The 140,080-nt window shown below is 49.4% G+C and overlaps 4 protein-coding genes, 1 long non-coding RNA gene and 2 other non-coding genes across 28 annotated transcripts; 4 read left to right on the top strand and 3 right to left on the bottom strand.

The window, feature by feature from the left end:
* The first annotated feature begins 43,760 nt into the window (after window positions 1-43,760).
* B4GALNT2 (beta-1,4-N-acetyl-galactosaminyltransferase 2) lies at window positions 43,761-80,974 on the top strand. 2 transcript variants are annotated; one of them, XM_045984846.1, is made up of 12 exons: window positions 43,761-44,098; window positions 44,213-45,546; window positions 60,243-60,431; window positions 60,985-61,122; window positions 67,765-67,871; window positions 69,256-69,293; window positions 70,709-70,889; window positions 72,053-72,139; window positions 76,293-76,480; window positions 77,435-77,575; window positions 79,548-79,767; window positions 80,275-80,974. In XM_045984846.1, exons 2-12 carry the CDS (start codon window positions 45,533-45,535, stop codon window positions 80,478-80,480), a joined length of 1,509 nt encoding a protein of 502 aa, XP_045840802.1. In that variant the 5' UTR covers window positions 43,761-44,098; window positions 44,213-45,532; the 3' UTR covers window positions 80,481-80,974. The 2 variants fall into 2 exon arrangements, with proteins under 2 accessions (XP_045840802.1, XP_045840801.1); XM_045984845.1 differs by lacking the exons at window positions 43,761-44,098; window positions 44,213-45,546 and adding an exon at window positions 60,074-60,105.
* Window positions 71,494-71,597, bottom strand: LOC123930342. Its single transcript, XR_006816058.1, has one exon. It is a non-coding gene; the product is annotated as a U6 spliceosomal RNA (small nuclear RNA).
* An 8,739-nt stretch (window positions 80,975-89,713) lies between the features above and the next one.
* Window positions 89,714-91,333, top strand: LOC123929320. Its single transcript, XR_006815918.1, has 3 exons — window positions 89,714-90,219; window positions 90,423-90,536; window positions 91,158-91,333. It is a non-coding gene; the product is annotated as an uncharacterized LOC123929320 (long non-coding RNA).
* On the top strand, window positions 90,223-90,294 carry TRNAQ-UUG. Its single transcript has one exon. It is a non-coding gene; the product is annotated as a tRNA-Gln (tRNA).
* Window positions 91,334-101,298: 9,965 nt separating the features above from the next.
* GNGT2 (G protein subunit gamma transducin 2) lies at window positions 101,299-105,758 on the bottom strand. Of its 16 annotated transcripts, none has more exons than XM_045986142.1 (6): window positions 105,624-105,758; window positions 105,210-105,333; window positions 104,942-105,040; window positions 104,094-104,185; window positions 103,270-103,573; window positions 101,299-102,898 (listed from the first exon to the last, which is right to left on the bottom strand). In XM_045986142.1, exons 5-6 carry the CDS (start codon window positions 103,351-103,353, stop codon window positions 102,773-102,775), a joined length of 210 nt encoding a protein of 69 aa, XP_045842098.1. In that variant the 5' UTR covers window positions 103,354-103,573; window positions 104,094-104,185; window positions 104,942-105,040; window positions 105,210-105,333; window positions 105,624-105,758; the 3' UTR covers window positions 101,299-102,772. The 16 variants fall into 16 exon arrangements, with proteins under 16 accessions (XP_045842098.1, XP_045842099.1, XP_045842086.1 ...); XM_045986143.1 differs by having other exon boundaries at window positions 105,210-105,330; window positions 105,624-105,736; XM_045986130.1 differs by lacking the exon at window positions 104,942-105,040.
* A 124-nt stretch (window positions 105,759-105,882) lies between these two features.
* On the top strand, window positions 105,883-115,494 carry ABI3 (ABI family member 3). Its single transcript, XM_045986126.1, has 8 exons — window positions 105,883-106,029; window positions 110,733-110,900; window positions 111,971-112,147; window positions 113,314-113,399; window positions 113,535-113,630; window positions 113,853-114,007; window positions 114,515-114,652; window positions 114,959-115,494. Exons 1-8 carry the CDS (start codon window positions 105,913-105,915, stop codon window positions 115,120-115,122), a joined length of 1,101 nt encoding a protein of 366 aa, XP_045842082.1. The 5' UTR covers window positions 105,883-105,912; the 3' UTR covers window positions 115,123-115,494.
* Window positions 115,495-115,702: 208 nt separating this feature from the next.
* PHOSPHO1 (phosphoethanolamine/phosphocholine phosphatase 1) lies at window positions 115,703-123,149 on the bottom strand. Of its 6 annotated transcripts, none has more exons than XM_045983833.1 (4): window positions 122,309-123,149; window positions 121,090-121,316; window positions 119,143-119,255; window positions 115,703-117,533 (listed from the first exon to the last, which is right to left on the bottom strand). In XM_045983833.1, the coding sequence occupies exon 4, from the start codon at window positions 117,398-117,400 to the stop codon at window positions 116,651-116,653; it is 750 nt and encodes a 249-aa protein (XP_045839789.1). In that variant the 5' UTR covers window positions 117,401-117,533; window positions 119,143-119,255; window positions 121,090-121,316; window positions 122,309-123,149; the 3' UTR covers window positions 115,703-116,650. The 6 variants fall into 6 exon arrangements, with proteins under 6 accessions (XP_045839789.1, XP_045839786.1, XP_045839788.1 ...); XM_045983830.1 differs by having other exon boundaries at window positions 115,703-117,409; XM_045983832.1 differs by having other exon boundaries at window positions 115,703-117,409; window positions 122,417-123,149.
* Window positions 123,150-140,080: the final 16,931 nt, after the last annotated feature.

Below are 140,080 nucleotides of genomic sequence, written 5' to 3'. Positions count from 1 at the left end.
CTCGACTCACCTTTTCCCCCCTGTGGGGGTTGGGGGGCGCTTGTAACACTTGTAACGCTTCTGTGTAAATTTTATGTAACCCACTGCCGTGTAAAGCTGTTCAAAATGAATTTCAGCAGATGACGAGTTAGCGCAATGAACGAACATCCTCTCCCACCACTTGGAGTCTCCCCTTTCTCCAGCATCTTCGTCCGGGTCCCGGAAACCAGACTAAGAGGAGCTCCCTCCCCCGAGGCAAAGTGCGTGGGTATCCCATCCTGAGACGTCACTCACTCGGGAGAGTGGAAGATGTGTTTTTATGGCTGCGAATCCCGGTCGGGGCCAGAGGGGGCTCCCGCATGTGACTGCTCTCCTGGTCTGTAATTGCGGCCACTTCGAATATTGTACTTGGCTGGGCACTTGCCAGCCATCACCGCCGGATTCTGGTTGTACCCTTCCCCCGCCCCACCCCCTCCGCGTTCTTTGCTCTGCCCCGGGGTGGTGGGCCGCTGGCTCAGACTTGGCGAATTTGTGCTTTTGCTGGGTGAGCGCTCTAGCTTTCCCCGCAAAGTGTGTTTCAGCTACATACCACTTCATTCTGCTGTTTCAATTCCAAAATAAAAGGAAACTTTTATTGAGAGCTGCGCGCGCATGCGCGCGTGTGTCTGTGTGTCTTGGGGCGGCGGGGGGCGGGGGTGCCTTTTGGGGGTCGGGTGGCTGTGGTGTTCAGACTTAAGTGTGAGGCCTGGTTCCCAGGCACCAGAGTCGCTCAAATACAAACGAGGCGTTTTTCTTCAATTAGCCAACAGCCAACAGGAGTGGCTTTGAGATGGTTCCTCGCTGTTCAGTTCCTTTGCAGGCTGGAATAAGGCCTCCACTGTGAAAACATGCTGCGAAATCCCAGTGCAGAGCAGCCACGGTTGGGGACGTGGGGGAGAGGTGTTGCCCTTCCTGACACCTGCCCTGAAAAAAAAAAAAACAACAAAAAACGATGCAAGTGGCTTCTTCCTACCACTGTGATCCTTCCCTTGCCTGTTCTATTTTGAATGTCAGGACGGTGAGCCCATAACCTCGTGGGGACACAGCCTACTCTCCCAGCTTGGCTCTCCTGATTTCTTAGTCCAGCCCTTTCCCCTCTGATTTGTCTTTCAAAGACCACATGGCGGTCCTGGGCAACACCATGCTTGAAGAAACGTTCTAGGTTATCTGTCGTGTAAACAGGACACAGGAGGAATGGCCCGTCCTTCCTGCTTAGGTAGTCTGTCTGCCCTGGGTCTTGGGCAGATCAGTGAAGCCTTCCTTCCCTTCCACCCCGGACAGTGGGGAGTATGTGCTAAGAATAGTTATGCCAGTCTCTGTCTTTCCTCCTTCCACTCTTAACCTCCTCTCCTGCCACATCTTTTGTCTTTTTCCCCACTTAACCCATTTTTTTTTTTTTTTTTTAAGATTTTATTTCTTTACCTGATGGGGAGAGAGAGCACAAGTAGGCAGAGGGAGAGGGAGAAGCAGGCTCTCTGCTGAGCAGGCAGCCCGACACGGGCTCCATCCCAGGACTCCGGGATCATGACTGGAGCGGGAGGCAGCTGCTTAACCAACTGAGCCACGCAGGCCCCCGTACTTAGTGCAATCTCGTTTGAGATAGCGTTAACGTGGGTCTGGGTGGGGTAAAGCCATTAGGCTACCTTCAGTGCCGCTGTTACCGCGTCTTCCCAAATAACAGGGTACATGCTGCGACAGGATTTCCCAGTCTTGGTGGAAGCTTTATACAGGAGATGAATATTCATTTGTTCCCTGCCTTGTTTCAAAAGTCGTGAAGGTGGTTTACATGTGGGAATGAAGCCCTGTGAATACTTTGCTTATATGGTCAGTGTCGAGATAAATTTTGTGCTTCTTACCCACCGAAGGCATAAAAGGCCTTACGTGATGGAATGTTTAACCCTCACAACAACTGTAAAATGAATGTGACTCCCATTTTATAGATGAAGATGATCTCCGAAGATCAGAGAGGTTATGTTACTAAAGCCACAAAGTGTGTGATCCTAGAACCCGTGCCTTTAGCAATACAGCTAACCAGTTAGCATCTCTGCAAGAGAAGCCTTCACTGCCGCCTACGAAACAAGACGCAAGCTGTTTCCATGGACGGTTGACCAGAACACCCTTGTTCTGCTTTTCACCATCTGTGTAAGTAATCGATGGTAAATTCACAAGCGGCTCTTGGTATCTTTACTGGTCTGATCAGAACTGGCTTTAGCCTTGTCTTGTCATGTGTGGGTGAGCTTAACAAATTTGGTGCCCTGTGTGGTACCGTAAAGGTATAGTCCCCTTAATCATATACGTGCCCCAGGGTCTGGTAGTGCAGCCCTCACCTGAATAGTGGGCCAGAGGCAGGCATCCTACCTATTTGGGAACTGTGAGGGTCATGGATCAGGTCAGCATATAGAATTTTCTGGAACCTCATAGTTGATGCCACCTGTTGGTAAATGTTTGGAGGTCAGGTGGCTAGAGGGAAGTAAGATTGGTGACTTCAGGTGTAAAAAGTGAGTTTGAGGGGCACCTGGGTGGCCCAGTCGGTTGAGCATCTGACTTGATTTCGCCTCAGGTTGTGATCTCAGGGTCGTGGAATGGGACCCTGAGTTGGGATCCGTGCTCAGTGTGGAGTTTACTTGAGATTCTCTCTCTCCCTCTACCCCTCCCCCTGCTCTCTTTCTCTCCCTCTCTTTAAATAAATAAATAAAATCTTAAAAAAAAAAAAGTGAGTTTGAGGCTGCATTGATAGCCATTTAAACTAAAACGCAGTTTAAAGCTGTGCTTCCTGGTATAAGTTGCCCCCCTTCGGTCCAGCTACTACACAGATCCGTAGTGCCTTTGCTAAAACTCCTTGGTTTGTGTTTCTGTATTTAAAAAAAAAAAAGCACCTAATAGAGTTTGGGCAAAAACCTTGCAAGGAAGCCGTGGGCAGGATGGGGGGTAGGGAGACTGCTGGTGCAGGAGATAAAGATGAAGTAACTTGGCAAATGAAGGGTCCAGCCCATTTCTTGTATGAACTGTTGTAATTGGCATTGAAATATTTTACGTGCTTGAATTGTGAGTGTGTACAACGTGCTAGAAAATTCCTCTAGGGTCCACAGCTTTCGGTCTGTGATGATATCTTTTTTTTTAATCTCTGTGTTGGAAGGTTTTTATTTTTTTCATTTTACATTATATATGTTTATCTATAAAAAGCACACGTAATTATGTAATCTTTATTTTTCATCGAGCATTATGTTAATTTCAGGTGTCCCATACATACAGCGGATTGATACTTGTGCACACACAGCAAAGCGATCTCCACAATACGTCTAGTTACCCTTCCTCATCATACAATTGACTTGAGACCCCTTTCCGCCTGCCCCCAACCTCCTTCCTCTCTGATAAACACCAGTCTGTTCTGTGTCTGTGCGTTTTGTTTGTTTGCTTTGCTTTTTGGATTCCACATACAAGTGAAATCATACAGTATGTGTCTTTCTCTGTCTGATTTATTTCATTTAGCATAATATCCTCACGGTCTGTCCATGTTGTCACAAAAGGCAAGATCTCATTCTCTTTTTTTTTTATGGTGGCATAATATTCCACTATATCTAGAGACCACATCTTTATCCATTCCTCCATCAGTGAACATGTCAGTTGCTTCCATATCTTGCCTAGTGCAAATAAGGTTGCAATGAACATATTGAGTTAGCATCTTCATTTTCTTTGGGTAAACACCCAGAAGTGGAATTGGAATTGCCGGGTCATATGATAGATGTATTTTTAATTTTTGGAGGAAACTTCGCATTGTTTTCCACAGTGACAGCCCCAGTTTACCTTTCCACCAGCAGCGTGTAAGGGTCCCTCTTTCTCTACATCCTCCCCAGCACTTGTTATTTCTTGTCTTTATAATGATGTCTTGTTGTTTGGCAAGTTAAAGATCTCATTCTTAGTGGCCTTGGCTGCCTGCCAGCGGGAGAAACCACAACCAATAAGCCCCGACAAGACCCAGGGCAGGCTTGCCAAGTAGAGTGTCTTGAAACAATGAATTTCTCTGACAGCCAAGGAAAGCTGCCGTGTTTTAGCAAAGTGAAAAGTTCTGTGTTCCTAATTCAGAATTTGTAACTCTTTTTTTTTATTTATTTATTTGCTTATTTATTTATTTAACGGCGAGGTCGGGGGAAGAGAGCATGAGCAGGGGGAGTGGCAGAGGGAGAGGGAGAGGGAGAAGCAGGTTCCCCACTGAGTAGAGAGCCTGACATAGGACTCGATCCCACAACCCCGGGATCACAACCTGAGCCGAAGGCAGACGCTTAACCGACTGAGCCATCCAGGTGCCCCAAAACGTGTAACTCTTGACAAGAGTTCATCAGAGCTGGCCCTATTCATCTTGCCGTAAAAGAGGCTACATTAGTTTCCTCTGGCTCCTAAAACAATTGTCCCAAAGCTGGTGGCTTAAAGCAACAGTTCCGAGGGCCAGAAGTCTGAAATCAAGGTGTCAGCATCTCAGTTCCTTCTGGAGGCCCTTAGACCTACGCCTCTCTTCTAGCTTCTGGTGGCCAACAGCAGTCCTTGGCCTTCCTTAGCTTGTAGGCAAGTCATGGCAATCTCTGCCTCTGTGTTCATGTGCTCTTCTCTGTGTCTCTTTCTCCATTCCGCCATCTGCAGTGAAGATCGTTGTTATTGGACCTTCCTCATCCAGGATGATCTCATCTTGAGATCCTCTCAGACAACTGCGAAGACTGCTGATTCCAAATAAGGTCACATTCTAAGGTCCAGGGTGGGCGTATCTTTTGGGGGATGCCATTCAGCCCATACAGAGGCCATACTACGTGGGGCTTCGCCCACCTGCCCCTGACAAGTTGGTCATAATGGATTTTAACACCGCTTCTTCTGGAGGTTGATGAGAACATGGTGCCCTTTTGGAAGAAGATCGGTGTGACCCTGTGGCTGCGGATTAGGGTGCTAGGATGGTAGTGACCCCGGTTGCTAAAGCTTCTGGTGACAAGGGGGACAAGGGGTACTCGGCTGTTGCCCCAAGACCCCAGTGTTTTGGGTTGGTGGCTAGAGTTATGGAGGAAGGGAAGGATTCTGTAAAGCTAAGAAAAACAGCATGGTAGTTGTTCATCCTTTTGTATCACTGGGAAAGCAAAACTTCCCTCCCACTTGTGGCTGTGACCACAGGAGAAACTCCCCAGGGGTCAAGGACAGTCATTTGCGCAGAGATGTACTAAGGTCTGCTCTTATGGTGAGTGGGGAAGGAGGAACACTGGGGAGGGTTTTGGGCAAAAACTGAATGTCTTTGTCCACCTGGACTGCTGTAACAGAATATTACAGGCTGTGAGGCTCATAAACCACATCGATTTATTATTCACAGTCCTGGAAGCTGGGAAGTCCCAGATCAAGTCACCTGCAGATTTGGTGTCTGGTGAAAGCCAGCTTCCTGGTGTGGGGACACCCATCTTCCAGATGTCCTCACGTGCGTTGGTGGTATAGTGGTGAGCATAGCTGCCTTCCAGATGTCCTCACGTGGTAGGAGGGTGAGGGAGCTCTCTTGGATCTCTTAGAAGGGCACTGATCTCCAGTGAGTCTTTACCTCAACAGTGAAATAATGGCCTGCCCAAGAGGAGCTCTCTGATAAGTACCCATAGGTAATGATAAGGGGAAGCTATAACTTCCCTTAGAGTCACTGTAACTTCAGTCTGGATTTATAATGGAAACCATAAGTGCCCAGATGATAAGATAGTCGTTGAGGGTCAGGGTGACTGGTTTGTTCAATCGGCACCAATTGTCAGGGACCATTAAATCCAGAAATCTTCAGCTACTAGACAACCAACTCCCCAAAATAGAAGCCCAGATACAGGTCGAAGTAAATACCCTTAAGGCTAAAGAGGAGAAAAAGAAACAAATTGAAGGTCTCGGCTGGAGGGCAACGTGGACCTGGCATTTATGCCAAGAAGTTCCCAAAGAGGAGGTTGATGGTTTTTCCATGAGAGAAATTCACTATCAGGCCATGAGAAGGCCACAGAATTTAAAGATCTGGGCTGTAGGGGTGCACGGCTGGCTTGGTTGGTAGGCACGCAACTCTTATACTCAGGATTGTGAGTTTGAGCCCCTGTTGGGTAGAGAAATTACCTAAAAAGAAAATCTTAAAGAAATATATGAATTAGAAGAAGATCTGGGCTGTCGCAGGCAAAGACACCTGGCCAGCTTTGGCATTAACTGTGGATGAACAGGAGGACCAAGTGGGCTAAGAACAACTATAAAGGTCTGTGCTATTCAGGTTGGAGTTGGTCCAATGCTTTCACACCACCCCTCAACCCAGACGTTACCCCCTTTAATAACAAAGAGGACTGGACTAGGGTGGGGCCCCAGGGTAGCTCAGTCGAGCGTCCAACTCTTGGTCTCAACTCAGGTCTGGATCTTAGGGTTGTGAGTTCAGGCCCCACATTGGGCTCCCCACTGGGCATGGAGCCTACTTAAAAACAAAGGAAACACAGGAGTAGGGCACAAGCCAAGGTCCCTTCTTCCCTAAGGAGGACTGGAGGCCATCTGCACTAGTCAAGGTGTTCTGGGGACTTGATGGCAACAAAGATTGCCAAACCTTTTCCAAGTTTTTGGACGATGATCTGGGATAATTTCTTTATCTCAAATTCAGCTGGTTAGGAACTTTAATTCCATCTGGCTCTTTAATTCCCCTTATCAGGTAACATAACTATTCACAGGTCCCAGGGATTCAGACTTCAATATCTTTGGGCATCCATTATTTGCCTCCCAGAGATGTGTTTTCAGAGAAGCACTCCATGTCCATCTGCACAGGACGTGGGTGCCGTACCAGTCAAGGATGCTTAGGTGGACAGCGTCGCATTTTTGGATTTCCTGAGCAAAAAATGCCCAGCAGTGGGCAGCATCTGGGGCTCTTTCAAGCTGGCATCCTCCCCATGCAGCAGGTGCCTCTGCAGGATGGCCTGGGCTCCTAAACAAGGAAGAACTGACAGGGATAACCAGCTAGACAGCTGAGACTCAGCTTCCCCAGAATGCACTACAGACAGTTCAGTCTCTGAATGTGGCAATTCCTGAGCAAGGACCTCCCATTAAAATAAGCTGTTTAGGGGTGCCTGGGTGGCTCAGTGGGTTAAAGCCTCTGCCTTCGGCTCAGGTCATGGTCTCAAGGTCCTGGGATCGGCCTCCACTTTGGGCTCTCTGCTCAGCAGGGAGCCTGTTTCCTTTCTCTCTCTGCCTGCCTCTCTGCCTACTTGTGATCTCTCTCTGTCAAATAAATAAATAAAATTTAAAAAGAGAAAGAAAGAAAGAAAGAAAGAAAGACACTGCTGAGCTGCCTAAGGATGAGGCTGGCTGTGTGGTGTGGGCCACACATGGGATGGCAGACAGGGTGACCAGCTGACCACAGAGGCACATGGCTGTGGAAGGAGGGGAAGGACCCTGCCTGCCGAGAGAAAATCTTAGACTTCAGGAGGTTAGCTAAGGAGGCTATGCCAGGCGATGTGATGAAGCAGTGTGCAAGATTTGTGGGACCGAGTGGGCCACCCTATTATTTCTAACCCCACCAAGTAACGTCGGTGGAGAGCCCCATGTCTGCCTGAATGAGGACAGCCCGTGGTGGGGTCCTGACAGGTCAACGGGCAAGGGCAGATGGACAGGGAGCATTGAGTGGATGGTCCTGCAGGAGGCTGGGAAGAACAAGGAAGCGGCAGGGCTGCGAGCAATGGCGGTTTCCAGATGGATCTACCCTTGGTGAGCCTCAGGAAGGGAAAACAAGATGATACAGCAAATCTGGGGGAAGTTGAGAGTGGAGACAAGACGGGAAAACTGGTCAAGGCTGGAAACACAATCCAGAGAAGGCAGGGCAGAGAGGGGACTTGGGAAGGGTTTCCATATAGTCTCCAGGAATAAGGGTCTTGCCCAGAGGGTCTTCATCTTCTGGACATCATCTGGGGGAGGAAACCATACATTCACAGGTGAATACGGAACTCATCTACTTTCTCTTTTCTCCTCTTTGCCCTGATGGATTTTGTGGCTGGTTTGCTACTTGAGTCTAAAGACAATTTTTTTCAGATTTTTAAAAAAAGATTTTATTTATTTATTTATTTGACAGACAGAGATCACAAGTAGGCAGAGAGGCAGACAGAGAGAGAGGAGGAAGCAGGCTCCCTGCCGAGCCGAGAGCCTGATGTGGGGCTTGATCCCAAGACCCTGAGACCATGACCTGAGCCGAAGGCAGAGGCTTAACCCACTGAGCCACCCAGGCGCCCCTTTTTTCAGATTTTATTTATTTATTTGGAGGGGGAGGTGCAGAGGGGGAGAGAGAATCTCAAGCCGACTCCATGCTGGGCACGGGGCCTAATGCAGTTGGCTTGAGCCCACGACCACGAGATCACAACCTGAGCTGAAACCAAGTCAGACGCTTAACTGACTGAGCCACCCAGGCGCTCCTAAAGCCAAAATTCTAACCCAGTGTCAAGCCGACTCTTGAAACGAGGGTCCAGAAACTATCTATGCAGCAGTTTGCCAGGCACCTCTGGCCTGTGAGGGCATCCCCTAGGTTTCTTCCTAAGATAGAACCCAGGTCCAGCCTAAGAGAAAGAGCCCCCGCACCAAGAAGAGGGAAGAAACTTTCTGGCTGCAGTGTTCCAACAGGAGAGTGAAACCTTCCTAGGGACAGTCAGAGCTGGGGGTTTTGCCCCCAGGGTAAACGGGGGGTGGGGGCAGATTCCACACTGTTGATTTGCTAGAGGAGTTAGTACAGGGCAGGTTCCTGAGCAAACCCCTGAGTTTAGGATAATTATGCTCTGTTGCCAGCCCCATTTTCCCCACGTCCCATAACCAGGAGCTATGCTTGTGCCCGGCTTAGGAAAAATCAGCACTTGCCTAATTTTCCACCACCCGAATTCCTGAGGTCAAGATCAGCTCTGCTTTCCCTGTCAGCTCAGCCTTGACCTCAGTTCCCTCTGACCTCGATCCTCTTCCTGCCGGGCACTGACTCTGGGTTTGTAATCACAGGCAGAGTGTGGGAGCCCGACATACAGACCTGATCTCAGAATCCAGGAAAATGACTGTTCACTCGTCTACAGGATAGGGATATTAATACTTAAGTCCCACGTGGGGCTTGATCCCAGGACCCTGAGCTCATGACTGAGCTGAAATCAAGACCCACACATTTAACTGACTGAGCCCCCAGGTGCCCTGTAGACATCATACGTTCACCATGAAGGCTTGTGGCAACCCTGGATTGAGCAAGTCAACGGTACCATTTTCCCAACATTTGCTCACTTTGTGTTTCGGTGTCACTTTTTTCTAATTCTTGCCAGGTTTCAAACTTTTGGGTTAGTACATTTGTTATGGCGATGTGTGATCAGTGATCCTGGATGTTCCTCTTGTACGTGTTTTGGGGCATCATGAACCGCAACCCACATAAGACGGCAAACTTAACCATAAACGCTGTGCGTCTTCTGGCTGCTCCGCCAACCAGCTGGTCCCCATCTCTCTCCCTCTCCTCAGGCCCCCCTAGTCCCTCAGACACAACAATATTGAAATCAGGCCAATTTAAAAAATCCTACGTGGCCTCTCAGTGTTTAAGTGAAAGGCAGAGTCGCCTCTCTCTCACTTGAAATCAAAACGCTAGAAATGACAAAGCTTAGCGAGGAAGGCATGTCAAAAGCTGAGACCGGCTGAAAGCCAGGTGCCTCGTGCCGGTCAGCCAAGCTGTGAACGCAAAAGGAAAAGCTCTTGAAGGAAATTAAAAGTGCTACTCCAGTGCACACAGGCATAAAGACTGAAACAAGCTTATTGCTGATAGGGAAAGAGTGTTAGCAGTCTGGAGAGATCAAACCAGCCATGACAGTCCCTTAAGCCTAAGCCAAATCCAGAGTGAGGCCCTAAATGCCTTCAGTTCCGTGACGGCTGAGAGAGGCGAGGAAGGTGCAGAAGACGAACAGGAGGCTGGCCGAGGCTGGCTCATGGCAAAGCAGACGTCTCCATCATATTAAAGTGCAAGGTGACAGCGAGTGCTGATAAAGAAGCTGCAGTGACTTCTCCAGAAGGTCCAGCTAGGATAATTCCGGGAGGGGGGCTACAGTCAACCATAGATTTTCAATGCAGGCAAAAAAGTCTTATTGTTGTTATTTTTTTGAACAGCCTTATTTGGGGAGAAGATGCCATCTAGGACTTTCAGAGCTAGAGAGAAATCCATGCCTGCCTTCAAAGCTTCAAAAGACAGGCTCACTCTCTTGTTAGGGGCTCATGCAGCTGGTGACTTTGAGTTGAAGCCCATGCTCATTGATTGTCCTGAAAATCCTAGCGCCCTTAAGAAATGTGTTATGTCAATCAGCCTGTGCTGTGTAAATGGAATGAAGCTTGAATGACAGCATACCTGTCATTAACAACATGGTTTACTGAGTATTTTAAGTCTGCTGTTGAGATCTATTGCTCAGAAAAAAAGATTCCTTTCAAGATGTTACTATTCGTTGATGAGGCTTCTGGTCACCCAAGAGCTCTGGTAGAGATGTCCAGTGAGATTCATGTGGTTTTCTTGCCTGTTAACACAACATCCATCCATGAAGGAGTCATTTTGACTCTCAAGTCTTATTATCTAAGAAATACATTGTGTAAAACTTTGGTTGTTGTGGACAGCGATTCCACTGATGGATCTGGGCAAAGCAAATTGTAAACCTTTTGGAAAGGATTCACCATTTTTTTTAAAGATTTTATTTATTTAGTTGACAGACAGAGATTACAAGTAGTCAGAGAGTCAGATGGAGAGAGAAGGGGGGAATCAGGCTCCCTATTGAGCAGAGAGCCTGATGCAGGGCTTGATCCCAGGACCCTGAGATCACGACCTGGGTTGAAGGCAGAGGCTTTAACCCACTGAGCCACCCAGGCGCCCCAGGATTCACCATTTAAATGCCATTAAGAACATTTGTGATTCATGGGAAGAGGTCCGAATATCAACATGATATTGGAGGAAGTTGATTCAAACCCTCATGGATGACTCTGAGAGGCTTAAGACTTTGGTGGAGGAAGTCACTGCAGATGAGGTGGGAATAGCAAGAGAACGAGAGTTAGAAGTGGAGCCCAACAATAGGACTGAGTTGCTGTGATCTCATGATAACTTGAACAGATGAGGAGCTGTTTCCCAAGGATGCACAAAGATGGTTCTTGAAACGGGATCTACCCCTGGTGAAGATGCTGGGAAGGTTATATAAATGACCACAAAGAATTTGGAATATTTCATAAGCTTAGTTGATAAAGCAGGGTTTGAAAAGATCGACACCAGTTTTGAAAGAAGTTCTGTTTTCGGTTGTGCTGTCAAACAGCATCGCATGCTACGGAGGAGTCACTGGTGACAGGAATAGTCCACTGATGCAGCAGGAACTTCATTGTTGACTTATTTTAAGAAACTGCCATGGCCAGGCCAACCTTCATCAATCAGCAGCTGTCAACATCAAAGCAAGATCCTCCACCCAGAAAAGATGACAGCTTGTGGAAAGCTCAGATAATGGTTAGCATTTTTTAGCATTGAAGTATTTCAAAATTAAGGTGTGTACCTCCTTTTATTTTTTATTTTTTAAAGATTTTATTTATTTATTTATTTGACAGAGAGAGAAAGATCACAAGTAGGCAGGGGCAGGGGGGAAGCTGGCTCCCTGTTGAGCAGAGAGCCTGACATGGACCCTGAGATCATGACCTGAGCCGAAGGCAGAGGCTTAACCCACTGAGCCACCCAGGTGCCCCTGTACCTCTTTTTAGACATAATGTTCTTGCACACTTACTAGACCACAGCAAGCTATAAACATAACTTTATATGGACTGGGAGAACCCAAAATTCATTTGACTCATTTTATCACAATATCTACTTCATCACGATGGTCTGGAGCCAAATCCATAATATCTCCGAGGTTTACCTGTACTACTACTACAATGATTTCTCCTCCTCCTCCTCCTTCTCCTTTTTCTCCTCCTCCTCCTTTTAAAAGATTTTATTTATTTGACAGAGAGAGATCACAAGTGGGCAGAGGCAGGCAGTGAGAGAGGGGGAAGCAGGCTCCCCGCTGAGCAGAGAGCCCAATGTGGGGCTCGATCCCAGGACCCTGAGATCATGATCTGAGCCAAAGGCAGAGGCTTTAACCCACTGAGCCACCCAGGCACCCTCTTCTTCTTCTTGAGATGTAATTGACTTATAACATTATGTTAGTTTCAAGTGTACAACATAATGATTTGATATTTGTATATCTTTTGAGTACTTCATTTCTTTTTTTTTTTTAAGATTTTTTTTTTATTAGACAGACAGAGATCACAAGTAGGCAGAGCGGCAGGCAGAGAGAGAGGAGGAAGCAGGCTCCCTGCTGAGCAGAAAGCCCAACGCGGGGCTCGATCCCAGGACCCTGGGATCATGACCTGAGCTGAAGGCAGAGGCTTTAACCCACTGAGCCACCCAGGCACCCCTTCATTTTTCTTTTTATTACCAAAGAATATTCTGCTATATGGATGTACCATTTTGTCTCTGCACTCATAAGTCGAATGATGTTTGGGTTGATTCCACTTTTTGGCTCTTTGGCCTTTTGGCTATTATAAATAATGCTGCTAGAAACATTCCCATACAGGTTTTCGTATGGACATAAATTTTTGTTTCTCTGGGTATTCACCTATGAATGGAATTGTTTTCCAAAGCAGCAGCACATTTTGCTTTCTTACTGTCAATGTATGAGAGTTCCCTCCCTTTTTTTTCCCCCAAATCCTCACCAATACTTGTAATTATTGGTTGTCTTTTCGCTAATAGCCATCCTAGTGGGTGTGATGCAGTATCTCACTGTGATTTTGATTTGTGTTTCCTAGATGGCTAATGATGCTGAACATCTTTTTTTTTTTTTTTTAAAGATTTTATTTATTTATTTGACAGAGAGAAATCACAAGAGAGGCAGGCAGAGAGAGAGGAAGGGAAGCAGGCTCTCCACTGAGCGGAGAGCCTGATGTGGGACTCGATCCCAGGACCCTGAGATCATGACCTGAGCCGAAGGCAGCGGCCTAACCCACTGAGCCACCCAGGCGCCCCGATGCTGAGCATCTTGACATTACTTCCTATCACCTAGAATTTTTTTTTTTTAAAGATTTTTTTATTTATTTGACAGAGAGAGACACAGCAAGAGAGGGAACACAAGCAGGGGGAGCTGCAGAGAGAAAGGGAGAAGCAGGCTTCCCACTGAGCAGGGAGCTGGATATGGGGCTCGATCCCAGGACCCTGGGACCATGACCTGAGCTGAAGGCAAATGCTTAACGACTGAGCCACCCAGGTGCCCCAGAAATTTCTTTTTTTCTTATAATGAGACCTTTAAGATATACTCTCTTAGTAACTTGCAAATATGCAAAACAGTATTATAAACTATAGTCACATGTTGTATGTGATATCCCCATGACTTATTAATTTTTTAACTGCAAGTTTGTACCTTTTCATCCCCTTCACCCATTTCACTCATGACCTGCTTCTGGCAACTACAAACCTGTCTCTTTTTTTTTTTGAGTTTTTAAAAATTTTATTCTGTTTGGGATTTTTTAGATTCCACATATAAGTGAGATCATATGGTGTTTGTCTGTCTGATTTATTTCACTTAGCATAATACCCTCAAGGTCCATTCATGTTGTTGCAAATGGAAAGGTTTCCTTCTTTTTCATGGCTGAATAATGTGTGTGTGTGTGTGTGTGTGTGTGTGTGTGTGTGTGTGTGTGTGTGTGATTGCAGCATTATTTACAATAGCCAAATGTGGAAACAACCTAAGTGTCCATCAATAGATGAACAGATAAAAAAAAATTTCATAGCTATGTATGATGACAGATGTTAACAAGACTTACTATGGTGATCATTTCACAATATATAAAAAATCTGATCACTATATTGTACACCTGAAACTAATGTAATGTTATATATCAAATATACTTCAATAATAATACAAAACCTGGGGCACCTGGGTGGCTCAGTGGGTTAAAGCCTCTGCCTTCGGCTCAGGTCATGATCCCAGGGTCCTGGGATCGAGCCCCGAGTGCGGCTCTCTGCCCAGCAGGGAGCCTGCTTCCATTCCTCTCTCTCTGCCTGCCTCTCTGCCTACTCATGATCTCTGTCTGTCAAATAAATAAATAAATAAAATCTTAAAAAAAATAATAATACAAAACCCTATTAGCCAGGTATAAAGTTGTTAAGGAGGTAACTTAAAGTATAAAAAGAGGCTGAAGGGTATCATGGATTTAGAAATTATCTGAAGTAGCTACAAATTAAAAAAAGAAGTTTCGTTATTGATTGTTTTATTCAGATTATTGGCTACATTTTTCCTTCTTCTCATATCCAGTAATTTTTGTTATATGTTGGACATTGTGATAATATGTTGTAGAGGTTCTGGATTATTTTATCTTTCCATAAAAATATTATGTTTTATTCTGGCAGGCAGTTAAATTACTAATAGATAACCATGTCTTGTTGAGGCTTGCTTTTAGGCTTTGTTACAATGAGTCTACTTCAGTTTTGCTCTTATCCCTAGAGTGTGGGTAGCTTTACTCCTAGAGGATTTCAGGTTGTTTGCCAAGCTCTCTCCATTCTGTGTAGGGAAATCTGGGCTGACCACAGAAAGCTCTAATTAGATTTTATGGGAAACTTGCTTTCCTCTGCCAGCTCTTATAGAGAGAATTTTTATTGTTTAATAACATATCTCACTTTTCACTTCTCAGGATTAGATTTTTTTCCCTCAGACTTCTTTTTTTAAGTAGGTTCCACACTCAACATGGAGACCAATGTGGGGTTTGAACTCAGGACCCTGAGCTCAAGACCTGAGCTGAGATGAAGAGTTGGAGGCTTAACTGACTGAGTCACCCTGGCACCTCTCTTCCTCAGACTTTGAACAGCAGTCTAGAAGCAGAAGACAGAACAAAACAGGCATAGTTTGGGGGTTAAAGGTGTCAAAGATTCCAGAAGAGGGGTCAAGAGTTAGTCTTTAATGGAAGTCATGAACAACTTATATTTAAAATGGGGGAAGTTAGGAGAGTGGAAGAAGAAATTAAATAGAATTTGATAGAAAAATAAATGCTGGGCGCCTGGGTGGCTCAGTGGGTTAAGCCTTTTGCTTTGGCTCAGGTTGTGATCTTGGGGTCCTAGGATCGAGCCCCACATTGGGTTCTCTGCTCAGCGGAGAGCCTGCTTCCCCATCTCTCTTTGCCTACTTGTGATCTCTCTCTCTCTGTCAAATAAATAAATAAAATTAAAAAAAAAAGAATGCTATTTTCCCCTTTACTTCTTCCTTTTTAATACGAAATTGGATTGGCCAGTAAGTTGCTGTAAGCTTGGCAACAGGAGTTTTCAGATCTATTCCCACTGTTGGCATTACCTTCCGGGCTGTTTATTTCAGCGAAACCTCAGTTAGGCATGTTGTTAGGGGAGGCCCGGGGAATAATCAGAAATTGAAATCCTTACCGTAAACAATAGCTCTACCTACTTTCTCTTTCTTTTAAATTCTTCACCAGAACCACTCACACATAGGAATACCATAATTTGCAAAGTTTGCAAAATCATGATTTGGAAATCCTTTCTCACATTTTCTTCCTGTTTCACGGTGGGGCTGCCGTGAGAAGGAAGTGGACTGCTTAAGCCATAAGCAGAGAGCATCACGCCCTCGAATCCCTGAGAACCAGCTGGAACCTTCTCTCTCAGGGGCTCAGTTTTCCATCTGGCCTCTCTGGAGGCTCAGAACAGGCCATCAAAGGATGAGGCCTCGTTGGAGGTGGGGGTCCGAGAACCCACAGTCTCCTCCCCAGGGGAGGTGGTCAGTTGAGCCGGTACCTTCTGGGGCCCATGGGCCATTTTCTGCCTGAGCGCTCCGGGCTGTGGACGACAGAGTGACGTGTGGGCACTGTGGAGGCAGCTCAGGCTTCTGGGATGTGAGCTCAGTCTGGACACGGATGTGGAGGTGGAAGGGTGTTCTGGCCTCCAGAGGCCTCCAGCTGCTAGAGCCATTCCTGGCCTCTTCCTTCCCGTGGCCAGGCGGTCGGGGGGCCTCATGGCAGCGCTGCTGGAGCAATTACACAGCCTCATCTCGTGCGCGTGCGCTCCTTAGATGCATCGGCACTTCGGGAAGGAGTTCACAGAAGCGGTGGAAGCCAAAAGATGGCTCAGCTGGAAGGGGCTGCAGCAGTTACACAGGGTTCGATACACTTACATGAGTTGTTGTAAGAATGACCAAGGAGACGATGCAGCAGAGGAAAGAAAACCCAAGTAAATATCAAAGAAGTCCAAGACACCCAGGTCCTTCCTCAGTTACCTAGAACAGGCTTTTTTGGGGGGGGAATCACAAACCACCAAGATATCTGTGGCATACACAGGTTTTACAGAAAAACAAGATGACAAAGAAACGTGAAGCTATGGACTGAATCTTGAGAGAATCTCAAGCAGACTCTGAACTGAACGGAGAACTGGACACAGGGTGAGGCAACTGGGTGGCTCAGTGGGTTAAGCGTCTGCCTTCAGCTCAGGTCATGGCCCCGGGGTCCTGGGACCAAGCCTTGCATCGGACTTTCTTGCTCAGTGGGGAGCCGGCTTCTCCGCCTGCTTGTGCTCTCTCTCTGTCAAATAAACAAATAAAAAAATATATGTATATATAAAAGATGAGACTCTGGAGAGCAAGCTCTCTCTCCACTATGTGAGCATGTGCAAAACAAAGGAGCTCTTCTGAGGTGGGTTAACTGGGTGGGTTAAGCCTCTGCCTTTGGCTCGGGTCATGGTCTCGGGGTCCTGAGATCGAGCCCCACATCGGGCTCTTCGTTCAGCAGGGAGTCTGCTTCCTCCTCTCTCTCTGCCTGCCTTTCTGAGTACTTGTGATCTCTCTGTCGGATAAACAAATAAAATCTTAAAAAAAAAAATAGGAGCTTTTTGCTGCCCCCCTGATTTCGGACTCCCAGGCTCCAGAACTGTGGGAAAAGAACTTTCTTTCTTTCTCTCTTTTTAAAAGATTTTATTTATTGGGGCGCCTGGGTGGCTCAGTGAGTTAAAGCCTCTGCCTTCGGCTCAGGTCATGATCCCAGGGTCCTGGGATCGAGCCCCACATCGGGCTCTCTGCTCTGCGGGGAGCCTGCTTCCTCCTCTCTCTCTGTCTGCCCCTCTGCCTACTTGTGATCTCTGTCTGTCAAATAAATAAATAAGATCTTTAAAAAAAAATAAAAATAAAAGATTTTATTTATTTATTTTAGAGACAGGGAGAGAGAGTGTGAGCATGGTGATGGGGAGGGGCAGAGGGAGAAGAGAATCTTAAGCAGACTCCACGCTGAGTGCAGAGCCCAATGTGGGGCTGGATCTCACGACCCTGAGATCATGACCTGAGATGAAACCAAGAGTCAAATGCTTAACCTACTGAGTCACCCCAGAAAAGAGCTTCCTCTAAGACACCCAGTTTCGGGGCACCTGGGTGGCTCAGCCATGTAAGCATCTGCTTTCGGCTTAGGTCATGATCCTAAGGTCCTGGGATTGAGTTCTGCATCAGGGTCCTTGCTCAGTGGGGAGTCTGCTTCTCCCTCTGCTTGTGCTCTCTCTCTCTGAATTAAAACAAAAAAAATTTAAAATAAAGACACTCAGTTTATGGTAGGTTTTAATTATAATGGCCTTGGCTGATTAATATATGTAACCATAATAAATGTTCCATAATGTATGTTCTAGAACAAAAAGACTCTTTTACAGGGCAAACTAGTCCAGGCTTAAGCTGGATGAGAATAACTCATCTACGTTCATTCACTCACCGAATGCCTACTACGTTCCAGGCTTTATGTTGGTACTGACGTAAAAAATGTTGAGGTTCAGAGTCAAAGGCCAAGAAAGAATTCTTGGGATGTTTTGACAAAGGTGCCAAAAGGTGGTTTTATTAAAGCATGGAGGCAGGACCCGTGGACAGAAGGAGCTGTGCTGGGGTCATGAGGAGTGGCCGATTTTATACTTTCAAGTTGGGAGGGGGTTAAGGATAGCGTCTCTAAGGAATTTTGGAAGCGAGGTTTACAGGACCTTGAGGAGGCAGGCTAGCTATTGTTGGGAAAGGGTTATTTATTTATTTGTTTAAAAAAACTTTTTAAAAGATTTTATTTATTTATTTGTGAGAGATAGTGGAGAGAGCACAAGAGCGGCAGAGGGAGAGGGAGAAACAGACTCCCTGCTGAGCGGGGAGCCTGACGCAGGGCTGGATCCCAGGACTCCAGGATCATGACCTGAACCAAAGGCAGCCGCTTAACCAATTGAACTATACAGGTACCCTGTGAAAGGGTCATTTATTACTATTTAGTAAATCCTGAGTCATGAGACCTTTCAGATTTATATCTGTGGGTCATATGATTGGGGAATGCTTGTTAACATGTTTCTTGGAGGGTAGAGGTAAAGGAAATTTCCAAAGGAATTTTTATTTGTTTAGTCGACTCACAAGGATCCTAGGGGCTTGGGCTAATATTGCCTTTGCTTTTAGCAAAGTGTCAACATCAAGGCCACTGAGCTCCTGGAGGAAAGCCACCCTATCTGTTTCAAGGACTTGTCAATGGGCTGTAAGTAGTAAGGAAATTCAATTTATTTACTTTATATTTTATTTTATTTTATTTTTTTTTTAAAGATTTTTTTTTTATTTATTTGACAGAGAGAGATCACAAGTAGGCAGAGAGGCAGGCAGAGAGAGTGAGAGGGAAGCAGGCTCCCTGCTGAGCAGAGAGCCCGATGCGGGACTCGATCCCAGGACCCTGAGATCATGACCTGAGCCGAAGGCAGCGGCTTAAACCATTGAGCCACCCAGGCGCCCTATATTTTATTTTAAAGAGAGAGGGGAAGGGGAGGGGCAGCAGGAGAGGGAGAGAAATCCTCAAGCAGACTCCCTGCTGAACATGAAACTTGACTCGGGGCTCAATCCCAGACCCTGGGTTCATGACCTGAGCGGAAACCAAGAGTCAACATTTAATGGACTGAGCTACCCAGGCACCCTGGGACATTTAATTTTTCTTTTAAAGATTTTATTTATTTATTTGACAGAGAAAGAGAGAGAGAGAGAGAGAGGGTACAAGCTGGGGGAGCAGCAGGCAGAGGGAGAGGGAGAAACAGACTCCCCACTGAGCTGGGAGCCCCACACGGGGGACTTGATCCCAGGGTCCTGGGCCCATGATGCAAACAGAAGGCAGACGCTTAGCCAATTGAGCCACCCTTGTGCCCCTAATTTTTCCTCTGCCTCTGTTTCCCACATCAGTACTGAGGATATAGCATTGAATAAAATAAATGCAATCTCCACTTTCCTGATGCTTACGTTCTGCAGAAGGTGAGGAAGCAATAAATCAAGAAAGTGATTCACAGGTATAAATCAGGTAGTTGTAAGTGCTGTCCAAAAATAAATGGGGTATGATTAAGGGAGCACATTAGTCTGGAAAACTACCCCCACATTCTGGGAAGTGGCATAAATTGAAGCCTGAATGACAAGAAAAGGACAACTAAGTGACCTGGAAGAAGAATATTCCAGGGCACCTGGGTGGCTCAGTGGGTCAAGCCTCTGCCTTCAGCTCAGTTCATGATCTCAGGGTCCTGGGATTGAATGCTGCATCGGGCTCTCAGCTCGGCAGGGAGTCTCTCTGCCTACTTGTAATCTCTGTCTGTCAAGTAAATAAATAAAATCTTTAAAAAAAAAAGAAGAAGAAGAAGAAGAAGAAGAAGGAGAAGGAGGAGAAGGAGAAGGAGAAGGAGAAGAAGAAGAAGAAGAAGAAGAAGAAGAAGAAGAAGAAGAAGAAGAAGAAGAAGAAGAAGAATATTCCAGACCAGGAAAGAGCTGGTATAAAGGCTTCTTAGGGAAAGGAACTCAATGTGCTTGAAAAGAATTAGATAAGGCCTATGGGGCTGGAGTGGAGTGAGGATGGAGGGAAATTAGAAGTTGAAGTCTGGGGGGCTCCTGGTAGCTCAGTCACTTAGGCGTCTGATTCTTGATTTTGACTCAGGTCATGGTGTCAGGGTCCTGGGATGGAGCACTCCCCCCGCCCAATCAGGGTCCATCTCAGCGGGGAGTGTGCTTCTCTCCCTCTTCCTCTGCTCCTCCCCCTGCTTGAAAAGACATACTCTCTCTCTCTCTCTCCAAAATAAATAAATAAAATTTTTTTTTTTTTAAAAAAAGGTTTAAAATAAAAAAAATTGAAGTCTGAGAAACAGCCAGAGACTGGATATCACAGGCCATGGTAAGACATCTTAACCTCATTCCGAGTCAGTGAGAGATACTGGATGGTTTTTAAGCAGGCAAGTCTGATCATCTGATTCACCACGGGATTTGAAGAATGGCTTGTAAGGAGCAGAAGCAAAGGGACCAGCTAGGGAACTTTTTTTTTTTTTTTTAAATATTCTTTTTTTTTTTTAAGATTTTATTTATTTATTTGGCAGAGAGAGATCACAAGTTGGCAGAGAGGCAGGCAGAGAGAGAGAGGGAAGCAGGCTCCCTGCTGAGCAGAGAGCCCGATGCGGGACTCGATCCCAGGACCCTGAGATCATGACCTGAGCCGAAGGCAGCGGCTTAACCCACTGAGCCACCCAGGCGCCCCAGCTAGGGAACTTTTGAAAACAAGACAGTAAGCAGATGCTGGTGATTGTGGCAAGAGTGGCACCTGGGACGTTGAGGAGGTGGGAACCGATGTGTCCTCCAGATTGGGACTCAAGGCTGGGTTGGACACTGGGGAATAGGGAGAGGAAGGAAAAAGCATGATCCCTAGATTTTTGCCTTAAGAAATGTTGTCTTCAGAACCTCATGGGGGAGCTCGCGTCCTTTAATGAATCCAGGAAGACTGGGGGATGGTCCTGTTTGGGGAAAATTCGGGAGATTTTCATACACGAAAGCTCATGATGCCTTTAGACTCTCAGATGTCAGGTAGATAATTAGCTGTGTCAAGAAGACGACTGGATAGACAAGTGTTAGATAATAAAGCATGTGGTTGGTCTTTGGCCCTGGTTCCTGGGAGGTCGTCCCTAAATCCTTGAAATTTCTGAAGTGATAGGAACCAGTCCTTAGTTAAGTGAGAGCTGACTTAGATGGGGACTGGCTGGAAAGACCAACCACGTGATCAGAGGGGTTGGCCCTTTGGGCCTGCCTGACCTCCAGGCAGGGGAGGCTGACTCAGGACTTCAGCTATGGGATCAGTGAGTCAGTCAGTCATGCCTGGGTAATAAGACCCCAGTGAAAATTCTGCATACCCAAGGCTCATGGAGTTGGCTTCCGGGTTGGTGACCAGATTAATGTGCTGGGAGGGTCATGTCCTGATCCTGTGGGGGAGAGGCCGCAGAAGCTCTGCATTGAAAACCTGTCCACCTGTCCAGGCCTGGCCCTAGGGGTGTTTCCATTTGGCTGATCCTGATTTGTATATTCTAACAAAACTGTAATAAGTGTAGAGTTTCCTGAATTTTCTGAGTCATTCTAGCAAATTATCAATTCAGGGGAGGAGGGGCATCGTGAGCCCTGAATCTATAACTCATTGGTGAGAAGTGTGGGTCGTCTGGATACCCTTGAACTTGGTGTGTGCAGTGGAGGTAGTTTTGAGCACCGTGCCCTTAAATCTCTGGAGTCTGAGCTAACACGGGGTGGTGAGTGTTAGAACTGGATCGCAGTCTTGCAGTGAGTTAGGAGTTTAGAGACAAGGCAGAGATACAGAGCTGATAGCCCTTGGCATGGAGATGGTCTTTAACGCCTTGGTCTGCGGGAGATTTCCTGGGAGGAGTGTACAGTTGGAGAGAGGGGTCTCAGGAATGACCTTGGGGCGCGCCAGCATTTTAAGTTTGAGCAGACAAACAGCCAGTAAAGGAGACTGGAAAGCGCCTGGCAGGGAGAGGAGGGAAACTTGAAGGATGTGATGGGGTAGAAGCCAAAAGAGAAATGGATTCCTATGAAGATGGAACGGTCAACTGTCTTAAAAGTAAGAAGGTAAAGAGAGGGAGTGCAGGAAATGGACCAAATGTATTTGGCAATATGACCTTCTCAGTGGAGTATTTACCTCCTAAGCATCTTTCCTCTTAGATCTCCTTCAATATTCACAAGGTCCTTCCTTTCTCACCTTCCTCCTCCATCACAGCAGAAGAGGACATTGAAATTATGCCCTCTGTGCTGGCAGGGCAGCTTTCTTAGCCTCCTTCCTAGCTACGGAAAGTTGGGGGCAGAAAGGACATTTTGTATGTCCACACCCTTTCAGTCCGGGTGGGGGGCAGTGTGCCAACATAGCTTTCTCAAAACAGAATATTTCCTATGTATTTTATTTTACGATTTTATTTATTTATTTGACAGAGAGAGAGAGATCACAAGTGGCCAGAGAGGCAGGCAGAGGGAGAGGAGGAAGCAAGCTCCCTGCTGAGCAAGGAGCCCGATGTGCCGGAAGGCAGAGGCCCAACCCACTGAGCCACCCAGGCACCCCTGTATTTTATTTTTTAAAAGAGAAAGAGAGACAGAGAGACAGAGAGCGAAGCATGCTTAAGCCCAAGGAGCTGGAGAAGGAGAAGCAGGCTTCACTGAGCCAGGAGTCCTACGTAGGACTCCATCCCAAAACCCTGGGATCATGACATGAGTTGAAGGCAGATGCTTAACTGACTGAGCTACCCAGGTGCCCCTGTGTTTTATTTTAAGTAACTTCATGGGTCAAAAGCCCCACCCACAATTCTTCCAAGCACTTCTCTCTAGACTTTGTATCGGATACTTGAGAACAGGCATTATCCATAGGGCACCAGGGTGACTCAGTTGGTTAAGCGTCTTCCTTCCGCAGGTCCTAAGTCCTGCCTTGGGCTTCCTGCTCAGCGGTTAGCCTGCTTCTCCCTCTCCCACTCCCACTGCTTGCTGTTCCCTCTTTCCCCAAGTCTCTCACTGTCAGATAAGTAAATAAAAATCTTAAAAAAAAAAAAAGAACAGGCATTATCTGGCTTCTGAGCGTTTATAGTTAATCATTCCAGGAAACCTTTTGTCTAGCTGAATGGATCTCCAGCTCCACCTTAATCCTTTCAGAAGTCTAAAAACCCGTGGGACAGCCGCACCCTTGATTTAGTCTTGTCCTAAAGCTTCCTGGTAGATTACAATAGTGACAAGTTCCTTCCGTAGAAGCTGTCCCCGTGGCTCTTTGCATTGTCCTTGGCTTTCCTCCCACCAGAAGATGAATCTATTTTTCACCCTGTCCCTTTGGGCGTAGACAGGTGCCTTTCTCCGTGCCGTACCAAAAGCGGCAGAAGCAGAGACTGGAGGTGGGTTAGCCCTCTCTTGAACTTAGGAACCCGCTGAACCCGCTGCCGTATGTGAAGAAGGCTGCTGGACACAGAGAGACCACATGGAGCAGAGAGCAGCAATTCTGGCTGAGGTTTTCTTAGACCACCCGGCTTGTCCTGCCCGTGAGTCTCTCTTGGATCATCCAGCCCCAGCTCCAGCTGAACCAGTCCAGGCTGGAGGAGCTGCCCTGTGAGCCCACAGAATTATGAGAAATACTAAGTGCTTGTTGTTTGATGCTGTTACGTTTGGGAGGGTTTCGTTAAGCGGCAACAGCTACCTATATACAGGTACCTGATATACCTGATATAGCTACCTGATATAGGCTGGGATCTTAACGGCAGCATCCTGGTTTTTTCTGAGTTTTCACATTGTCGCTAAATTCGTGCAGATGGAAAAGCAGTCAGAGGTTAAGATATGCATGAATTTCTGGACAGTGATGACTATCTCTGTTCTGGACGGTCTTGGGCCCAGAAGGACTGAAAGACCGGAGGAAGGAGGATGGGAGGAGTGGCTTGTGGATGGATCTATGGGAGCAGGGGTTAGTGTGCATGCATTTGTGTTTTCCATCAATAACCATCAGGGGGCGCCAACCTCGGGGGCACTCCACCAGGGGGGACACTAACTCATTCAGTGGTCTGTCCTTCCCTTCCCGCCACCCCCCAACCTGTGCATTGCTTGCCAGTGGACCCATGGGCAGAATAGCCTTAGTGGCAAAGATGTAGCAGGTGCATGGGCTCTCATCACCGGGTCCGATAGACCTTCTGCTACTGCCTCCGAAATGCCTGACCTGTCCAAAGCAGAAACCATGGCTAAGCTCTCAATAAGGTCCCGTCTCTTGCAGAGACCCATCTACTGCTCAGAGGCAGGTTGATTATATCAGACCCTTTCTACCCTGGAGGGGGACTTGATTTGTCTTAACTGGGATTGATGTGTATTCTAAGCATGGGTTTGCTGTTCCTGCCCAGACACCCCACTGCTTGCTCAATGGCCCCAGGTACAATGTGGCCATAGTGGAGACATGTTCTTCCCTTTCCAAGGTTGATTTCACTACTGCCTCTGCTGATTACCCAACCTGTCAACAGTTGGACATTAATACTAAGCTCCTGAAATAAATTCCCTGGGAACCAGCTGGCTCCCTGGAGGCACGTGGACCGCCATGGAGGGGCAGTGCTTTGTCCGCGGGGGGATAGACATCTATCCTGGGTTGGGATTTGCCTGCCTTCAGCACTTCCGCCGGCACCGTCTGTCGTGGGCTTATAGGATGTTTCATCTATCACCACACTGTCCTCCATAAAATGTGGGATGTCAACAAGGGGACATATTTTATGGTGAAGTGAATATGACAGTAGGCTCATACATAATTCCTGGTCTTAACAAGTGGCTTCACAGACACAGTCACTTGACAGAGTAGCAGAGAATCTGTTGAAGACTCAGTTGCTCACTGGCTGGGGGACAACACCAGGGCCACTGGGGTCTATCCTGTATACAGCACAGAGTAGGCAGACCTGCCCCTAACAGTTGCAAGTCTAAGCCAGGAAGATAAGTAGAGGCAGACATACCATATGTCTAAATATTTTTAAAAGGTTATAAACCAGGTTAGGAATGCTCGGGTGGCTCAGTGGGTTAAGCATCCAACTCTTGGTTTTGGCTCAGGTCATGATCTCAGAGTTGTGGGATCGAGTCCCACGGCGGGCTTTGCACTCAGCATGGAGTCTGCTGGAGGTTATCTCCCTCTCCGTCTGCTCCTTCCCCTGTTCACGCGTGCTCTCTCTCTCTCTCTCTCTCAAATAAATAAATAAAATCTTAAAAGAAAAAAGTTATAAATCAGGCTAACAGTCAAATACATTATGTTCTGCCTTCCCACCTCCATAATGAATTGGAAATAAATCTGAATTTAGAGCTTTTGGATCTCTGTTGTGCTAGGTGAGCTGACCCCAGCTATGGCCTATGGACCAGCCCCTTCTCCTTCCAGCCACTGTCTCTTCATAAGTTTGTACAGAAACTCAAACCTCCATGTCCTGATCTCTGTCCACATGCCCTACAAGTCCCCAGCCCACAGCCATTCCATGAGCCTGCGGTATATGCGCTCATGGCAGTGGCAGGGGCCTAGCTAAGAGCACTGTGTAGACTTTGGAAGTGGGCAGGGAATTCCAGGGTCCTGGGCACCCAGAGAGTGGCCTGGGGGTGTGTGGGCTCCGGGTTGTTATACCCCCTTAGCCCAGACTCCTCCACCCATGAGGGTGTTCCCATGGGAGGGAACCAAGCAGGGCCTCGGAAGGGCTCAACTCAGGGGCCATTTCACCTGGGTCTTAAAAGTATATGCCTTATCTCATACCTGTCAACGGCTTTTTTGACAATGGCTATTGTCAAAAAGATGAGAAATAAGTGTTGGCGAGGATGTAGAGGAAAGGGGACCCTCATGCGCCGTGGGTGGGAATGTAAATTGGTGCCACCACTATGGAAAACAGTATGGAGGTTCCTTAAAAAATTGAAAATAGGGGGCACCTGGGTGGCTCAGTTGGTTGAGCCTCTGCCTTTGGCTCAGGTCATGATCTCAGGGTCCTGGGATCGAGCCCCGCATTGGGCTCTCTGCTCAACAGGAAGCCTGCTTCCCCCCACTCTCTCTACCTGACTCTATGCCTACTTGTGATTTCTCTCTCTGTCAAATAAGTAAATAAGATCTTTAAAAAAATTGAAAACAGAACTACCCTATGATCCAGCAATTCCATGTCCGAATCTTTATCCAAAGAAAATGAAAACACTAATTCAAAGAAAGAGTGGCATCCCTATGTTCACGGCAGCATTATTTACAATAGCCCATGGACCTTGGTGATTGATAGGTGAGTGGATAAGGAAGATACAGTATGGATCACCAAATATTACTCAGCCATAGAAAAGAAGGAAATCTTTCCATTTGTGACAGCATGGATGGACCTCGAGGGCATTCTGCTAAGTGAAACAAATCAGACAGAGAAGGACAAATGCCATTTGATTTCACTGACCCGAGGAATTTAAAACCCAAAACGTGGAAACAAACAAAACAAACCAGAAACAGACTCACAGATACAGAGAACAATCTAGTGGGTGCCAGAGGGGAGGAGGGTGGGGACAGGAAAAACAGGTGAAGGGGATTAAAAGGTACAAACTTCCAGTTATAAAGTAAGTCACAGGGATATAATGTTAGAGAATATAGGCAACAATATCGTAATACCTGTACCTGTATGGTGACAGACGCTAACTAGACCTATCTTGGTGATCATTCACATTGTATGAAAATATCAAATCACTGTCTTGCATACCTGAAACATATAATATTGTATGCCAATTGTAATTCAATTTAAAAAATGGAAAAAGCATTAAAAAAAAAAGAGAACACACAGCTCAAACCAGTGGCCAATACACAGTGTCTTCTCCTTAGCATGGATGCATGGAACCACAAGGTGAAGAAGGAAGTAACCCCCTTACTATTACAAATAATAACCTGCTTGAATACTTTTTTGCTTGACCTTGAGTTTGGGGATGAGAAGGTCCTAGCGCACCCAGAGGAATGTTCTCATCAAAATGCATGGTCATGGCTTCACTGAATTAGGAGCTAAAACTTCCTCCTGGAGGCTTAGAAAAAGAGAAGGGGGAGTGGTAGACGAGCACATATCCAAGCTGGTTGGTCGCCTGGTTTTTCTTAGCCACGCACTTGTAACAGTGCTGCCCTGACTGTACTCCTGAGGGCACCTGGACCAGCTCTGAGTCACCCTAGGTGTGGGGCAGCCACTGTTTGTCCCAAAGCAATGGCGTAACTCTACGAGCTTCTCTCCATGTTTATGCACCCACAGTTTGCCTGCCTCGAGCCAAACCCACTACCCTATACCTTGCACGGACCCCTTCACCCCTGGGGTGTTTCATAATTTCCCCCTTTCATGATGTTTTTCCTTTAGAGATAGTTCAGCATATTGGTGAAGACCTGGACCTCACAATAATTCATTTCTTTCTTTCAAGATTTTACTTATTTTTGGGAGACAGAGAGAGAGAGAGAGAGAGTACAGGAGCACAAGGAGAGGGAGGGGTAGAGGGAGAGGCAGACTCCCTGCTGAACAGTGAGCCCGACATGGGGTTCGATCCCAGGACCCCAGGATCGTGACCTGAGCAGAAGGCAGACCCTTAACCAACTGAGCCACCCAGGTGCCCCCCTCCCCCCCTTTTTTTTTCAAAGAAGACCATAATTCATTTATTTTTTTTAAGATTGTATTTATTTATTTGACAGACAGAGATCACAAGAGAGAGGGGGGAAGCAGGCTCCCCACTGAGCAGAGAGCCCGATGCGGGGCTTGATCCCAGGACCCTGGGATCATGACGTGAGCCAAAAGCAGAGGCTTAACCCGCTGAGCCACCCAGGCGCCCCCATAATTCATTTCTAAGTATTTAGCAATTTTCACTGAGATTTCCTCTTTAAGTTGTACATTATTTGGAAGTGTATGTCTCAATTTTCAAATCAATAAAGGTTTCTGGCATGTGTGCACACATGGGATTCTAACTGCCCTCGTTGTGTGACTGTAGAATGTGGTCTGCAAGCTACAGTTCTGTTTTGGGTTTTTTGGAGATTTCTTTTTGGTCAGAAAATGGTCCATTTGGTAATTGTCCGTTTGCGTGCCTAAAAATGATTCCGATTCTCAATCTTTGGGATACAGAGATGTATATGTTTATATATGTCTCTGTATGTATACAGACATTTGACTGAAGTTGTTAACTGGATTGTTCAATTCTACTCAATCCTAGAATCTTGTTCCCTAGAAATTATGATTATGTTAAAATCTCCAAGTATACTTGGACACTTGCCAATTTCTTCTTATGAATCTGTTCTTTGAGATTCTCTTTTAAGGGGAAAGATGACTTCTTTCCCCTTAGATGGCTGTCTATTCTTGTAAGAGTGTTCCTTTTATTATTATAAAGCTTACTCTTTGTCCATTAAAATTCATTGTCTAAAATTTTATTTTGTCTGGTGTGGTATTGCTCTACCAGCTTTCTTGTAGTTCGCTGTTTGCCTAGGATGTTTCCATCTCTTTATGTTTAACCTTACTGTGTCCTTCCTGTTTCATTGTATTTGCTTTGTGGTGTACCTGAAAAAGATCATATAGCTCATTTTAAAAATCCAAATACATAGGCTGTCTTTTATAGATGAATGTATGTAGTCCTCATATTTATTATGATTTCTAAAGTAGCTGGGCATATTTCTAACATCTTTTTTGGAGTTTTCCGATACCCATATTTGTTTATTTTTTAAAGATTTTATTTATTTGAGAGAGAGAGAGAGAGAGCATGAGCGGGGCAGAGGGGCGGGAAGGGGGGACTGGGAGAGGGAGAAGCAGGTTCCCCGCTGAGCCAGGATTCTGACCCTGGGCTGGATCCCAGGACCCTGAGATCATGACCTGAGCCAAAGGCAGATGCTTAACTGACTGAGCCACCCAGGCGCCCTACCCATGCTTTTTTTTTTTTTTTTTTTTAACCTCCCCCACTCCCTACTGCTTTTCTGCTTTTGTTGGATTAAGGAAAAACTGTTTTTCCTTCTCCCCGCTTCTCTATTTGGAAGATATGCAACTTTGTCTATGTTTTTAATTTTTTAAAAAGATTTTATTTATGTATCTGACAGACAGAGATCACAAGAAGGCAGAGAAGCGGGCAAAGAGAGAGGAGGAAGCTTCCTGCTGAGCAGAGAGCCCAAAGCGGAACTCGATCCCAGGACCCTGGGATCATGACCTGAGCCGAAGGCAGAGGCTTTAACCCACTGAGCCACCCAGGCGCCCCTATATTTTAATTATTACCCTTACAAATTTTTTATTAGTTTCAGAGGTAGAATTTAGTGATTCATTGCACACAATATCCAGTGCTCATTAATCACTTGCCCTCCAAACTGCCCATCACCCAGTGACACCGTCCCCCTACCTCCTCCCCTCCAGCAACCCTCAGTTTGTTCCCTATAGTTAAGAGTCTATTATGGTTTGTCTCCATCTCTGTTTTGTCTTATTTGATTTTTCCTTTCCTTCCCCTATGGTCATCTGTTTTGTTTCTTAAATTCCACATATGAAATCTGAAATCTAATGGTGACTGGTCAAAACACCTCTTCTTTTCTGAGTAAGACAAGATTCTTAGCTTTTTTTTTTTTTTTTTTACTATATCCTAAACTTTCCCTCTCCATATCTTACGCTCTTGCTTTCTGATATTTAAATTTACAAATATTGGGGCACCTGGGTGGCTCAGTCATTAAGCATCTGCCTTCGGCTCTGGTCATGATCCCAGGGTCCTGGGATCGAGTCCCACATCGGGCTCCCTGCCCTGCCGGAAGTCTGCTTCTCCCTCTCCCACTCCCCCTGCTTGTGTTCCCTCTCTCACTGTGTGTGTCTCTGTCAAATAAATAAATAAATAAATAAAATCTTTTAAAAAACAAAAAAAATAAATTTACAAATATTTACATATCATTCAGTAGTGCTTATAACAACAATTTAGACACACCTGTTTATTTAATTGATTTAAAAAAAAAGACTTTATTTGTTTGTCAGAGAGAGAGACTGAAAGAGAAAGAAACCACAAGCAGGGGAAGTGGCAGGCGGAGAGAGAAGCAGGAGCCTGACATGGGACTCCATGAAAGGACCCTGGGGTCATGACCTGAGCGGAAGGCAGATGCTTAACCCACTGAGCTACCCAGGCGTCCCAATTTTATTGATTTTGTGTTGTTGTTTAAGTAGGCTCCTTACCCAACATGGGGTTTGAACTCACAACCCTGAGTTCTAGAGTCCCATGCTCTACTGACTGAGCCAGTCACGCTCCCCTGTTTTATTGATTTCTAATCTTATTGTACCTCACTGTATTCCACTAACTTCCTTCTGGGCATGTTTTCCTTCACTCCAGTCCATCTTTTGGTGAATGTTTCGGAGTGGATCTGGGAGCTGAAAAGCCCCTTTTATACTTTGTAAGTTTGAAAATGCCTACTTCACCTTACTTTTTTTTTAAGTTTTTTTTTTTTTAATTTTATTTTTTATTTATTTGACAGACAGAGATCACAGTAGGCAGAGAGGCAGGCAGAGAGAGAGGAAGAAGCAGGCTCCCCGCTGAGCAGAGAGAGAGCCTGATGCAGGGCTCAATCCCAGGACCCCGAGATCATGACCTGAGCCGAAGGCAGAGGCTTTAACCCCCTGAGCCACCCAGGCGCCCCTCACCTCACCTTTAAAGTTACATGTAGGATTCTAAATTGACAGTCATTTCCCCGTGGTGCTCCTTGGGTCTCCAGGGGTTTCCAAGGTACACTTGCAGAGACTTCTGACCTCTCTTGTTGCTAATACACAGGCTGCTTCCAGTCTAGACAATATTCCCTTATTAGAAATCTTGTAGTATTTGTCTCCTTTTCTGGTATTTTTACATTTTCCATTTGAACCCTTGATCTTTCCCAGCCTCACCACAATAGGTCGATTTGTTTTTATTTTTCCTGCTCAGAACGTGGTGTGTCCTTAAAAAAACCAGACAAACAAACCAACAACATTTTATTTATTTATTTATTTATTTATTTATTTTTTAAAGATTTTATTTTATTTATTTGACAGAGAGAGAGATCACAAGTAGGCAGATAGGCAGGCAGAGAGAGAGGAGGAAGCAGGCTCCCTGCAGAGCAGAGAGCCTGATGTGGGGCTCGATCCCAGGACCCTGAGATCATGACCTGAGCCGAAGGCAGCGGCTTAATCCACTGAGCCACCCAGGCGCCCCATCATTTTATTTATTTAGAGAGAGAGAGAGAGTGGGTGGGGAGGGGTAGGGAGAGGGAGAGAGAGGCTCAAGCAGATCCCTCACTGAGCATGGAGTCCAAACTCAGGGCTCCATCTCATGACTCCGAGATCACGACCTGAGCCAAAATCAAGAGGACGCTTGACTGACTGAGCCACCCAGGTCCCCACTGGTGTGTGCTTTTCATATGGAGGATGCATCCTCTTTTCTTCAATCCTGGGAAATTCTTAGCCATTAACTCTTTGAATATTCCAATTCCCCACTTCTGCTCTTCTTTTCTGGTAGAATTTCCATTTGATACCTTCTGGACTTTCTCACTTAACCTTCATGCCCCTTAACCTACTTGTCATTTATTCCCCTAGTTCTTGAACTCTCTATGCAGCATTTTGGGGAATTTCTTCAGATCTGTCTTCTGTGTTCATGGAATCTCTTTTCAGCGAAATCCAAATTGTTTTCATTTCTCCACTGCCTTTTATTTTAATGCTTTTTTCCCACTTTATAGGATTTCCATTGGAATCTCTGTCACCTCTGCCTGTTGTTTTTTCCTATAATGTTCTGGCTTTGTTTTAAGGATTGAAAGTGTATTATCTTTGGAATATGCAAACATACTCATTTAATTATTTATTTTATTTTATTGTTTATTTTTTATTTTTAAAGATCTTATTTATTTATTTGAGAAGGAGAGAGAGGCAGAGATAGGGAGAGAGAGCGCAAACTGGGAGGAGAGGGAGAAGCAGGTCCTCCACCGAGCTGGGAGCCTGACACCAGACTGAATCCCAGGACCCTGGGATCATGACCTGAGCCAAAGGCAGATGCTTAATTCCCTGAGCCACCCAGGCACCCCTAGTCTGGTTTTTAAAAAAATCAGTAATCTCTATACCCAACATGGGTCTTGAACTCACAGAGTTCCAAGACAGCCAGACAACCGGAAAGTCATGTTTTAATTGGGTATTACAGTGTTACTGAAATGATACTGATTTTTGTGCGTGGATCTTATCCATACTCATTTTAAAGTCTGTTCCAAATTGTCTTACCATTTCTTTTTTTTTTTTTTTTTAAAGATTTTATTTATGGGGCACCTGGGTGGCTCAGTGGGTTAAGGCCTCTGCCTTCCGCTCAGGTCATGATCCTGGAGTCCTGGGATGGAGTCCCAAATCAGGCTCTCTGCTCCGCGGGGAGCCTGCTTCCCTTCCTCTCTCTGCCTGTCTCTTTGCCTACTTGTGATCTCAGTCTGTCAAATAAATAAATAATCTTAAAAAAATAGATTTTATTTATTTATTTGACAGACAGAGATCGCAAGTGGGCAGAGAGGTAGGCGGGGCGGGGCGGGGGGGGGGGGGGGGAAGCAGGCTCTCTGCGCAGGGAGCCTGATTTGGGACTCAATCCCAGGACCCCAGGATCATGACCTGAGCCGAAGGCAGAGGCTTTAACCCACTGAGCCACCCAGGCGTCCCTGTCTTACCATTTCTAGTTCACAATCATTTGTTGCATCTGCTATCTCTCACGGTGCTGGGTTTCCTTACACACTTTGTAGTATTTATCCAGGAGTATGTTTCTGGAAGAGTATCTCTTCGGGCATTCCTTCTTGGGGGAGCCTAATTATTATCCTGGCTTGTGAATATGTCATATTATAGTGGTGACTTTTAATTTTTTAAAAATTTTAAACTCTTAAGTTTATTTATTTATTTTTAGTAATCTCTATACCCAACTTGGGACTCAAACTCACAACCCCCAAATCAAGAGTCACATGCTCTACTGATTGAGCCACCCAGGCGCCCCTCCCTTTCTTTTTTCATAATAGACTCTCAATATATTCAGGGTGTCAATAAGTTCAGCCACAAGGCCACATTTCCCAGACGATCTTAAAGATTGGGGTAGTCACATGACACAATTCTGGCCAAGGAGATGTCAATGGACGTCACTTGGTAAGGAGGGGCAGATGCAACCAGCCCTCTCTGCTTTTGATACTTGGTCCTTTCTCATCACCCCCAACCCTAGGAATGTGGAGTTGATGGCTCCAACTTTAGCAGTCATTCTGTAAGCAGGAGGATGAAGCCTCATCCTAGGGACACGAGAGAGCGGGGAGCTAGAGGAGCCTGGGTCCCTCGTGTTGTAAAGCTGCCAGGCCAGCTCTGAATTATCCTCCTCTAGATTTCAAAATTTCTAAGATTTCTAAATTATTCATGCCGCATTTTTGAGAGTCTCTGTTTCTTGGAGATTTCAATTCCTAACAGCTACTCACTGTATCTCCTTCCTGTTATCCAGTATATGAACAGCTTGGCTGGGGCTCCAGCTGCTTTCTTGTTAAGTGCTCAAAGGCTGGAAGTAGCTTGGGCTCCTGAGGTCAGGTACCTAAGCCAAGACCAGGTACACACAATGCTGAGTAATGGGGCAGCTGAGCCCTCATTCCCGTAATCTACCATAGATCAGAGTGTGGTCAGAAGCTCCCAGGGCTTTACCTGTGCTTAAATCTGAAGACCAAGGCAGAGCCCCACTTGGGCTCAGCTCCTCTGTTTGGTCCTTGTGCTGCTCCACAGGCCTGGGACCTTACAACACTGCCACCCAATAGCCAACTAAACCCTATGGTATCAGGTTACCCAAGGTTTGCATGATGCCAGCTGGCTGAAGGAAGCACCTTTATAAAATGCAAAGGTTGAAAGTACACTGACCGTGAAATGCAAACAAACTCTACCGACTGATCGCCCAGCTACCTCGGTCTTTATGGAGCCTCTGAATTAGCTACTGGGTCAACACAATTGGTGGTACTTTCCGGGGAGTCAGGTTACAGGCCAACAGTGCCATGAGGGTGTCCTTTGGAGCGGGAAGCCATTCTGTTCCTTGGCACAGCAGCTCTAGAGAAGTTGGGAGCCGGTGGGGGTGCCCGGGGTAATGGACGGATGGCTCTGAGCACAGATGGGAGTGTCCTATGCAGCTTTGCTGATAACTGTACTGGTTCACTTCATCCCACGTTATCTGTATTTGTTCTGGAAGGTGTTACCTGTATTGTTCTGGAAGGTCCGGGGGATAAAAATTAAAAAAAAAACAAAACCAAAAAACACTACATCTAAACCATCCCTGCCCTTGGTTTCTGCCTGGGCCTGTGGCACAGGGCAGAAAAGAGCTACTTAAGTGAGTCTGGGCTCTGAGAAACCAGGAGATTTTCTTAACTTGTCTGAGGGATAGGAGTAGAACCTGAAAGTGGTGGTATATAGACAGCTCAGGATTTATGAATTGACTGGGTGCTTCGTAAGTAATCTCAGTCCAGGCAAGGACCTGAAATTCATGGGCACAATGGAGTCAAGACTGTGAGGCCCCACAGCCCGGAATGAGAGGTGGGTGAGAGCTGCAGTGGGAGTGAGATCCGGTTCCGTAGGTAACGTAGGGCTACGTGGTAGAGGGCACAAGGATAATCCCATTTAAAAATGGGTGTGGTGCTAGGTGCCTTGAGAGTCTATTTCTTGATTTATCTCTCTCCCCCTTTTGTGTTCCCTTTGCTCATTTGTTTTGTTTGTTAAGTTCCACTTAGGAGTGAAATCATATGGTATTTGTCCTCCTCTGATCGATTTATTTTGCTTGACCTAATCCCCTCTGGGTCCACCCATGTTATTGAAAACGGCAAGATTTCGTTCTTTTTTTTTTTTTTTTAAAGATTTTATTTATTTATTTGTCAGAATGAGAGCCAGTGCACAAGCAGGCAGAGGCGGAGAGAGAAGGCTCCCTGCCGAGCAAGGAGTCCCATGCGGTACTTGATCCCAGGACTCTGGGATCATGACCTGAGCCGAAGGCAGCAGCTTAGGCAGCAGCTTAACCGACTAAGCCACCCAGGTGTCCCAAGATTTTGTTCTTTTTTATGGCTGAGTAATATTCCATTGTAGATCTATACCACGTCATCTTTATCCATTCATCAGTTGATGGACTTCGGCTGCTTCCATATCTCGGCTATTGTAGATAATGCTGCTATGGACATGGAGGTGCATGTGTCCCTCTGAATTAATGTTTTTGTCTTCTTTGGGTAAATACCTAGTAGTGCGATTACTCAATCACAGGGTAGTTCTATTTTTAACTTTTTGAAGACCCTCCCAACTGTTTCCCCCAGTTTGCATTCCCACCAACAGTGCAAGGGAATTCCTTTTTCTCCAAATCCTCACCGATACCTGTTGTTTTCTTTTTTTTTTTTTTAAGATTTTATTTATTTATTTGACAGAGAGAGATCACAAGTAGGCAGGGAGGCAGGCAGAGAGAGTGGGAAGCCGACTTCCTGCTGACCAGAGAGCCCTATGCAGGGCTCGATTCCAGGACCCTGAGATCCTGACCTGAGCAGAAGACAGAGGCTTTACCCACTGAGCCACACAGGCGCCCCCTGTTGTTTCTTGTGTTGTTGCAAGGCAGTCCCCTTTATAAAAGCCAGACAGGGGCGTCTGGGTGGCTCAGTGGGTTAAAGCCTCTGCCTTCGGCTCATGTCATGATCCCGGGGTCCTGGGATCGAGCCCCACTTCGGGCTCTCTGCTTGGCTGGGAGCCTGCTTCCCTTCCTCTTTCTCTGCCTGCCTCTCTGCCTGCTTGTGATCTCAGCTGTCAAATAAATAAATAAATAAATAAATTATAAAAGCCAGACAGTTCAAGTTCATATATACAAAGTGTACTTATTTATGGAGACAGTTCAGTTCTCCCTCACACTTTTTCATGGATGGGCCACACTGATTAGAGAAAGAGTGCTAAGAAACTGCATTAGCATGGCTATGTAGACATGGGATAATTTACAAATGAAATTTTTAGAGGTCACTTCGCTATGAAATATGGCAAAAACTACTCCTGTTGATGAAGCTCTAGGGCCAGTGGCACGTACATGATTCAGAAAACAATAGAAACTGTGGAAGGGGTTTCAGACTTTAACAAGGAGCATTTTATTGTTTTCAGAAGTGAGGAAACTCTGTTCATATTTATGGTAAAAAATTTATGATCATGACTACTAACCAAGAAAAAATGTTTTTCTACCCATTGGTACAAAACTGAAATGAAATTTGGTTAATTTCCAGGTAGTGGTCCCTGGACCAGAATTCTGTGATATTATTTGGTCACATCCCCTGAGGTCCAAACCCATAGATTCTCAGATTCCAAATTCTGATGTGGAAATGTCAGATCCTCACAAAATTTCCAGAGCTGACATGGCTTATTCCTAGAACCTTCCATTTTTCTTCCATTGCTAAGATATCAGAAGAGGAGACATGCAAGAAGAGTCCGAAGACAGTGATTGGTGAATAGCTTTGATCTCTACACTGACCAATTTTGAGGCTTATGACTGTTTTGTGGGGAGGACACAGTGGATCAGATCAGGGTACCATTGCCACAAAAAGTGCTGTGTAACAAACAGCCCCACACTCAGTGGCATAAAACAGTAAGCACTGGGGCACCTGGGAGGCTTGGTTGGCTAAGCACCTACCTTCAGCTCAGGTCATGATCTCAGGGTCCTGGGATGGAGCCCTGCATCAGGCGCACAGGAAGTCTGCTTCTCCCTCTTCTTCTACCCCCCACCCCATGCTCTCTATCTCTCTCTCAAATAAATAAATACATCTTTGGTTTTTTTTTAAAAGATTTTATTTATTTATTTGACAGACAGAGATCACAAGTAGGCAGAGAGGCAGGCAGAGAGAGTGCGGGAAGCAGACTCCCCACTGAGCAGAGAGCCTGGTGTGGGGCTCAATCCCAGGACCCTGGGATCATGACCTGAGCTGAAGGCAGAGGCTTAACCCACTGAGCCACCCAGGCGCCCCTAAATAAATACATCTTTTAAATTAAAAAAAACAGTAAGCATTGTAAGGGCCTGGTTGGCCAGAAGGAGTCATTTTGGATTGTGTAGTGAACTTAGATCGACCCCCCCACCCAGAGGAACTTACTTGCAAATCCTAGATACAAGGGCGGGTCAGGCCAGGTGAAGACATCCAATCAGTGGGGCGTGCATATATCTACCAGGGTAAATTGAAATTCAGTTGGCCACCTGTGTATTACCTAGCAGTTTTTTCTGTGTGTGGCAGACCTAGCATGACTGTGTAGTTTTCTCTGTGTATTGCAATCTCATTGGCCACCTGTGTATAGCCCAGCTAAACTACCTCTATAAAAGTTAGTCTGTGAGGCTGGGAGGGGTCACCTCTTTGCAAGAGACCTCCCTGACCGGTCAGTTTGATTCTCGATGCTTGGTGCGAAATAAAGCTTTGCTTGACCTTCACTTTTTATCAGCCTCGCTCCTTTGATTATGGACCCTAACATGCATTAATGATCACCCTCATATTCACAGGTCAGTGGGGCACCTGGAGCAGCTCTGCTCAGGTGTCTCTCGTATTTCTGGAACCAGAGCACCTTTTTCTCTTTACAATGGTAGCAACCCAGGAATATGAGTAGACCCACGCAATGCGTCAGAAGTCCTGGGCTCATTCTGGCATGCCCTCCCTTCTGCCCCTACTTCCCTGGGCCAATCCCAACACCAGCAGAGTGGGGAAGGATACTCCACGTCCAGTGGGAGGGCACCCATCCACGGACAGGTGAATCACTGAGAACTCTCATGCCGTTGACTCTATGTGGTCTGTCTCTCCACAACTGGACCTAAGGAGGTCCATATGACCCTACTCTCTAGACTTAGGACACTGCCGAGAGCACACAAAAATTGAAGACTGAAAGTGTACATTTGATTTAGTAATGAGAAGGTCACGGGGATTTTAGCAGAAGCCGTTCTTGTGACACTGTGGAGGGGAGTCCTTGACAGAGACATTGAGGCAGGTGTGGCTAGGGGAGGGATGAGGCCAATGAGGGCAGACAACTCTTCAGAGAAATCTGGCTGCAGAGGGAGGAAGGAGAATAGTGGCGGAAGAAAAAACTGGGGAGAAATTTTCTTTTCTTCATGAGGAGTGAACGTGTTTAAATATTGCCTGGAAGGGTCTGGGAGAGAGGGAGAAACTACCAGAAGCCAGGGGAGGGGAGTCTGGCTCATAGGTGTCGCAGACGATCCAGGCTCGTGCCGTTTTCCTCCTCCTCTGTCCTCTCTACTGTGGAAAGACGTGGGCAGCAGCTCCTCTTATGGGGAGGGCGGGGTAGGCCCTCTTCCTCTTACCTGTCTCACACCTCCAGGAGCACACGTCCTCCAAGTCCTTCCCAGCCCCAGCTCCAGGGCAAGCTGCAGAAGTGTGTGGTGCAGAGAGAGAAGGACCTGATGTTTCAAATCCCCTTCCTAAGAGTGGATGCTCCAAGCTGGGACTCTGTGTTAGTCAGGGCTCCTGGAAAAACAGAACCAGAAAACCATAGGACATCTAGACATCGTTATCTCTCCGTAGAGAGAAGACTCACAACCAGGAGTTGTCTCCCGTCATGATGGATGCTGCGAAGCCTCAGGATGGGCAGTCGGCAAGCTGGAGACCCAGGAGAGCTGACAGGGGAGCTCCAGTCCAAGTCTGAAGGCCTGAGACCCAGGAGAACTGGTGATGGGAGCTCAGGTCTGAGTCTGAGGGCGGGAGAGGACTGAGGTCCCAGTCTGAAGCCAGTCAGAGAGGGGACATTTCCCTCTCGCTCAACCTTTTTGTTTTCTTCGGGCCTTCAACAGACTGAGACCCGCCCACCTCTGCTTCCCTCAGTCCACCGATTTCAACTGGGAATCTCATACGGAAACAGCCAACCAGACACAAGTATGTGAACACTCTGGGGCGCCCCAGTCAAGCCGACACAGAAAAGTAAGTCAGCGCAGGTTCCAAACAATCCCGGGCATTCGGAGCCAAGGTTAGAACTGGCGGTGCTTGCTTTCGAGGGGAAATGGTGTTGTGGGAATTCTGGAGTCGGTCTCCCCACACACGTCTTTCTTTGTTTCTGAGGAAGACCTCATTCCTTGTTTACTCGAGAAATGTGTATCAGTGGGAAGTCTAGAATGATGTTCTCGAGATCAGGGCCACTGAGCTCCTGTGCTTTGCGGCTCAGCGCAAGGGCGTGCTTTTTCTCTGTGTCGTATAAGGGCACACACAGCCCGGGGAGGCATATTCAGGAACAATTATGCCTGGAGAGAGAGCGAGAAAGTGCAGAGAAGATGGCACGGAAAGATGTTTTGATGGAATTTCAGAAGGGTGCGAAGGAGTGGATGAAATAGCATTAAAGAGACTTTAGAAGCTTACGAATAAGTATGGATAAGTGGATAGTATTTACTCATGTGTCAAGCACTATTCTAAGTGCTTTACTTGTATGAACTTTTCATAGTCTTTCTTTTTTTTTTTAAGATTTTATTTATTTATTTGACAGACAGAGATCACAAGTAGGCAGAGAGGCAGGCAGAGAGAGAGGAAGGGAAGCAGGCTCCCTGCTGAGCAGAGAGCCCGATATGGAGCTTGATCCCAGGACCCTGGGATCATGACCAAAGCTGAAGGCAGAGGCTTTAACACACTGAGCCACCCAGGCGCCCCAACTTTTCATATTCTTAACAGCTTTGTGAATGAGGTCCCATTACCATGATCACTGGATCGCATGATCACGGATCAAGTGATCACAGATCACGGATGAAACCCCTGAAGCACAGAGAAGTTAAAGGACTTGCCCAAGGTCACACAGCTACAAGGTAGACCCGGAATTTGGCTCCAGAATCTATGCTCTTATCCCCCTGACTACCTTAATTGACTACTCCTTAATAAAATGAAAGAAATGCAAATTCCTCCCAAGCAGGGAGGAAATTAGATGAAATCTTTGAGGATGAAAGGCACAGCACAGGGAATACCATTGCCTTGCATGGTGACAGGTTACACTGTGCCCTCGTGGTGAGCAGGGCGTGAGGTAGAGACTAGTGGAGTCACTGTGTCATACACCTGAGACTGACGCAACATTGTGTGTCAATTACACTTTAAGAAAAAGAAAAAAAAATTAAGATGCAATCTTGGTGAGAGTGAAGACTTCAGTATACACAAGTTTTTTTCTAGCTTTTATCTTTTTTTAAAATTTTTTCAATTTTTAATTTTTCTTTGGCATACTCAAATTGAATGAAAGGATTAGATAATGGCGTAGTGTGGACTTAAAGGGATAGGTTCTATGAGAGTTCTCTAATGATAGGATATGGGTTTGCAATCTCAGCTGGCTGAGTGTTTATTTAAATCAGGGAGCAGTGAAGTCTCAGATCCCAGTGAAAAATTTCCAGCTGGTAAACAACTCAGCCTGCTGAGATGGTAACCCTAGTTATTTCTGGGTAGAGTGAACTAGTTTTCTTAGTAATGAAGTTTAATTCCTGCATAGTTCAGAGGTAAATATAGAGATGAAATAATAAAATAAATCAAACCCATTATATTTATATTATATTGTTGGGGCCATACTCAGGAGTAATTTGTGTGTTAGTAAGTAATGGGGTTATTGATTACTGATGACTTGTTTAGTTTAGTTATATATTTATTTACTTATTTATACAGCATGAGCAGGAGGAGGCGCAGAGGGAGAGGGAAAAGCAGGCTCTCCACCGAGCAGGGAGCCCGACCCAGGGCTTGATCCCAGGAACTGGAGATCATGATCTGAGCTCATGGCAGAGGCTTAACTGACCAAGCTACCCAGGTGCTCCTAAGAATTGTGAGATTTAAGAGAAATGTATGACCCTGGATTGAGTTTATAAAGTGATGGGATGTTTTAAAAAAGAACTTGAGGGGCGCCTGGGTGGCTCAGTGGGTTAAAGCCTCTGCCTTCGGCTCAGGTCATGATCCCGGAGTCCTGGGATCGAGCCCCACATCGGGCTCTCTGCTCCGCGAGGAGCCTGCTTCCTCCTCTCTCTCTGCCTGCCTCTCTGCCTGCTTGTGATCTCTCTCTCTCCGTCAAATAAATAAATAAAATCTTTAAAAAAAAAACTTGAGATTTACTACACTTTATCCTGTTTAATTGATTAGGGTTTCCTGGGTAGATAAGCACTTAGGGACATTTTGTTTGTCTGATCAGAAGCGCTTGAGAGAGAGGAAAAAATGAATAGAAATATGTTCCCCTTAAGAATGCAAGTACAAAGGATGCCTGGGTGGCTCAGTGGGTTGAGCTGCTGCCTTTGGCTCCGGTCATGATCTCGGGGTCCTGGGATCAAGTCCCGCTTCGGGCTCCTTCTCCAGCAGGGAGCCTGCTTCTCTCTCTGCCTCTGCCTGCCACTCTGCCTGCTTGTGCGCTCTCTCTGCTAAATAAATAAATAAAATCTTAAAAAAAAAAAAAAAAGAATGCAAGTACAGGGGCGCCTGGGTGGTTCAGTGGGTTAAAGCCTCTGTCTTCAGCTCAGGTCATGGTCCCAGGGTCCTAGGATCAAGCCCCATATCAGGCTCTCTGCTCAGCAGGAAGCCTGCTTCCTCCTCTCTCTCTCTGCCTGCCTCTCTGCCTACTTGTGATCTCTGTCTGTCAGATAAATAAATAAAATCTTAAAAAAAAAAAGAATGCAAGTACAGGGGTGCCTGGGTGGCTCAATGGTTGAGCCTCTGCTTTCGGCTTCGGTCATGGTCCCAGGGTCCTGGGATCAAGTCCTGTATCGGGCTCCCTGCTCGGAGGGGAGCCTGCTTCTCCCTCTCTTTCTGCTGTTCCCCCTGCTTGTGCTCTCTCTCTCTGTCAAATAAATAAATAGAATCTTTGAAAAAAAAAAAAAAGAACGCAAGTACAGGCGGTCCGATGGTTTGACTTACAATTTTTTTGACTTTATGGTGGTACGAAGGCAATATGCATTCAGTAGAGACTGTGCTCCAAATTTTGAATTTGGGTCTTTTCCCTGGCCAGCAATACATAGCACAATGCTCTCTCATGATGCTGGGCGGCGGGAGCTCCCTGTCCGCTACCTGATTGTCAGGGTAAACAACTGAGAACCTGTAATCATTCTGTACCTATACAGCTGTTGTGGGTTGCATTTTCAGTACAGTATTTCATAAATTAGAGGAGACCTCCCATACTTTGTTATAAAAGAGGGTTTGTGTTAGACGACTTTGCCCAGCCTCAGGCTGACGGAAGTGCTCTGAGCACATAAGGTCACCTAGGCTGAGCTATGATGTTCAGTAGATGAGATATATTACGTGCATTTTTTATTTAGGATATTGTCCGTTTATGATGGGCTTACTGGATGGAACCCCACTGTATGCTGAGGAAAATCTGTAGAAATGTTTTAGGGAATAATTAAATAAGATTGTTGTGGAAAAGAAGACTATCCAACCATCCAAAGAGCTGGGCTTCCCTCCTACCGTGGGAAGTTCCTGATAGCCTGTTGCTAGGGTTGTTGCCAGGAACTGACTGCCCAGCCTGGGTCCACATTCCCCAGGCCCCATCTGATTAGGTGGGTCCAGGAGCCAGCTGTGATTAGTGGAAGGGAGTAGAAGTTACCTTTCCCTTTCGGAACAAAAAGGACATTTATCTGGCTTATCTTTTTTTTTTAATAATATATTTTTAGATTTTCTTTATTTATTTGTCAGAGAGAGAGCGAGCGAGCGCACACAAGCAGGCAAAGTGGCAGGCAGAGGCAGAGAGAGAAGCAGGCTCCCTGCCGAGCAAGGAGCCTGATGCCGGACGAAGGCAGCAGCTTAACCAACTGAGCCACCCAGGCGTCCCTATCTGGCTTATCTTTTCCATGAGTTTCTTTCTGTGGAGTGGTGACTTTAGAACCCACCTGTTGGGGATGAATGCTTTTGAAGTTGGAAAGAACCCAAGTCCCTGAATCACTCCGTCACTCAACAGAACGACCTAACCAGGAACATCCGCAATGGTCTTTACATGAGCAAGGAATAAACTTCTACTGCATTAAGCCATTAAGATCTGGGGGTTCTTTCTTTCCCTCTTTCTTTCTTCCTTCCTTCCATTTTTAAAAAGATTTTATTTATTTTATTTATTTATTTGCGAGAACGACAGAGAGAACACGAGTAGAGGGAGAGGAACCTCAGATTCCTGCTGAGCGTGGGGCCAGATGCAGGTCTCCATCCCAGTGACCCTGAAATCAGGGTCTGAGCTGAAATCAGACACTTAACCGACTGAGCCAGCCAGGAGCCCCATGATTTGGGAGTGGTTTCTAACAGCTATGACGGTACACTGATCCAGTTGTAAATGGGACTGTTGTTATTCTTTTCTCTAGTTCTAGTTATTCTCGAATAACTAGTTTTCTAGTTTTCTAGTTATTCTCTTCTTCCAGATCGATCTGCCACCCTTCACCGTCTGGTCCAGTGTTCCAAGAAGACATAGTCTATACAACTCATGCTCCCTTGTCTTCCTGTTTCCAGTTGGGTTCAGTCAATGAAAGAAACTAGCAAGAGGGTAGAGTGTGGGAGTATTTATTCCTCCAGCTCCCTCCCTGTGGTTGGCAAGGGCTGTGGTTCCCTAAGGCCACCAGTCTGACCGCTTCAGATTTCTCTCTCCTCACCCTTTGCCCCTCAGCCCAAGGTGGTCCAGCTCCCTGCTGGTGCTAATGGCTGAGGGCTTCACCCCACCCACAGCACTGGCAGTCATCCCTTACTCAAACTCCCTTTGGCCATTTGAGTGAGTCATATTTTTGCCCGTGAAATTGACATTGACGAACATATAGCATTGTTGAAGGAAGTTTAAATATTAATCAAAGTTTCCCTTGAAACTCAGGATTAAAATTTACTGGATTAGCAATATGTCTTAGTTGACTTTTATCCCAGTAGTGCCATATAACAAGCCACTCCAATAAAATTTATAACAAGCCTTTAGTCTCACGCTCTTTGGTTGAAAGACCAACTGTGGTTCAGCAGATCTAGGCTGGGTTCAGCAGATCTAGGCTGGGCTCAGCTGGGGGACTCTGCTTTCAGCTGCTGGTCATGGGTTCCAGGTGGCTCTGCTTTCTGGGTTTTCTTCTGGAGAGACAGCTGAAGGGACAATAACTGTCTGGGGCAGTCTCTTCTAACGGCAGATTGCCGGAACTCAGGGGGCAGGAGCAGAGCCAGGCTCTAGAGTTCATCTTTTTAAATTTTTTAAAAATTATTTTTTCTAGAGTTTGTCTTCTAACCAGTATGCCATACTGCCTCTTGAAGGCATCCAGACCATTCAGAAGACATCTGAGAAGCAATCTGCAGCCTCTCAAGTCTGTGTTCCCTTTTGCCCTGGTCCACGTAAGTCAAGGTAAGGTCAAGGTCAGGCTGAAGCCAATAGGGCAGCACCCTCAACTTCTGTCCTGGCTTCACTGTTCCAGATGTGGCTCTGCTCCTTCTTGACTTTCTTTCTGTCTCTCACCAGGTCTCTCCTGGACACCAGGCAGCAGGGCAGGTGGGGGGCTTCCTGGCCAACAGAGAAGGCACCAGTCCCTTTGGGTTCCCCAGCAGGGCTCTGAGATTCACCTTCCTCATGTGAGAGTAAGACAGACCAAAACCCAAAGCCTACTGCTGTCCTGAGCATCGCAGGGTCTGGTAAGATCCCTTCCTTCCTTTCTCCAGCAGACAGTCTTTGAGTATTAACTACGAACCAGCCCTGGTGCAAGGGGATACAATGGTGAGCAAAACAGAAGGGGTGCTGCTTTTCAGGGAACGTAGGAACCAGGCAGCAGACATACATACACGTGTGCACGCACATGTGACTGCACAGGCACGAGAAAGTCCTGGGTGCTATAGAAACACCAAAAGAGGAACCTGACCTGGTCTGGAACAGGCCTCTCTGAGGAAGTGACATTTAACCAGAGGCTGAAAGTAAAAGCCAGGCAACAGAAGCATGGGGGTGTGGCGGAGGGGTAGACGGAAGTCCCTTTACCAGCCCAGGAGGAGAAGAGGTCCTAGATACCCGCTGGGAGATGGCGAGAGAAGAGCGGGGGTGGGGGACGGCGCTGCAGCCTGGAGCCGGAGCTCTCGGGCTCCGGATGCTCAACGAGGACCCGCCCCGGCAGCCACGGGAGGAGGAAGACCGAGCGTCGCGGTGACCGCGCTCCTGTCCTGCCTCCTCCAGCCCCTGGCTATTCGGGAACTCGGGGTACGCGCTCCATCCACGCGGTCCCCGGCAGAGAGGGCCCCTCTGTCCACTTGGGCCCCCGACGCGGCGGAGACTGGCCGGCCCGGGACAGAAAATGCTCCAGTCGCCCGGGGGGGGGGGGGGGCGCTGCCCAGTCCCCCTGATGCGGTTGCCACCCCAGCCCCTCCACCTCCTGGCTGATCACCCCACTTTGCGTCAGTTTCCCCGTCCTAAAAGTGGGGCTAATAACTGTAGTCACTCTCAGGCCCGTTGTGACAAATAAGTGGCACAACGCGAATAAAGCGTGTAGCGCCGAGAAAGTCCCAACAAGTACCCCAAGCGGGGGCTGGGGACCTTCTCCCCACCTTCTCCAGATCCCTAGGGCGAGAGCCCGTGTGGGGTTCGGGGGTCCCCCAAACGACGACACCGACGCCCTGGCGGACCCGCACCGGGCTGGGCGCAGGGCGGGAGCCACGGGGTGGGGTTGGCTGGGGTTGGCGACGACGTAGGCGGGGACCGACCGGACTCTCCTGGCTTCCTCCACCTGGCCCAGCTCCCAGGAATTTGCCTGGGAAGTTCGGCTGGGTGGCCGGGCCAGCGCCGGACCGCGGTTTCGGGATGACTTGGTGCAGGTGAGTGTCCGGGCAGCAGAGAAAAGTGGGCGGCCGGCTCTGGGCGATGCGCGCACCGCGGGGACGCCGCGGTCTCCGGACTGAGCCGGACCTGTCCCCCCACGTAGGTGAGCGCGGCGGGAAGGGGACGGGACGGGGTTTCGAGCCCCTGCTCTTTCTCGATCGCCGCATCCCAGGGAACCCTGATTTCACAGTCGGAAAATTGGACGTGGAGGTTGCCTCTGGTCTCGGGGAAGGTGTCGCTGGGGTGTCCCGAGCGTGGGAATCGGTCCGCGGGGTGCGGCTTGGGACCCGGGCGCTCCAACCAGGGGACCGCGGGCTCCCGGCGGACGGGAAGCCGAGGTCGCTCAGAAAACAGCCGGAGCAGTCGGGTTTCAGACGCCCGGGGCGTGCAGCCTCGAGGCAGAGTGGACGTCTGTCTGTTCCGTAACCCGGGAGCGAAGGAGCCCGAGGACTAGAGGAATAGTCCCCGCGGGTGGGGTGTGTGTGTGTGTACGGCGGGCAGGGAGACGTGGAAGTCTGCTTCAATTTTTATAGCCTACAAAAAAGGATCAAAATACATTTTGTGCCTTTTTACCCCCAAAGTTTATTTTCTTTGTATTTTTCAATATTAGAGCCATTATTAAACACGGACAAGGAAGTCATTTTGCGAATCTTGCAAAAGAGTGTTCGTGCGATGATGAATGTTTTCTAAGCATTAACACGAAGCCGCGGTTCTACGGAGGATGTGGCGAGGGGAGGGGAGGCAGCCCTGCGTGCAGGAGTGTTCCGGCTTTCATTCCATGTTCCCTCTCCTTCCCCAGCATCCCCCCACCTCTCGTTTCTTAATGTGTGACCGAGCAGTCCCGGCATCAGGCCGGGTGCCAACGAATGTAAAACTGGCAAGGTCTTGGCAGGTTTGACTTTTCCTTTACACATGGACAGCTGGAAGGCCCAAGAGGTCTTGGTTTTGATTGATGTTGTTTGCTATGGTTATAGCCCTGATCTTTTTTTTTTTTTAAGATTTTATTTATTTATTTGACGGAGAGAGAGAGATCACAAGCAGGCAGAGAGGCAGGCAGAGAGAGAGGAGGAAGCAGGCTCCCTGTGGAGCAGAGAGCCTGATGCGGGGCTCGATTCCAGGACCCTGAGATCATGACCTGAGCCGAAGGCAGCGGCTTAATCCACTGAGCCACCCAGGCGCCCCTATAGCCCTGATCTTAAGGCTGCTGGCCTGCGTGACCATGGAGGGAGCTAATGTTTCTTTCAACGAATTCTTTTAAACTTTTGTTTGCCTTTTTAATTTTCTTTTTAAGATTCTTCTTCTTCTTCTTCTTTTTTTTTTTTTTTTTTTTTTTTTTTTTTTTTTTAAAGATTTTATTTATTTATTTGACAGAGAGAGAGATCACAAGTAGGCAGAGAGGCAGGCAGAGAGAGAGAGAGGAGGAAGCAGGCTCCCGGCGGAGCAGAGAGCCCGATGCGGGGCTCGATCCCAGGACCCTGAGATCATGACCCGAGCCGAAGGCAGCGGCCCAATCCACTGAGCCACCCAGGCGCCCCCTTCTTTTTTTTTTTTTTTTTTTGAAGATTTTATTTTGACAGAGAGAGATCACAAGTAGGCAGAGAGGCAGGCAGAGAAAGAGGGGGAAGCAAGCTCCCTGCTGCTCCCTGCTGAGCAGAGAGCCCGATGAGGGGCTCAATCCCCCCCACCCCGGCTCAATCCCAGGACCCTGAGATCATGACCTGAGCCGAAGGCAGCGGCTTAATCCACTGAGCCACCCAGGCGCCCCCGTTTTGAAAGTTTTTAACCATTTCTTTTCTTCAGTTACTCTACCCCACCCTTACTCACTGTATCCTTTATATCCTTATTTCTTTAATGTAATTTATTTACATTAATTTATTTTTCTTCAAGATTTTATTTTTTTAAGTAATCTCTACATCCAATGTAGGGCTTGAACCTACAACCCTGAGATCAAGAGTCTTACCCTCGCCACTGAGCCAGACACATCCCCTTCCCAATATTTCAAATCCTTTGTTCTTCTGCCTCTGGCGTTGGTGGTTGTCTTCTGCTGTCTTTAGTCCTGCCTAATTGTTTAGTGTAACCACCGAGCTGTCAATACTTGTTATTTTTTTGCGTCTAAAAGTTCCATCTGGTTCTTTTTTATATTCTTCAGTTCTGTGTTGAAATTCCCAAATCCCTAACCCGTAATTCTTTAGTGTCATAAGTTTATTTATTTTACAGTGTGAGGGCGCCTGGGTGGTTCAGTAGGTTAAAGCTTCCGCCTTTAGCTCGGGTCATGATCGCAGGTTCCTGGGATCGAGTCCCACGTTGGGCTCTCTGCTCAGCGGGGAGCCTGCTTCCTCCTCTCTCTCTGTCTGCCTCTCTGCCTGCTTGTGATCTCTGTCTGTCAAATAAATAAGTAAAATCTTAAAAAAAAAAAAATTCTACAGTGTGTCTGAGAACTCCAGTCTCTGAAGAGCTCTTGTGATTATTTTGATTTTGCCTTACTTGCTTCATTAGAAAATGTTATCTCCCTATGTGCTAAATATCGTCTTTACAAAATACGTTGCAGAAATCATCGGAGATGTAGGCTGCCGCCAGAAACGAGGATTCGTGTTTGGTTCTGCTAGGCACTGGGAGCACGGGCAATGTGTGGTTGCCTCAGTTCAGCTTCCGAGAGGCGGTGGGCAGCGCAGCCAGCCACGCCTGATTCCGCTTTTCCTGGAGGAGTCCCTTGAAGTTCCCGCACACAGCGACAGGCTTCACTTGGAACCCCCGTCCCGACCTCTACCCATAGTGGATCTTGGACTCTAATATCTAGTCTTCTAATTTTGAGGCTGAGAACAGCGTGCCCAGCCTCTCGGCTGCCCCCTTAGGAATCGGTAAACACAACCAGAGGGAAAAGGAACCTCATTCTTTAGCCTCCGTTCCCCATCCAGTCCTGCCCCTGTAATTCGCTACCTTGGTAGCCATCCGAGTGCTTCAGGCAGATGCGTTTTTGGTTTGGGTTTTGGTTCAACTTTTCCAGTTATCAACAGTAGGAAAGTTGATCCAAATTGCTCTGACCTTTCTTGGTGGAAGCAGAAGTCCTTCTTGCCCCTAAGGCTCTAGGATGAGGGGCGCCTGGGTGGCGCAGTGGGTTGAGCCTCTGTCTTCGGCTTTGGTCATGATTCCAGAGTCCCGGGATCGAACCCCGCATCGGGCTCTCTGCTCAGTGGGGAGCCTGCTTCCCTTCCCTTCCTCTCTCTTTCTGCTTGCCTCTCTGCCTACTTGTGATCTCTCTGTCAAATAAATAAATTAAATCTTAAAAAAAAAAAAAAAAAAGGTCTAGGATGAGCCGGCAGGGGAGGTAAAACTCCATGAGACAGATTTTGGAGTCCTAGAGCAAAGGTGGGGTATAGCTAATTTTAATTGAGTCCAAGAAAATAAAGATGATATTATTTGTACTTCTAATATGCCAAAACAATTAATAGTTATTATTATATAATTACAGTTGATCCTTGAACAAAATGGGAGTTAGGGGCACCCCCCAACTCCTGCACAGTGAAAAATCCACATAGCACTTTGGACTCCCCCAAAACTTAACTACTAGTAGTCTACTGTTGACTGGATGCCTTCCCAGTGGCATACACACTTATATGTATATGTGTTGTATAATGTATTCTTAGAGTAATACCTAACTTTTCCTTTTTTCTTTTTTGATATTTCTAGGCTACATGGTTTGTCTGTGAGTTTTTCATACTGTGGCAAATCTCCCGAATATTTCCAATATATTTCCTGAGAGAAATCTGCATATAAGTGGACCCACGCAGTTCAAACCCATGTTGTTCTAGGGTCAGTTGCGTGTAATAATTCATGATTATTATGTATATCCTTTGAATGGGTTCCCGATACCGGCAACCCCAAATTCCTAACTACGGCCCACAGAAGCAATGTGTGTACCACTTTCACCTAAAATCTCACCAGGACTTTTTGGTTGTTAATTTAATACGTATAAAAAGGCTATTTCAAAGTTACTTTTTTTTTTTTTTTTTTTTTTTTTTAAGATTTTATTTATTTGACAGAGAGAGATCACAAGTAGGCAGAGAAGCAGGCAGAGAGAGAGGAGGAAGCAGGTTCCCTGCTGAGCAGAGAGCCCGATGCGGGGCTCGATCCCAGGACCCTGAGATCATGACCTGAGCCGAAGGCAGCGGCTTAACCCACTGAGCCACCCAGGCGCCCCTCAAAGTTACTTTTAATTTCAGTACTTATAACGTTCAAGTGAGAACAAATATTTTCCTATATGTTTGACAGTAAATATATCTATCCTTGGCTTAGTCATGTTTTCATTGGTATCTTGATGTCTTTTATGTAAGTGAATTAAGAGTAAACCTTTGCTCCCATATTTGTTACGAACCATTTCAATAGTCCAATATTCCTATTTTTATTTCAGGGGTGTTTTTCACTGTGTAAGTATTTTAAATATATATTTTTTAAGATTTTGTTTGTCAGAGAGAGAGCCCAAGCAGGGGGAGCGGCAGGCAGAGGGAGAAGCAGACTCCCCGCTGAGCAGGGAGCCCAACACGGGACTCATCCCAGGACCCCTGGGATCATGATCTGAACTGAAGGCAGGCGCTTAACTGGCTGAGCCACCCAGGCACCCCAACACTGTGTACGTATTTTAAAAAGTTGGATGCATACTTAAGCATTTTGGTCTTTCCCCTTGTAGGTGTTTCTAGGCTGTAAAGTGTCGTGGTTCACAACAAACAAACAGAAATTATGAGATTGCTTTCATAGGCAACAGGAAAATCCTGCCTAACCGGCTTCCATCATCTGCTCAAACTCGGGCATCTGGACCATCCCAGCTAGGGTACAAGAGCCCCTCAGGGAAATGAGTATCCCCATCTTCTGACCTGGGACTCAGGCTGCTCCTGCGGTTTCTCCCTGGCCCGAAAGTTCTGTACCTGGAATATGAGAACTGTTTGTCAGGGTTAAGTGGCTTCACCTTGACCTTGAAGGGACAGGCTGACACCAGCTGATACCGATGACTGGCTCCTGTCCTTGTTTCTCACTGACTTTATAAATTGCGTGTTGGCCTTTTCTTGGATGTTTCTCAAACAGGGTCCAACCAAGATAGCAGACTCATGTGATAATAATTTTAACCAGTCCCATGGCAGGACACAAACAGTGCAGTCTGAACATTGTAGAACACTTGTACTTCTAAAATAAAAATTGATAATTTTTTTATCAATTATCAAAAAATAAAATATCAGAATTTTTATCAATTATCAAAAAAATTGATAAAAATACAACTGTTTCATATCTTATTGGTAATCTCCTACCAAACAATTCCCTTTCATGACTGCATCCCAAACGCTATCGCTAGCTGGAACCAGGTTTTGTAAATGCGAACCCCAAAGCTGAGAAATGTCCGATCACATGGTCCAACGTAAGAGGAAGCGAACTCCTATTTTCTGCGTGGGTTTCTATAACTTGACTATTTGAAGTGTGTCCATCCTTATCCGAGACCATTTTAGAAAATGCAGAAGTTACAAAGTGAGAATTCCATATAAAATTTTTATACATACACCTATTTCTGGGCTTTGGTTTATTCCCTTTACCTATTTGCTTATTCTGGAATCAGTATCATGCTTTTAACAACTGTAGCTTTCTAATCATTTTATTCTTCAGTAAGAGTACAGCAGCCATCCCTCTTATTTGTAACATATTCCTTGCTATTCTTGTGTTCCCATTAGAGTCATTTTAACAACAACAATGACAAATCTTTTTTTTTAAGATTTTATTTATTTATTTGACAGATCACAAGTAGGCAGAGAGGCAGGCAGAGAAAGGGGGAAGCAGGCTCCCCACTGAGCAGAGAGCCTGATGTGGGGCTCGATCCCAGGACCCTGGGATCATGACCTGAGCGGAAGGCAGAGGCTTCAACCCACTGAGCCACCCAGGCGCCCCAGGGTCCTAGTTTTTTAAAGGCTTTATACTATGTCTATTCAGAAATTTGCTTTAAAAAAAAAAAAGACACATTTTCAATATTTATTTAGATATTTGAATTCTCACACTGGGGTTTGGCAAGCCGGTGAACATCTGGCAAATTCTTTCCCCCAGAGAACTGTTAACATACATTCCCAGACAACAGAAATATATAACTGAACTAGTATCAACGTATATGATTTTTATAAGCGGATTATCAAGTAATAAAACAAAAACTCTCATAATAAAACAAATTCTCAGGTATCCAAAACTGACGTGACACAGCTCAAAACACGTCTGCAAGTGTCTCCTACTTTTTGCACGTTCACGTAACACCGCTTCACTTATACGAAAGACCGACATTGTACTTACTTTTGTTAGCCAAAAGAAATCCAAAGAGGATTTTTGCCTTTGTGAAAAAAGATGAAAAGCGAAAAAAGGTGAAAAGCAAAAATAGCGCTCCTGGTCTGTTTTGCAAGCCCTCTGTAGAGAGGCGGCGTGCGCCCTGAGCCGTCTCAGTGGCGCCACCAAGTACCTTTCCCAGGAACTACACTCAGCATCTCAACATCAAAGGCACCAGATCCTTGCACGCTGTTACGACCAACTGCCTTATCTCCATTTTATTTTGTGCATCCTTTAGAAGAGGTTCCTAAGGTATCAGAAAAGCCTAGGTGTGGTCAGTTTGGAGGTCTGGCAACACTAAAAAATTTTCTATATAAATTCATGGTGATTACTTCTTTGCACCGTTTTTCCTTATGAAAAGTCTCATATGGTCGCTCATTCTAGTTTCAAAGAATGGGGCAAACCTGTCATATATTAGACTTCTGCTCAATTCCTTGCTAGAAAGTCACTTCCTTTTTTTTTTTTTTTAAAGGAGAGGTTGGGAAGAGAAGGAAAAAAATCACATTTCAAACAAAAATTAAAGTGGTAAACAACTTATAAAATTATGAGATCAGAAATTTTATGACTAAAATTCATTTTAGTTTCAGTAACAAAGCATCACCGCCTTTTAAAAAATAGTTACTAAAATTTTTATTTATTTATTTATTTGACAGACAGAGATCACAAGTAGGCAGAGAGGCAGACAGAGAGAGGAAAGCAGACTCCCTGCCAAGCAGAGAGCCCGATGCGGGACTCGTTCCCAGGACCCCGAGATCATGACCTGAGCTGAAGGCAGCGGCCTAACCACTGAGCCACCCAGACACCCTAAAAAATAGTCACTAAATTAAAAGATATATTCTACATGTTCTGCGTAAGACAAAGGCAATCTTTTTTTTTTTTTTAAGATTTTATTTATTTATTTGACAGAGAGAGGTCACAAGTAGGCAGAGAGGCAGGCAGAGAGAGAGAGAGGAGGAAGCAGGCTCCCCGCTGAGCAGAGAGCCCGATGTGGGGCTTGATCCCAGGATCTGGGATCATGACCTGAGCTGAAGGCAGAGGCTTTAACCCTCTGAGCTACCCAGGCACCCTGACAAAGGCAATCTTTCATTAAAAATATGAATAGCCTTCTCATTGTTTTTCAGGCTTTCCCTGCTAAATTGCATACCACATGCAAACATGAGTGAACTGTATGGCTTTTGTCTGAAGACTGTATGGTTGTGCTTCCTTCCAAGTGGAGGTTTTCTTTTTTTTTTTTTTTTTCAAGATTTTAAAAATTTATTTGAGAGAAAGAGAGAGTGAGCACAAGCAGGTGGAGCTACAGAGGGAGAAGGAGAAGCAGGCTCCCCGATGAGCAGGGAGCCGGATGTGGGACTTGGGGGACCATGACCTGAGCTGAAGGCAGATGCTTAACCCTCTGAGCCACCCAGGCACCCCCAAAAGATTTTATTTATTTAAAAAGATTTTTTAAAGATTTTATTTACTACTTTGACAGAGAGAGAAAGATCACAAGTAGGCACAGAGTCAGGCAGGAGAGGGGGTGAAGCAGGCTCCCTGCTGAGCAGAGGAGTGGGGGTTGGGGCTCCATCCCAGGACCCTGAGATCATGACCTGAGCCGAAGGCAGAAGCTTAACCCACTGAGCCACACACGCGCCCCCAGATTTTATTTTTAAGTAATGTCTACACTCAGCGTGGGGCTTGAACTCATGACCCAAAGATCGGGAATCATATGCTCTACCGACTGAGCCAGCCAGGCACTGCTAAATATATCTTTTTGATGAAATATACCCATAAAACACTCCTGGTGTATACTGAAGTACAGTGGTAGTTGTCTCAAGAGAAAATGTCTGTGGGGCACCTGGGTGGCTCAGTGGGTTAAAACCTCTGCCTCTGGGTCAGATCATGATCCCAGGGTCCTGGGATTGGGCCCCTGCATCAGGCTCTCTGCTCAGCGAGGAGCCTGCTTCCTCCTCTCTCTCTGCCTACTTGTGATCTCTGTCTGTCAGATAAATAAATAACATCTTTTAAAAAAAAGAGAGAACATTTGTGCAATTTGAGCTGCGAGATGGACTGTTTTTTGTTTTTAATAGATTTTAAACTTAAAAGTACAACTAATCAACCATGGTGTTTGGTAGGTGTCATCTCAAAAAATGGAAGTGATACTGTTACCCCCCTCAGAAGAACTGGTAGTATTTGTTGCCAATATATAAAATTCAAACTTTAAAAAATTAGAGCTTTGGGGGCGCCTGGGTGGCTCAGTGGGTTAAAGCCTCTGCCTTTGGCTCCGGTCATGATCCCAGGGTCCTGGTGATCGAGCCCTGTGTTGGGCTCTCTGCTCAGCAGGGAGCCTGCTTCCTCCTCTCTCTCTGCCTGCTTCTCTGCCTACTTGTGATCTCTGTCTGTCAAATAAATAAATAAAATCTTTAAAAAAAAATTAGAGCTTTGTATAACTTCAGTCCCCTGCAACGAGCTTGACAGCTTCTCGGTTTGTAGAGACGTCTCTGATGAGGGTGGTGTTAATTATAAATGAATGTGGACTATCGATATTGCATAATGAGATGCATTAACATTTGGAAGACCAGCATAACTCAGGGCAACAATATTTTCCATATGACTAATGAGTGATGCTGCAAAGTCATACACGGGTAAGAGATCAAAGTACAGGGTAGATTAGTGGATTTTAATGTAACAGCACAAAAAAAAATTATTGATACGGTTTTGCGTTCCTTTTAATGACTATGAACCTTTTAAGAAACGTCTGGATTTTTGGTCTTGATTTTTTTGTGTGGTATCTGGATGAATAGCCACAATTATCTGAAAAAGTAAAATATTTCTCCCTTTTCCAACAACATATCTGCACGAGGCCGTATTTCTTTCATATATGTCAACCGACAATGTGTAACATTGAATGCAGGAACAAATATGAGAATTCCTTCATCTTCTATTAAGTTAGATGTTAAAGAGACATGCAAACATTAGTTAAAGTGATGCTGTTCTTATCACTACCTTTTGTTCTGAAACAGGTAGTTATTTTTCCAAAAATATGTTACTTGTGTTAACGTGTGTGGGGTTTAGTATTCTATTGTTAAATGAATAAATACTTTAAAAATTCCTCCAATTTAATGTCCAAGGTGGTAAGATGCTTTGGGGTCCCCAGTAATTTTTAAAATTGTGAAGTCAGGGCATCTGAGTGGCTCAGTTGGCTGAGTGTCTGACTTGTTTTCGGCTCAGGTTGTGATCTCAGGCTGGTGAGATGGAGCCCCGCTTCAGACTCTGCCCTTAGTGTGGCATCTGCTTGGGATTCTCTTTCTCCCTCCCCTCCCCCATGCTCTCTCTCTCTCTCAATAAAATAAAACCTTTTATTTTTATTTATTTTTTTAATATTTTAAAAAATTTATTTACTTGACAGAGAGAGAGAGATCACAAGTAGGCAGAGAGGCAGGCAGAGAGAGAGAGAGGGAAGCAGGTTCCTGGCTGAGCGGAGAGCCGGATGCAGGACTCGATCCCAGGACCCCAAGACCACGACCTGAGCTGAAGGCAGAGGCTTTAACCCACTGAGCCACCCAGGTGCCCAAATAAAACCTTTTAAATTAAATAAAAATAAAATTGTAACGTGGTGGAGTACCTGGGTGGCTCAGTAGGTTAGGTCTCCGACTTCAATTTGGGTCGTGATCTCAAGGTCCTGGGATCAAGCCCCACATCGGGCTCTCTGCTCAGCAGGGAGCGAGAGCCTGCTTCCCCCTCTCTCTCTGCCTGCCTCTCTGCCTACTTGTGATCTCTCTCTCTGTCTGTCAAATAAATAAATAAATAAAATCTTAAGGAAAAAAAAAAGGAACTTAGGAGACCTATCAGTTGATGTATGGACCTTCTTTGGATCCTGACTCGATCCTTAAAAAAAAGAGAGAGAGACGATGGGGAGATTTAAATCCTGTGGACACTTGATAGTAATAAAGAATGGTTATTAATTGTTTAGCTGTGATACAGTATTGTGTGGGTATGTGGCAGGGCAGTGTGTGTAAGAAACTTTGTATCAGTCAAGTCTCAGTCAAGAAAACAACTACTATGCATATTACAGAATAAGAAATTAATTAGAGTCAAGATCCCAGTGTCCTGGGATCGAGTCCCCACATCTGGCTCCTTGCTTAGCAGGGAGACTGCTTCTCCCTTTGTGTGGCTCGCTCTCTCTTTCAAATAAATAAAATCTTTTTTAAAATTTCATTTAAAAAATTCGTTACAGGAATTGGTATGCTTGTGGGACAAGTTGGGGAAGTAGAGGCTCGAAAAAGGACCAGAGAAGTCATGAATCAGCTTTGGCAAAGTATGTTGGAGGACAACCACAGAAAGAGTTGGTGGAGATGGTTATGGAAAATCATTTGTTCTTTGTGGCTGCTGCTACCGTGACCTCACAGAGGAAGTTCTGGTAGTGAACTGGGGGTCGTTGGTCAGCAGGTCCAGTCACTGGGAAGAAGGGCTGGCTGAGGAGTGGGGGAAAGCAGACCAAGTGGATGGAACTTGCCAGTGCCTCAGCTATCCCTCAAAGCCTCTAAGGAAGGACAGGACAGGACGCCCTTCAGAGCACAATGGCTACAGTTTCACTTCTGCCTCCCAAATTGTATGCAAATTTCTCTCGTGGCTGTCCCTCACCTGGAATCACATAGGGAAAGGAGTTCTGGAAATGTGTTCTGGCTCAGTCATGCACGAAGTGCATAGCTACCCCATTACCCTTCAGAGAGATCTACAAGAATACTCACCGGTGCAATCATGTGGTATCAAGATTTGCTTCAAAATGGTTTGGGAAGAAAGGGGAATAGGAAGAAATAGACAGCTCCATTTTGTCCATGAGCAGAAGATGGGTGATGGGTACCTGGAACTTCGCTTGACTATTCTCTTGATGTTCTGTGTCTGCTTGGGCTTTTCCTCTAATTAAAAAGTTAATTAAAAGTGCACTCTTGGGGCGCCTGGGTGGCTCAGTCGGTTAAGCGTCGGACTCTTGATTTCTGCTCAGATTATGATCTCAGGGTCATGAGGTGGAGCCCTGCATCAGGCTCTGTGCTCAGTGGGGAGTCTGCTTGAGATTCTCTCCCTCTGCCTCTCTCCCATGTGCTCTCGCTCCCAAATAAATAAAAATCTTTTATAAAGTACACCTCGGGGTGCCCAGGTGGCTCAGTGGGTTGGAACCTCTGCCTTCAGCTTGGGTCATGATCTCAGGGTCCTGGGATCGAGGCCCACATCGGGCTCTCTGCTCAGCAGGGAGCCCGCTTCCCCTGCCCCCCAAACTGCCTCTCTGCCTACTTGTGATCTCTGTCAAATAAATAAATAAAATCTTTAAAAAGAAAAAAGTACACCTCTTGCATTTTTTCCCTTAAAGTATCAATAGACCTATAGATTTCATTTTGCTTTTTTAAGATTGATTGATTGATTTCGGAGAAAGAGAAAGAGAACAAGCGGGAGGGGCAGAGGGAGAGGGAGAGTGAATCCCAAACAGACTCCATGCTGATGGTAGAGCCCAACCCAGGCTCAGTCTCACCACCCTGACAGCATGACCTGAACCTAAACTAAGAGTTGGTTGCTTAACTGACTGAGCCACCCAGGCACCCCGGATTTTATTTTATTTTATTAAGATTTTATTTATTTATTTGACAGAGATCACAAGTAGCAGGAAAGCAGGCAGGCAGAGAGAGAGAGAGGAGGAAGCAGGCTCCCCATCGAGCAGAGAGCCCGAAGCAGGACCCGATCCCAGGACCCTGAGATCATGACCTGAGCCGAAGGCAGAGGCTTAACCCACTGAGCCACCCAGGTGCCCCATAAACGGGCTTGTATTTCTTTGAAGATGACTGTGGTCTTCTTAAATAGCTCCTGTCCTTTCTGGCACTATGGGAGGTCCTCGACTCACTTTACATTTCCCTTACCCCAAACCCAGAATTGGGCCAGTTCTCCCAGGTGCTCTGGTTTCCTTTAGAGGGGAAGAATGTTTAGAGATACAGGTGGTAGGTGTTAGATGTGCTGGTGATTTTTAGTGAGGTGTCATTTCTTCTGGGTCCTTTCTTAAATGTTTAACAAATGAAGAATGGATGTTGGATTTTATTAAATGCTTTTTTTTTTTAGATTTTATTTATTTATTTGACAGAGAGAGAGAGATCACAAGTAGGCACAGAGGGAGGGGGGAAGCAGGCTTCCTGCTGAGCGGAGAGCCCGATGCAACGCTCGATTCCAGGGCCCTGAGATCATGACCTGAGCTGAAGACAGAGTCTTAACCCACTGAGCCACCCAGGTGCCCCGTATTAAATGCTTTTAAGATCATCTGTCAATATAACCATATTCTGAATTTTCACCTGGTAAAATTTATTAATAAGTTGCATAATATTGAATCATCCTTGAACTCCTAGAAAGAACTCCCATTTGTTGATGATGAATCATTCATGTAACCTACCATTGTATTCTAGTGGCTAATATGTATTTAGCATTCATTTATTGCTATTCATGAGTGCTCATGTCTGTACTACTGTAAAGCTTTTATTTATAAACCAGGCTGGAATTGTTTGCTGGTGAAACATGGATCTGAGACTTTGTTGAAAGGGAGAGTAGATAGGCCTTTGGTAAATTTCTCAAAGACTTTATCACAGGTCTGTTGAGGTCATTTGTGTTTTTCTGGAAAGTCATCCCTTTCATTGGGGTGTTCAAGATCCAGGTTTCACTTTGTGTCTCTTGCTTTCTATTCCCCCTTCTCTTCTTGGTTCAGGGGACCAGAATAATCTGATCTCATTTCTAATTCCTGGGGAAGAAATTGTGGTTGACTGGCCCAGCTCAGAACAGGTATTCACCCTTGGTCCAATCCACCATGGCCGGGGAGTACCGTGTAATGAGCTAGGATCTTAAGTGTCCCCGGTGTGGGTCAGGAGAAAAGCCTTACAGAAGAGACGTTATAAACTGGGCAGATACCACAAAAGCTGTCTGCTCAGGGCTTAGAATTAGCAATTATTCCATTTTAGTTTTCTCTAATTCACGACTTTCTCCTTGCATTGTTCTTAAGTTCCTCTTTCTGCTTTTCTTAGCTTTGTTTCTTTGTCCTTTTTTCAAGCTTCTTTTTTTTTTTTTTTTAAAGATTTTTATTTATTTATTTGACAGACAGAGATGGTAAATAGGCAGAGAGAGGGGAGGGGAAAGCAGGCTCCCCGCCAAGCAGAGAGCCCAAGACGGGGCTCGATCCCAGGATCCCAGGATCATGACCTGAGCCGAAGGCAGAGGCTTAACCCACTGAGCCACCCAGCGGCTCCTTTCTTTCAGGCTTCTTATTTGATTGCTTAATTTATTAATTTTGTGTCTCATAGTTAGAAATTGGCATTTAAAACTTCAATTTTTCCTCTCAGGACAGTTTGAGTGTGTTCCATAGTTCTGGAAGGTAATGTATTTATTATCTTTATATTCTCATTCCGAGGTCCGTGATTCAAGGGTTGCTTTGGAAAGCCTTTCTAAAATCTCCATGCTGTTGGGGAAGCAGGCTTTTCATGAGGTTACATTTTTTATTGTGCTGTCAGAGTACATGATCTGAACTATTTCTGCTTGATTACAGTTTTCTTTGCGTGGCCAGTTTTGATAAGTGTTGTAAGAGCTCTTTCACAGAATATGAATTATACCATTTAGTTGCTGTACTGTTTTATATATTTTGGAGACTTGATTTGTGAAGCAGTGAGCTGCGAGAGTGTTAGGTGTTAGATGTGAGAATGTTGGAGTCTAAGACTATCTTTGTATTTGTAATCCTGCCTTTTTTCTTTCTTTTTTTCTTTTCTTTCTTTTTTTTTTGCTTTCTGTGCTTTTTTTTTTTTTTTTTTTTTTTTAATGTAGGCTCCGCATCCAGCGTGGAGCCCAACATGGGGCTTGAACTCACTGAGATCAGGACCTGAGCTGTGATCAAGAGTCAGATGCTTAACTGACTTAGTCCCCCTGGTGCCCTGCTATCTGTACTTTAATGCTATTGTTTAGTGGATGAAGTTCATGACCACTGCATCTGTTTTGTGGGTCATGTATTTGATCATTGTAAGTGATCTTTTTTGTCCTATTTAATACTTTTTTTTTTGGCCTTGAATTCAACTATGCTGACATAAATATTGCAAACCTTACTTTCTTTTTTGTCCCCCTTGGGATGTTTTTGCCCATTCTTTGCTTTGTGGTTTTTCCGAGTCTCTTTGTTGTGGCTTGATTCTTTACTCTTTTTTTAAAATGAGAAATCACTTTTGGTAAGCAGTATAAGGTATTTCACTTACGTTTTTCCTCAAGTTATTATTCCCACGAACATTACACGGTCGAGTCATTTATTAGGTGATCAAGAAGAAAAAAAGATGTTAACGGAATTTGTTCTTTTGTCTTCTAACAGGTCTGAATTTCTGTGGTTTCTCAAGATCTCAGTGTCGCTCTTAGGACTTGGCACTGTTGTATTTCTACTCAGAAGTGTGGAGTTCAGTAGCCCCACGCCAGAGCTCCCTCATTCTGTTCTGCCCGACCAGATACCGAAGCTTCTACCTGAGGAACGTCTCAAGAACCTCTTTACTTACGAAGGAATCTGGTGAGAGTCAATATATTCCATGTTGGTCTGATGTCTCCCTTGCTCCTCTGACGGTTTACTGTGCCCAATTTATTGCCAGTTCCCCACCTTCCCGAACCTGTGCTTGCTGTTCAAGTGATCCAAACTGGGGGACCTGGAGAAGGACTGGTTTGCAGGGTGCTGTGTGCTCTCTACAGCACCGAGCAAAGTCCCTTAAAACTACAAAGGGTCTGTTTGGCTAAAATTGTAAGAAAGATGCTGCCTTTCTGTCCCGCTGGCCTCCTCTTCTGGTGGGGCCCAGATGCCATGGGCAGTCACATGACTCAAGTTCAAAGCCATTTGGTGCTGGGGATAATTCTAGAGAGCGGGCTTTCTTCCCCTTCCCCTTCCTCCACCTGACCCCTGTATCTCTGGGAGGGGCGGCTGCTGGGATTCCAGAATCTCCTCCCAAGTAGGGCAGATGAGTATATGGAAAGGAGATTCTCAGGGTGAAACTCACACTGATTAGACCCCGGGGTCTCTCACCCACCAGCCCACTGCCCACTCCATGGTCACAGTCCTTTTCTGGTTTTAGGCTCTTCCCGAAAAACCAGTGCAAATGCGATGCTACCACACAGCAGGGAAGCTACAACTTTGAGGACGCCTATGGCCAGACTGAGCTCCCGGCGGTGAAAGCGAGGAGACAGGCTGAATTTGAACACTTTCAGAGGAGGTAATAGAGACCATGAAGGCGCTTGGGTCCTGGGGCAGAGCAAAAGCTCTCTCTACTGTGTCCTGAGGGTGTGGGTCCCAAGAAAACAGGGAGGAACTCCTCGCTTGCAGGAGTCCCTGGGGGGAACTGTTAGGAATAAAGCAAGCAGAGAGAACGGAGGAGAATGGCCCATAAGTGAAGATTTGCCAAACTTTGGATGTCTAGAACATTTCAAAGTAAGAACAGAGCAGAGGAATGAAAATAGTCTGGGATGTCCATGTGGTGTTGGTGGTACAACTCTGGCATCCGGGCCTTCGCGGCAGGTGACTTTGCCGCAGGGTGCACCTCTGATTCATTTATGTTGGGAATATATGTCCCTCTGCTACACACAGGGCCTGAAATGACACACCTGGGGCGTATAGGCCAGGGTTGTTGGTTGAAAAGAGCGATGATTGATTCTGATGGGCTTATATCAAAAGGGTGTTTGTCGGAAGGATGTTGGAACCTCCTCAAAACCATAGGTGATAGGATGACCAGGCTAAGAAATCAAGAACCAAGGAGCAGGTTCTTGAGAACCAAGAACCAAGGGACAGGCCCACCCTTCCCTCCCTCTCCTTCTTTCCTTCCTTCCTTCCAGCAATCATTTAAGAGTTAAGCAGAAGATATGCCATAACAAAAAATAAAAACAAGAGCACCATGATTAGGGACTTGAACTCTAGAATAGGCTGGATGGCAAGTGACTTCACCTCCTAGTATTTGACTGTCCTCATATGGAAAATTATAATAAAGATACTTCTTCCATAGCCTTTGAAGGCTTTGTAGTGTGCACTGTATTAACATACAAAGAGCTAGTAACTCATGAAGGGCCTGAAATACACAAGCACTACAAAAATAGCACCTGCTGCTATTGTTGTGGTTTGCTATTAAAATTATTGCTCTTCTGGTTCTCCCAGGAGATACATCATTCACTGAGAGATACATAAATCACCTAAATATTAGATCATTGTAAGTGCTTCATGGAGACGTAAATTAAAAACAGTGTGGTAGAATGTTACTTGATGGCATAAAATTTAATGGGATGATGAAGGAAGGTGACCTTGAACTCTGATTTGTATATCAAGCAGGAGTCCCCACCATCTTCTGTAAAGGAGAAGCTGGGAAGGAAGAGTTAATCCAGGGCCCAGAGCCTTGGGCATGGGATGCTTTCATGATGGCTGAATGACAAGCAGGTGATGGCTGTTGGAGCCCTGGTCACTCGGGGGGGCTGGTGGGATGAGCCCAGAGAGAGGCCAGTAAGCCGGGAGGTGGAGCATGCATTTTGCTTTCTGAGTAATGCAAAGAGTGGAACAATTTTTTGGTAAAGATCTTATTTGTTTCTTTAGCATGAGTCGGGGGGGGGGCGGAGAGGAAGAGGAAGAGAGAGAATGTCAAGCAGACTCCACGCTGAATGCAGAGCCCAACCCAGGGCTGATCTCACAACCCTGAGATCATGACCTGAGCTGAAAGCAAGAGTCCAATGCCCCACCGACTGAACCAGCCAGGCGCCCCAAGAGCTGAATGGTTTTTAAAAGTGGCAAGTTCTTAGAGATACTTTTGTAAAATATCGCTCTGACTTTTTGTGGAGAAGACATCAAAGGGAGGGTATAGGGGAGGCAGGGAGACCCGTTGTGTAGTCAGTGGGAAGGAAAATGTTCGTCTACTGCCGGAACAGTGATGTTCGTGCTTCTCGGATGCACGGTCCCCAGGTGCCCGGGTGGCTGAGCCTGAGTCATGAATCAAGGAAGAGAAAGGGTGAGTCGGGCCCTCCAAGGTTGATTTGGGGACTCAACTACCACCTCCCCACCCCCGACTACATACAGATGGGAGACCCCACAGAACAGAGCACCAACAGGAGGCACCAACAGGAGGGCACCAACAGGAGGCAGCATTGGAAGTCAAAGAACCAGTGGGTTAGACAGAGGATTCTGGCACAGATTTGAACCCTGCCCCCATGTAGCTGTGTGAGGAGCAACAGGGCTCCGTAGTTAACAGTGCGGCCAAGGGAGGCTGACGCTGACGGGCTGCGTTGGGGTCCTGCAGCCTCCCCATCCCAGCCAGAGGACCTTGGGCAGGCTGCCTACCCTCTTCTGTAAAAGGGGGATAGTAATTGTACCGAGAGTTGTTGCGACATGTCATGAATGGTGTGGGGGAAATGGGCACATGCTTGCAGGACGAGGGCTTCTGTTTCTGGTCTGGGCAGTGTGGGGCTGCTGGGAGAAGGAGGTCAGGACTGTTCCCAGCAAGGAACATCTCAGGTGTACCCATTGCAGGAGGTGCGTGGTGGGGGAAGGGAGAAGAGGCAGGGATTTTGGAAGACACTGGAGACAGTGGGACGGGGGAGCGGAGGGGTAGGTGAACATGAAGCAGGGGACTCATAGGAGGGAGTGCTGTCTGGAGGGAGCTGGGCAGAGGAATTAATTACAAGAAGGAGCTGACTCCAGGCAGGGAAGGCTATGATCTGGCTGTGTCCTCACTTGGCCTCCTTTGCTTGGGGAAATGCCCAGCTCTCCTGGGATTATACCTGGCAACGCAAGTACCAGAACAAACAGCCCAGTAATAATCAGTGACGTGAACCAGGCCTCCTGTCATCATGGCTGTAGCCAGGGAAGAAGATGCTCAGTTCCCTCCCCAACCCCAGCCTCAGATCTTTCTCCATTAGCCAAAGAAACAGCCAGAATGCTCTGAGCAAGGCGCTGAGTTAGATGCAAAGACAGAGCTTATCCAGAGCCTGCTCCCAGGGAGCTCACAACAGAACCAAGAAGGTACAGTCAGTGGGTCTTCCCTGCGTCCCTTCCACCCTCCGCGTCGCCTCTCTGCCGCCACCGTAACATACCGAGAGCCTCGGGGTGACCGTGGGTGCTCCGTGGCCCCCAAGGTGTGTTCAGCAAATGGTGTGGAATCCAGGAGCTCCGTCCAAAGCTTGGTGTTGCGATGCTAGTCAGGGGAAGTGCTATGGTGGGTCTTAGGAGGGAGAGCAGTTTCCAGTTCGGAGAATTTTACAAAAGGAATGTTCCAGAAGGTAGCATTCAGAGCTGCCTCATTCCTGTTCCTGAACGGGTGACGTGGTATTCTAGTTCTTGGTGTCTTGGACTGGGTTGTCCCCCTCCAGGAATGGGATTTTCTTAGTCTCTTTGTGCCCACTTTAGCACGGGGGCAAAGGGATCACATAGAATAAATAACACAGAATCTTTGGCCCCTGGCGAATGTCACGTAAGCCGGACAACTCTCTGTGAGTGTAAAATGGAGGTGATTCATGACTTACATGCTCTCTGCTGCGTGCGGGAACCTGGCAAAACCCTATTTAGAGATCACGCCTGTTCTCCTCGGCTGGGGAGCGCAGGTCTGATGTGGGAAGGCGGATGGGGGAACCACCCTGGTGCACGCACCACCCCTGCGTGCTTGGTCTCCATCACGTGTTTGTATCCTTGAAATCATGAGTTAGCTTGATACTGAGTCAGATCTCTGGTTCATTTGAGTCTGATTAGCTCCGTATGATACTTCACTTAAAAAGTAGTCCAGGGGTGCAACTGGGTGGCTCAGTTGGTTAAGAGACTGCCTGGGGCTCAGGTCATAATCCCGGAGTCCCAGAATCGAGTCCCGCATGGGGCTCCCTGCTCAGTGGTGAGTCTGCTTCTCCCTCTGACCATCCCCTCCTCATGCTCACTCTCTCAAATAAATTAATAAAATATTTTTTTTAAAAGAGTAGTACACGGATAATGATCTTTTATTTATATATTTGGGAGAAAGAGAGCAAGCTAGCATACACAGGTCAAGGGTGGGGTAAAGGGGGAGGGAGAAGCAGGCTCCCCGCTGAGCAGAGAGCCCGATGCGGGGCTCGATCCCAGGACCCTGAGACCATGACCCAAGCCAAAGGCAGACACTTAACCTACTGAGCCCCCCAGGCACCCCAGATAATGCTCCTTTAAAAAAAGTCCACTTGAATCGACCCCCTCAACTCTCCTTGCTCCCCTACCTTATATGATAGGGTCCCTTGCCAACCCAATCTGCCCTTGGGAGTTTGGTATAGATTACCCCACACTGTTTTATACAGCTACACACACGGACAAACACACATAATCACATACATATGTGAGTGTAGCTATAGCCACATAAACATAAACTCTTGGGGTTTTGTGTGTATTGTTAAATTTCATGTAAATTCCAGTGTAGTTGACACACAGTGTTCTATTAGTTTCAGGCGTACAATACAGCGGTTCGGCAACTCCCTGCTTCATCCCCTTCTCCTGTTTCACCCATCTGTGCTTATGGTTTTAATGTAATTGACACCATAAGAACAAATCACTCTAGAATTTGCTTTTTTCTTTCAATTTGGGGTTTTTGTTTGTTTGTTTTAGAGAGTTCTTGAGCAAGGGAAGGAGGCAGAAGGAGAAGGGGCAGAAGGGAGGGAGAGAGGGAATCTTAAGCAGGCTCCTCTAAGAGCTTGGAGCCAGACACGGGGCTCGAACTCATGACACTGAGATCATGACCTGAGACAATACCAGGTGTTGAATGCTTTATTGACTGAGCCACCTAGGAGTCCCTCGTTAAGTACATTTTTAAGAGCTGTCTATATGTCTAGTACTTACCTTTTATTTATTTATTTTTTAAGATTTTATTTATTTAGGGGCACCTGGGTGGCTCAGTGTGTTGGGCCTCTGCCTTTGACTTGGGTCATGATCTCAGGGTCCTGGGGTGGCGATGGGTTCTGTGCTCAGCGGGGGGCCTGCTTCCACCTCTCTCTCTGCCTGCCTCTCTGCCTGCTTGTGGTCTTTGTCAAATAAATAAATTTTTAAAAAAGATTTTATTTATTTATTTGATATATATGGAGAGATCACAAGTAGGCAGAGAGGCAGGCCGGGGTGAGGGGTGGGTGGGGAAGCCGACTCCCTGCCAAGCAGAGCACCGGACGCGGGGCTCGATCCCAGGACCCCGAGATCATGACCTGAGCCAGAGGCAGAGGCTTTAACCCACTGAGCCACCCAGGCACCCTAGTTCTTTCCTTTTAATTGCTATACAGCTATGAATATGAATACACTGAATTTTATTAAGCCGTTCTATTGAATGATACTCAAATTTGGGGGAAATTTTCATTATTACATTTACATAATTTATAATAATTATCTTACATTATATTTACATTCTTTCCTTATTTCCTTCAGATGTGTATAAGGATGTTCATTTCAAACAGTGCTGAAATGAACCTCCTTATACATGTTGTTTACAAAGGCAGGTGTTTTTCCCCCTTAACTAGCATCTGAATCCCTCATTCACGAGAGGCGCTTATTTCTACTTTTAATAAATACAGGCAAATAGCATTCAAAAGTGTCTACATTAATTCACATTCTCATGACGAGTGGGTATCTTAGATACCCACTACCTAACCAATACTCCTTATCATTACATTCTGAAACATTAATGAAAAAAGTATTTCCTTGGTTTTTTTTTTTTTTAAGATTTTATTTTATTTTAAGCAGTCTCTACACCCATCATGGGGCTTGAACCTACAATCAGGAGTCGCCAGCCAGGCACCTCCACTTCACTGTTTTTATTTTTTAATTTATTTGTATTTGTATTTTTTAATTATTTTAAAATTTTGTTTATTTATTTATTTATTGTCAAAGAGCTAGAGAGAGAGAGCATACAAGCAGGAGGAGCCGCAGGCAGTGGGAGAAGCAGGCTCCCCACTGAGCCAGGAGCCTGATGCAGAACTCGATCCCAGGACTCTGGGATCATGACCTGAGCCGAAGGCAGACGCTTAACCGACTGAGCCACCCAGCTGTCCCCAGTTCATTGTCTTTAAACTTGCATTTCCCAGGTTAATTCTGAAGCTGAGCTTGTTTCATTTATGCATTCGCCATTTGTATTCCTTCTGTTAATTGCCTATTTACATCATTTCCCATTTTTAAATTTCATCTCTTTTGTATTCCCATAAATATTCACTACGGTAGTCTAATCATTCTTCCAGGGGATCTAAATGATACCTTTGGCTACACTGGATCCCTGAGGGCTGCATTTCAACCTCATTACCTTAATCGCCAAAGAATCAATCTCACTGGCTCATGATGTGCTTGCCCTTGACTGAGGTGGTTATAACCACAAAACCATATGAAAATCATCACCGTGTTTGCTCTGAAAATACTGAGGCAACAAATCACATTTCTTGTGATGTATTTTCTTTTTGAGTTCAGCACCAGGAAAAGTTTTATTTGCCTCTGAAGTTGTTTGCTTTGTCCTGTTGATAAGACTGGAATATTGACCGCCCATGGCTTTGCACCCTGACTACCAGGAAGTTCACCTGTGACCCTGGCATTCGTCTGCTGCAGCTGGGTTCGCCCAGATGGTCTTGTTACTTTGTCCTCCTCCCCCCCCCCCCCCCCCCCGCTGGTTGTGTTTTTAATTTTGTGTGTGCTTTGTTGTAAAGGGCCTGGACTCTTGTGGAATTCAAGGTTGGAGGGAATTCAAGGGTGAATAAAGGAAGGAAGGAATGGAGGGGTGAACGGGGCAGTCTACTTTCAATTTCTCCCCATTGGCAGCACAGAGCTCCGGGTACAGGTACCACTTTCAGAACTAACCAGGGAGGCGCTTGAGAGCAGCTGCTGACAGTTCTGGTTCTGTTTCCTGCAGAGAAGGGTTGCCCCATCCGCCGCCGCTGCTGGCTCAGCCCAACCTCCCCTTTGGGTACCCGGTCCATGGGGTAGAGGTGATGCCCCTGCATACAGTTCCCATCCCAGGTAGGTAGCTCTCCACGTGGAGAGGAGCCGGACAACTTTCTTAACTCTTCTTAAGCAAAATGGGGGAGTGGAAAGGAACAGTCATTCATTGAGTACCTGCTGTGTACTCAGCACAATGCGGGAAGCTTGACATGACTTCACTTAGTGGTTAGTCTCAAAAGTTTCCACCATTGGGGATCTCCCTTAGCTGCTATGACGTTCCTGGGGATCCGGAATAACACAGAAGAGGACAGAAATCTGTGTGTGTACCTCAAGGAATCTTAGGACATGATTGGCTTTTTGGTGTCCTCCAGCATCATGAGATCAGGCAAAGATGAGCCCATCTCCTGGGAGAGCATATTGAAAAGAATATTTAATGTTGGTTAAAACTCCCCTCCACAAGGGATTTCTACACACTTCTCTAGTTCAGCACCACATTCCTGGGAGGTAGATGTTATTTTGCCAATTTCACAGATGACGTAAGTTATCTAAGGCCCCATAGGGAGGCTCTCTTTGAAGTAGAACTTGAATTAAATCATATTATGAGCACAGAGATAGATTCTAAAGTACATAGATTTGGATGAATTGCCAGTAGTTTTGAATAGTCATTTAAAAAGTAATTCGCCATTTTTTTAAAGATTTTATTTATTTATTTGACAGAGAGAGATCACAAGTAGGCAGAGAGGCAGGCAGAGAGAGAGGAGGAAGCAGGCACCCTGCGGAGCAGAGAGCGCGATGTGGGGCTCGATCCCAGGACCCTGAGATCATGACCTGAGCCGAAGGCAGCGGCTTAATCCACTGAGCCACCCAGGCGCCCCAATTCACCATTTTAGATGAGTCCTTTATTTTATTGCAAAATATGCATAACATAAAATTTACTAATCATTTTTAAGCACACAGTTTTGTGGCATTATCTTCTCAGTGTTCTGCAACTGTGACCATCTCCATCTCCAGAAATTTTTTATCTTCCCCAACTGAAACTCTGTACCCATTTAGCTCCTCCTTCCTTCCCCCCTCCTGCCTGTGGCAACCACCGTTCTGTAGAATGTCTTGTCTCTGACTATTCTAGGAACCTCATATAAAGATGTTTCATTACTTATCCTTTGCTGCCTTCCCTTCCGTAACAGAGATATCTGGAAGGGGCGGGATTAATTCACAGTACCCGTCCCGTGCTAAGAATGGGCATCGGAGGCTTTAGATCCACTGGAATTTGAGAAGGACCATGGGACTCCACCCCACAGGACCCCAGGGAGCAGGGAGTGGTCAGCAAACACTGTGCACAGGAGATGAGCTTGGAAGGGATTCTGGAAGGATGTAAGGGAGTCATCAGGAAAGTAGTGAGTATCAGGGAGCCCTTGGCATTCTCTCAAATAGTGTTTTTATCCTTTTCTCCTATGTCCTCCAGGTCTCCAGTTTGAAGGACCAGAGGCCCCCATCTATGAGGCAAGTCCCCTTCCCAGCCTCCTTTTGCATTTGGCATCCCTGCCCACGCCCCATCCCCAGTGGTGGCCGGTCTCAGAGTTTGACAGAGTGCTCATCCAGATTCAATATCTGCCATGAGTCCACAGTGGGGAGAAGGGGTAGGGATGCCTCCAGAAGGCATGATTTTTCTGGCCGTGTGAGTGGCCGGAGCTCCAAGGAGGACTTCCAGAAACCCAGGTCAGTGCAGAGGCTGCTGCTTTTGCTGCAAGAAGAAGCTGCCGCCACAGCCCTGGCTCGGGTGCCTGTTGCTTCCCTCGGGTTTAGCACCAGCCAGCAACATAGAGGCTCTCTGTCCTGCCTTTCATTCCCACTTAATGTAGCTCCAAATCCAGCAAATCCAGCAAACCGCAACCAGAACCCTAATCTAAAAAGGAGTTTGGGAAATGTAGTTTTAGTTTTCCTACTCTGCACACCAGAGGTTGGAGTGGGTGATGAGTCTGTACCTGAATTATTTTATATGCATCATGATATACGTAACCGCCGTTCTCCCTAACTAGAATATAAACCTCTTGAAGGTGGGGAGTTGGTTTTATTCACTACTCTTTTCCCAGGGACTATAATTTGCATCTCAGAAAACACCTGTTGGCCAACTGAAGTGTTTTCAGCAGGTGTGGGGGAACCCACTGTACTTTTCATAAAAATACCCGGCTGCCCAGAGGACGAGAGGGCAGGAGAGGAGATGGGCTTTCGGGAGTAGCAGTGGGATGGAGAGAGGGGACCAGTTCTAGCTACATGTTGACGGTAGAGGCAGCGGGACTCACGCAGAGCAGGAATGACCTCCATTAGGGACCGCAACAGTTGAATGGATGAAGGTACCATTCACGAGGCAGGGGGAACCAGGAAGAGGGTGGCAAACAGGTGTATAGAGAAAAATCAGTGGTTCGGTTGTGAAGATTGTAGGTGCCCGTGGCACTCCTAGCAGAGCAACCGGCCAGGCAGTTGGATCTTAAGAGGAGAGCTGGAGACACACATTTAAGTCATTAGCATATGCATGGTATTTCCAGCCGCCACCTCTAGCGAGAAGGTGTTGAATAGGAAGAGAAAAAGGGCCCAAAACCAAACCCGGAAAAACTGCATTGGGAGGTTAGACAGAGGCGGAGGAGGAAGTCGGAAATCAAAAGGAGCAGCCAGCAGGAGTAAGGAGAAATCTAGAAGAATGGGATCCTGTAAGCCAAGCCCTAAGAGACCAGTGGCCTTTGAACACACGAGTCCCCAGGACTTGGTTGTCCTTTTCTGGGGACAGAGCAGCAAACGGCTTTGGCGCCAGACCCCAGCTCCCAGGGACACTAGGGGATGCCTCCTCTCTGCCCCCTGCTGGCCATCCTGGACGTGTGCCTTCCCTCACATTTAGTGTTTTTCTGCCTCACCGGCCTTAGGTCACCCTGACCGCTTCTCTGGGGACACTGAACACCCTCGCTGACATCCCAGACAGTGTGGTACAGGGCAGAGGCCAGAAGCGGCTGACCATTTCGACCAGTGACCGGAAGCTTTTGAATTTCATCCTCCAGCACATGACTTATACCAGCACGGTATACCAGCACCGCAAGGTGGATGTGGGTGAGAGCCTGTCCTAAGCAAAATGCTTAGGGAGTGGGAAAACACCACTGGGCCTGCTCAAAGTCTTCCTCCTCCAGGAAGCCTGCCAGCATTTAGGATTCTTCACTTACTCTTGTTTCCAACTGTAGACATCCAGCTTCTCAATTACTGTCCCCAACATCACTCCCATGCTGCCACGGACCCTATAGCGTGACTTGAAGAAAATGCATTTCCCTGTGAGGGCAGATTCTTTGGGCTCTGCACCTGGAAACCAGCTGGCTCTGTTCCCCATTATCCGTAGCTCTCAGAGCTGAAGACTTCAACTGTAAGAGAGGAGGGACCCAGTCTGTGCATCAGTATCTCGTCCTGGGCATTAACAGAAAAAGAGGGATGTGGGGGAATTAAAGTCATTCTTTTCTCTTTTGACTAGCTACCCAGGATGCATTCCCAGGACACCAGTAGAAAAATGAAACACAGGATAGATTATGCCTGACCATGAACTAAAGAGAGCACCCTCTCTACGTACAGATTCCCAAACATCTCCCTTCACCAAATGACCCTGTGAGATAAAACAGGGCGGGTGGTGGTATCCTGGTTTTGTAGCTGGAGAAGGAGAGTGAGTGATTCATTTACCCAAGCCATTTCGAATTTGTGTGGAGTCCCTGCGCAGGGGCCATGCTGATCTCTGTATCTTTCCAGTTTGAGTATTTGTGCTGCCAAAGCAAGCACTGATTTACCCAAGTAGTTCAGATAATAAATGGCAAAGTCAAACTTATTCCAGGCCCTCTGATCTGAAGCCTACTCTACCCCACCAGACTCTCACAGTGGAAGAAACGCGAGTTAAGGAGCATTCCGCAGGAGGCTGCCTCCTGTCTGGCTGCCTCAGTCAAGAGTCAGCGGGCGACTCTTGTTCTCAGGGTTGTGAGTTCAAATCCCATGTTGGGCATGGAGATTATTTAATTAAAAAACAAAACAAAACAACAAAAAAAAAGCATTCAGCCAGTTACCCCAGGGACACACAACAAGTCAGGAGCCTGAATGCTGTCAACTCAGTGGGGTCTCATTCCAGGCAGGACATTTTCTTTACTGAGCCTTCACTCCCTGCTGCCGATCGTCTCCCTTGGGGCAGTGTGGAGAGTGACCTAGACTCCTGCTGCCTTCCTTGACCTTATTTCTCCCTCCAGTGAGTCTGGAGTCCGAGTCCTTGGTGGTCAAGTTTCCAGTGACCATCCGCTATCCTGTCATCCCCAAGTTATACGACCCCGGACCAGGTAAGGCCCTGGCTTCTGGGGTGTGCAGGGTGGGGTCTTGTCGAGCTAGTTGGTGAAACTCAGAAGAGATCAGCTCTTGAGGCCAAGGAGGAGAGTTGATGAAAATAACCGTTCTGAGGTGATTCCTGACAAATGAGAAAAAAAATTCTAATATTCTCATATTGCTTAATTGTATTTAACTTATTATGTGGTTGTGCTTATTCTGGAAAAAACCCAATAATTATAACATCTTAATAAGTAATAGTAATAAGCACAGAGCAGTATTGGACCATGGCTAGATAATATCGTTGGAGTCAAATCGGAAATCCAGAGACAGATACGTTGGAGTTGTCCCCTGTGAGAAAGGTAACTTTCCAAATTAAAGGGTGCAGAGATGGATGATCCAAGAAGTCACATGGGACAACTGTGTTGATAAAGGAAGATAAAAAGATGAATCTTATAGCTCACACCAAGACAAATTCCAAACTGATCAACTATCTCATTTTTTTTTTTTAAAGATTTTACTTATTTATTTGACAGAGAGAGATCACAAGTAGGCAGAGAGAGAGGGGGAAGCAGGCTCCCCCCTGAGCAGAGAGCCTGATGTGGGGCTCGATCCCAGGACCCTGGGATCATGACCTGAGCCAAAGGCAGAGGCTTTAACCCACTGAGCCACCCAGGTGCCCCAATTATCTCATATTTTTAAGTGCTAGGAAAAAAAAACCAACACCCATGCAGGTTTTTTTTTTTTTTTAAGATTTTATTTATTTATTTATTTGTCAGAGAGAGAGAGAGACAGGACACAAGCAGGCAGAGTGGCAGGCAGAGGCAGAGAAGCAGGCTCCCTGCCGAGCAAGGAGCCCGATGTGGGACTTCATCCCAGGACCCTGGGATCATGACCTGAGCGGAAGGCAGCGGCTTAACCGATTGAGTCACCCAGGTGTCCCAAACATGTGCAATTTTAAAAAAAAAAAATCTCAGAGTATAAGACCTTTCTAAATATGACATAAAGCACAAAGACCAGGGGGCACCTGGGTGGCTTAGTTTTTAAGTGTCTGCCTTCGGCTCAGGTCATGATCCCAGGGTCCTGGGCAGGGTCCTGGGATTGAGCCCCACATCAGGCTCCCTGCTTAGCCAGAAGCCTACTTCTTTCTTTCCCACCCCCCTGCTGGTCTTCCCTCTCTCGCTGTCTCTCTCTGTCAGATAAATAAATAAAATCTTAAAAAAAAAAAACAAAACCCAAAAACACAAAGACCAGAAAGAGAAGACTACACACATAAAATACATAAAAATTTTAAATGCTGTTCGGGCAGAAACCCAGCAAAAGCAAAAGCAAATGACAAAGAACAAATTGGGGAAAAAATATCTTCAACACACATTAAAGTCAAAGGTGTACTTTTCCTTGAAAGCGCCTGCGAATCCATGAGAACAGTTAACAGGCTTGTGTGCCTGGCTGGCTCGGTCAGTAGCGCTTGCACCTTGTGATCTGGGGATTGGGAGTTCAAGCCCCACCTTGGGTGTAGAGAGTACTTAAATAAGTAAATGTTTTTAAAGATTTTATTTATTTATTTATCAGGGAGAGAGAGCAGGAGCAGGGGGAGCAGCAGGCAGAGGGCGAAGCAGGCTCCCCACTGAGCAAGGAGCCCAATGTGGGACTTGATCCCAGGGATCGTGACCTGAGCCAAAGGCAGATGCTTAACTGACTGAGCCACCCAGGCGTCCCAAATAAGTAAATGTGTTTGTTTTTGTTTAAACCACCTTAACAAAACAAAACAAAAAGCCAAACACCTAGTAAGCCAATGGAAAAATGCACAGTTGGCAACGGATGAAATTCAACGGTACTTTTCGCTGTTGGAATATATGCTCAGTCTCATACTAAAAAAAGTACAAATGAAAAATACATTCATTAACAGAAAGCATTGGATAAGGTGTGGGGGGGGGGCAGGCATTCTGATGTCTATTCGAGGTTCTTTACTGCAGCATTGTTTGCAAGGACGAAAAACCTTAGAAGTGGGATGCACCGATCAGATCAACTGCGGTCCACCCATATAATGAAATTCCGTGCAGAGGCATTCAGAAAGAGGGAGGAGAAAACACGGGGGAAGGCTTTTTTTTAATACTGATACAAAATGAGAGAGGCAAGAGGAAGCTATTGTTTCTGTAAAAAGAAAGAGGGGGAAGAATATATATATGCCATTGCTTGAACATACTTATTTCAAATCATTTTCAAAGTTCTCTGTTATTTTCTGTCTGTCTGGAGTGGGTACATCTGTATACGGGAGATTCATTGGCTGTCGTTCATGCTAATTTCCTTTAAGTGCTCTGTAATTTTTGTGGGTGAGCTCATCGTGAAGCTCATCCTTTCCCCCTTCTCTCTCCTGGCTCCTTCCCATCTCACAGCTTTAGCCTTGGCTCTGATCCCTGTCTCCCCAGCCTTCTGGTCTACTTTCTGATACTGGAGGCTCGGGGTTCCTGTCTCACGGTGACATCGGAGTTATGAAAGAGCCCGTTGCTGGGCCTGAGGATGGCTTGGCGCAGGTCGTGGCTGTGAAGTGGTGTCATTTCTGTTTGCACCTGGAGGTGCGTGCAGGGGTGATGGCTGTTCTGGGTGGGGTTCCTTGCCTGGCAGGTAGTGGTGAGGGGTGGAGGGTGTGCCGCCTAGCTCTAGTCCGTGACTTCTAGCAAAAAGCCTGGCTCTGGACCCACGCATCCCGTGAGATATCTTAATTCCATTACCCTTCAGAATCAGCCTCCTCTGTTACTTCTGATCCCAGAATGCAGGAGGTCCCAGCTCTGCTCACTGATTTTTAGTTTTATTCCTTGGAAGTAATGTGTATTTTTGTGCATCGTTCTATCTTTGTATTTTTATTGTTGCTGTATATTTGGAAAAAATAGGGACTCTCAAACAGAAAGCTACACCACCAACTTAGCCAGAAGCCCCCCATTCTTGACCACATCCTCTAGTAATTCATGCTCCTGCTTCTCTCTTTACTATAACAAAAGAACCCAACTTGGCATGGGGCCCAAGAAAAGGGAGGACACGATTCACTTGGCATGCCCTTGAGCACAATTTACTTGACTCTTCCCACCGGTCATTTTTCCCTCATGCCCTCAGCCCCCGGGGGGAGCCAGTGTAATGGTACAACAGGTATTAAAAAGAGGATTCTGGAAGGACTTCTGACTTCTGTCATTCTGAGAAGGAGCTCTGCCGTGGGGTTCTGGAGCACTCGCCCACAAGCCGCTGGTAGGGTTGTGGCTTTCAGCCAGCATGGACTCCAACAGAGCCCGCCCCACCCAGACATCCCACGGCCTCGGTCAGCGGGCGTGCCTCCACGTTTGGTGACTAAACCCCAGAAACACACCACAGCTCCAGCTGATTCATATGAAGGCTTTTCTGCAGAAAAGCTGTTCCTTTTCCAAATTTTTGTATTGATCACATGCCTTGAGCTGGACTATCTGGTCCAGACCTTCCACTCTCCCAGTAGACCTACTTCCTCTGATGTCTTCCTGAGCCGGGAGACCAAGTGTGCTTCTCTCTGGGAGCACAGCTGATGACGGAGGGTGGGGGGCAGGTCTCAAGTCCTTTAAATCTTTTCTCCCCTCCCCCGGCCCTGATCTTGAACCCCTTGATGGGCAGAGCTCTGTGCATCTCGATTCCTAGTATTAACACGACAGCAAGATCCAAATGGTTTTGGTAAGACAAAGCATTCACACCAATGGGAGGAGATGGCATAGTCAAGCCAACAGAACCAGGGAAAGAAATTCTAGAAGACACATACAATTTCAACAAGCTGGCTGTGGGTTTGGTTTTTTTTTTAAGATTTTATTTATTTATTTGACAGATAGAGATTACAAGTAGGCAGAGGCAGGCAGAGAGAGGGAGGAAGAAGCAGGCTCCCTGCTGAGCAGAGCCCGATGCGGGGCTTGATCCCAGGACCCTGGGATCATGACCTGAGCCGAAGGCAGAGGCTTTAACCTACTGAGCCACCCAGGCACCCCCAAGCTGGCTGTGTTTTAAATACATTTATTTTCTGTTCCGACTAACGAACTCTTACTAAGTGCTGTGTACGAGAGGCACGAGGGCGTGGCATAAAGAAATCACCAGATTTCTCAAGTCAAGTCAGTGAGACTTCCCAAAAGGCAGAGCTCTGACACCCCATCCTTTCTCATCCAGAGAGGAAGCTCAGAGACCTGGTGACCGTTGCCACCAAAACCTTCCTCCGTCCCCACAAGCTCATGACCATGCTCCGGAGCCTTCGTGAGTACTACCCAGACTTGACAGTGATCGTGGCCGATGACAGCAAGGAGCCCCTGAAGATTAATGACAAACATGTGGAGTATTACCCCATGCCCTTCGGGAAGGTACGTCCCGCCCACATGGGGAGGTGTCTGGGTCTCAGGAAAGAGGGCCCCGGAGTCAGGTTCCACCCCGATAGGGATGCTTGAGTGGCTTTCCCAGGATGGCATGATGCCGGAGCAGAGGGGATGGGACTTTCCTCTGCGTCCCTTCGCTGACTCCAAATTCACAGGGAAATCGGAACACCCTCACGTTTCTGCATGGATGAAGTGGTTAATCTGTCTTTGGTACGGACATAAATTGAGGTCCTTCTACATGACTTAAGATGTCTGACATTCTAGGGATTCCTGACATGCAGAGAAACTTGTGATCCCTAGGATTCCTCCCAGGCTAGCGGCTTGCTCTTTCTCTCTCTCCCCTGCACACACACCCTCTTCCCTCCAGGACACACAAGGAAATGGATATTATACAAACCTTAGCTCCCCACCCTCCATCACCTTCCAGGCACCATCAGGGGAAATGGAAGGAAACCACAGAGACTCGGGTGAAAAGGACTTCAATCCTTCCACACTGGTCCTAGGACCAAGGGAGAACTTCTAGCCTTTCCCTGCTTCAGCCTTCGATTCAGGGAGTCACTGTCCTTCCTCCCGTGTCTCTGAGACACGAGTTCCCTTGAACCCAGTGGTTTTCAACCGCTGTTTAGGGTGCAGCCTGGCGGTGGGGAATTTATTTTATTTTTTTTCTTTAAAGATTTTTTATATTTGACAGAGAGAGAGAGAGAGAGAGAGAGAGCTCACAAGTAGGCAGAGAGGTAGGCAGAGAAGAGAGGGGAAGCAGGCTCCCCACTGAGCAGAGGGCCCGATGCGGGGCTCGATCCCAGGACCCTGAGATCATGACCTGAGCCGAAGGCAGAGGCTTAACCCACTGAGCCACCCAGGCGCCCCCCTAGAAAGCTCCCAGGTGATTCTAAAATGTGACCAGGGATGGCAACTGCTGATCTGACCTCATTCCACCCACAGGGTTGGTTTGCTGGTAGGAACCTGGCCATCTCTCAGGTCACCACCAAATACGTTCTCTGGGTGGACGACGATTTCCTCTTCACCAGTGACACCAAGATTGAGGTGCTGGTGGATGTCCTCGAGAAAACAGAATTGGACGTGGTAAGGGAGAGTGGCCAGTTTCACCCCAGTTGCAACCTGTAGAGCTGGCCAGGAGAGGGAAGGGGAAGAGGAGGGGGAGAGGGGAGGGAAGGGGAAGGAGGGGGAGGGTTGGGGGAAGGGCTGGGGCAGGAGAGGACTAAGCAGGCACAGCTCGGTGGGAATCAGCTGTGTGGTTTTGGCTTCTGCCTCCAAATTTTCTTTTCTTCAGGCAAATTACATCCCCCCCCCCACCACATTAACCCTCAGTTCTGTCTTTAAAATGGTGTGTTGATGTAAAAAAAAAAAAATGCAAATGGTACAAAGTTTTAAAAAGCACACATAGCCCTCATGACATTTAAAAAAGAAGAAAGAAAAGAATGAGAACTTCAAGAGTCATTTGCTACATAGAAAAGAAAAAGGCAGCTACAGTTAATAATAGTGTATTGTATTCTTGAAATCTGTGAGGAGAACAGATCTTCAGTCTTCTGGCCACGGGCACAATGGTTACAATGCAGGTGATGGATATGGTAATTAGCTTGATTGTGGTTTCACAATGTCTACACATATTAAAACATCAAGTCCTACACCTTAAATATGTAGGATTAAAAATATATGTACAATTTTAATGTGTCAAAGATAGCTCAATAAAAGCTGTTTTTTAAAAAAAGAAAAACAGAAAATAGATAAGAAAATCAGTGGCATTGAGATCACAGTTCTCTCTTCCAGGAGGATAGTCCCCAAGGCATCTGTAGTGACTAAGATGTCTCCTGGCTAAGGGCGCCTGGGTGGCTCAGTCGTTAAGAGTCTGCCTTTGGCTCAGGTCGTGATCCCAGGGTCCTGGGATTGAACCCCGCATTGGGCTCCCTGCTCAGCGGGAAGCCTGCTTTTCCCTCTCCCACTCCCCCTGCTTGTGTTCCCTTTCCCACTGTCTCTGTCCAATAAATAAAACCTTAAAAAAACACACAAAAAGGAAAGACCAGGGTATCTCCTGGCTACTCTTCCAGAGAGCAGATCACAGTACATCAGTGAGGTAGAAAGCAGAACTCCCGTCATGTGAAAATCCAAGCTGGCCCTTGACTTTGCTTCCAGGGTCCTCCTGGACCAGCCTCCTTCCCTCCTCAGTGCTGCGCCGTCCTCATGGTCCTTAGCTGCGTGGCTGGAAGAAAGGGGGCGAGAACATGAAGGACGAGCATTTGTCTTTGCAGAATGTGCGAGAAGTTGCAAACATCCCTTCTAACTCACATCCCTTCAGCCAGGACCTAGACACATGGTCAGACCTCGCAAGGGAAGTGGGGAAGAGTCCGTCTTTACTGGTGTAGCTGGCGCTCTTCATTTAGTCCACTTACAACTCGGAGGGTCTCTTTGCTAAAGAAAGAAGGAAGGAACTAGTGACGGGGGACTAAGAGCCACCCCAGAGGATTATGAGGGTCCAGGACTCATCCTGTTGTGCTGGGGCTCACACGTGGAAATGCACAAATCTTCCGTGAGTGCGTGGACAGACAGCTCAGGGAGGAGAGCTAGGAGCAGAGGAGTGGGAGGAGGGTAGCTTGAGACACACGGCACATGGCTTGTTGCAAGAAACCCGGCCGTGGGGACTCCACAAAAGGACCCGTGTGCACGCAGACTGCTGCTTGTCTGCACGCGAACACCGCTCCTCGTGAAAGGGAGTGACCTACCTTCTGGAAAGAGTGAACTTGCTGTCGGGTGAGTGGAGCCGAGTCGTGTGCCCTTTGGACTTGGCGCTTTCTGCTCCTACCAAGGAGATTTTCTGCGATGAGCAGGATGAAAAGATCAAGGGACCTAGCCGTGGTGTTTGGAAGACTGTGGCCACAACAGCAACAAGAGAGTATCCAAGGACTAGTATGGAGGGTAGATACAGAATGGGTGTGATTCTTGTCGTAACTCAGGTTCAGTCCAGGAAGGCTTCCTGGCAGAGGCAACGTGGATATCAAGTCTAGGTTCTCTAACATGCCTTTCTCTGCCCACCGGTTAGGTAGGTGGCAGTGTACTTGGAAATGTGTTCCAGTTTAAGCTGTTGCTGGAGAAGAGTCAGAATGGGGACTGTCTTCACCGGAGGCCAGGCTCTTTCAGACCCCTGGATGGCTTCCCCCGCTGCGTGGTGACCAGTGGCGTCGTCAACTTCTTCGCAGCCCACACGGAGCGACTCCAGAGAGTTGGCTTTGACCCCCGCCTACAGCGGGTGGCTCACTCAGGTGGGGACAAGCTGAGTGGGGAAGGTGCTGGCCCGTGGACTAACCTCGGGAGTTTGTCCTTTCCAAGAGCTGCGAGTCACTGATCGTGGTCCTTGCCAGCAACAGTGGGTTTCTCTCCCTTCCCCCGCAATGAGGGAGCTCAGGGTCTCTCTTGCCTCCCTTCTTCCTCACTGTGATTTCTTATCTCCCATCTGCTGCTCCCCTGTGAGACACCCTTCCCCTCAGCTCTGGCCCCTCCCTCATTCCCCTCTGATTCCCTCAGTTCTGGAGTTTGTTGTTCTGTCCAGTTGGAGAGCTCATCTGGGTCTCTCTGCCCCTCTGGCCACACTAGGAGAAATGTGCTTGCTTATTTCCTTCCCACTCATCAGCCTGGGCAGGGGGCTTTGCCTGACGCTCAACTTCCCCATGGGTACACACTGCACCCTTCCCCACCTGCCTCTCCCCCCAGAATTGGAATATGGCCCCCGGGGTCTCTGGCTGAAGCTTGCGCTCTCCCTCTCTTGGCAGAGTTCTTTATCGACGGGCTCGGGAGCTTGCTCGTGGGGTCATGTCCAGAAGTGATCATAGGTCACCAGGCGCGGTCTCCCGTGACCGACCCGGAGCTGGGCGCACTGGAGAAGACATACAGCGCATTCCGGACCAACACCAAGGAACAGGTCCAGTTCAAGCTGGCACTCCACTTCTTCAAGAACCATCTCCAGTGCTCTTCATGAAGGTGCCTGGGCATCAGAAAAGCTCTAGGCTTACTGGGGTTGGGTACCTGAGACAGCGGAACTGGCGGTGGGACACCTGATGAGACGAAGGCTGTCAAGGACAAGCCAGTGGGTGGGGCTCAGTTACTACAAATACCTGTCAGAGGCTCGTTAGAAATGGACCAATCCCCGAGAAGGGCGGCAGAAGCCCATCAATAACAATCATTATTTGTATGATGCAGTGTCGTTTACGGAACACCTGCACAATCCTATTGGATCTCCTGCAAAAGAGTAGAGTATGGGTTGGCTTCCTTAGTCATTCCTTGGGAATGGCTGTGGGGTTTTTGAGGGTTATTTGGGAGAAATGATATCGTAGTCAGAAATATCCTCTCTAGGGGCGCCTGGGTGGCTCAGTGGGTTAAAGCCGCTGCCTTTGGCTCAGGTCATGATCCCAGGGTCCTGGGATGGAGCCCAGCATCGGGTTCTCTGCTCGGCTGGAAGCCTGCTTCTCCTTCTCCCACTCTCCCTGCTTGTGTTTCCTCTCTTGCTGTGTCTCTCACTGTCAAATAAATAAATAAAATCTTTTAAAAAATTGGAATTGGGTCTGCAAAGCAAGTCTCTGTGGATAGCTTACACCATGTCCCTTACACCATGTGACAGGAGCTGAGACAGCCAGCCTTCAGCCAGGAAAAAAAAAAGAAAAAGAAAAGGCAACATATGCACAAAGAGGAGCTGAAATGAGAGCCTCCTGACAGCCTTCTGGTTCTTTCCTGAGGTCTGGCTACAGTCCTGCCCTGGGATTTTGTGAAACACTATACCCTTAGAATTCTTCCTTTTTGCTTAACCTAATTTGAGTTGGCTCCTGTTACTTATAACCACAGTGTTCCGAATAATACGACCATTCTGTGTGCCTGTCTGTTTTCAAAACAGAAAAGCGTAACTAAAAAGTTTTCTCCTTGGGTGGTTTGGAAGCAAAAATCAGGAAACAGACGATGAGAGCCACACGGACCTCCCTCCAGTCTTGCATTTCAGACACAAACCCAGCAGCCCGGACCAGACCGACGACAGGGGTTTCCTTCCAGGACACTGCAGGACAGTGAAGTATCCCTTACAGGGAAGTGATAGTAAAGGACAGTGAAGTCATCCTTCCTGAGACTTTGGCCAAACCCCAAATTCCAGGACAAGTTGCTGTAAATCATCGTACGGGCCTCCAGGGGGAGCTAGAGCCTGCTCTCACTGTCTCCTCTATACTGGCTCATTCCACATCCTTTGCGGGATTCCACAAAGGATCCCAGCTCCCTGCTCAGGAGAGGAAAACTGAAAACTGCTTCTGTGACTTTCAGCAAAGAGGAACCTGCAGGCCACCAGACATGTGTGGCCAAAGTGGAAATGGGACCGGGATGAGCTTTCTTCTGGATACTCTCTCCTCCACCCGGGGAAAGGCCCACCCCGGGATAGTTATTTGGATTTATTTATTTATTTGACAGAGAGCAGGAGTGGGAGAGGGGCAGAGGGAGATGGACAAAGAAACTCAAGCAGACTCCGTGCTGAGCGCAGAGCCCGAGGCGGGGCTCGATCTCATGACCCTGAGATCAGGACCTGAACTGAAACCAAGAGTCGGAGGCTTAACTGTGCCACCCTGGTGCCCCCGTTTTTTATTTTTCATAGACCAAAGGTATATATAAGCCACTAGGAAAAGGTTATCTATTAGAATGCTTTTACCTACAAGTACCAGAGATTTGTCCCAAGTTTAAACTTGTGTTAAACGTTCTCAGGTGGGATAAAGAGGTAGGGCAGATCACAGGTGTGCTGAGATCAGGAGGAAGATCAGGGATTCCAAGCCTGGCAAGTGGAGGGGGTGCCTTGCTCAGTCCATCTGGCAGTTCCAGGTTCTTCTCTCAAGGAGGGGTGCCCTTGTCCATTATCGTCCATATCCCCATCTGAGTGGTCCTGGGGCAGGGTGACCCTTCTGTGGCCTGTCAAAGCTTTATCTGCCCACTTCCTGTTAGTGCCCTTCGCGTGCCCAGGGATGGCCGCAGGAGGTAAAACTCACTGGAAGTTATAAGTAAGATTTTTAAGGGAATTGAATTGCTAATGAATCTTATTAGCAATTCCTTAAAACTTAAGAGGTTTTTCTGTCATTTCCAGCCAATTTCAGAAATCTTCCCTAGACGTAGTCTTTGAGACTGGGAAACCCGTTCTGGTAACCTTTACCCTCCTTTACCCTCTGGCACTCAGTTAAATGGCTTCTGCCTTGAGGCTGTTCAAAACCTTCCTCTGAAGGACAAAAAGACTATAATCGGCTCTTTGCTCCCAGGCTTTTCCTCTTTGTGCGCAGAAAATGATGAAAACATCGCAGTGTAAACGGGCTGGTCTTTTGCTTAACCTGGTCTCCTGCTAAGTCTCCTGTCTCCCTTGGTGCTTTCTCTTGGGGTAGAGAATTAAGCTCTTCTGAACCAGCAAGGCTCCAAATTGCAGGACTTCCAGGAAGCTAGGATTGCAAGCCACTCTTTTTTTTTTTTTAAAGATTTATTTATTTGACAGATAGAGATTACAAGTAGGCAGAGATGCAGGCAGAGAGAGAGGAGGAAGCAGGCTCCCAGACAAGCAGAGATCCCAGGACCCCGGGATCATGACCTGAGCTGAAGGCAAAGGCTTTAACCCGCTGAGCCACCCAGGCGCCCCAGATTGCAAGCCACTCTTAAAGAAACCGTATTACACCTGCTTTAAAACAGGCACCTCAGCCTGAAGCTTGCCTTCCTTATGGGACCATCCTAAAGACTACTGCAGGAAATCACTAACATGCCAGCACGCTGATTTTTTCCTACCAGTTCTCATTCTTGATACTCTAGAGTCTTGATAGGCACATAGTCTCTTCTGGACACCAGCAAGTTTCAGAATCACCCATTTCCCAGTTGGTCGCTGTCTCTACCCCATCTCTTCCACTCAACCGTATATCGAATGACCTTCACAGAGGAGTCATATCTGAATGCAGCTCTTTTTCTTTCTTTTTTTTAAATTAAATTTTTTAAAAGATTCTTTAATTATATGTTTGACAGAGATCACAAGTAGGCAGAGAGGCAGACAGAGAGAGAGGAGGAAGCAGACTCCCCGCCAAGCAGAGAGCCCGATGTAGGCCTCGATCCCAGGACCCTGGGATCATGACCTGAGCCGAAGGCAGAAGCTTTAATCCACTGAGCCACCCAGGCGCTCCTAAAATTTATTTTTAAAGATTTTATTTATTTATTTGACAGAGGGCACAAGCAAGGAGAGCAGTAGACAGAGGGAGAGGGAGAAGCAGGCTCTCCTCAAAGCTGGGAGCCCAATGCAGTGCTCCATCCCAGGACTCTGGGATCATGACCTAAACGAAGGGAGAGGTTTAACCTTCTGGGTCACTCAAGTGCCCGGGCTCTTCTTTTTCTTAATCCTTCACCTAGATGCTCCAGCCGGCCTCATGCCCTTCGGCCTTTCTGCTCTGGCTTCAAACAAGTCTCCTATACAAACTGTATGTCTCTTATCCCACTTGAAATTTTACCAAGAGATTACCAAAGTTTTAATTATGTAACTGAATAATCTGTCCCTCTCCTATCCCGTGTGCTTGGCAAAGGATCCCAGCTCTCTGCATGCAAGGACACAGAAGGCATGACTCATAAAAGGAGAACAAAAGGATATATTTGATTTGGTTGAAATTAAACTAAAGCCTTCTGCCAATCAAAGGACACTATTAAGAAAGTGAAAAGAAGGGGCGCCTGGGTGGCTCAGTTGTTAAAGGGTCTGCCTTCGGCTCGGGTCATGTTCCCATGGTCCTGGGATCGAACCCTGCATCGGGCATCTGGCTCCCCGCCCGAAGAGAAGCCTGCTTTCTCTCTCCCACTCCCCCTGCTTGTGTTCCTCTTCTCACTGGCAAATAAATAAATAAAATATTAAAGAAAGAAAGGAAAGCTACAGACTGGGAAAAGAAAAGATCTGTAATACAAATATTTGGCAAAAGGATGCATATCCCAGATATATAAAGAATTCCTATAAATCAGTAAGATAAGGGCAGTTGTTCTAAATGGGCAAAATACTTGAAGAAGCACTTAGAAAAGAAGACATCCAAATGGCTAGGGAGCATGTAAAAAAGAAGTTCAACATCATTAGCTATCAGGGAAATGCTTTGTGCTTACTTTATATAAATGACATCTCAATAAAATACCATTTAATTAAATTTTTGTTCTATTATGGAACAGTCTTCAAGATCCAGTGCTAAGTGAGTAAAACAAAGTGCAGTGTTTCTACTTTTTTTTTTTTTTTAAGATTTTATTTATTTATTTGACAGACAGAGATCACAAGTAGGCGGGGTTTGGGGGGAAGCAGGCTCCCCGCTGAGCAGAGATGCAGGGCTCCATCCCAGGACCCTGGGATCATGACCTGAGCTGAAGGCAGAGGCTTTAACCCACTGAGCCACCCAGGTGCCCCCAGTGTTTCTACTTTTTAAAAGAAAAGGAATATGGGTGCCTGGCTGCTCAGTGAGTGAAGCATAAGACTCCTGATCTCAGGGTTGAGAGTTCAATCCCCACATTGGGCATAAGGCTTACTTTTTTAAAGGTGGGAAAAAGAAAGGAGTATGCATATTCATGTATATTTGTGTAAGGATAAAATATCTCTAGAAGGAGAGCATCAGAAATTGCCTCAGAGAGCAGAAAATTATAGTCAAGTGGTGCGTGGGTGGCTCTGTCCTTCGGACGTCTGCCCTCAGCTCAGGTCATGATCCTGGGGTCCGAGGATGGAGTCTCACATCAGGCTGCCTGCTCAGTGGGGAGCCTGCTTCTCCCTCTCTCTCTGCTGCTCCCCCTGCTTGCACTCATTCTCTCTCTCAAATAAATAAATAAAATCTTTTTAAAAAATTATAGTCAAGGGGTGCCTGGGTGGCTCAGTGGGTTAAAGCCTCTGCTTTGGCTCAGGTCATGATCCCAGGGTCCTAGGATCGAGCCCCACGTCCCACGTCCGGCTCTCTGCTCAGCGGGGAGCCTGCTTCCTCCTCTCTCTGCCTGCCTCTCTGCCTACTTGTGATCTCTGTCTGTCAAATAAATAAATAAAATCTTTAAAAAAAATTATAGGCAAGAAGTTTTGTCTGTGCATTTCCTTTTATACCTTGTGAATTTTGTATTGTGCTCATGTATTACTCACATAATACTTTAAACTTTTTAAGGAAAGAAAAAACAAGGTGTTTGTTTTTTTTTTAAGAAACAAGGTTTTTAAGTAACGTCATTGTTATATTAAGCACAAAAGCAGAACACAAAATTTTACAATGAAGACTACATAAAAATGGATTTTTTTTTTAAAGATTATTTATTTATTTGGCAGAGAGAGATCACAAGTCGGCAGAGAGGTAGGTAGAGAGAGAGGGAAACAGGCTCCCTGCTGAGCAGAGAGCCCGATGCGGGACTCGATCCCAGGACCCTGAGATCATGACCTGAGCCGAAGGCAGCGGCTTAACCCACTGAGCCACCCAGGCGCCCATAAAAATGGATTTTAAAACAGAAAGTGGAAAAAAAAAAAAAAATCAAGTGTCAAAGGTGCTTGTTGGGGAGGGCCTGGCTGGCTCAGCCCGAAGAACGTGGAACTCTTGATCTCAGGTTCGTGGGTTCGAGCCCCACATTGGGTGGAGAGATTACTGAAGAAAATAATCTGTTAAAAAGTGTGTGTTGGGGGCGCCTGGGTGGCTCAGTGGTTTAAGCCGCTGCTTTCGGCTCAGGTCATGATCTCAGGGTCCTGGGATTGAGTCCCACGTCGGGCTCTCTGCACTGAAGGGAGCCTGCTTCCCTCTCACTCTCTCTGCCTGCCTCTCTGCCTACTTGTGATCTCTCTCTGTCAAAATTAATAAATAAAATTTAAAAAAAAAAAGTGTGTGTTGGAATTGTAGTTACTTAAAATTCTTTCTGCTGTGCTGTATTTTCTACATTTTCCATAATAAATGCTTCATCTTTATAATCTGAAAAGATAAAATAATTATTTTAAGAGGAGAAAGTGAAAACCTTCAAAAAAAGGATAAAATGTAGATGCTGCTTTGTTCAAAGAAAGTAAGCAGCCAGATTGCCAGGTCAGAGCCTCTGTAATGCCAAGCCCAGAGCAGGGGCGGGGCGGGGCGGGACGCTCAGAGACTCGGGGCCTCACATGTCACCTGGCACAAGGTAGTGCTTATGGCTTGTCTGGCATAGTTGGGGCTCCCAAGGCAAAATAGGGGATTTGTGGCCCATGTCATCTGTCCTGTGTGGCAAGGACACATTGTATTGTCCTTGAGCAAGGCTGATTCTATTGCAGCTAGGTGTGAGCAGCATTAGCATGGATAAAGGAAACTGACTTGGATTTGACAGTGACCCTGAATTCTTTCCACTTCACTCAAAGCATTATTGTACTTATTTATTGTCCCATTCGCTAGCCATTTACAAGCTCACAGGAAACTTGAGAGAATACCTTGAAACTTCCTAATCCCGGACTTGAGCTGTCTTTTCTTTTCTTTTTTTAAAAGATTTTATTTATTTATTTGACAGACAGAGATCACAAGCAGGCAGAGAGGCAGGCAGAGAGAGAGAGGAGGAAGTAGGCTCCCCGCTGAGCAGAGAGCCTGATGTTGGGCTGGATCCCAGGACACTGGGATCATGACCTGAGCCGAAGGCAGAGCCTTCAACCCACTGAGCCACCTAGGTGCCCCTTGAGCTGTCTTTTCTTAACCTCTGACCTCATTAAACTTTCTGGGCCACCCTATGCCTTTGTTTAGCCCTCAGTCCCAGGTGGGATGGCTGAAGCCAGGTGAACCCCGCCTCCCACAGAGCCCAGACTTCCCCACGGGTGAGGAGCTCCCTTGTGGAGGCTGAGGGTCTGTGCTCAGAGCCTTCATGGGATGCCATCTCTGGGGTGTCATGCATTACGGATTTATGTTAAAAGAAACGAGTGATGGGCAGGCAGGGGGATGACATATTGTCTCTGTTTTCTCTGTTGTCTCAAAAATAACCAATGTGACGTTAAAAAGAATGTTCTTGGGGCACCTGGATGGCTCAGTCGTTGGACATCTGCCTTCAGTCCAGGTCGTGATCCCAGCGTCCTGGGATCGAGCCCCACATCAGGCTCCCTGCTCAGTGGGAAGCCTGCATCTCCCTCTCCCACTCCGCCAGTTTGTGTTCCCTCTCTCACTGTGTCTCTCTCTGTCAAATAAATAAATAAAATCTTAAAAAAAAAAAAAAAAAAAAGAATGTTTCTCCCTCCTAAGTTCTGGTACGGCGCTAGCCACATTTATAAATCAGCCAGTCTTGGGCCTTGACCCCGGAGCAATTCACAGTCCAACCAAAGGGGACATGGGAGGGAGGGATGAGGGGAGAGACTGAGCCACAGAACACAAATACCTATACCTCCAGCAAGTAATGACAAATGCTGTCAGGGAGAGGATCCTTCTGCGTAACTTGAGGAATTCACTAGTGGGGATTTCAGTGAAGGGTCTCATTTGGGCTGGTAAGATGTTTCAAGCTGAGAAGATGGAGGGAACTGGAAAGGAAGAACTAGGGAATGGGAGGAGGGAGAAGTCTTCCTACTGGACAGAAGGAACTATCTCCTGTATACTTTCAAAGGGCATAATCACAATTCTTTAGGATTTCTACGTAGCTTCTGAAAAATTAATTTCAATACACCTTCACGGGTACAGAGCGCTTATAAGAAGGAAATAGATGGGAAACAAGAGACTAAAGCCATTTGATATCAAGTCAATTCGGTGTTGTTACTCCAGCCTCATGAAGAGCCTTATAAGAAGGAAATAGATGGGAAACAAGAGACTAAAGCCATTTGATATAAAGTCAATTCGGTGTTGTTACTCCAGCCTTATCTCACCATGGGAATGCAATGGGAGTTTGGTTCACTCCTCGAAATGGAAAAACTTTAATGTTTCTTTTGACAATATACAAGAGTTATCAAATATTTTTTCAAGCAATACAATAAATCATAAACTGTAAGAAAGGGCCTCATAAATGTATTTCCCGGGGACATCTGTCCACAGCAGACCTTTTTGGATTTGAGCTAAGCAGGGTTTTGTGTTTTCTTTAAAGATTTTATTTATTTGTTTGACAGAGATCACAAGTAGGCAGAGAGAGAGAGAGAGAAGCAGGCTCCCCACTGAGCAGAGAGTGGGATTCGGGGCTTGATCCCAGGACCCTGAGATCATGACCTGAGCCGAAGGCAGAGGCCCAACACTCTGAGCCACCCAGGCACCTCCAAGCAGGTTTTTGACGGAAGAAAATAAACAGATTCTGGGTGATTTAAGCAGGAACAGTACTCCTTGGAAGAAAGTCGGATAAAAGCGACTCAAAAAAATGGACAAGAACGAGGAGGACCCAAGCAACCAGGAACCCAGCCGTCAGAATCCAGGGCAGTCTGAATAGGATCCAGCTTCTGCTGCCAGTGGAGATGGCATGACTGCTGTCACTGCCCCGAGACACTGGGATCACAGCTACCACCAGGAGCAGAACAAGTTTTAAAATGTCCCCGTTTCTGGGCATCGGTCTCTTTGGATTCTAAGTCCAGCTGGCGAGGCTAAGGGACACACAGTCACTCTGCTGTCTCCCAGTCCCACACCAGGTTGGATCCCTCAAGAAAGGCAGCCAGTCAGATGTCACGGGACAAATAAATGGCAAATGTCTATTACACAAATATGCAGTTTTTCTGTTTGTAGAAAAGTGGGAATTTATCATGCATACTAACTGGTAAGTAGATTTTTGGTGTTGTTTCCATCTGGGTAGACCTATCGCTCTTTTCATGTCAATACAATAAATCAATGTAGTCCTAGACATCAAAATAATATCAATACAATAAAAACCCATCCCCTAAATTCCTGCACAGTATTAATCGTATAGATATTGTCAATATTTACTAAATCGATTTTCGCTTTTATATTCTCTTCTTTACCATTGATTCCAGGACCCTGGGATCATGACCTGAGCCGAAGGCAGAGGCGCAACTCTCTGAGCCACCCAGGGACCCCCCCCCAGCTCCCCGCCCCCCCCCCCCCCCCCCCCCGTCACCGCTGAGAACATCCTTGAACACTTGGCACTGGTCCTCGTTGTCCTTTAGGATAAAGTTACAAAAGTGAAACTGCTGAGTCAAATCTTATAAAAGGTTAACTAGGAAGTTAACCTGGAAAACCCCAAAAGGGTCTGATAAGTCCCCCACTCATTAAAAGACCTATGTACCACCCACCACCGTAGGGTCCGCCAAGGGCCAACCTCTACAGAGAGTCCTGGGGTTCCGCAGAAAGCCGTGGTTTCACGTCCGCGACCCGCTCGCTCCCACTAAAGGAACCCGGGCTTTGAACCACCGTCCTGACACGTGTCAGCCCGCTTCCCTCCCCGCTTGGCCACAGGAGCCACGCAAAGACAGTTTCGTGGAAATAAATAAATAAACGAGCTCGGAGGCCGGCTGCGTGCGCCGCGCCTTCCGCTCCCGGCAGGGGCCGCCGCCGGCCGTCTCCGACCGCAGCCCGCCGTCCTCCCGGCTTCCCCGTGCGCAGGTCAGGACCTCGGGAGAAGAGCAGGAAGAGCAGCGACAAGAGGTGACACCCCGGCACTGGCCACATCGGGGCCGCAGCAGCCCTTGCTGTTTCCGCCCGCCCGAGCGGCCTCGGGCCCAGGGCGCCCAGCCCGGGCCAGGGGAACTGGGCCTCCTCCGCCGCCGCTCTGGGAAGGCTGTTCAGCGCGCCATGTGGCTTGAGAAGCCTCCCGGCCGCTTCAAACCGCCAGTAGGTCCCATGGTGTAATGGTTAGCACTCTGGACTTTGAATCCAGCGATCCGAGTTCAAATCTCGGTGGGACCTCTCCAAACGTTTTGGTTCTACAATTATTGTTTTGAGGACTGCAGGCGGCGGCGGCCACTTTGGGCTGTGCCGTTACTCCCGTGACCTAAGGGATCGCGGTTTAGGGTCCCTCCTCCTCTCTTGTTTAGGTCCGGCCTGAGAGTCGCAGTGCGCATGCGTGAGAGTCCGGGCGGAAAAGTGTTGGTGGAGACCGAGAGTGACTTTACCTTGAAAACGAGGGCGGAGGAAGCCAAGCGACCCCGGTGAGCCTGCTTGGGACCGCGGCCTTCGGGACTCCGACACCTCCCTCCTGCTGCTAGGAGTCCCTTCTTCCTATTGGCTGATGTGCGGACTGCGATCAGTTATGCCTTTATCAACCGGGAATGAAATGCTGGGCGGAGCCAAGGGGCGCGGGAAACAGTAGGAGGCTGGGGAGAGGGCAGTGTGTTTGGGGAGAGGAGAGTGTGTTTGGGGCCAGTCCGCCTGTGAGTCTAGGCGGTCAGATGGTGAAGTCGGTCTGATTCAGGCAGTAGGAGTGAGGTTGTCCATGTGGGTTCTTAAGGCCGTGCCAGCCGGTCAGGGGATCTCCGCACGCGGTTTCTCACCCCGTGGATGGGGTGTTGATCCTTTAGAGGGTAGGAATCTCTGTGGGGTTCACAACAGGGCTGAGCGCGTCTCCTGGAGAATCTGTCCAGGACTGGGATTCTGGGTGCTGGCCAGCCGCGCCTGATTTGCAGGCGAGGGTGTGTCTCTGGGATGGAGGGGAAGAGGCGCGCCTGGAGGGTTGTCTTCTTTTGAGTTGTATCTGGGTTTTTTGAGAGCTGTCTGGCCCCGTGGGATGAGTGACGAGGGAGCCCATTGACGCATTTGTGATCTCCCCACAGGGTGATTGGCACTATGGCTCTACGTGCCCGCCCCTTGGGAGGATGCCATGGAAACAGGATCCTCGCTCGGCTTTCCCCAGAGCACCCCTCCTCCCCACCCCGCCGCCCCCATACCCTGCAAATACGTTTGAATGGATTTGTGTGTATGAAAGATCCCAGCCTTGAAAATACGTAGGCATGAGAGGTGGGAGGGTGGGAGGGCTTGCTCTACCAGACATTAAAGGTTATTATCAGCTATAAACTATAGGAATTAAGATAGTGTGGTCCTGGTGCAGGAGAGACAAACATGCCAATGGGACATAAAGGGTGGGCCGGATACAGCCCCACACTATTTGGGCAAATGATTCAGGACAAAATAGCACAGCAGAGCAGGAGGGGAAAGAATCTACTTTTCCAAAAAATTATTCTGGGAGAATTGGGTGTCCAAATGGAAAAATATGATATCAAATTCCTCCCAACTTACACTAAAGACAGAAATACATTCCATGTGAATCATAACCTTAACGGGAAAAGCAATAAAGCTTTTGGAAGAGAACATAAGAGAATATCTTTATGACCTCAGGGTAGGGAATGTCCTCTTAAATAAGACTCAAAAAGTTCTAAAAGCTTAGTCTACGTCACTATATTAATATGATACTCTGTTCTTCATATCAAAAAAACCCAGTAAGAAAGTGAAAAGGCAAGCCTCAGAATAAGAAAAGATATTTGTAATGCATGACTGGCAAAGTGCTTGTAATAAGCAGTAAGAATATAAAATTAAAATTTTTAAAAAACCAGTAAGAATAAAGACAACCTATTAGAAAAATAGCAAATACTTGAACTGGCACTGCACAAAAAAAGGAAATCCCAAATAACTGACATAGGGTTACCTGGCTTGGCTCAGTGGACAGAGCATGCAACTCTTGACCTTGAGGTTGTGAGTTCAAGTCCCAAGTTGGGTATAGAGATTACTTAAAAGTAAAGTCTTAAGGAGCACCTGGGTGTCTTAGTGGGTTAAGGCTCAGGCTCTTGGTTTTGGCTCAGTTGGTGATCTCGGGGGTTTTTTTGTTTTGTTTTGTTTTGTTTGTTTTTGTTTTTTTATTTCTATTTATTTTTTATTCTTTTTAAAAGATTTTATTTATTTATTTGACAGACAGAGATCACAAGTAGGCAGAGAGGCAGACAGAGAGAGAGAGGGGGAAGCAGGCTCCTTGCTGAGCAGAGAGCCCAACACGGGGCTCGATCCCAGGACCCTGGGATCATGACCCGAGCCAAAGGCAGAGGATTTAACCCACTGAGCCACCCAGGTGCCCCCCCGCTTTTTAAAATAATTTTTTTATAAACATATAATGTATTATTAGCCCCAGGGGTACAGGTCTGTGAATCGCCAGGTTTACATACTTCACAGCACTCATCATAGCATATACCCTCCCCAATGTCCATAAGGATCTCAGGGTTTTGAGATGGAACCTCCTATAGCGCTCTGTGCTCAGCAGAGAGTAGGGGGGCATTCCTGCTTGAGTTTCTCTCTGCCCCTCCCCACCAAGTGCTCTCTCTCTCTCTCTCTCTATCAAATAAATAAATAAATAAATGATAAAATATTTTTTTAAATAGCTGATATACATATGAAAAGATGTAAAGCATCATTAATTATAGCAAAATGCAAATTAAAATCTCAATGAAATACCACTATACCCTCACCAGAATGACAATGCTGACTCCTTTTAAGAGTAGAGAATAACGTGAACTCTCACGGGAATGTAAACTGGAGAAACTAATTTGATGTTAACTATTGAAGCTGAAGATACTCATACCCTATAATCTAGCAATTTCAGTCTTGTACCTATATCTGCAGAAAGGTGGGCATGTATAAGAGTGGTTTTGGCAACACGATAGCCAAAAATAGGAGAAAATTCAAATGTCCAGCAGTAGAATGGATAAATAATTTATTGTAAGGCCGTACAAAAGGATATTATACAGCAACAAAATGGATGAGTCTTCTTTTTTAAAAAGTATCGAGCAAAAGAAGGCAGATACAAAGGAGTAAATAATATATGACTCCATTTATATAAAATTGCTAAACAGGCAAAAATAACTACTGTATGTTGTTTAGAGCTGTCAACTGAGACGGTAAAACTATCAAGCAAAGCAAAAATTCCCATGTGAGTGAGGATATCCAGTATCCCTGGAGAAGAGAGAGGGCCATGACTGGAAAAGGGTCAACAACAGTCTTCTGGGGGTAGTGGTATTATTATTATTTTTTGAAGTAATCTCTATTGCCCCGTGCGGGGCTTGAATTCAGGATCCCAGGAGTAAGAGTCATGTGCCCTATTGACAGAGCCAGCTAGATACCCTGTACTGGTTTTATTCTATTTCTTGTCCTGGGTGGAGGTTACGTAGCTTATTCACGACAAGAATTTGTTAAAATGCACATTATATTGGGGCGCCTGGGTGGCTCAGTGGGTTAAAGCCTCTGCCTTCAGCTCGGGTCATGATCCCAGGGTCCTGGGATCGAGCCCCATGTCCTGGGATCGAGCCCCGTGTTGGGCTCTCTGCTTGGCGGGGAGCCTGCTTCTCTGTCTCTCTCTGCCTGCCTCTCTGCCTACTTGTGATCTCTGTCTGTCAAATAAATAAATAAAATCTTAAAAAAAAAAAAAAAAAGAGTTTGTCTGCAGACTGGGGAGTCAGGATAGAGATCCTCTACCCCGAGCCAGCCCAAGGGCATTCGAAGGATCAGGTTCAATCCTGGGCATTGCAGGAGAACGCTGATGAATATCGCCCTGCCACTAGCTGTCTGGGTCATTAAGGTAAGCAATTCGGTTGTTCTGAAATTGTAACGATATGTGGTGATGGAAAGGTTAACTAAACTTATTGTGGTAATCATTTCACAATTCACATGTAAAACACATCACTTTGTTATACACCTTAAACTTATATGATCGTACATGTCAATTACATCCCAATAAATCCGGGAAGAAATATTAGGAGCCTCATTTGTAAAGGAAAAGGGACAACAGCGGTGCCTTTTGCATAGCAGTGGGGCAGGAACTAGTAAAATCGTAAGCAAAAGTCCTCTTCTCTGCACCTGAGCCAAGATAGGCTCTATAATGGTAACTGCTAGAAAGAATCCGAATAGTGAGGACTACAGAAGCTCAGACTCCTGAGAAAAGAACACCTGCTTTTGTGGGGGAGGAAAACAAAACGTGAAGGGTAGCCACAGAGGCAGGGAATGAGAACCTGCGGGAGGAAGTTAGAGCAGCAGTTGGAAGAACTTTCTAACAGTTCCTGCTGTCCATCCACAGAACAGGCTGAGGAATTCTGATCGTCTCATGCTTGGAAGTCTTCTGGGGGTGCTCGAAGGTCATTGTCACCGAGAGGTGTGGGACGATGTCTAAAGCTTGGTCCCAATCTACTAAATAGATTTCATAACTCACTAACTTTAGTAAAATCACTACATTGATTTCATAACTCTTGTCTCTTAACCCACAGTTAAGAAAACATTTACAAACTTGCCACTCCCACCTCAGCCCACTCCGTCCTTGCCCTCCTAGGTCCAGATTCTCTGAGAGCCTCTCCACATTTCTATCTCTTTCTATCCCTCCCAGCTCAGAAAGAACCTTTCTCTCCTCCAGCAGTCTGAGGGGCCCCTCCCAAGGCCTTTATTCCCAGGAAGGTCCCCTCAAAGGCAGCAGTTTCCAGAAGGTAGTGTCTGTCCTACATTGTCACTGATCAGAGTCACCAGGAGAGGGCAGAGGGCCAAGCCACCAAGGCAGCCTTGCCTGGCCTCTCTCTCCCTCATGCTTGATTCCCAGAGTTGTCGGTTTATTATCTTCTTTGTCTATTCGTTGGTGCCTGAGATAATGTGTATATAACACTTATCACAATGCCAGACACATACAAAGTCTATAAATTATGGGACACACAGTCATTTAACACGCACCTGTGCTCAAGGTGCCAGAAATACAAAAATCAAAGACTCGACTTCAGCCTTCAGGGTGCTTGAAATCTGGGCTGATAAAATGAGGACTGAAGTAGGGTGTAGCCTTTGCCTTCAGCTCAGGTCATGGTTTCAGGGTCCTGGAATCGAGCCCCGCATCGGGCTTTCTGCTCAGTGGGGAGCCTGCTTTCCCCACTCTCTCTGCCTGCCTACTTGTGATCTCTCTGTCAAATCAATGAATGAAATCCTAAAAAATAAAATTAAAAAAAAAAAGTAGGGTGTGCACCGTGGGTGTGTCCAAGAAGAAATAAATCTGTAGGTCTTGTCTGTTAATGGTTTAATAATAATAAAATAAAGTCGGGTGTAGGACGAAAAGCAATAGGCGGGGGAGTACAGGGGACACACTAGGGACTCGGAAGACAGAGGGGCCAAGGGCATGTTGAGAAACCACTTCAGAGCCCCACCTCCGCTTCTAACCCTCAGAGATCAGGGAGGAGGGCAGGGTGTAGGTGGTCAGGGTGTTATTTTGAACCTCGCCTTGAACTCTGCTCCTCAGTAAGCATCCTGCTTCCTCCATCAGGCTGGAGCCTCTGCCTCCCTACACAGGACCAGATATGGAATATGGGGGGCCCTGAGCAAAGTGAGAATGTGGGACTCCTGTTCAAAAATCATTTAGAATATCAAGCAAAGTGGGCGCCTGGGTGGCTCAGTGGTTAAGCCTCTGCCTTCGGCTCAGATCATGATCTCTGGGTCCTGGGATTGAGCCCCGCATCGGGCTCCCTGCTCAGCAGAGTCTGCTTCTCCCTCTCTCTCTGCCTCTCCCCACGCCACTCGTACCCATTCTCTCTCTCTCTCTCTCTCTCAAATGAATAAATAAAATCTTAAAAAAAAAAAAAAAAAGAATTTCAAGGAGAATGTTAAACCAAGCATGAGGCCCTGGTCTCAGTAGGAGGCCCTATGGGACAGCACGGGTTGAAAGCACCCATAAAACTGATCTTGTTCCCAGGCCTCAAGCTCAGGTAGGGAATTGGGGTAGGGGCAGGCCAGGGGGCTCAGACTGATTTTCCTAGAGGCCCTGAGATCATGGTTGGGTAATTATCCTCTGCCTAAGGCACCAAGATGCTAAGCAGCCTATTCCCCTGCCCACCCCCAACTCCTCCAGACACAAGGATAACATCCAGAAGACGGGTAGGGAGGGGGGAGTGGAGGGGGAGAGTTGGGGATGCTGGGCTGCCTGATCCACTAAAAAGGATTTCTAGCTGCGGCCAGCCCCCAGCCCCAGATGCTGAGCCCTGAATTAACCAGTCAGCGGTTCCCCTCTTCCTTTCCTTCTAAGGCCCTGGATCCCACCCAGGGACTCTGGTGAGTATGGAGCATGGAAGGAAGGTGACAGAATTTAAGAACGATTCAGCTATTTAGTTGACCAGGAAATCAAGAGTCCTTTTCCTGGGGCACCTGGATGGCTCAGTCGGTTAAGCCTCTGCCTTCGGCTCAGGTCATGATTCCAGGGTCCTGGGATCGAGCCCCATATTGGGCTCTCTGCCCAGCAAGGAGACTGCTTCCATTCCTCTCTCTCTCTCTGCCTGCCTCTCTGCCTACTTGTGATCTGTCTGTCAAATAAATAAATAAAATCTTAAAAAAAAAAAAAAGAGTCTTTTTCCTGACTTGGCATCACTTTATCGCTCAGAATCATTAGAACTTCAATAGCCCGGTCTCTGCTTGGCCTCCTCACACCATGACCCTCCCTACTCGGTCCTTTCCATGGCCCGTCCTTCTCCACTTAATCCTGAGTCGCTGATGTTCTCCAAGCTCCGTCGCTAGCCTCTTCCCATGTTGCCCCACTCTGTCATCCTTCTCAGACTCGCCTCCTTCTGTATTACCAGCTGTCACCTCCATTGGGCAAAAGGGGAGGGAGGAGAAGCCAAGGGGAATCACCGAGAAGCATCTGGTGAGAAGGGCCTTCTGGTGAGTGACACCACCATTCCCTCAGTCATCCCAGACAGAAACTTGAAGTCAGGTGTGACATTTCCTTCCCATCCTGCCAACATTCAAGTAATCTCTAAGCCCTGAAAATGTTACCTCTTAATTATCTCTCCAACTCATCACCTCCTCTGCATCCTGACTCCGCTTCCCCAACTCAGGCCCTGATCACGTCTGAATGTCTGCATCCCGGTGATTCCCCTTTCTCTGGGAACTGCTCTTCTCAGGGTGACCTAAAAGTCAGCAGGGAAGGGAATTTCTTCCTCTCTGATCCTGGGAAGCAATTCAGCTTCTGGTCAGATGATCAAGGTCTTAGAGGTCAAACGAAGGACTGGAAGAGACAAGGACATCTGAGGAGAGCTATGTGGCTGGTCCCCTTAGGGTGAGTTCAAAGACTGAAAATATTCAAGTGTCATGAACAGGTTTACCAGAAGGCTGCCCCTGCAGAAGAAGTTCTTTTTTTTTTTTTTTCTTAAAGATTTTATTTATTTATTTGACAGACAGAGATCACAAGTAGGCAGAGAGACAGGCAGAGAGAGAGAGAGGAGGAAGCAGGCTCCCCACCGAGCAGAGAGCCCAATGCGGGACTCCATCCCAGGACCCTGAGATCATGACCCGAGCCGAAGGCAGAGGCTTTAACCCACTGAGCCACCCCGGCGCCCCAGCAGAAGTTCTTGAGAAAACCTGGACAAGGTGACCTCTGGGCTGACTGGCAGTCATGAAACAAAGCAACAGAGAGGCAGAAACAGAGGTCCTGCACGAGCGGAACAGTCAAGGCTTTCTTGACAGGCCTGTGAGTGAGCCAGTGACAATGACAACCCTGAGTCGCTCATGCAATCCAGACCTCAAGGACAACCGGCCAGTTCTCTGGCGGCAGGTCAATAGAGGGGACAGAGTCACTGGAGGAGGGACTTACTCAGGAATCAGATTTGTATTCCTTGTCATGTCTCTGTCAGTGCTATGTCTGTGGACTCATGAAATGTCTTCTAGGTGTCCATGGTGTCCTAGACGTACTAACTCCACATAGAAGCTCTTCCCTGGGGACGCCTGGGTGGCTCAGTCAGTTGAGCGTCTGACTTTGGCTCAGGTCATGGGTCATGATCTCAGGATCCTGGGATTGGGCCCTGTGTGGTGGTCCCTGCTGAGCATGGGGCTCCCCTCCGAGCACGGGACTCCCCACTCAGCTTGTCTCTCTGCCCCTCCCCTTTCTTGTTCTCTCTCAAATAAATAAAATCTTGGGCGCCTGGGTGGCTCAGTGGGTTAAAGCCTCGGCCTTCGGCTCAGGTCATGGTCCCAGGGTCCTGGGATCGAGCCCCACATTGGGCTCTCTGCTCTGCGGGGAGCCTGCTTCCTCCTCTCTCTCTCTCTCTGCCTGCCTCTCTGCCTACTTGTGATTTCTGTCTGTCAAATAAATAAATAAAATCTTTAAAAAAAATTTAAAAAATAAATAAAATATTTTTTTAAAGATTTTATATATTTATTTTTTTATTTTTAAAAATTTTTAAAAGCTTTTCTGTATTTATTATTTTTTCAATTTCATTTATTTATTTGACAGAGACAGAGGAAGCACAAGCAAGGGGAGTGGCAGGCAGAGGGAGAGGGAGAAGCAGGCCCCGGGCTGAGCAGGGAGCTCGATGTGGGGCTCGATCTCAGGACCTCAGGATCATGACCTGAGCTGAAGGCAGATGCTTAACTGACTGATCCACCCAGGCGCCCAAACAAAATCTTTTTTTTAAAAAAAGAAGAAGCCCTTCCCTGAAAAATAAATAAGACACTAAGTGGAATGTGGGTCCTGGAACAGAACAATGACGCCTAGTGAAAACATGAGGGAAATCCAAGTTGCAGTCTGGACTTGAGTTCATGGTATCGGCCCAATGTTAATTTCCTCGCCTTACTACAAGGACGTGGTTTTATGAAACATTAACGTCGAGGGAAGTTGGATGGGGGGATACGGGAACCCCCTGTGCTAGCTTTGCAACTTCTCTGTAAATCTAAGGCAAGGGGTAAATGCTGATGGGATTTGCTGACCTCATCATGAGTCCATCCTCTGGGAGCCACTGGCTTTGCAGGGCGAAGGAGCAAGCCCCAGTGGGGTGCCGACTAGGAAACACTTTGCAAAGATGAGGGGCTCTTGTCCAAGTGAAGCTGCTGCCTGTGCTCCGTAGCAAAACACGAACAACACATGGTGCTTCTCTTTGTCGGGTATGAACCCCCGGATCTCTGGGACAGGAGTGGGGCCGGGCCGCTTAGCTGACACCCGGGACCTGCTCTCAGCATCATCACGTGGGCCCTCTGAACTGGCTCCCACGCAGGGCTGGGCGCTCGGGGAGGGAATGCGGCCCCTGGGGCCGTTACAATTCCTTTGGCGCAGAAGCTCAGGTTGCCCTCAGCCATTTGAGGCTCCTTCAGGCACGAGCGAAACAGAAGAGGGGTTCAGGGTGTTGGGCTGATGACTGACTTTGAGGCTTAGGGGTCCTGTGACCCACCTTGGGGTAGATGGAAAGGGTATGGGAGGAGCCAACAGAATGCCCAGAGCATCTCTGGGTGCCGTGCACTGAGAAAAGGCAAGCAGAAGCTGTTTCTGTAAGCAGAACTCCATCCAGGGTTCAGACCCTCAGGAATAATGGTGAGAGTCCCCGCAGGGCCAAGGGGTCCCAACAGCGTGATACCACCTGGAGGGAGCAGAACGAGGACTGGGTGGGCGGAGGAAGGAAGCCGTAGCCTCGTGCCTGTAGCCCACACCTGCTTTTCCTTCTCTCTCTCTCTTTTTTTTTTTTAAAGATTTTTATTTATTTGGGAGAGTGAGAGAGAGAGCGCAGGAGGACAAACAGGGGGAGGGGCAGTGGCAGTTCCTGGCTGGGTAAGGAGCCCCATGCAGGATTCGATCTCAGGATCCTGGGATCATGACCTGAGCCGCTAAAGGAGACACTTAACCCACTGAGCCACCCAGGCATCCCCTGGTTTTCCTTTCTCACAGCTTGAGCCATATGGAATGTTTACCCTTCCCTATTTTATTTTTCAAAGATTTTATTTATTTATTTGACAGAGAGAGCACAAGCAGGGGGAGAAGCTGCAGGCGGGGAGGGAAAGACAGACTCCGAGCTGAGCAGGGAGCCGGATGAGGGCTTGATTCCAAGACCCTGAGATCAGGACCTGAACTGAAAGCAGAAACTTAAATGACTGAGCCACCCAGGAGCCCCACCCTTCCGTCTTTAAAAAAAAGAAGAAGAATTACTGTATTTAAATCTTCTCTTTCTCATTCCTCTTCTTTTTCCCTTTCAAGTATAATGAGATTGACTGAACTTATTTGAGGTTCCAGAATGGTGAGTTGAGGGTCAGGATAGAATTTTCGGGAGGGAGTTGGGAAAGGAATGGACACTTCCCTGGAGAGCCTGGATTCTGACCAGTGGCCCATGACCTCCCTGGCAGGCCCAGGGCATGCCCTCCGGCTGGGGCCTGCTGAGCTGGGCAAGTTTGCGGCTCCAGGGGGATCACTGTGTTATGTTTAGTCTCACACACTTGCCATCTATCTAGCCATCTCCCCAGCCGAAGCTCATCATCCCTGACAACTCCCCTCTCCCTCACCCATCACTCAGCGAGATGTCAACATCTGAAAACTTCATTTCCCAAAGAACTCCTCACCCCACCTCCCGATCCAGACTTAAGACGGCCACTCCCCCAAGCTAATGCTCATCTCCTTAATTGTCTCTCAGCCTCCATTCTTTCTCCTTTCAATCTCCTCAAAGGCCAGTTTCCTTCTAGAATGGAAACATTGCCAACTCGCTCCCAGCAGATGAAGGGGGGAAGACCCCTGTGCTTATCTCCAACCCCACCTTCTCTAACAAGGATCTAGGTCTGGGCCTCCAAAGACCTAGTTCTCTCCCTGGACAGTCCACTCTAACCTGGTTGGTGTTTGTATTCAAACCCTGGTTCCTACGTCTTTCCCTTCTCCTGTCTATGCCTCCGTTGATATGACCACTTCAACCAGATTTGCCGCACGTCCATCCATTTACAACTTCAGTGTTTAGGATTCGGCTCTGGATATCACCTCCTTCTAGAGGCTTTTACTGGTTCTCCCTCCCAGGATGCAACTCACCCATCTGGTTGGCCGCCCTCCTCTCCCCCCTAGACTTTGCCCTGAAAGCATTGCATTACGTGAGTCCTTCTGACTTGGTTCTTGAATGTAGGTGAGATTTGGCTGGGCTGAGGTCCAAAACTGACGACCAAGAAAGAACTCCTGAGGCGTCTTTGGTGCAAAATGGTGGTTTTATTAAAGCACGGGGACAGGGCCGGTGGATAGAAAGAGCTGCCGGCCCAGGGTTGTGAGGGGTGGCGGGTTATATACTTGGGAGCTGGGGGTAAGGAAAAAAACAAGGTTTTCAAAAGAACTTTTGTGTGCTAGAGAGGACCTACAAGATATGGGAGGCCTTGCCATTGTCAGGTGAAGGTTGTTTTTCCCTCTAGGAAAGCATTGACAGTAAGACAGTTGGAGTTTCCTTCTGGAAGTTGGGGTTTTGGTAAGAATGCTTTTTTTTTTTTTTTTTCCCCTAAGACATGTCGCTAAACCATTTGTAAACCAAGGGAGACTCCTATCTTGCAGGGCTGTGATCTCTAAGAAAGTAACTGTTTTTCCTGTCCTTTGCTTTAGGGCAGCAGGGAGAGCCCAAGGAATGTCACACAGATCCCACCTGGGGGAGGGGGGTACGGGGTTACGGGGTGTCAGCTTATGCCCTGTTCTCAGCTTGCCCTTGCCTTCTGCGCCCTCATCACTTCTGTGGTTCCATAAGACTATAATCTCCTTGCTGACAAGGCCCAGGAATCTGTGTCCTCCTTAGCCAGGAGCCAGCCTCCCTCCTGCTCATCAAATCCTATCCCTTGGCTGCTTCATGCCTGTCGCGGCGGGTGGAGAACACAGTTCTTAACTGAGTTCACAGGGGTCCTTTAAGGCTTCGCGCATCTCCCTCTTGGGCCTCTGTGGGCCCCGTTCCTCCCCACGGCCCACTGGCCTGTCACAGTTCCCTCGGACATTGCCCGTGGCCCTGGGTGTCTACCTGCCGTGTGGCCCACGCCATTGACAGTCCTTTCTGCACAGAAGTGCTGACTGGCCTCACCGCCAACTTTGTTCCTGCCATGTCAGCGGGGCTACTCTGCCCTCCCCAGAGCCCAGCACGGAACAGACACCCCACAACATTAAACAGAGCGTGACCTCAGGACGTCACAAACTCTTCTTGTCCTCAGGCCCTCTGGGGCGATCTAAGTGACTAGGAGGAGGACCACAGGGTCAGACATAAGATGGGGAAGAAGCCCCCCCCCCACTCTGGCCCTCCACCCAAATGACTCTGAATAGGACTGCTGGTTCCTAGGAAGAGAGTGGAGGGAAAGACGGGAGGGCTGTAGGGAGGGGTCAGCGTCTCTAAGGATGCTGTCTGGGCTCCCAGGGTGTGGCGGGCTCTTCGGACCCCACCACGGAAGGTGCCACGGCTGCTGAGCCAGAGGTCATCAAGGGCCTCCAAGGGGAGCCTGCAGTGACCCAGGGGTGGGGGTGGAGAGCTAAGGGCAGGAGTGGGGAATGGATCCCCAGTACACAGGCTGGGGGTCTCCTCCTGCTGTGGCCAAGAGAGGATGGAGAGTGTCGCCCCGCCCCTGGGGCCCTGGGTTCCTGGGGAAGAGCGGGGTTGAGCAGGGACAGACGGTTGGGGTGGGGCAGCCTCCAGGGCCCTCAGCTTAGGGTGCAGCCGGCTTTCTCCTTGAAGGGATTCTTGTCCTCAGGGATGCCTTTGAGGAGAGGGTCGTTTCCTGCTTCAGCCTCCACGTAATCCTTGATTTCCTTTCCCGTCTTGGAAATCTGTGAGAAAACAAAGGTTCCAGCCCTTGTTCGTCTGTGGGCACCCACGATTTGCTCGGTGCAAGAAAACAGGTCCTGGACGGGGTGGGGACAGAGGCTGGAGAGGAGAGAGAGAGGCAGGCGGTGGGTGGGGGGTGAGGTCTCACCTCCCAGGGGCGCTGGGCTGGGCACGCTGTGGGGCTTGCACCTGGCACCCCCACGGGACTCAACCGCAGCCTCCCTCTGCGGCCTCCCTCGGCCTAGAGGCAAACCTCCCTCTCCTGCTGCTTGTGCTGCTCTCTCCAGCGGCCTGCCTCCCCCTTGGCGTCCCAGCTCTGTGAGGACCCGGATGTGATGGAGAACAGGGGCAGGGAAGGGAAGAGGGGGCTCACCGGGCTCCTTGGGTTCTTGACTTCCTTCCTCAGCTGTTCTACCTCCATCTTCAGGAGCTCCTTCTCGCTGAGCTCCTGGGCCATCCTGCTCCAGAGAGACCTGCTTCCGGAAAGGATCCCGCAGCTGGGATGGCAAATGCCCTGGGCTCCTCTGGGCTCCCTCCTGCACACTCCACACCTCAGCTTCCACCCACTTCCCTGCGCAGCCCCTCACTTCACACCGACGCGAGTCCCGGCTCTGGAGGAGAGGATGGCCCCAGTCTGATGGGGGAGGCACAGACTCTGCCCTCGGAGTAGGCTCTGTCTAGGGACGAAGCAGGAATCAGTGTGGAGAAGAAAGAGAAAAGGAGTCTCTTTCAGTGAATAAGATTTGGGAAGCCAGGTTATTGTTCCACATAATGGCACAGGTAGGAGTTTTCAGGAAACCGCAGGTCCTGTCAAGGGAGAGTATACCCTAGTGGTTAAGAGAAAGGCTCTGGAGCCATCTGATTCCACTTCTGATCCTGGTTCTGGCCCCTTCCAAGCTGTGAAGCTTAGGCAAGTCACTCAGCCTCCTTGGGTCTTAGTGTCTCTGTCTGTAAAATGGGTATAATAACAGTACCTACCTTGTGTGATTTTTTATGAATCCTAAGAAAATAATGCATATAAAATATTTTAACCCTCTGTATGGCACAGAATGAATAATAATATTATTATTTTTATTGTTACAGTTACTGATATTATTGTCATCATGAGGACAAGGTTATAAGGAAGGACTGCCAGCTGCCCGATTTTAATAATTCCGAGACTAAATCCCAGCCCGGTGCAACCTCAGCCCCTCTCACCTGCCAAGAAAGAGTGTGCACTTCAAGTCACTGGTCCGCCCGACTCAGGCAAGATGATGTCTGAGTTTCCCAGTTCCTCAGCTTCTGAAAGTCTTCAGATAAAGCAGATGGTTTAAAAGCCAAAATCTCTGAAGCCTAAGCTGATCATGGGCTCAAGGTTCTAAGCCCAATCCGCTGGCCTGAGCCTCCAAGACCCCGAGGCCGCTGGAGCAGACACCCTGCCCCCTACACCTGCCTTGCTCCTTTCCAGACCCTTCTGGCTATTCTAGCCAATTCTCACCCTCAACCTAACACGCTCCCCTCCCCGTGCCTTGACTCCCAAGCCCTCCCCTCTGCTACCTCTGAGCCTGCGCTGAGACCATTCTCCGTGAAGCAAGTCCTAGACCAGCTCCTAACTTCCCTCACCCAAGAAGCCTTGGTGTCTCCCACTGGAGCCCCGTGATTACACCTTCCAAGCTTCTCCTAGTTCAATCTTTATTCAATAAAAATGGACTCCTCACTTAGGATGCTGGGCCTGTCAACCTTTGGGGCCATGGCCACCTCCAATGACTGTGTCCATGCTTCTTGGCGTCAACGCCTCCTTCTGAGCCTTGCCCTCACCAACCACCTAACACAGGGCCCGCATCCTCATATCTCTCTCCGTCTCCTTCCAGCACCACCCACGGGCTCTGCTGTTTAATAGACACTGAGCTCCTGCTCAGGCTGACAGCTGCCCCATGGCAAGGGGACCCTCTCGAGAAGCAGATGCCTAAGAGATCAATAGGGTTGGTAAGGGATCCTCTTTTTGTCCTGTCTCTAGGTTCACAGGAGGGGCTCTGGAAGAGGCTGGGAGGAGGCCTGGCACCCACCCTGACTCCCCCACTCCAGGGTCCGAGTCCCACTCACAACTGGGAGCTCTAAGAATTGAAGATCAGGATGGGAGCCTGGAGGGTCCTAGTCCAACCGTCCTGTAAAGGCAGGATGGGAGAGCTCAGACCTCTAGAGGCCAGCTCGGTGCTTTGTCCACCGCTGCTTCCTAAGACCAGCCAGTTAACCTGGAACTTGAACCTGGTGCTTCTCAAAGCCAATTCCTTCCTGTTGTCTAATCCAAAACCCCCACGCTCTGGCTGGGCTTACCTCCATCAGGCTCAGAGCATGCGCATCGGGGCTTCTCCACGCACAGCCCCTCGGAGGTTTGCTAACGCTTCTCAGGGGACCTCTGGATGTGTCTTCCTGGTGTCTGAGCCGATTCCTCTTGCTGCTGCATTGGCTGGTTTCCATTGTTGCTGGGCCACCCTCCAGTCCCCAGCGCCCCTGGTCTCTATATCCTATCCACCCTCCACTCCCCGGGCCCTGGGTGACTCATCCCTGAGCTTCCCAAGGAAGCCCCCACCCTCTGCCCTTTCCTCCCCTTCCATGAGTGGAAAATCCACCTCCCCCCCATCCCAAGCAGGCCAGCCCCCTTCCTCCTGTCTCCCAACCCATCCCCCGCCCCCCGCCCCACCAAACAGTTTCCTCTCCAGGCCCAGGGAGCAATCACAGCGCCCCGACCTTGGCTTCCTCTGCTGGGAAGGGATTGGGGGACCGGGCCCCCAGTGGGGCCCCCGGCTTCCCCCTTCCTCTGGGCAGGGGGCAGAGAGGCGCGGGCCCAGGGAGCGGAGACTGACTTCCTCTTGTCCCGGAATGAGCCTGCCTGCCCTTTGCAAGCAGGTTTGGGTCTCTCACGGAGAGGAAACCAAAAGCAGTGGGGTGGGGTGGGGGGAAGCCAAACGCCCAATCAAGAGCAGGGTGAGGCACAAAACCGGCGGGCTCCCGGGGGAGGCAGCCAGAGGCGGGGGCCATGGCGGAGCTGCAGCAGCTACAGGAGTTCGAGATCCCCACGGGCCGGGAGGCCCTGCGGGGCAACCACAGCTCCCTGCTGCGGGTTGCAGACTACTGCGTGGACAACTATGTGCAGGTAGGCCGAGCGGCCCCCGCCATGACACCCTGGCCCCCCAGAGGGGCCCGGAGCCCACCTCCCAGGCAGGACCATGGGAGCCATCCTGACAGGTGCTCGTCCTGGGCCCGCCTGTGAAATCCTTCACCCCAGGACTTGGCTTCATTCCGGTCCCCCCAGACTTCGGCCCCGATCCCATGCTACCCAGCCCTATCATGCCCCTTCCCTTCCCTCTCCCGGAGCCTCAGAGACGCCCAGGCTCGCAGCGCTGTTCCATCTTGTTAGCGGGCCTCACACTCCCTGCATCTCCTTCCTGGGTCCCGCTCGGGTGCAGAGGCCCCTGACTTGTCTTACATAAATGCTGGCCTCATCATTCCATTTGCAGGCTGCCTCGAGGTGAGACTTGCGAACTTCCCAAACAATGTCATAAACTGGAGAGGGACCAGGGAGAGAATTGTTTCCCTGACCTTTGCGCAACGGTGGAGAGACATCCGACGAGGCTGGGTCTGGCACAGAGGCAGGGGGATGGACCACATGACTGTTGAGAGCAGTCCGCCAGCAAAAGATGACAACCATGGCCTTTTAGAACCGTCTCCTAAAATTTTTTTTTTTAAAGGTTTTATTTGTTTGAGGGAGAGAGAGTGCAAGCGGGAGGGAGGGGTAGGGGAAGAGGGAGAAGCAGACTCCCCGCTGAGCAGGGAGCCCCACGCGGACTCTATCTAGGAGCCTGGGACTGGGGAGCCTGGGATTGGGATTGTGACATGGGCTAAAGGCAGATGCTCAACCGAACGAGCCACCCATGTGCCTAGAATAGTCTCCTAAGTTGTGTAGTTGTTCTAGGGCCGTGAACACGATTTCTGGAACAAGGAAAGAGGGGAAAGGGAAACTTAGCAATGACTGAGCACCTCTGTTTTTTTTTTCATTAATCCTCATAAGTGCCTTATAAGGACAAGTATTATTATTCCTCATTCGTAGATGAAGAACCCGCAGCGCGGGGAGGCCAGATGACTCGTCCAAGGTCACACGGCTTAGCCTTGGCAGAGTGCTGCTGACTTCTTTTTTTTATTTTATTTATTTATTTTTTTTTAATTTATTTTTTTTTAAAGATTTTATTTATTTATTTGACAGAGAGATAACAAGTGGGCAGAGAGGCAGGCAGAGAGAGAGAGAGAGGAGGAAGCAGGCTCCCCGCCAAGCAGAGAGCCCGATGCAGGGCTCGATCCCAGGATCCTGAGATCATGACCTGAGCCGAAGGCAGCGGCTTAACCCACTGAGCCACCCAGGCGCCCCTGACTTCTTTTTTTTTAAAATGCTGGCTAAGTCAGCCATTCTGTTGTTGTTTTTTTTTTTTGTAAGATTTTTTATTTATTTATTTGACACAGAGAGAGATCACAAGTAGACAGAGAGGTAGGGGGAAGCAGGCCCCCTGCTGAGCAGAGAGCCCAATACAGGGCTTGATCCCAGGACCCTGAGATCATGACCTGAGCCTAAGGCAGAGGCTTAACCCACTGAGCCACCCAGGCGCCCCAGCCTGCTGACTTCTGAAGCTAGGCTCTCTCCTCTCCACCTTTCCCCTTTCCTAGGGGAGACATGCCCTAGGACTTCAGGACAGTTTCTTTGCACTGGCATGCCCAGGGACCTCCTGGTTCAGTAAGAGCGTTGAAAAAAATAATGAAAATAGCAAGGGCTTCTGGGAAAATGACAGATGAAAGAGAGTCAGTGATGATACCAGTGAGAATGTTCAGCCCCCTTCCTTTGGGCAGGCATGTTGCCCGGATGGCCTCTTGTAGTGTTCCCCCAAGTCCTGAGAGGGGAGAACCACTCCCACTCCACAGCCAGGGAGCCGAAGTTCACCCAGACCCACTCCCTTTCCCAACGTCTCTGAGCTGGTGGCAGAATTGGGATTCGAACCCAGAACCCAAACCTCTAGCTGAATAACTGCTGTTCATGTAGATGTTGAGTGGCCTGCTTGTGGATGAGACGGACCGTGGCTTGTAAGCCCGCCGGGTTCTCAGGGCGCTGTCCTTAGGCTTCTCCTAAGGACAAGGAGAGAAGCGGTTCTGTGCATGCAGGATTTGGGGTCCCAAAGACCTGAGTCCAGTTGCCAACTCGGCCACACCTAGCAACTACAGGACCCACGGCAAGGAGGGTCACCTCACCTCTGATGCTTACACCTTCTCAGGGGGATCACGTGGGTTAAACTTGAGAAGGTGTTAAAGCACTTAACCTAGTGCCTGTCCCTTAGGAGGGGCGGGATGCATGGAAACTATTACCGTTACTGCCATCATCACCATCATCATCGTCATCTTCTGTCGGAAAGATGAAAGGCACATAGAGATAATGAAAGTCAATTCTAGCGAGGTGAGGCGGCCCTTGCAAAAACACACAGGTCAGAGTCCACGGGCTCCTGCTTCCTTCATGTGGAACACTAGCTAATTGACCTTAGTTACCTTTCCCGGCCTCTCTGAGGATCCCTGTCTGGGGAGCAAATGCCTACAAAGGGTTTGGAAGACTTCTCAGCACCACCCTTAAACAAGGCCTGGTTCCCACGCCCTCCGCCTCTCCCCCACCCCCTCCTTCCACCCCAACCAGGTGTCAGGAAACCCATGGGGAATGGGGGGAGGGCAGGCTGGGGTCCACAGCAGACAAACCAGGTGTCAGGAAACCCATGGGGAGTGGGGGGAGGGCAGCCTGGGGTCGACAGCAGAGTTCACGGTCAGAGTCCACTGAGTTTACAGACAAGGTAATTTGCATTGAGAATAAGCAGTGAGCCAGGACAATGGATCTCACACCTTCTTACCTCCAGACCTAACTCCGGGCCAAGCCCCAAACCAGGGGTCAGTAGGTACCCATCCGGCTCCAGCCTTCCATAGCTAGGCCCAAGCAGTCATGCAGACATTCTCCCGTCTGGGCTGATAGCTCCACATGGCAGGCCAAACAGAGGACAGTGATGGTGAGGTGAGATGGGAAATCTGGAGGAGTGAGTGGTCACTAGCCTCTTCTGGGCCATCATGTCCTCGCCTACTAAAGAAAGATCTTGAGCTAGAACAAGACCAGCTCTCCTTTCTGGTTTAAACATCCTGGGTTGATTTCTTTGCCTTTTCAAGGCTGCTGGTTACATATGCTGATGAGATGTAAATTGCATGCAAATGAGCATCCAGCTGTTGGAGCAGAAAGGCAAGGAAGGGCTGCCCTGGAAGGTTCTGGGCTTGCCCTTTGACTCCAGCCTGGCTCAGGCTCCTTTGGAGGCACCCTGCTCTGAGAGGTTCCAGGTCTGCTCTCTGTAGGATAGGCCTTGGGGAGAACCCAGGGGCCTTTTGCAAGGAGACCGTGTGGTGCAGCCCTGCCTGTCTATGTGTGGGCCTAGCCCAGACTTGCCCTGGACTCACCCCTATACCCCCTAGAGAAGACTGAAGACTACAGGCTAAATGGCAGCACTTCCATGATCCGACCTGAGATGAGGAAGCTGCCTGGGGAACCAAACGACCAGAGGAGTTTTGCTCTAGCCCCAGGGTTTCATCTGGAACTGGAAAAAAAACAAAAACCAAAAAACAAAAAAAAACTTCTTCTGTCTTCAGCCATTCCCTGCCCACCCTCCCACCGCTGACTGCCAGTGTGACTCTGGCCAGCACCTGGCATAGTGCCTGTGTACAGTAAGGAGATGCCCAGTAAGTGTGTGGGTTCATATTCAATTCATTAATTAACTCACAAATGCCTATTTATTAAATATCGTCTGTGTTTTGGGCACTCTTCCAGGGTAGGACACAGAATAAGATAGGTTCTCTGCCCTCCCATTGCTTACATGTTAGTCTGTGGGGAGAAATAGATAATGAAGTAAATAGATAAATACTGAGAGATAGTGCTAAGTTCTATGAGGAAAAGAGAACAGGGTAAACATGGTAGAGAATCAATACAGGTGTAGGCTAGGAGAATCTGAGGGTGGTGATGAAATGTGTCTCTGAGGAGCTGAGACTTAATAATAAGGTTTCTAGAAAGAAGTACAGCAAGTGCAAAGGTCCTGAGGTAGAAACAATCTTAGCTTGACCCGGGAACAGGAACCTAATGGCCACTGTGCCTGGAGGGGAATGAGAGGGAGTGGTAGAGGAGAGCCAGCCCTGTGGGGCCCTATATAGGTCATGGATGGAAGTCTGGATTATAGTCTTAGCGTATTGGGAAGCTACTGGAAGGAATGAATGAAGTCACTCTTCTCTGGGCCTCAATTTCCTAATCTGGTAAAATGGACTAGAACATTGGTTCCTAAACACTACTCTGCAGACTGGAGAAAGACAGGAGCACAAGAGTCCCCTGGGGGGCTTTTAAAGGCATAGATTCATCAACCTCATTCCCCAGGGGATTCTGGTTAGAGGGTCTGGGATAGGGGGGCTGCCATTGATTGGTTGGTTTTTAAGTTTCAAAGTACGCTTTCCTCTTTCCTTTCTACTATTCACCCTTTATTCCCAAAGGTCCCCTGGAGGTAGTGGGGTCAATCTGCAGCTTAAGTCTTGAGGAGGGAGATCTTTCCCTCCCCTTGCACCCCCATTCCTCAGGGTAACAGATTTGCCCTCCTAATGTTCCCAGCTCCCTCTCAGGGAAACTACGTCAAACATCTGGAGTTGGCGCTTTCTCCCAGCTCAGCCCCCATGCTCTCCCTCTCCCATCCTACCCACCCAGCCGGCGATCTAGTGAGCCAGGCTGGCCCCCCACCAGAGCTGTGTGTATTTCAGGCCACAGACAAGCGGAAAGCACTGGAGGAGACCATGGCCTTTACGACCCAGGCACTGGCCAGTGTGGCCTACCAAGTCGGCAGTCTGGCGGGACACACTCTGCGGATGCTGGACCTACAGGCAGCCTCGCTGCGGCAGGTGGAAGCCCGTGTGAACACGCTGGGTCAGGTGAGGGCAGGAGGAAGGCTTCTTGCCCTGGCCGCCCATCCTTCGGCCCCACTCGGTCGTGTTCTTGGGCAAAAAGTTCTTTCCCGCCTTCCTCCAAATGCTTGCACTTCCCAAGGGTTTTGAGCCTCCTTATCTCTGTGGCATGTCCCTGTGCTGAGCCCTGCTGCCCTACCAGACCAGGAACTCCTTGAAGGCAGTCCTTTTCCTTTCTGACTTCCATCTGAATTCTATCCTGCCTGATAGAGCCGAATTTACCAACCACAGAGACTGCTAGAACAGGAAAGAGACAAATGGATCTTGTTCCCTGCTAAACACAGGCAGTGACTTACTCAGTGTCCTCACCCCAGAGCATGTGTGCCTGGCAAGGTCATCTTCAGCCCTGAAGGCACCGCTCCATGCCCCCCACCCGCGCTCCCTCCCCACCCATCTAGCGCACACACACACACACACACACACACACACACACACACACACGCCCTCCTCCTTCCTTCCTGGATCCTTGGCTGAGGACTTGCCCCATCAACCACGCGCACCCGTCCCCCAACACATGAGCCTGGCCCGCACATCCCTGGCGTGTTCACTGTGGGCGGGGCCTTTTCCTCTTGCCCCAGCAGACAGGAGTTCCCACCCTCTTCATGTTTGTGACTCCCCACATGACATTCCAAGAGGCAGTGAATTCACTGCTTTGTCCCCCGCCAGAGAGACAGGCTGTCTGGCCACCAGCCTCTGCCACTCTCCGCGTTATCCACCTCCGCTACAGAGCCAACACAGTGCAGCCCCGGCAGCCCAAAGGAGCTGTGTTTTCTCTTTTCCTCTCGTTCCTGCTCAGCTAATAATAACCCTCATTCTCTTCCACGAGGAAGTTGCTCCAAAGTGGCCCCATCCTCTCCTGGCAATTCTTTTCCCAAACGCCGAGTGACCCTGGGGAGAGCATTTACTCTTTCTCTGGACCTCACAGCCTCCCCTGGCCCCTAACCATCCATCCCAAAGTCTCTATCCTCTTCCTCTGGTCAGAGGAAGGGCGTGGTACAGAGCCTGGCCCACTGTCGCCTCAAACCCTGTCGTGGCAGATGGTGAACATGCACATGGAGAAGGTGGCCCGAAGGGAGATCGGCACCTTGGCCATGGTCCAGCGGCTGCCCCCTGGCCAGAAAGTCATTGCCCCCAACAGCCTCCCACCCCTCACGCCCTACTACAGGAGACCCCTCAACTTTGGCTGCCTGGATGACATTGGCCATGGGATCAAGGTAGGGAGAGGGGCCCTCCTCCTTCCCACAACCCACCGTCGTCATCTCCTTTTCAAGGCTCCTTTCACCCCAGGTCCCCAGTTCTCTTCCCCATCTACATCCCTGTGTGTCCCAACCTGCCCCCCTTCATCTTTCCTGACTCCCAGGAAGCCATCACCCTAAGCGGACCCCTCCTCTCCAAGCCTCCCTCCTTGAATGTCCTTCCTGACCCCTCCCCCTCCACAGCTGGTCTTGACCCTGTCCTCGGGTGATCTGCTGAGGGTGCATCTGAGCAGCCCCTTCCGTGGGGGCTGGGTGCGTGTGAAGGGGAAGAGGGGGAGGGGCGGCATCAGGGTGTGCATGAGAATGGCTCCCCAGCCGCAGAAGGGCAACTTCCTCTGTCTGGAGGTTTGAGGTCACCGGCACTGAGCGCTCACCCCAGAGCTGCTTGCTGTTGTGTGGGAACAGATGGGGGTGCAGCCACTCAAAGGGGGCCTGATGAGGACAGGGGAGCAAGACACTGCCGTTTCCTTTTCCCTGAGAGGTGGGGAGAGGACACTCCCTCAACCCCATTTCCTCAGTTCCCCCATATAGCGGAGGACAGCATTCCCCTTGTGCCCCACGCTGGGGGACACGCCACCAGTTACAGACGCGCTCCCTTGCCTGTGGGCTTGGCCTGGCCATTTGTGCGTTTTGAAAGCTCTGGCCCTCTCTGTCCAGAGCCGGTTCTGCAGGCCCGTCAAAATGGCAGGTGGGGAAAAAAAATGGCAGGTGGGCTCTTTCTAAGTGTGATGGTCCTCTCCCCCCTCCCCCCACCTCCTCAGCCCCGCGTTGGGGTTGGGGTCTATCAGAATCAGAGATCACCAAGCTGGCCATGGAGATGCTTTGGGCGCGAGGTGCGGCTGCTAGGGGCCGTGCAGAGGAAGTGGCCTTCAGACCGTGTCTGCTCCAGGTTTCCGCAGCGCCTGCGGCCGGCGGACCAGAGGCCCCGGCCCGCGGCAGCCAGGGGGGGGGCTGTGGGGTGGGGTGGGAGAGTGGGCTGGGGAGTGGAAGTGGGAACTTGCTGTCCCCGCTCTCTTCCTCCCAGTTCTCCGCCGCCTCTCCCTTGTTTCCCTTTGTGGGACCACGGGGGCTACCCCGGGGAGGGGGGGTCATAGACGTCAGCCTAGCCCCCTGCTCCGCCGCAGGATCTGACCACGCAGCTGTCGCGGACCGGGACCCTCTCGCGAAAGAGCATCAAGGCGCCTGCCACGCCGGCCTCTGCCACCCTGGGGTGAGACCTCGCGATCCTGAAACTTTCCTTCCCCCCCACCCCCTCAACGCAGAGAAGCCAAACTTCCTCCTCCCCGCACCTCCTTCCTTCCCCCAGCTGACGACACCCCTCGCCTTTTCTCCCCTCCCTCCTCAGGAGGCCACCCCGGATCCCAGAGCCGGTGCTGCTCCCGGTGGTGCCCGAGGGCAAACTCTCCGCCGCCTCCTCTGCCTCTTCCCTGGCCTCGGCAGGGTGAGCCCCAAGAGGCCACGTTGGGAGGGGCTGTTGAGGGGGCCTCCTGCCAGTTGTCAGGGTGACTGCTAGGGCCAGGAAGACTCTCATCACAGGCTTGAGTCTTGGAGAAGGGAGATCCACGTGGGGCGCACGACTGAGGGGGCGGGGCTAGTGGGGGAGATGCTGAGTTAGGGAAGGTGTCCCCCAACCTAGCCAAGCCCCGCTTTCTCTGGTCTTCAGCAGCGGCGAAGGTGTCGGTGGGGTCTCCACGACCAAGGGGCAGGCAGCACCTCCACCCCCACGTCTCCCCAGCTCCCCGGCCCCACCCTCTCCACCGGCCTCCGAGGTCTTCCTGCCGCCCCCTCTGCTGGAGGAAGTGTCCCTGCCCCTGCCGGGTAAGAAGCTCCGCCCTCTCCTGGCTCTATCGCGGGGTCTCTTCTCACCTCCCGACCCTCTCCCTCTCCCTCCAATCGGCCCGCCTCATCCCAGGTAGGGGGTAACCGGAGAGGAAGGGGCCAAAGTGGGCTAACAGCTTAGCGCCTGCTTTCTGCCAGGCTCTGTGTTCAAGCTTCTCATCCGTTTTTGCACTTGAACTTTAACAACCCTAAGAGGACCTTCACACTGATTTAACAGCCAGAAGCAGAGGCTGGCAGGTTCAATTGACTTGCCCAAGGGTCACCCAGCTAAGTGGCAGTGCCTCACTAGCCTACATTGCTCAACATTTGTGTGTTTGCTGAGAAGTTCTGGAAGCATTGTGGTGGAGGCCAGGATGGGCAGGGGCTGGAGAAAGGTTACAGAAAATCGGTAGATGCCGGAGCCCCGACTGAAGAACAAAGTTTCCTGGGGGCCTTTGGAGGGGGTCCCCTGTGCCACATCTGCAGGCTCTCCCTTTTCCCTCCCAGCACCAGAGTTGCCTCCGCCCCTGGATCTGCTCCCTCCTCCGCCCCTGGATCTAGATGAATTGGGGCTGCCACCTCTGCCCCCACCAGACCTCTGCCCCGAAGAGCCTAGTTGGGTTCCTGCTTCCTACCTGGAGAAAGGTACCTGACTCCTGGGACTAGGGATGCGCCCTCCCCCCACCTTCTACTGTAGAATCTGCAAAGGTATGAACCTGTTACACACACACCTATTTTCTGATGAACTGACCAAATGTTCATCCAGGAGTGGTGAATCAAGCTGGAAAGACAGGCTGCTGACCCGGCAGAGTATTATTAAACCCAGCTGGGGCGGGGGTCCCAAGAGCTTTGGAGCCCCACTCCCTGCAGCCATCCCCTTAGATGTTGCCAGGCATCCCCACGGTAGGGCGGGAGGCACGTCTCATGGAAACCTTTCCTCCCATCCCGCAGTGGTGACACTGTACCCATACACCCGCCAGAAGGACAACGAGCTCTCCTTCACCGAGGGGACCATCATCTGCATCACACGCCGCTACTCAGATGGCTGGTGTGAGGGTGTCAGCTCGGAGGGGACTGGATTCTTCCCAGGGAACTACGTGGAGCCCAGCTGCTGACAGCCTGCGGCTCTCTGAGCTCCCCACCCAGGCACAGCCCCCAGCGAGCCCCTTGAGCTCCCATACAAAGCCAGCTCCATGGTCAAGGCTGGACTAGGCGTGCCACCTCTTGGTCTGGGAACTGGGTCTGTCCCTTCCCTCATTTTGGTGGGAAGGGGGCTCTGGGGAGAGGATGTACGCAAAGGCCTGCTGTGGACGGGAAAGAACTGGAAGCCAAAGAGTTTGGTGATCTTGTCCACAGAGGATTCCCTGCCACCACCCCCCCCCAGTCCACCCAGGATGGGGTCTCCAGCTGCAAGTGTCCACTTTGAATAAAACTCTGATGACCTCCTTGGTGACTGCCCTGCAGGGCTAGGGGGCCAGAGAGAGAGTGAAAGGCTCCTGCTAATTATTGACCCCCCTCTGCTCTGCCCAGAGCAGCTGTCTCTCCCCATCATTTTGGTCCTAAGTGCCCCCTGCACTAGACCCCCCGACGCTGGATAACGACCGACTGCAACCTGTTCTTTTGCCTGTTTGCTGTGTGTGTCCCAGACGGGGGGACCAACTCCCCCATATATGTGGGGCTTTCTCAGGCCAGGGATCTCCTTACCCTCACCCTTCAGACAGCGTCGGCGGAGAGATCTGAGTCAGCTCTTCCCCCTTCACCTTCTTTATAGCTCTAGAACACCAAAGAGGGAGGAGGGGCTTGGCTTTCGCTGGCTCGGCTTTAAAACATCATGGCTTTCTGTTCCATAGGGGAGGACGGAGGCGCAGAGGGCCAGCCCGGGGGGGCGACTTTGGTAAAGTCCCTGGTCTCTTGCTGCATAGAAGAGGCTGGGGTGAGGGGAGACACCGTCGTGCTGCGAGGTCCCAGGCCGTCCGGACCCGAACCAGTGTGCTACCTCGTTCCACCACCAGGAGGCGACTGTTCCCTCTGGCTCCCCCCCCCCTCCTTTGGGGATGCTGGTGGGGGTGGGAGAGGGGGGTTGGGCGCGGGGAGGGAGGCCAGAAGAAAAAGGGTATCGTGTGGAGACGCGCTAGTAGTAGCAAGATCTAGGCCTGAGGCCGTGGGTGCAGAGCTTCATCTCTCTCCGAGGGGATTCCGGCGCGACGGGGAGGCTTTGGGGTCGCGAGTTCCCTTACAGAAGAACGGGAGATGGGAAGATTCCGCAGCTCAGGGGAGCAGTGAAAGCAGTGGGAACTGCTTCCTCTCAGTTGCGAGGACAAGGATCTTGGAAACACCGCTGCCTTCCCAGGGATGCGCACCAACCACCTCGGTGGGGTCGGACTCCAGAATTTAACGTTGCAGTGAAACGGGGACGGGGGCGGGGGTGGGGGAGAGAGGCAGCCGAGCGGGGTTAACTGCATAGACAGGGACGGCTCCGAACTCCCTCTCCCAGCCCCGACGTGGACCAGCCCGGAATTCCCGGAATTCCCGGAGGGACATACCGAAGAGAGAGCAAGGGAAAGGGAGTCATAAAACTAGGTTTGTCTTTCCCTCTGTCCCCCACCCCCACCCCGCCCGAGCGCACCCTGCAGGCCGCGGTCCTCAGCACGTCTTCAGCACCTGTTGCAGATGGAGGCGCACATCCGTGGCCGTTTCCCAGGGCACCACGCTGGCGCGGAAGGAGCTGGGCTCGGCCTTCTGCGCCTCCTGGATAAGGCGGTGCATGGGGTAGCCGCGGCGCGGGAAGGCCACGTCGCCGCCCGCCAGCAGCCCCATGGGGCAGAAGTCGTTGGCGCCGTCGCCCACGTAGAAAAGGCGCTCGAAGTGCACGCCGTCGTGGGCCCGTTCGCGCAAGTAGTCGCTGAGCACTTTGTGCTTGCACATGTTGGCGGGGCAGCGCGCGCAGCTGTGCGTGTGGAAGGGCCGTAGCGCCAGCAGCCCCCGCGCGTCGGGCCCCGACGGGTTGCTGAGGATGCGGCGGAACAGCCCATGGTGGCCCGCGGCGCGCAGCGCGCTCTCCACGCCGAAGGTGTTGGCATCCGAGATGAGGATCACCTCGAAGCAGGAGCCTTGCTTGGCCACAAACTGCAGCAGGTCGCTCATGCCCGGCGACAGGGGGATGGCCTCGTAGATGGCGCGTAGGTCCCGCGGTCGCACGCCCTGCTCGCCCAGGTACTGGAAGACGCGCTGCATGTATTCGTTGTAGAAGCCCTCGCGGTAGGTGGCCCGCAGGCTGTCGGGCAGCCGCTGGCCCGGCGCGGCGCGCACGATGGAGTCGTCGCTGTTTTCGTCCACGATGGTCTCGTCGAAATCGAAGGTCAGGAGGAAGCGCGGCGCGCCCTGCGCGGCCATCCCGCCGTCCTGGGAGCAGGGGGGAGAGGAGCAGGAGGAGGAGGAGGGAGCAAGCGAGAGGGGGCGCGGCGCGAGCCGGCCCGGGAGAGGCTGGTTAGCGGGCCTCCGCCAGAGGCGCTGGCATTTCCAAGACCTGAGGAGGACCCAAGGCAGGTTAAGGTAGGCAGAGGACCCCACGCCCCCGCCCCTGCCCCAGCCTTCCCTGCCCACCCCCATGTTGGCACCTCCCAGTGAACTGTGCTGGGGTTTATCCCCGGAAGGCCGCCCTCCTCCTGAACCCAGAAGAGCTTCCTTGGCACCTATTTCTGCTACTCTCCTGTGGGGCCACTGGGGCTTAACGGGGTCAGCTTAACGGAGGGGAGGGGAGGAGCAGCTTCCAAGGGGTCACCCTTTAGGGAGGTTTCTGGACGAGGCCATTCTGGAGACTTCTAGTGACCCCCATTCTGGTTTGGAGCCCTCTCCACCCCTTTCTTCCCTAATATACGTAGGCAAGGGAAACCAGGCATTCACCCAGATGAAGCAGCCTCCTCATTCCCTCTTTGGGCCATGCCCAGCTGATAAGACTGTGGACAATAAGGAGCCAGGCTCCAGGGAACACTCGTTGGTGTGAATGCCAGGTCCTCGAGCCTGGATCGTGGCTAAGGGCTGGGCCTGGAGAGTTATGCGTCTGGACCTCTGCACTGGCCAGGGAACTGGGTTTTAGCTCTTGGAATAATCAGGTCAGTCGGTTGACCCAGGAAGGCTCTCTGGGAGCTGCTTCCAGCCAGATGGCACTGGGCAAGGGTCCCAGGATGGGATACGGCTTCTCCAGGGAGTTTTAGGGCCCTGTGTGGACAGCTCATCACTAATCACTTGCCAGTTCCCTGGGAGGAACACGTCAGCGGGTGGGGTTTCTGCCAGAGTCCGAAGGAAGCGGGCAGCAGAAGCAGTGGGACTTGGGGAGATAGAAGCTTCCCGCGCCAGGCCGCGACATACCTGGGAGACAGGTGAGGGAGAGGAGAGAGAGCAGCGTGGCTGAAAAGGCAGAGCAGGAGGGAGCAAAGAGTGGGCACAGGGTGGGGAAAGAGAAGGCTAGGAGAAGGTCATGCCAGGGGAGCCTGGAGACAGCACAGTGGGGACGCAGGGCTCCAGGAAGCAGAGACCTCGGGCCACAGTCCCACCTACAGAGGACGCAGGAGAGGATGGAGGCCAAGAGTGCAGGTGCGAGGCACAAAGGCAAGTGAGTGGAGGCCCCTTTTGCTTGGCAGAGGGGCAGAGAGCCAATCACGGACAGTTCAGAATACCCACCACGCTGCCTTTCACCCTCCCGGCCTCCCACCTCAGTTGGTCCAGACGGAACCACTCCTCCTCCTGGCTTCTTCCTCACTCACTCTCGGATACTCCTGTGGAGGTTTGTGGCCTGGCCCAGCTTGTGAAATGAAGTCCAAGCTCCCAGCGTCAGAACTGGGGTGTGGACCTAGCTCTCTGCCTCCCTAATAGCACTGTCCCTTCAAGCTCATCCCTAAGAGTCACGCTCTAGTCTCATGGACATCCATCTGGGAGTCTCAGCCACTCAGGATCCCTGGAGTTGAGGTTGTAAAAGCATCAGGACCCCACACCTGGGATGAAAGCTTCCAGAGATTAGTGGAGGCCCGGTAGAGATGAGGGTAGGCCTAAAAGGGACTGGAGAGGGCTCCTTCCACCCCATGATGGGAAGGGGGTTGAGGCCTTAGCCTCAGAGACCCCTGGAGGTACCCACTTACCCTAGACAGGCATCGGAGACCAGTGACTGGAAAACACCCGCTCATTGTCACTGCATCACCCTGGGCGCCACCTGCAGAAGACTCCGTTGGCCTCCAGCCGTCGTCCAGAGCTCCTGACAACCACATGAGGTCTGCTGGAGGGCGCCAGCAGCTAGCCTTGTGTGCCCACCTGATTCTGTCTCCTCAGCTGAGCCCCAGGAGCCACTCCCAGGGGCTCAGTAAAAAAAACCCTCAGATAAGCACCGGGCTCACAGAGGGCAAAACCCTTGCGAGGTATCCCCCTACCAATCCCCTGTGTCATTCGAGAGGTTATAGGTGATAATAACTGGAGACCCAGTGAGGTCAGCCGACTTACTCAAAGGTAAGTGGCAAAGACAGATCTCAAAACCGGAACTTAGGGTCTGAGACCAGTGCTTTTTCTCTCCAGTATGATCCTGGCCCCTTTCCTGTGTCAGGGTTTACATGTCACCAGCATGCATGTTCTCCCGCTGCTCATCGCAGTCGCATGAATTCAGCAGATGAGAAGGGCCCAGAGAGGTTATAAGGAGGCTGTGCGGTGTCCCCGGGGAGACCTGGTTCACCAGCACCTGGCCACAGCCTTGGATGCTCTCTGCCCTAAAGGGAAAAGGGCAAATGGCGGGCTTACTGGACCACAGCTGGGGGTCGGGACCCCTGAGCATCCCAGACGATCTGGGACTGGCCTCCCTGGTGCTTTCAGAGACCAGCAATCAGCCAGAAGTCAGTTTGAAATTTCTGCGGGGCTTTGCTGTGTGGCTTTGGGGACAGGGATTGCCTTCGTGGGGGTTTCACCCACTCAGCTACAGAGGACACCACCTGCAGCTCCCAGGACCTCCCTATGCCCCATCCCTGCCCCTCGAATGAGAGACTAGAGGCATCTGGGACAGACCTGGAAAGATACTGAGAACCAGGAGACTAGATGGGGAGTTGAGCAAAGTCCTGGCTGGTTGCTGCCCTCTGGTGGTCATAGCAGATGACGCTGGAAACCCCTGACTTTGTCAAGGTGACACTCTTCCCAGACCTTCCCAGACCATCCCAGACCCTCCGGGAGCAGCTGTGAGCCCTGGAGATAAAGATTGGGACCTCCCAGGAACAGGGCACAGGTGAGAGGGCGGGCCTCTGTCACCTTGGAGCTACCGCGCCCTAACCAGAGGTGTGTTGAGCCCTTTTGATATGGATGGAAGTGGGTCTCAGGCTCCTCCTGGAAGAACTTTTCATCCAGGAATTGGGAAAGGCAGCCAAAGCTGAATGGGGAGAAGGGGCAGAAAGAGGTGGGGGCTAAGGGAGAGGTCAAGGAGACGGTGGGTGAGAAAGCATGGGGACACTGGAATGGCATGTGTTGGAGGATGGGAAGACTCTTCCCAGGCCCTATCTGGAGGGAGCTCCAAACTTCCAGGATCCTGCCTGACAGCCCCTGTCTGCTCCTAGGCCCAGCAAATTTGAGGGGAAAGGCCAGGGGACGCCACTTCTGTGATAAAAGCAAGCAGCCCCTCGGCACACACAGACTACAGCAGGGATCCGGGAAAAGGGAGTGGGAGATAGAAAGATACGCAGGCTCTTCAAGCAGCCACCCAGAGGGCCTCCTGGTTTTGCCCTTGTTTCTTTTTTTCTTTTCTTTTCTGAAAATTTGGTAGAATCGTCTACTGACTTTCAATCATATCCCAAATTTCTCCATCATTAGAGCAAAAGACATAGTTATGTTTCTTTTTTCATCTAATAATACTATTGAGGGAAATCGAGTCAACATTTGTTTAGTGAGTTAGTGGCCCTTGTTTCTTTTAGGCCCCAGAGCAGAAAGCCTGGCATCCTGAGTTTCTTCCCCCAGAAAGAGAAGGCTGTGCTGCTACCCTGCCCTTACCCCAGAGTAATCAGTGGCTCCCCAGGCCCCACTGGCATCTGGGACTCATGACATTCAGTAAGTTTACTCACCTCTGGCAGCTTTGTCCTAAGTGACCAAATTCTTTTGTGGTCACCAAAAAAAGTCCCTCAGAGAAAAGGGGGACAGGATCTCTGAGCTTCTCTAGATGGCTAGAGCAGAGAGGAGAGAGGAGTTTCTCTGGGGCGGCAGGGAGTCCATATTCTAGTCCCACTTAAAAGCGGCGCTTGCCTCCCTGATGCCACGTCAGATCACTGGATTCCTCCTTGTTTCCTCCTGCCTTTGACAAAAATGCTCTGGATGACATTTGTGGGAATGCGGTTGGGGGAGGGAAAAACAGTTTTAAAGTCCTCCCCCTCCGCCCCCGCCCCCATGAGGGGATGGGGAGCCCACTGGACAGTTCAGGGACAGTTTTCTCCAGGAAATGTGGAGGGTAGGGATGGAGGTGGGGAGGGAGGGCCCTGCAGATACCATAGTTACAAGCCCCTGCCCAAGACCAGATCTTCTCTATCAATCACTAGGAACTGGATCCCACAACTAAACTGAAGTTTTCTCTCCATATCCAAGACTGTATTCCCAGCTTCACTACCGTCTCTTCCTTCTAACAACCACCAGCAGCAAATAGGAAAAGTGGAGGCCCAGAGAGGTCAAGCTAACATCCCCGGAGGTCACAGAACATCATTTGCAGGATTAGAACTTAGGAGTCCCTGGGGCCCCTGGTGGAGTTGCAGCCAGAGCTCTCCCTCTTGTCCTGGAGACCCCTTTGGGCTGTGAGTAAGCTGGCCCTGAGGACCTGGAGCCCTGGTGTCAGCAAAGAAGCTGGGACCTGGAGTCCCCTCTGGGCCCGCCCTGCCTGGGTGGACAAGCTGGAAGGGGATCCTCCGTGGACAGGGAGGTGGCAGCTGCCGGTGGTTTGGGGGGAGAGATATTTTTAGAGGTGGCTGGAAAGCAGGCATCCTGGCACACCCCCAGCTGGCGGGTGCTTCGCTCCAATGCGGGGCAGTGGGGGGGGGGGTGCGCAGCTCGGGGAGCCCAGGGGACTGGTGGGTGGCGGAGAGCAAGGGGGCACAGATTCCTTCGCTTTGCCTGAGTCAGGGACAGAGGGATATCCCGGCACCTCGTTCCTGGGGTAGGAGAAAGGAGGAAGGCTCATTTCTCCGCTCCAGGGACTCCCCCACTGACACACGTGAAGGAGCGCCCTCAAACTCCACACAGCCCCCACCCCACACTGGGACCCCAGCCCTCCCCTACCTCGGGGAGCCCAAGACTCACGTGGGGAGCGGCGGCGGCAGAGGTCTGTCCCGGCTTAGTTTGGAGTGTAAAGTGAGGAGAGGGGCTAGCTGAGGTATTTGGGCGCAGGATGGGGCAAGGGGTGCTTACGGGAATTGGAGGGGACGCGGTGTCTTATCCACCCCCGGATTTCTGGGCTCCGGCTCACGAGTCCCTCCAGTTCCGAGGGGCCGTGGATGATGTGCGTCTGGGCCGTCCCCTCCACCTGCCCCCCATCCCCCCGGGCCGCCGCCGCGTCCCCTTTAAATGCCCGGGAGCCGGAGCCCGAGCCGCGGCCGGCGCTGCGGCTGCCGCAGCACCCGGGCCCACCGCAGTCCCCTCACGTCACAAGCGACTGTCCAATCACAGCGGCGCCGGCTCACATCAAAGGGGCGGGCCGCCTGCGGGACACGCCTCCAGGCCGCCCCGCAGGCTACCCGAGAGCAAGCGAAGGTGGGGTTGCGCGCCGGGAGAGAGGGGAGGAGAGAGGAGATGGAGCGCATCCCTCCGGAGGAGCGTGGGTGGGGGGCACCCTCGCTGGAGCGGCTGCGGGGTTCTGCGTGAGTCCCCGCCCACACACCCAGAAGTGTCAGGGCTGTGCCTTCAGGGCGCCGAGCCCTGAAATTTGCAGAAATGCACTCCTCCTGCCAGCCCCCATTCCCTTCTTCGCTCCTAAGCCAAAAGGTAGGCACCGTTGGACCCAGCCCGGGGAAAGCAGTGTTCTCCCCCCACCCCCCCCTACTCCCCCCCGCCTACGCCTGGCTCGGCCCTCCGCGCGGAGTTGCGGCACCTCGCCTCTTGGGACCCTTCCTCGCTTACGGGTTACAGGGGATCGCCGGGGAAGGGGCCCTTCCACACCCCACCCCGTAAACACTGATTTAAGGGCCCAACTGTTTGCCCTTTGCAAGTGGTGTTGTAAATAAAAAACCCACTTTCTCTCCTGCTTCGTAAGAGTCCGTGCCTAGTCACACTCTCCTGCGTCCCCCTTCCTCCCAACCCAGTCCCCGCCCCCCCCCCCAGCTCCGTCCGTCCGCCCTGCCGCAGGATCGTTGAGGAGAAGCTTCTGTTTCTACAACAGAGACCTGAAACTTACATATACTGGGAACGTACTATGAACAGGGCACTGTACGAGGTTGCTACACTTGCCGTTGAATATTCACGACCGGAGAAATTACTTGCCTGAGTTCAAACATAGGCGCGCCTGGCCCTGGGGTCACAAAGGAGCTGTGTAGGTGCAGAGCGCAGGCGCCCCCAGGCCTGGGTCTGAATCTCCCCCTGCTCCACTCCTCCAGGAGAGCCGGCGGGTGGGAAGGTCCTGTGTGATCTGGCAGCCGGTGGCGCTGGAAACCAGCGATGGAACAAGGGTCCATAAGGAATTACCCTGTGCGGGGCACTAGTGTGGACAGGACAAGGGTGTGCTGCGTTTCTGCATGTACAAAGGAGAATGAAGGCCTTGGAGCTGCTTAAAAACCCTTGACCTTAACTTCCAGCGCCCCAGTTCCTTTTACTGGCTTGCTGCTCATGTCCCCGTCAACACTGCCCACCCTCTCTTCTGGCTCTGCAGCACCCCTCATATTTTTCAGGGACTTCCCTCCTGAGGAACACACCTGCTCCACTTGCTGGGGGAGCCCAGCCTCTGTCGGGGTCTTGAAGCTCTTTTGATTATACCGATCCCCTCCGTGTGCCACCAGAGCGCGTGGGAAATGCTGTCAGTATATTTCTCTGGGTCTGCTCACGGAATCCTCACCACTCTGTGAGATGGTGCATAGCTCCTTTTGCCGATGGAAATCAAGGCACGAAGAGGTGAGCTTGGCCAGGGTCATCCAGCAGGTGAATGGTAGAGCTGGGCTTCCAGCCTGGTTGCCTTTTTTTTTTTTTTTTTTTAATTTGTCAGAGAGAGAGCACGTGCACAAGCAGGGGAATGGTAGGCAGAGGGAGAAGCAGGCTCCTCACTGAGCAGGGAGCCCGATGAGGGACTTGATCCCAGCACCCTGGGATCATGACCTGAGACATGATCATGACACCCAGGTGTCCCCCAGTCTGGTCGCCTTAACCTTTACCCCGCACGGGTCCCCTCCTTCAGCGTCTGCCACCCCTTCTCTCCTGTCACCAACAGGAGGGCAGAGACCATGCTTGCCTTATATGCATTAGTGTCCTGCTGCACACAGTGGGACTTGGATGTTTGTTATTGAATGAAACACGTCTTCTGCTGTGTTGGGCTGGACCTAGCACTCCGTTTGTCTCTTCATTTCATCTTTTCACTAACTGGTCGCTCCAGGATTATCCCCCTTTTCCAGCAGGGAAACTGAGGCTCAGAGAGATCAAGTGACTTGCCCAGAGTCCCATGCCCCCAAGGAGGCACTAGATTCCGATTCTGACCCTGATGATTAGATTAACGTCCTTTCAGCTGATTCCAAAAACACCACGGGGGCTGAGGGTGCGGCAGGCGGGTAACTTTCTGTTGTGGCCAAAGCCAGTCCTTACTGGCCACCTCTGCCTTCCAGCCCTGGGGGGTATCAGAGCCGCAGGAGCTCTCCACAAGGTGCATCTGTGGAATAAATCTAGAAACTCCCAGTTCCCTCTACGCTCAAGGTTTCTAGACGCAATCCTGTCTCTCTTAAACCTGCGCCTCTCATTGTGCCAATGAGCACAGCTGGGCAATGGGACAAGTTGGAATGATCAGCTGTGTGTCTAAAGAGGCGGACAGAAAGGGAAGAGGAATCCTACCTCCCACCTCACCCCATCCCCGTGCCCAGCAGGGTGAGGCTCTGCCCGGCATCAGCTGCAGAGCTTCCTCCCTTTCCTGCAGGGTTCACCTGAGAACTCTGTCAGTCTGGCCCAGAGCTTGCAGGGACAGGGGTCATCTGAGGTGACAGAGACAGGAGTGTCAGGGAAAGCCTGATTCAGGTGGCCAGGGATGGGGCTCTCCAGTTGGCCTTGACAAAGAGGGTGTGATTCTCTCCTAAGGTTTTGGCAATAGAGCCTGGGAGGCCAGCAATCAGGATGGGGGACTCAGGCTCTCCGACAGGCCTGGTGGGGGGAGGGGCAGTGGCGGAAGGGGAGGGGCGCATGGTCTGGTTCCTCCCAACTAGGCATCTTGGGGAGGGAGGGAGGACTTCATCCCCACAGCAGCCCTGGCCAGTGGATTTTAGTATTCTCATTTTTACATATAAGAAAGCAGAAGCTTGGGGACATTAAGAAAGTGCCTTGCCCAAGGCCGTTGTGTAGCAAGTGGCAGTCGTCAGCTCCACCGCGGAGGCCTGCACTTCTCTGTCTGGAGGAGGCTGAGGGCCTTCAGTGACCTGGTGACCTGTGCATGTGGGCTCAGCGCCAGAGCCACCAGGGGGGCTGGGCCACCAGCTCAGGGTTATAGTCTGACTCAAACCCCACTTACTGGGATAGTTCCTCTCCTTTGGCTTCTAAGGCACCTTCCTTCTATGTAATGGCTTCCCAAGACTTGAAATCTGTCATGCCATTTCCTCCTTTTTTTTTTGCAAATGTCCCATTAAAGAGGACGAGGTGAATTTGGTCTCTGCCTGCCTCGTGACTGTCCCTGCTTACTTCTTGCATCCCTCTCCCACTCACTGTGTAATAGACTGCTTTCAGACTTTCAAATGTGCTACCACCGGCCCTTTGCACTCGCCATGGGCTCTTTCCAGCGTACTTCCCACTGCATCCATCCCACTGAGTTCAGGGCTCAGGTCATCTGTCACTTCTAAAAGGAAACTTGTCCTGCCCAGGCACCCTCTCTCTCTTACTACACACCTCCACAGCACCCTGGGCTCTTCCTGGATGATTGATTAAAATCTTTTTCCCTCAGACTAATAGCTCCATGATAATGGGGACCAGAGCGGGTTTGCTCCCATGATGTCCCCGGCACCCGGCGCAGGCCCTGGTCTGGAGTAGCTGCTCAAAAAACATTTGTTGCCTGAATGATTATAAGACTCAGCCTCAGCTACTTAGGTGGGGGGTGGCCTTAGGCTGAGAACGACCCCATACAAGCTACCCCGGCTTAACCTGGGCCATCTGATATGCTAAAGGAAGGAAGGGCTGGCAGCTCAGCTTCCCCTGAGCAACCCTCCCCAAGAAGGAACCTTCCCATCCCCCAGGCAGGTCTGTGCTGTTGGAAGCTGAAGAAAATGCACCCTTAGAATAAGAGTCCAACCAAAGCAAGAGTCCCTGGTATGTTCAGTAGGATTTGTAATTTACAAAACACTGTCCGTAATTCACATTATTTTCCTGATGAGGAAAGTGAAGCAGAGAGAGGTCAGGGGACAAGTGCAAGGTGGCTAAGGCAACGCTTGGATGCAGGTCTTTCGAAATCAGCCAGTTTTTCTGAGGCCGTTGTGTTGCATGAGGGGGAGAAGATGCACTGCCAGCCAGCAAAGCTGCCAAGAGCCTGGGCTTTTGTTCTTTTTTATTCGTCCATCCATGTAGGCATGCATGCATTCATTTCTTCAGGAGACACAGGCTCCGGTCTTGCCTTCGCGGGGGCCCCAGTCAAGCGTTCTGGAACAGTGGTCCCCCTGTGAACGGCCTGAGCTTGCTGGAGATACTTTTTTGTGTTTACATATAAATGTGCATTTTTCATGTCAACCTTCAAAAGGTTCTCTGACACCACTTATCCTTCCCTCCCCTCTCTGCGAAATGTTTAAGAACCACTGGTGTCGTATGGGCTAACTCAGTGTAAATGGACAGCAGCCCATGGGCTCATCAGCCTGTCCTGTGCGTTCGGGTGACTGAGGCCCCAGCACGTGACCATCTCTGGCCCTCAAGAGATGAACCTGGTGTCTGGACCACATGAGTCATCCAGTGGCCCCGCCGACCTGGGACAGTGGCTCTCAGCCATGGCTCTGGGGAGAGAACCCCACGGAAAGGCGCACGCATGCGCACACACGTACCCAACAACCTCAGCTCTACAACTCCCAACTTCAGGAAGCTACTTTGGTTTTGGTTCTTTCCCTCCAATATGAGTAACACACAACACCTCCCACAGGGGTGACATTTGCTGAGGGCTTGAGTGTGTCAGACTCTGTGATGCCTCCCTCCTCGCACCCCCGTTTTTAAAATCTGTATTTAAATTCTAGCTGGTTAACATCCTCCTAGTCTTTTTAAATCCCCACAATAGGCCTCTGAGTGGAGGAACTTGCCCAAGACCTGGAAGAGGCAGACATGGACGTGGGATGGGGGTCGAGGAGAGCTCAGTGTGTTTAAGATCCTTTGGGATAGGGCTCCTACTAGACCCTTTTGGGAACGAAGCCTAGACGCATTCTGCGAGAGTCTGTTGTCTGTCTGTCTGTTTTTCTTTCTTTCTTTCTCTCTCTCTCTTTCTTTCTTTCTTCTTTCCTTCTTTTCTTGAGCATCTTCTATATGCTGGGGATGTGTGGGGGCTTGGTAGCCGGCCTCCAAAATGGCTCTGATGAGGCCCCCATCCTAGTGTCCACACCCTCCGGCAGCCCCCCCCCCCCCCCCGCCATACTGTGCCAGGGTGGGTGTGTGTGACCCATGGCATGGGGCAGGGCTCTTCCAGTGTGGGTTATAACAGACTGCGCTTGCTTAAGACACAGGAGCGCTCTCTCACTCTCTTGCTCCCCCTCAGCTGCCCTGCTGTGGACAGCCCTGGCCCTGCGGGGGAAGCTCACAAGGCAAAGAACTCAAGCCTCCAGCCAGCAGCCAAGGCAGACCTGAGGCCCGTCAACAACCACACGAGTGAGTCTGGGTGCAGCCCCCAAGCCCAGGTCAGGCTCTGAGATGACAATAATCTTGACAGGACTCTTGGCTCCCAGACACTTTGGAGATAATACACACTAGTTTGAAGCTACTGAATTTTTAGGGTCATCTGTTACACAGCAAGAGAGAACCAGAGATACATCTGTAAACACAATTGCCATGGTTCTCGCATTCTATTAAAGGAGGCAGCCAGTGGAAGGAAGGAAGGAAGGAAGGGAGTGGGGGGAGAGGGAAAGAACCCGGTATGTCAGATAGCAGGAAGTGCTATGGAGACAAATAAAGTAGGGAAATGGTGGGGGGAGCGGGGGAGGGAGCTTTGCTTTAAAAAAGGTGGCTAGGGAAAGTCTGACTGACAAGGGGCCAATTAAGCAAAGACCTGAGGGAGTGAGCCTTGTAGAAATCTGAGGGGAAAGAACTTCAGGCAGCACGAAAAGCACGTGCAAAGGCCCTGGGGTGGAAGCACATCTAGATCATGTCACCTACCCAGCGCACAGACTTTGTCTGTTTGGCTACTAGATTGATTGTCTTCACCAGGCCTGTCTTTGACCATCTCATCCCATGGCCTCCAGGACTGGGGAAATGGCATGCTGGCCACCCCCTGCTCTCTGGTTCTCTCCCTAAAAGGCTTGGGCCCTTGACCTTGGCTCTGTGGCTGTATTCCTAGGACCGGGTCTCACATTCTCAGGAGGTGGAAGTAACTGCAGTGACCGATCTTCCCAGCCTTCAGTCAGGGCAGGTGATCTGGGGCAAATCCCAGTGAGAATGCAGGACGAGAGAAGTGATGGAGGAAATGCAGTTGGGACACAGAAATACTCCAATTTCGGAAGTCCTCCAATAATGTATGGGGCTAACTGGTAGAATCATCTAACTCCATCCTGTTGCTGTAATCGTAGGTTATTCTTTGCCATTTACCTGTTTGGAGCAAGCAAGATATGAAGGGTGTCTCTGTGTCCTAGCAAAGGTGCCCAAAGCTGCTGATTTGATACGCACACCCACCTTGCCTCTTGGTAACAGATACATTGCTCGGGAAGACCTGAGGGCTGCTTCTTTCTGTGCCCTCCTCCCCCTCAACCCAGGGATGCCTGCCTTGTCCTACAGTGTGTCCTCAGAGCCTCTCAGGGCTTCTCAAGCAGGCCCATGGCCATAGTAACCGTATTTTCCAGAGATCAGGGCAGTGAGCCTGAAGTGATAGGTAGAGGACACAAACACAGGAGCTGACGATGGGGATTTCTGGGAGAATGAAGGGCACAAGTAGCAACTAGCTCTCCAAGAGACCCACTCATCCCCCGAGGGGCAGAGAAACTCTTCATTTATTCATTCACGCATTCTTTTTTTTTTTTTTAAGATTTTATTTATTTATTTGACAGACAGAGATCACAAGTAGGCAGAGAGAGAGGGAGGGAAGCATGCTCCCTGCAGAGCAGAGAGCCCGATGCGGGGCTCGATCCCAGGACCCTGGGATCATGACCTGAGCCGAAGGCAGAGGCTTTAACCCACTGAGCCACCCAGGCGCCCCTCATTCGTGCATTCTTTCAACAAGTTTTTCTTAAACCTACTGTATGTCAGGACTGGGCTTGGTGCTGGAGAAACAATGTAAGCGAGACAGAGTTCCTGCCCTGGGATGCTTCTAGTCTCCTGGGGAGACAGACAGGTGCATCAGCGGGGGCCTGGTGATTCTGGTAAACGTGGGAGGGACACCCATCGCAGTTCAAGGGGAGGACGAGAGAGGAGTGTATAGGAGTGTTGATGTCAGGGGAAGGTTCCATGAAAAGTGACAACGACTTCTTTTTTTAAGATTTTGTGTATTTATGGGGCGCCTGGGTGGCTCAGTGGGTTGAGCCGCTGCCTTCGGCTCAGGTCATGATCTCAGGGTCATGGGATCGAGTCCCGCATTGGGCTCTCTGCTCAGCGGAGAGCCTGCTTCCCTTCCTCTCTCTCTGCCTGCCTCTCTTGTGATTTCTCTCTGTCAATAAATAAAATCTTTAAAAAAAAAAAGATTTTGTGTATTTATAAGAGACAGAAACAGAGAGCACAGGTGGGGGTAGGGGCAGAGGCAGAGGGAGAGGGAGAAGCAGGATCCCCACTGAGCAGGGAGCCCTACCCAACGCTCCATCCCAGGACCCTGGGATCATGACCCGAGTCAAAGGCAAACGCTCAGCCAAGGGAGCCACCCAGGTGCCCCAAGAAGTGACTTCTAAGCCAAGACCTGCAGCATGAGTAGGAGTTAGAGGAAGAGGAAAACTATATCCAGGCAGAGAGAGAGCTTAGGTAAAGACCTGAGGCAAGAGAGGTGGTAGAAAGAGCAGAAGGTGGAGGGTCTCATGAGCTTCATCCCTAAGGGCCATGGGGAACCATGGAAGGTTTGGAGCTTGGGACGGACACAATCACATCTGTGTTTTAGAGAGATCACTTTCATTGCTGTTACTGACTGCTCCTCCTCCTTCTCATGGCCCTGCATGGCCAAGCAGGGGCCTTGGGGGAGAGCGCAGCCCAGGCCAGCCCAGTTCTCAGAGTGCTGGGGGGATAATGGCAGGCTCTTCTCTCTTTGGCATCCCTACCGCACCTCAGCAGACTTCAGGGTCAGGTTCTGAGGGCTGCTATATTGGGCTCTTGTGGGTGAGGGTTCCATTCCACCGCTGTCCACACTAGGCTGGCTGTCCCCCGGATTGAGGGGTTATTTGTATCTTCTGGGTGGCGGAGCCTCCTCCCCAGAGCCATGGAACCCAAGATAACAGGGCAGCCTGGGAGCTGTTTATGAAAAGGCGGTCTAGGAGGGGGTGGGCAGAGGCCAGGGGGACGGGGACTGCTGCCACAGATAGCAACTGGGGCGGGGAAGGCTGTGTAAATTACAGCTCCCGGAATAGAAGGGCCCAGAGGGAGTGGCGGGGCATCGTACCAGGGAAGCACTGGCAGCCGGCCAGGCCTGACCGGGCTCCGGGCCCCGCCGCAGGCAGAGGTGGGGTGGCCCCAGGGCTGGTGGCAGGGAGGCTCCTGGGGTTTGGGAGAGAACCCACCCGGGGTGACCTTCCAGGAGGGGTGAGGGCCATGAGTGGAGGGCAAGGCTGGGCTGAGGGAGGGGGTCTTGCCTGCCCCTGGAAGAGAGGATATTTTACAGAAGTGAGCGAGAGACCCTGTAAAAAGAACTAGGATGGGGACGCCTGGGTGGCCCAGTCTGTTAAGCATCCACCTTCAGTTCAGGTCATGGTCTCAGGGTCCTGGGACCGAGCCCCACCTCGGACTCCTTGCTCTGTGGAGAGCCTGCTTCTCCCTCTGCTTGAGCTCTCTGTCTCTCTCTCCGACAAATAAATAAATAAAATCTTTTAAAAAATAACAAGAATGGCAGGCATCATCACAGCAGCTGGGTTAGGCAGTGCTCTGAGTGGCAGCATACATCAGGTCTCCCTCATGGCTCCCCGTGATGTAGGTATTATGAGACCCACTTTATAGATGAGGACACTGAGGCCCATTGAGGTCAAGTACGGGCCAACTAGGGCTAGGGAGTGATAAACTTAAGATGCAAACCCAGGTTTGTCTGACTTCAAAGCTCGGGCCGAGTCAGGGAGGCTATTGGAAACCTTTGTCTCCCGGGCTCAGTTTTCTCCTCTTTCTCACGGATCACAGCTTCTTGCTCTGGACCAGCCTCCACAGCTGTAGGGGTCACACAGGGACAGCGTGGTGTGCTGGGGAGAGGTGCAGGTCGGAAGGCCTGGCTGAAGTGTGTGACCTACCCACCGTCTGTTTCTTTATCTGTAAAATGGGGATCATTGTAGGTAACTCAGAGGGTCCTCAGCGAAGCTAATGAGAGTATCTACATGTGAAAGTATTTGTATTTTTGTTGTTATTGTTGTTTTTTTAAAGATTTTATTCATATGACAGGCAGAGATTACAAGTAGGCGGAGAGACTGGCAGAGTGAGAGGAGGAAGCAGGCTCACTGCTGAGCAGAGATCCCCATGTGGGGCTCGACCCCAGGACTCTGGGATCATGAGCCGAAGGCAGAGGCTTTAACCCACTGAGCCACCCAGGTGCCCCAGTATTTGTATTTTTGAAGGCAGATTGTAAACTGGATGGTGCCACATTTCAAGTGATTAGGATGTGAAAGCCCAATACTTACAAAGGCAATGATTTCCAGTTCACTAAGGGAGCTCACAATATCTTCCTTTGCTTAATTTTTTATTTTATTTTTTAATTTTGTTTTATTTTTTAAAAGCTTTTATTTATTTGTTTGACACAGAGGGCGACAGCAAGAGAGGGGAATACAAACAGGGGAATAGGAGAGGGGGAAGCAGGCTCCCCACTGGGCAGGGAGTCCGATGTGGGACTCGGTCCCAGGACCCCGGGATCATAACCTGAGCCGAAGGCAGATGCTAAACTACTGAGCCACCCAGGTGCTCCCCCTTTACTTAATTTTTAATTTTTTTAAAGATTTTATTTTATTATTTATTTGACAGACAGCGATCACAGTAGGCAGAGAGAGAGAGGGGGAAGCAGGCTCCCCGCTGAGCAGAGAACCCGATGTGGGGCTCGATCCTGGGACCCTGGGATTATGACCTGAGCCGAAGGCAGAGTCTTTAACCCACTGAGCCACCCAGGCACCCTCCCTTTATTTAATATTTTAAAAGATTTTATTTATTTATTGGGGGGGAGGGGCAGAAGGAGAGGAAGAGAGAAAATCTTAGGTAGACACCCCACTGAACGTGGAGCCCAATGCAGGGCTTGATCTCATGACCCTGAGATTATGCTCTGAGCTGAAATCAAGAGTTGGATGCCTGGTTAGCTCAGTTGGTAGAGCATGTGACTATTGGTCTCAAGGTCATTAGTTCAAGCCCTACCTTGGGTGTAGAGATCATATAGATAAAAACTTAAAAAAAAATTAAAATTTGCTTATCCTTGGTAGATACTCAGTTTTCCTATAGGTTGTGGCTTAAAGCAAGGCACACCTGCATTTAAAAAAAATTATTATTATATATTTATGTATTTACTGGTGAAGACTTGGTGCCTTGAAACTGTATTCCTCTACTGCTATACCCAAGGTGCTGACGCTGAGGACTATCCCCTCTCTCCCAACCCCAACACCACCAGCTGTTTCCTGGGCTGGGGGGTGTCCATACAGAGACATAGCTCTGGGCTGGATGACGCTTGTCCCCAGGTTACTACTGCTGGCTTTCTGAGCCTCCTGCCCTGCCCTGTGGTTACTTAATGTCACGCAAGAGCTTCTGGTCTGCCCCAGGGGAAGTGCCGCAAGGAACCTCAGAGACTAGAACTTGCTGAATCATCTGCGGAGCCAAGGGCAGGTTAAGGGGACCGAGTCCCGGAAAAGGTGACACCTGTCTGGCAACCTCACCAACGCTCCCCTCAGGCCTGACTGCCTCCTCTTTCTTTCTCCCAAACACCGCGCAGGGAGTGGGGAACCACACCTTCCACCTGCCCATCCCTAGCCCTGGGCAGTCCCTCTCCAAGGTCAGGTCTTCCCCTCCCCCACCTCCTGGGGTCTGGGAGCTTCAACAGCTACTTGGCCGCTGTCCTGGGGAGGGTTATGATCGAGCTGTTAGGACTGCTCATGGCTCAATGAAATTGCACCAGATGTGGCTGGCTGTTACCACTGTCCACAAAATCACAGCTCCTGGCCAGCATGCGCACCGGGTCTATCCTAGGGAGCATTCCATGGAGAATAACCAAGACGGAATCCCTCCTGCACTTACTCGTTCCTGTGTGAATATTGATTGCATACCTACTATGTATCTGGAACTATTCTACGCTCCAGGGGCACAGTTTTGCCCTCATGGAGCTCATATCTAATGGGAGAGGCAACCAACAAGTAAATATACTGAGTTCCAGAAGGCCATGTGTGTTACAGGGAATAGAGAGAGCGGGAAGGGTACTGAGAGGGAGGGAGGGGTGATCCTTAATCAAGAGCAGTTGGAAGCCTCACTGATGAGGTGTGGGGCCCGTGAGGGATCCAGCGGTGCAGACAGCGGGGGAAGAGCCTTCCAGCAGAGGAAACAAGCAGCAGGATGCCAGGGGTTGAGTGGGGGCAGTGGCTGGAAGGATAGAGGTATTCAGAGAGAAGCAGGTTTGAAGGATGGAAGTTGAGTGCTGTGAAAATTTTCCTAATTCTTTTTTTTTTTTTTTAAGATTTTATTTATTTGGGGCTCCTGGGTGACTCAGTGGGTTAAAGCCTCTGCCTTCGGCTTGGGTCATGATCTCGGGGTCCTGGGGTCGAACCCCACATCGGGCTCTCTGCTCAGCAGGAGGCCTGCTTCCTCCTCTCTCTTTGCCTGCCTCTCTGCCTACTTGTGATCTTCTCTGTCAAATGGATGAATAAAAAAATCTTAAAAAAATATTTTTATTTTTTTATTTGACAGAGCACAAGCAGCGGGAAATGGCAGACAGAGGGAGAGGGAGAAGCAGGCTCCCTGCTGAGCAGGGAACCCAACATGGGGCTTGATCCCAGGACTTGGAGATCATGACCTGAGCCAAAAGCAGACGCTCAACTGACTGAGCCACCCAGGTGCCCAGATTTTCCTCAATTCTAACTCAAGTCCCTCAAGTCAGTTAGTTTAATTAAGCTGGATTAAGGGTTCAGGTCCCGATTTGCTGTTTCTTCGACTCTGACTTCATCTCACATCTCCAGGGAGAGTGGCTGAGCTTCCCCTGGAAGGCAGTGTTTCCTGAGTTCCAGCCCATCCCTGGTCTACCTTCTGCCTCTCCACACCGCCCTGTCCTTTCCCACTCCCTCTCATCCAAAGACTCACCTGCCTGCCCACCTGCCTTTACCCCTCCCCCAGCACAGCCCTGCCCAATGTCCTTATCACCTTCTTCTGTGTCTTCTCTCTCCAGCTAGACTGAGAGCCCCAGTGGGCAAGACTAGACTCATTTTCAACTGCTTGGAGTTTATTGCCCTGGGCACCACACAGTTCTCTGTAAATATGCTTGAATTGATTCAGATGTGGATGCTCATCTGGGCCACAAATGGGCCAGCTCTCTTCCTGGGGACGCATGGGCTCTAAGCAGCCTTCTGTGCACACCAGCGCTCCCATGGGCCTGAGGGATGTGAGGAGGGCTGGAGGTTATCAAGCATGGGGTGGAGGGAAGGGAATCCCAGGGCTCACATTAGAAGAGCTGAGCTGGAATTTCTGATCCCTTTCCCCCACTTGGACTTGACCATCTGCATACTAAAATCCTGTCACCTCTAGGATGTCCCACAAGATGAGACTGTGGTCTCAATCCCTGGGTTCCAAGGAGGTGTCCCAGGAACTACTGTAAGGCAGGGGAGGCTCAGTGAGTTCCCTCGGACCCACTCCCATTCTGACGGGGCGGCGGGGGGAGGAACTTGCTTTTATTTATTTTACATGTGTGTTTCCAGGGATGGTTTTATTTCAAAAGAGGATTTCCTTCTAAGGACACACACACACACACACACAACACGCATGCGCACACACACTGCAAAACATTGATATAGCTGAAAGTGATAGAAACCTTGTTTCTGGGGCGCCTGGGTGGCTCAGTGGATTAAGCCGCTGCCTTCGGCTCAGGTCATGATCTCAGGGTCCTGGGATCGAGCCCCACATCGGGCTCTCCGCTCAGCGGGGAGCCTGCTTCCTCCTCTCTCTCTGCCTGCCTCTCTGCCTACCTGTGATCTCTGTCTGTCAAATAAATAAATTAAAAATCTTAAAAAAAAAAAATTAAAAAAAAAATTTAAGAAACCTTGTTTCTGGGGCGCCTGGGTGGCTCAGTGGGTTAAGCCTCTGCCTTCGGCTCAGGTCATGATCCCGGGGTCCTGGGATCAAGCCCTGCACCACTGCTCCCCCCTCCCCCAAATCCGGCTCTCCTATCTCTGCCTGCCTCTCTGCCTACTTGTGATCTCTCTCTCTCTGTCAAATAAATGAATAAAATCTTAAAAAAAAAAAAACAAAAAAAACAAACCTTGTTTTTAGGGGCACCAGAGTGGCTCAGTCAATAAAGCATCTGCCTTTGGCTCCGGTCATGATCCCAAGGTCCTGGGATCAAGCCCCGCACCACGGCTTCTCCCTCTGCCTGCAGCTCCCCGGACTTGTGCTTTCTCTCACAAATAAATAAATATGATCTTTAAAAAAAAATCAAGAAAGAAACCTTGGCTCCAGAGCTGGCATTATCTGACCAGGTCTGGCCTCAGCCTCCTCATCTCGAAATAGGAGGCACATATGGAAATATTTCTCCAACCACAGGACGGTAGCTGTCCCGTCCTTCAAAGCAGCATTTTCTGACTATAATGATTGTGACTGGGGAGCAACTACTTTGGTGATTCTGACTCTGCACACCAGGTCTTGACAAACACTGCTTTAAAAAAAAAAAAAACTACCAGGGAATGATTTCCGGAACGATATGTAAGGAACCAGTAAGGGCGATCAGCTCTGGGGTGGGGAGCTGGGAGGCTTGAAGTCGGGGCAGGCAGGAAGACTTACTCCCACTGTGTTCTCGAATTTTGTACCATATGCCTGTGTAGTTGCGCCACATACATGGATAAATAAATGTGAGTGTATTTGAAAAACAAATTTAAAACACTGAAAGCATGGTTCGAGTACAAGTTAAGAAACCGACACCATTGCAGACTGGAGCTGAACCACAGGGAAAGCCAGCAAACTTGTTCCCGAGGCCTCTGGGAGGACGGAGTGACCCAGGGATCTTGAGAGGAGGGGCGGGGGAATCACCCAACCAACCTCTCCCTCAGGCAAAGCAAAAGGTGGGCGAGAGGGGTGGTGCATGTTCCCTGCAAGGAGCTGCCAATGATGGCAGAGGTGTTGAAGCAGCAGAACACACAAGCCCACGAACAAGTACACCTGCATGGGCGGCCCGCCAGCCCAGCTCTGGAGACAGACAATTTGTAACAACTGCCTCCAGGCTTGGTGCTAATCTGCCGGCTGGGCTGTTCCCGCCCTCCAGTGTCAATCCCTCCGAGGCAAAACCCCGGTCTTGCTTCTCCAGCGTGTCTCTGCCCCTGTTCCCCAGACGCACCAGCTTGAGAAGACTCCCCGCTGCCCCCCCGCCAGGCAGAGGGGCGCTGCCACAGCCACAGCACCTGGCCACCAACACCTGACAGCTTAGACTCCGCCTTTTCCATTCCAGCTGGGCTCCGGATCCCCTTATCAGGGCGACGTTCGGATCACCTAGGTCTTCTGCCCCCGCATCAGCCTGGGGAGGTGGCCAGCAGCTCCGCATCACGCAAGCAGATGCGGAGAGACTTGGAAAGGCTTGATAACCCCACTTATTTTCTCCCGTTGCTTTGGTCATTGTTAGGAATTTGTTAGGAGAGAGGGACGGGCAAAGGTATACCTTTAGGCTTATTTAATAACCTTTTATTGTGTGCTCCAATGGACACAGGAGCTGGGCAGGCAAGTATAATTGTGATGCAGAGAAAAGGAAGAACGCTTAACTTCTATGGGAGGCTGTTGCTTGCAGAGAAAGTCTCCAGGAATATCAGGGCTGGAAGGCTTCTCTCTGACATCCATGGGAAACTGAGGCCCAAAGTCCACAAGGCTCAGGCCATCTTTAATAAGATTTATTAAGGAGAAAATAGGAGTATTTGTTCTTAGCCTCCAATCCTAATTGAGTGAAGCAGGGAAAGGTGGAGCCTGGGGGACAGAGGGGGATGGTGGTGTCCTCCTACAAAAGGAGGGCGGGGAGCCCAGAACAGGATCCAGGACCCCGGTCCTCCCTCCCTCATGGTGATCCTTAAGACTGTCCTTTCTGGGGTGCCTGGGTGGCTCAGTGGGTTAAGCTTCTGCCTTCCGCTCAGGTCATGATCTCAGGGTTCTGGGATCAAGCCCCACATCGGGCTCTCTGCTCAGCAGGGAGCCTGCTTTCTCTCTCTCTCTGCCTGCATCTCTGCATACTTGTGATCTCTCTCTCTGTCAAATAAATAAAATATTAAAAAAAAAAAAAAAGACTGTCCTTTCCTCCCCAGACCACGACGACAGAAAAAGAGGGAGATTGGCCTGTCCTCTTCTGAGCCCAGAGCCTCATCCCGGGGAATAACAGTGAGGGACAGGAGTTCTCTCCTTGTTAGTTCTGTTCCTTTAAGTTCTGGTGATGTGCTGGCCAAGTCCCTTCTCCCCTCAGTTTTGCCACCTGCAAAATGGGGTCGCTGTCCCTGCCACACTGCGCCCGGCCCGGAATGGCCTAGGAGGATCAAAGGAGAGGAGGGCAGAGGCCAGGTTGCCAGGTTCTATGTCTGGCTGCTCGGAAACAGCCCCCCCCCCCCAACCCGGGGCCGGTCCCAAAGAGGCGTCTGGAAATTGCACCGAGCCAGCCAGTCTGGGAGGGAAACAATCGGCAGCCCCGACGCCGGGATCCGCGGACACAGAGCAGCTTTGCGGACGGCGGGGGCGGGGGGCCGGGCGGAGATGGCGCGTGTCGCACGCATTCCAGGTCCCCACGGGTGGCCGCGGTCGCCCTTCCTCCCGGCGCTCGGCTCGGCGCGCGGCCCGCACGGCCCCACTCGGCCCGGGCGCCTGCCGGGCCTTTCCCCCTCCCCCCGCCCCCCGCTGCCTGGCGTGTGGCCCGGGGCGCCGAGCCGGTCACGTCCGGGAAGGACCAGACGGGCCGCCGCGGGGACCCGGCGTCCGGCGGGCAGCGGTCCCCGCCCAGCTCCGGGCACGCCTCTGCGGGCGCCACGTCCCGGCGCGGGTGCGGTCCCCGGGCGCGACGCCCTCTCGGGGGGCCCTGAGGTTAGGGGGGGCGGAGGCCCGCGCCCGCCGCGCTCCTGTCCCCAAGAGGGGACGCTTCCCGGACCCCCTTCACCGCCCCGACACTCGGTCAGCTGAGAGCTGGCAACCTGGGAGCCAGAAGCAAAGCCGACCAGGAAGAAGGGGCGCCGATGACCCGAGCCGGGGCGCCCTCCCCCGCGGCCCCTCCGCTCGGGACCGTCGCCCCTGCCCCTGAACAAGCCAGAGCTAGCCCTTGAACGGTAGGATGACCTCCCACGCGGAGGAGGGTGGAGAGAACCTCGGGGTCTACCTTGTGGTTTGCGGGATGAGGAAACCCAGGTCCCGAGAAAGGCCCTGACTTGCTCCAGGTCCCCACTCTAAGTGAGCGCCTCGCCCACGTCGGTGTCGCCCAGCCCAGGGCCCTTTCTCCGACACCCCGTACCCTATTTCAAATTCAATCAAATCCACCCTTGGGCTAAGGACAGCCAGACTTTTTGCCAAGAGTGGTTTGGCTAAATTAGTGAAATGCCAGACAAAAAAATGGAAGGTTTCTAATAAAAGCTGTCTCCCCCGGCGGGGTGTTCTCTGCGCTCACCCACTGTCTCCACGGATCACCTGCGCAGCCTTGACAGACGCGGGCAGCTCGCTGCCGCCACACCCCCGCCCCGCCCCACTCCTTTCTTGCCCCACCCCCTCCCCCCACACAATGGCATTTTCTTCTCTGGTACCTGGAAGGGGCAGAAATGCCCAGCGGCCTGATTTGACCCCTTGCCTGTGTGGGTTTTTTTTGTTTTTTGTTTTCTCCCCCCCCCCCCCCCCTTTTCTCTACCTTTAGAAACTGGCCAGGGCCGGGCAAGTGGGGATAGGAGAGGGATTTGTATCTTCTACTGTCTTATACCTCTAGCTAGGGTTCTTGCGTTCTACCCATTGCAGATCTCAAACTGTGTCTCGTGATTACATGTAGACGCCCCTTGTTTCCCAGTCTTTACCGAGGGCTAATTTAACTATTGTCCAAACACACCAAGGCACGGTTTCAAACCACACCAAGGATGACCTTTTGCTTAAAAGTCCCACATCAAAAGCAGCTCCTCCTAGATCCCAGGCCTGTCCCCCTGACTGTTCAGTGAGGAAATGGCCAGCTGCCCTGTGGTGGTAGATTACAAAACTTGGCTCAGTCAAGGCTGTGTGGGTCAGGGTAACCCAGAAGGGGAACCAAGAACCCCAGCTCAAAGTCTAGATCACCCTCAACATGTGTGGGATTGAGCAAATTATTCAACCCCTCTAAGACTTTACCTCCATCCCCACTCCCTCTTGGAGAACCACTCCAGGAAAACAGTATCTCATCTCACAGCTTGATGACTG

The sequence above is a fragment of the Meles meles genome, chromosome 18, assembly GCF_922984935.1.
Source record: "Meles meles chromosome 18, mMelMel3.1 paternal haplotype, whole genome shotgun sequence".
In the NCBI taxonomy this organism is placed as follows: domain Eukaryota; kingdom Metazoa; phylum Chordata; class Mammalia; order Carnivora; family Mustelidae; genus Meles; species Meles meles.
Note: the sequence above shows the minus strand (reverse complement) of the source record. Positions and strands in the feature narration are given on the sequence as shown.

Coding starts and splice junctions, on each gene's coding strand:
- B4GALNT2 (XM_045984845.1), top strand. Junction 69,294..70,708: donor CAGAGGCCCCCATCTATGAG/GCAAGTCCCCTT, acceptor CACCGGCCTTAG/GTCACCCTGACCGCTTCTCT. Junction 79,768..80,274: donor ACAGCGGGTGGCTCACTCAG/GTGGGGACAAGC, acceptor CTCTCTTGGCAG/AGTTCTTTATCGACGGGCTC.
- GNGT2 (XM_045986142.1), bottom strand. CDS start 103,353: ATGGCCCAGGAGCTCAGCGAGAAGGAGCTCCTGAAGATGGAGGTAGAA. Junction 102,899..103,269: donor TCAAGAACCCAAGGAGCCCG/GTGAGCCCCCTC, acceptor GTTTTCTCACAG/ATTTCCAAGACGGGAAAGGA.
- ABI3 (XM_045986126.1), top strand. CDS start 105,913: ATGGCGGAGCTGCAGCAGCTACAGGAGTTCGAGATCCCCACGGGCCGG. Junction 114,008..114,514: donor AGTGTCCCTGCCCCTGCCGG/GTAAGAAGCTCC, acceptor TTTCCCTCCCAG/CACCAGAGTTGCCTCCGCCC. Junction 114,653..114,958: donor TGCTTCCTACCTGGAGAAAG/GTACCTGACTCC, acceptor CCCATCCCGCAG/TGGTGACACTGTACCCATAC.
- PHOSPHO1 (XM_045983830.1), bottom strand. CDS start 119,187: ATGAGCGGGTGTTTTCCAGTCACTGGTCTCCGATGCCTGTCTAGG. Junction 117,410..119,142: donor GTCTCCGATGCCTGTCTAGG/GTAAGTGGGTAC, acceptor CCCTGCTCCCAG/GACGGCGGGATGGCCGCGCA.